Here is a 133,963-nt window from a genome sequence, read left to right as displayed (position 1 = left end):
CTGGAGGCCCCACGTGTGCTTCTTCTCTTCACCCTCTCCTCTTCCCTGTCAGCTGGAACTCGCCTACCACCCACCATTTGTGCTGGTGCCTGTTTTAGTTCTGTTAGGGAAGACGTTATGTTAAATATCCGTGTAACGTGATCAAACCAGCAGATCAAAAAGCCAAGGCTGTTTTATCTCAGTTTAAAAAACAACAACAAAATATCAACCAAACAAGACCAACCCCAAATAAGAATATGTAGCATAACCTGAGAGGGATCACAGAAAGCTCTTTAAAGAAAAAGATCAAATTAAAACTGAGCTGCAGGGTCATAGGACCCTCTCTGGTTGAAGATAATGTTGCTATGCATCAGAGATAGAGGCTATGGAAAATATCTCCGGGGCCTCCAACCTTCCTATACTATGTTTAAAGACATAATCCGCTTATTGCTTTGCTCTTTTTATTAGAAGAGATTTCAAACATGGAATTTGGACTTTCTTTAACCACAGGAAAATGCTTTTTCTCTTTCCAGTGTTGAGGAATTTATTGCAGAAAGAGCAATGAATAGACAGCATGGCATATTAGATCCATTTTCTATTTCTTAAATGATTATGATAATTTTAAATAAGTATTTTTGAATTTAGTGTTTATTAATATGACCAGAGGAGCATAAATTGGGAGAAAATGTTTGTGTTCCCCAAAGGATTTATGGAGGCTGGCGCAGGTATAACAATTACTTTCCTTAGCCAATGTGAAAATGGTGGAGGTGAATTATGAATATATTGCAATATTGCAATTAAATATTGAGAAAAAGGTGATGAATTAGATGAAGAATTAAAAACTTTCAAACTAATACTGCTTTGAGAAGTTTTTCTGTGTTGCATTTTTGATTTTATAAATGCTAAAAATAACAGGCAGTACTGGAAATACCAGGCCAAGGATCTCACTTTGCAGTGAGCTGATTGTTTTTGTCTTTCTATTATGCTCTAAATAGGAAAGGAAAGGAAAGGAAAGGAAAGGAAAGGAAAGGAAAGGAAAGGAAAGGAAAGGAAAGGAAAGGAAAGGAAAGGAAAGGAAAGGAAAGGAAAGGAAAGGAAAGGAAAGGAAAGGAAAGGAAAGGAAAGGAAAGGAAAGGAAAGGAAAGGAAAGGAAAGGAAAGGAAAGGAAAGGAAAGGAAACTCTAAAATAGAGTTAAAGTGCTGGAAAGTGACAGGGGAAGTCACTGTGTTGATCTGAGTGGGTTTTAGATACCCCTGCAACAGTAAGGACTGAGAAAGAAGACCAATAACAACAACAAAACAAACAAACAAAAAAGAGGTAAGTTTTAAAGCTAAGTAGCCACAAGCTAGTATCACTTCTTTAGTGTCACACATCATGTGAGCTGCAGTAAGTTTGAGTGTGAGAAGGAGAAAGGTACAAAGAGGTACAAAGCAGCTGATTGTGAGAGAAAGACTGTTTTTAAATACGACACATTTTTCCAAAGAGCTATAAGAAGATGCCTTCAGGCACAGGTAGGAGAGACTGGTAAATACAATTTACACAGTATTGGTATAACTACTTTGTAAGAGGTATTTGTTCAGAAGAAGGGAAGGAAGGGAAGGAAGGAAGGAAGGAAGGAAGGAAGGAAGGAAGGAAGGAAGGAAGGAAGGAAGGAAGGAAGGAAGGAAGGAAGGAAGGAAGGAAGGAAGGAAGGAAGGAAGGAAGGAAGGAAGGAAGGAAGGAAGGAAGGAAGGAAGGAAGGAAGGAAAGGAAGGGAAGGAAGGGAAGGAGGGAAGGAGGGAAGGAAGGAAGGAAGGAAGGAAGGAAGGAAGGAAGGAAGGAAGGAAGGAAGGAAGGAAGGAAGGAAGGAAGGAAGGAAGGAAGGAAGGAAGGAAGGAAGGAAGGGAGGGAGGGAGGGAGGGAGGGAGGGAGGGAGGGAGGAAGGAAGGAAGGAAGGAAGGAAGGAAGGAAGGAAGGAAGGGAGGGAGGGAGGGAGGGAAGGGAGGGAGGGAAGGGAGAGAGGGAAGGAAGGAAGGGAGGGAGGCAAGGGAAGGGAGGGAGGGAGGGAGGGAGGGAAGGGAGGGAAGCAAGGAAGGGAAGGAAGGATACGAATGGATGCAGAGAATGAGTATTATCAACAAGAGGAAAGGAGTTAATTTTGAAGTGCTGAGCAATACAGAAAAAAAAAATTAAGGTCAGCTCCTCTAGATCCATAAAGGTAAGAGGTGATGATTGTGTTTATTGGGAGTGTTTATTCCACACAAATTTTGCTTTAAATTGAAGGTTTTGAAAAGATTTCTCCTAAAAAATGTGTCTCCAAGGGCCACAGCTCTCCTTGTTTCCCCCAGCATGAGCTGTTATGTGCAGAATACACACTCAGATTAGGGTGGAATAAATTTGGATTCCCACGTGCCAGGAAATTATCCCTCTGTATTGATGGTATTTCAGGTGAAATGGAGACCCAGTGTCAATATGAGCAGCAGCAGGAAGCAGGAAATGCACTGTCTTCTTCTAAAGGAGGTGTCCTGATGCTGCAAGAATCCTTGCATCCTCACCAGGCCATGGTCCCGAGACATGTGCTCTGATCATCTTCAGCTTGTCTGAGCTAGCGTAGTCACAGAGTGTTGGTGACACCAAGATATCTAGTCACTTTAAAATGATCTCTTCATGGTCCTTCAGTCTTCCAGCAAATCCTTGTCTGGCACGGCAAACACTGGATGTACTTCAGTGGTCCACTGCTGCTGGATGAAACCAGTACACCAGAATGCAGTTACAAGCTCTGGGGTGGCTACCTTTGGATAGGAAGAAATAGGCCAACTCTATTTTGCTTTTTATCTGTAGACATGAGAATGTTTGTTGTGATGGATGACTACAAAGAGACATGTTCAAGATGAAGCCCAAGGTGTTCTCCTTCATTGCCCCTATCTTCTTAATCCTCTTCTTCTCCTTCTCATGGGTGTCACTGTTAAACACCTTATGGCAGTAGTGCCTAAACCTCCAGCTAGGAGTAGGGCTTTATAAAAGGAGGAGCCTCAATGGTTATTACTGCCCTTGGTTGCCCCACTCTCCCACCCAGCAGTGCCCAAAGCGTGTGTGAACCTGGGCAAGGGCAGGGGTCTCTTCTTCCCCCTGAAGGACTTGGTATTTCCTCCGCCTTCAGCTGCTCAGTGACCCCGAATGACAAGGGATTTAGGGAAGGCGGAGAGTTAAGCCACCAGATGGTGCCCTAGGTCCTCTCTGCTCCCTCTCCTGTCCCCTGCCTGCCCACAGCCCTTGGCAGCTCCCCTGGCAGCCCCCCAGCTACAGCCTTCCCATGTGTGGGTACATAGAGCCAAGCTGGGGTGTCCCCACCTGCAGTCTCGAGGCCAGTGGCACCCTGTACTGCTCTGCGCCATGGCCCAGGGGCCACGAGCGCACAGGCAGGGATGGAGGCAGGAGACGCAGTCATGAAACCTGGAGAAAACGCCTCACTAGATACCTGAGCCTTGGCACAGGGCTGATGACGAAAGGCGGCAGGGGGCACATTGTCATCTGAAACACAGCACTGGCTGGGAGCCTCTGCTGCCTTTCCTCACCAGCTGGGAAAGGGGCTTCTTGTCTTGGGTTTGGGAAAATAGTCAACAGCAAAATAAAGAACTTTGGTAGCTGCTCCTCTTGGCTTTGTTAGGAAGCTGATTCCTGCTGGTCCTTCTCCTTTTGTCTCCTGGACTGCTTTGCAGTGAAGACTCACATAGAGGTACCTGGTAGGGATAAACCTGCAGGGCTGCCTCCTTCTCGGACTTGAGACAAGCCAGTCTGCACTCCCTGTTAGGGACAAAATGGTTCTTTTAGTTAATGGTAAGGAGAGATGAAGGTAACTACTAGTAACTAGCACGTTACTAGACACTTCACTATTAGTAATGGGGATTTAAAGCTGCCAGCCTGCTCTGCCAGCTGCATCCCTGCAGGAGCACAGTGCTGGGGGATGCGGCGGGGGACAGGGTGCAAGGGCGCTTTGGCAACACCTGGCAGGTTCCAGAAAACATGACAAAGGACGGCAGGTTGTGAGCTCCTGGTGCGAGCGCTGTGGATGCAGGAGGTCAGCCTGGGTGGTTGCAAGGGGCATGGGAGCAGCAGGGAGGAGCTGCTGGGAGCCCCATTCCCAGCCTTGGCAGGACGGGAGCCACGGGGAGCTGCCACAGCCGTGTCACCCAGCTCAGGCAAGGAAAGCTTTCCCTCAGCTCGCCTGCTGCTGAACCTCTGCTGGAGCTCTTCTTTTCCTTCAGCTCTCCAAATCACATAAATTGTGCTTTACAGCTCTCGGACACATGCAGATGTGGCTGTACAGCTGGTGGGGCCAGGCAGGTCAGCTACCCGGCTTGACGGAGTCACAGTGTAACTACCCAAATTGGAACAGGGTGAGCATGCAAAAGCTAACATATGTGCTTGTGTAAAACACTCTGGCTTTTAATAACCAGCTAGGGCTTCTGTTTTCTATCTGAAAGATTTGTCTGCCTACAATTTTATGCAGTGATATCTGAGCACTTCCAGGGGTAATGATAGTTCCCAAAATACCTGTGCGACAGTTGTAGGGGAATTAGCCCTGTAATGCTGCTAATGGTGCTTTACGCTGACACACACCTTTAAAATCAAGGATTTCAAAGTCCCTTGCAAAGCTCAGTATGATGTTTCAGTTTCAGATATGAAGAAGTGGAACCTCAGGAAGTTACATGACTTTTCCAAAACTGCAGAGGGTCAGAGACAAAGTTGGGGACAAAATTCAAGTTCCTGAACTCTGCTAGGTTGTCCAGCAGCTGGGTAAGCAGGAGCTGTTGAGCCCCTCCCAGCTAAAAATAAATGATAAAATAAAATAAAATAAAATAAAACAAAATAAAATAAAATAAAATAAAATATTTCCCTGAGTCACTACCATCACTTTCCATTTTTGATTTCTCGCATAGGTATTGATCAGGCTTATATCTGCCTGTCTGAGATCTGTCTGCCAAGGTACAAGAGCTGCAGGAAAAGTTACTGCTGTCTTTTACGGAGGTAGCCACCATTTTGGCAATAAGGAAAGCTCGTTAGAGCCAAATTACCATGGAAAGACCAATTACATATGCTGTAATTCCCCAAATAAATGTTTATGGAGAGAACGTGATGAGTTACAGCCCACCCACTCCATAAAGACTTCTTGATTGCCGAAGAAGTCCCTGGACTTGTAGAGAGGGGTGAGACAAAGAAGAGCAAATGGCTGCAGTTAAGCCACAAATGCTCACCCTGCTCGTGTGAAAAGAGGGCACTGAAGTCCTAATAATCGCAACATTTAGCCTGGGGAGGAGCAGGAGGTGTGAGGAGAGCCGCTGCCCGTAGCGATGTGAATGGAAATGTTTGCCATTCCTGCGCGGGCGCGAAGGAAACCACAGCGGGGAGGTGATGCAATTCCTGCCTGGCGCGGTTGTTTATGCTCGCTCACGAGGAAGAGAAAGTAAAACTCCAGCTCTGCTCTTGCTCCCCGAGGATTCCTGCGCAGTTTCAGACTCGTTCGGGTCACGGCAGGGTGTGAATCTGAAGCACAGCGGCTGTTCTGGCGTGGCTCCCGGCACAGACCAGCCCTTTGCTGTGTAATGTGCAGAAAGAAGATACGGGTTTGGAGAGATCAGTTTTAAGCGAAGGAGCTCTAGCCCTTCTCCTTTGCTTCCCCAAAAGACTTAAAATAATCTTGCTGTCCATAAAAATTAGGTTAGCTATTTTGGGTTCTTGCAGAGCTCCAGTGAATGCTGCATCTCTCATTTCCAGTCATGATAAGTCACTAGATATCAATTCTTAATTGCTTGATTAATCCAGAATTTTCAGAGCTGGCACTGCCTGTCCTAGCTCAGTAGGCAGCTACGTTTCCAAGAAGGAAGAAAACATTTCCCTCTCTTGGTTTAAACCCTTCCATAACCCAAACAGTGGGAGCACGAGGTTACCAAGAGGTTTGTAACACATTTTGTCCTGAGAAAGATGGGTTATTAGGCAGAATGCAAGTGAGATAGTCAGGGGTTCGTGGCAGTCCGAGGGATGTGTGATGAATTAAATTCAGCACGTGCTGCAGCACTTCATTGCAAGCCTGCCTCAAATCCAAATATTAGTGCACTCGTATTTGCTGCATGCTTCTGTTTGTTAGACCATGCTATTCATTTCAGTAAATAAGCAGATAGGTTTCCTTCCAGAAGATTGTGGCCTTTCCTTGTAGAGAAAGGCTGTGTAAGGTCAATAGTTAGGAAGGCCTCTACCCTTCTGGGCTTTGGGTATGGTTTGGCTGATGATTACCAGTGCAAACACCTCTGTAAGTGGTGGTGGTATAAAAAAAACACAGTTCCAAAAAACAAAGACAATGAAATCCATGACAGAACATTTGTAATTTTTTTTTCTCTCTCTCTCCTTTATTTTTTTAAGCAATGCATGTGTGGCACATTCAGGGAGCTGCAATGTAATACAGCAGCCCTGGTTTGGGATGAACATATGACACAGACAGGCTTCCTTTTCTGTGTTGCAGAACATATGACGGCACTGTGTGATATAAAGGTGTTAGCAATACAAATTCAAGGTGACTATTATGCTGTTAAGAAAGGGACTTTCTGAAAGCATTCCTCTAACTAAGAATTAAGAAAGCATCTTTTTTTTTTTTTCCCCTTTTGCAATTAACAGCTGTCTCTCAATGTCACAGACTTCTTGGAAGAGGTAAGGAGGTAGGTGCTGTCCAGGACTTCTACTGGAAGGACTATGGTATCCGAGTGAATGTCGCAGTGACAAGGCTCAAAACCAGACGTGCCATCCCCGCTGTCCTCAGCAGCTGATGCGTCAGCAAGTTCTCAAGAAAATCACAGCAATAGAAGGGAAAAATCTACGAACACAACTTTCTACGCCCCAGCCCCTTCAGATGCGATTACCCGCTGACACTAAGCATCAGTACTTTGGTCTTCAGTATCTCCAGAAATGGTGAGGAGAAGGAACAGTTTCCAGCACCTACAGGGCTGTGACCTATCGCTCTGAAGCCGTCGCAGCCAGTGGGCAGTAAAACGTGCAGAGATGAGATATCCCAAAGGCATATTGCCCTTCTTTAATTCCTGGCTGCTGCCAGTGTTTAACTGTTTTCTTGTGTGCTTCGCTCAATCCAGTCTCAATGGAATCAGGTGATGGCAGTTCCTCTGGGATGTTATCTTGCACTCTTGTAGATTAATGTTTCCTTTGCTTAATTTCATTTACATTTATATCATTTATACGCCCTCAGACAGCCCTAAACACTCTCTCTCACTGGTGTTTGTGCACCCCTGAAATTCTCATACACAGTTCCCAGGAGGCTCTCTTCAGTTGTTATTTGACCAACCTACACACAGTGCAATCCCTTCCAGCCTTGTTATCATTTAATGTTCCTCCTTTTTTATTTCCCTCCAAGTTGCTGACATCTAGCTAGCACTGAGTTGTCCAGAACTGAACATGTCCTCAAAGTATGATCTCAGCACTATATTAAAAAATGGGACTACTGCCTATGTCTGTGAGAAGAGGTCTCTGCCTTTACAATCCCAAATTAAATTAACTGCATGATTTTTGCTGCCATATCACATTGCAAAAATGTATTAAATCTTCTATCTACAGTTTCCCTGAGGTCTTCTGGCATTTCTGCTTTCAGTACTTGAGCAGAGATGATTCCTCTGTACACATGAGCTTCCATCTTTCCGTAGCTCCTGTGTTGCACCCACCATCTTTCTAGACATGAGGGATCACTCAGCTTCCTCTTAGAGGCACACAAGTGTGACTCCTTTGCTTGCCCGCTTCAATGCACTTAAAAAATATGTTATTCTTTTTGGTCTCCAGATACTCCTATTTACAACTTTATGCCCTGCTGGCTTGTCTGCCAGCAATCTGCAATAGTCCGTTTGCACCTTACCTGCTGATGATGATGGGGGTAACTCTTTTTCTGGAGAAAGGGAAGTGTTTTTTGTTTGTTTGTTTGTTTTATTAGGCAGTTTCTGTCCCTAATTTCAAGAATGCAAATCAGCTTTTCCTTGGTTGGGAATGACATATTAAAATGTTCCTTTGTGCAGGAGACCAACCTTTCTGGGGATGGCTAGACACTCTCAAATTAACTTCCCCAGGAAATAAGGCTTATCATAAAAATTGCCATCATTCTTGTTTTCTCTGCTACAAACACAAAGCAACATAAATAGAGGAAAAAAAAACCCACCCACAAAAGCACTTTGCTGCATGCATCATTTTCTTCTTGGGGAGACAACAGGAACCAGAGAGAAAAAAAAAACACACGTGACAAATATTTTTTTGGTTTGCTTAATGTAGTCCTTGAAGATGCGTGGATATTATGGTTATGAAAATGGTATAAGAATAGATAAAGAACAGAATATATTTTATTGTGCCCTGTTCTATAGATAAAAGAAGCTGGACGAATCAGGAAAAGCAGCCAAGACATTAAAACTGAAAGTGTTTCTGTTGTAGCTATGATGGTCTAGAGATCTTTTGGAAGCAAGGTTTGTGGAGAAAGGTAATATCTTTTATTAGATCAAATGATATAGCTGGAAAAAAAGCAAACAAGCTTGTGGGCTCAGGGTCTCTTTATCAGGTTTGACAGAAAGCAGCCGAATTCAAGCTAACTACAGCTTAGATGCAATTGCTTTTAGTTTAATCTAATTATATTAATCAATTTGACCACTTGAGAAAAAAAGGAGCACCTATGGAGTGAAAAGGGGTGTGAGCAGAAGTGACTGACAGTTCTCTGCTGGACCACTAGCAAAAAAAGGCTCGTTTGCGCTGGTGACAAAGGGAGAAGTCAGCGGGGAGGCTGTAATGGGCTATGAAAGTAATATCTCTGTTAAATCCACAGCTTTTTAGTATCTAGCAGTCCCAGGTTTTAATTTCTGGATTTATCTTGTGGGGGTATTTTGTAGGTTTCTTTTCAGATAAGAACCGAGAGGTTAGAATAGTTGTTTTGCTACAGATGTCCTCTGAGGAACGAGTGTGTGTTTCTGCCCTTTCCTGGCTGTGGGTGCGCGTGTGTTCGGAGAGGGCAGTTAATTATGTTCGTGCCTATGGCTCGGGTGAGGGCGTCTCATGCGCTGGGTGAAGCAGCGAGCTGTAGCGTGGGGATCGGTGCAGGCAGGAACAAAGATTTTTGGTGGTTTTGCTGTGGGAAGAGGGGCATTGATTTTGTTGCCTGTGGAACTGTGTGGACGTATTTCATGTTCGAGGCCCCGGCAGTATCTGCGCCTAGCACATGTATTTTCATCTGCAGAAGATTTGCTTCCTGTAATGAAGGGGGCAGAAGCAGTTCTGGGAAATAACGCTTTCAAATATAGCAAGTCGTTTTAAAGACAGGTTTATGTGTGGATTGTAACATGCGATATTACAGCCATCCGAGGCATATGATCATGGGAAGGGGATTGCAGCAGCTGAGATGCTGCAGAAAAGAGCCTTCATTTGCAGAAAGTGAATGTGGCCAGAGACTTTGCCAGCCCTTTCTCATTTTGGTTGCGCTATGCAAACACCAAGTAAACCTGAGCGCTTGCAAAGTGATTTCCTAACATCACTGTTGTCTCTGTAGCACCTTCATTGCAGTATTTTTTTTTCTATTTCCCTGGATGAGTGACCTTGGTGGATGAAGCAGATGTGGCAGGTATTCCCCTCAGAGCAGGTGCCAACAGTGCCCGAGGCCTTGGCTGGATCTTGCTGCTTCTCCATGTGCTTTGCATGGCTGCTGGTCTTACTACACCAACTTTACGGGGTCAGTTTTATAGTCAGTAGCTTCCACTCTGTATGCTGGTTTCAGGGTGCCGTTTTTTAATGCCAGTTGTAGCATCTAGAAAGCTGGTAGTATGAGATGAATCTTGGGATTGACTAGTGCAGAGGGCAGAGCGCTCACTGAGATGTGGCAGCGCTTGATGAGGGAGTCCCAAGTTTTCTGAGCATTTGATAGAACCGTCATCTGCATGCCCTATACACACGACTGCTTTGGCAGGGTAATGTGGATTTTTTTTTTGGATTTGGCTTTTGAAGTTGGTATAGCAGAGCATTAAGGAGCTGTATGGAGGTGATTTCTCTCTCCCATTCACCGTTTGGAGGGAGGGCAGCATCAGTGCCTGCTTGTGGGAGGGGGGTTACTTTTACTCAGGCTTAGCAAGTTCAGTGCTTGGGCTCTGTCCCGCTGCCTCTCCGACTGCTCCTGGAGCGGGCAGGAGAGGAGCGCCCAGGCGCGACCCACATTTTCTTGGCTCCTCGGGGCGCCTCGGCCCCAGCGTGTGCAGCAGCTGCCCAGGCCCGTGTGTCCGGGCAGCGGCTCCCGCCAGCTCGGGGCACAGACCGGGGCACGGAGGGTGCTCCGTCCCTGCCCTCCCTCCTCCGGGCCTCTGTGCTACCTACCGCTCCTGCAGCGCGGCCGAAACGCAAAGATAAGGAGAAAAAAAAAGGAAAGGAAAAAAAAAAAAAAGGGGGGGAAAAAGGCGCCCCGGCCTTTGTCACCCTCGTGGGCAGAGAATCCCCCGGCCCCGGCCAGGGGCAGCGGTTGCTGCTGGAGGAACCCTGCGCGCAGTCCCGGCCCGCCCGGCGCGTCTCCGCACGGCAGCCCCTACAATCTCTGTCTCTTTTTGCTGCCGTTCAGGGCCGGAGAGGTCCCGCGGGCCGGGCCGGGGGCAGCGCGGGCGCCGCGGGGCGCGGGGGCCGGGCGGGAGGCCGGGCCCGGCGCCCTGCCCTGCTCCAGGCATCACTACGAGATGCCCGAGCCCTAATCGGCGCCTGCCGCGGCGCGCGGCCCTGCCCAGGGAGCCCGGCCCCGCCGGCAGCGGCAGCGGCGGCGGCGGCCCCGGCTCCTCCTCCTGCTGCTGCTGCCGCTCCGGCGCCGCCGCCGCCTCTCCGCCAGCAGCCAGTCGGGCCTGAGAGCCGGGCCCGGCCGCGCGGCGCTGTCGGGCGGGGGGCGCCGAGCGCGGCGGCGGCGGCGCGGGGCGGCGCGGGCGGGAACGGGACGGGACGAGCCGCCCGGCTCCGGCGCGTCACATGCCGTGACGGGATCTGTACCGCGGCCCCTGCGAGCGGCGACGAGGCGGGAGCCCCGCGCCCCGCCGCGGGACGGGACGGCCATGGCTCTGTGACGGGCGGCCCCGCAGGTAAGCGGCCGTTGCGGCCGTTACCGGGCGCCTCGGCTCGCGGCGGGGCGGGTGGGGCGGGTAACGGGGCGTCCGACCGTGCTGCGGCGCGGGGGGCTGCGCTCCTCGGGGCGCGGGGAGTGAACGGCTGGTGAACGGAACCGGCGGTTCCGGCTCGCTCTCCTCCCTGTCGAGGCGGCTTTTTTAAATTTATTTTTTAATACATATTCTATTTTATTCTGCCTTTTTTTTTTTTGGTGTTTGCGGTTATTTATTTTTATTTTTCCTTAAAACAGTTGTAACCTGAGCTCCTCCCTGCCTCTCCGCCCTGCCCCTTCCCCCTCAAGAAAGGTGTTTGAAGAATGACTGTTTGCAGAAACGCGCTATGGAAGGCGGCGGGAGGGAATCCGCCGCTCTCACATTTCACATTCTTTAGCAACCTTCCTGCAAGTGCGAAGGACACGCGTGCACCGTATCCGTGCCCAGAGGTTTCCAGCAGCTCCCGCGGGGATCCGCGTCGCCCCGCTGCTCCTCAGGCCTCGCTGCAGCTGAGCGGCCCGCGCCAGCCCGGCCGTGCTCTTGGCCTGGCCTCGAATAGGGAACAGGGAGGCTGGAACTGGGGCTGTTTCCGCGCAGGGAGGCGAGGAGAACCTTTGCTTGCCTCTCAGTGTTTTCCATGTGCCCCCACAGGGATTTGGTCAGCAGCAATTGGGTGTTTCAGTGTTTGGCCGCCTTTAACCTCCATTTGCCGCTTGGTGTTATTCGCGGTGTGCAAACAGTTAATGCTCTGTAGCTCCGTGCACCCCTTCCCTCCTCCTTTCCTTTCCTCCTTCCATTTTCTCCCCCCCGACACACACTTCCAGTGCTTATGAATCAAAACGTTGTGACCTGTGTGATTGCTTAGAAGAATCAAAAAAAGAAACCATCTTTCTGTGTTCTGATTTATGCTGTGAAAGCACCGCCAGGCTCTTTGCTGCTGCTCCCCAGCCCCGCAGCCCTGGCGGCAGGCGGCCCCCTGCCCCTTCCCCTGGGACTTGCCTGGCGGGACGTGAACTTGCAGTTGTTGATGGGGTCAGGAGCACACGCGCGTGCGACGCCTTCCCGGAGTGCGGCCGCAGAGGGCTACGAGTGGAAACTCCCGACAGGAGCGAGGACAGTGGCGAGGTGGGACCCGGCGTGGTGTAAAAATGCCCGGGCAGAGCTCGTTTTGGAAGCCTTTCCTTGGGGTTTTGCAGCATCTGCCCCGGTTCTCTTAGGCGGGAGTGCCTGGAGTGGCATTGGGAGCGCATGGCTGGGAGAGGTCAGGAGAAGTTTGTGGAGAGGAGGAAGAGGAGGGGAGCCTGGGGAGCTGGGCTGGCCGGCCAGGAGGGGTGTGTGAGCAGCTGGCCAAGAGCAGGGTGGAGGGGGATGAAGGTCAAGGAAGAGGCAGCAGAGGGAAAGCGCAAGCGATGGGGACAGAGCGGGGCTGTGAGCAGCCTGGGGAAGGGTCTGGGTGCAGCGGAAGCTTGCGGACATTCTCCCCTTTTCCTTTGTGCGTATGGCACAGGTACTGCTGCCAAAGGCAGCACCTATATATGGCTCCTTTTTTTTTCCTTTGAATTGTATTTTTGGCCCGTGACCCTTGCTGCTGGGATACAAAAATAATCTGCTCCGGGGCACAGCCAGTGTCTTCCTCGACATGCCAGGTGGCTGCCTGGCTTGAGTTTTAATGGAGGCGCCATTAACCACCGCCACGTCCCACTGGGAGTGTCGCTGGGGACAAGTCTTCCCTTGAACGGGTAGGTGAGCTTGTGGGAATGGAGAGCAGGCCACAGCTCCCTCTCAGGGGGAGATTCCAAACTGGCTTTGATGGGCTTAACTCTCTGCCTTTTAAATCAAAATTAGAAATAAATAATTAAGCTAAGGGATGGGAAGGAACAGCCCCCCTTCCCCCTCCCCCTCGCTTGTGTTCGGGGGCTGGGGCAGGAAGGCGGCTCAGGCAACAAGAAGCTGATTGCAGATCGGGGCAAGTGGGAGTGCGTGCCGCCTTCCATTGCAGCGAAGGCAGTCCTCGATGGCTGATAACCCCTCTCGCTGCAGGCTTTTCGGAGAGGTGGAACGTGTGAGCCAGGAGATTCACAAGTCTTTTACCGCGAGCCAGGAGATTCACAAGTCTTTTAACGCTTGAGGTTGGCATTAATGACTTAGCCCATCCTCGCCCACCCACCCAGCATTTTTGAAGTGCGGTGCAAGGGTCCACCATCCGGGATGATCCAGGACATCAGGATGGACCAGGTTTACAAGTTTATGCGTCATGTTGTGTGGGGTTGGACCTTGAGTTTATTTTTTAATGAAAGCTATGGATCTCATGTCATGGGGCCACAATGTAGCATATACTGCAAAACTTGGGGCAAAATGGAGAGAAGATGATACTGCTTTTAAGTGCTCGTGTTTCCCCCTTTCCTTCCTTTTTCTAAGGCTTCTCTTCTGACAGACCTCCTTAAAAGGAGGGTCTCCTTTGGGGTGGGGGGCAGCAGAAGAGAACATGTCAGCAGCCAGTGCAGGCTCTGCTCATTAGTGCTAAAGAATATGACTGGTTTTGATGTAACTGGTTGTGTCGTGAGGGTCTGGACTGAGATCCCGAGAGTTTCCTTCATGGGTTCCCAAGGAAGATTAACGACTGTGACTGGCGACTTGCCTTTGCACAAAATAGGAGAAACATTGTGCCTCCCTCTTTCCTCCCAATGGAAGAGAGGTTTGAAGTGAAAATTACTTTGTGTCTCTCCCTTCTCTTTCAAAAATGTACTGGACTTTTTTTTTTTTTTTTTTTTTTTTTCCACTGAGTCATCAGGTGCAATTTATTTCAAGTATTTTTGAGCTATTATGGTCTCGATGTGTCTTACTGGCCATGTGCTCACTGGAAGCTGTAAGACCATCTTGCTGAGATCTGCCCTGGCTGGGCTGGAAAAGGTTGTAGGGGAGTCTGCGGGCCGTGGCCCTTTAGATTAGAGCAGAGCAGAAGTGTCTGAAGAGGGTGGCGCAGCTGCCACAGAATATCCTCTCAGCACAGACTCCAAGCGCATCTCTTAAAGCCCTTGCTCAAAGGGGTGAGCTGGTGACACACGGTTGGGAGTGGGAAAAGCTGCAATATTGTCCTTGCCCTGCGCTTTGGACAAACTGGCAAAGGAGGATGCAAAGCCCTTGTTTGTCCCTTTAGCAGACTAGGGTTGTCTTTTGACTGTACTTGAGCCGTGCTTGCTGAAAAACGTACTCTAGGGGCTGACACGTGGTGTGTGGGGAGGCAAAACCTGCTTAAAAGTCCCTTTGTCATGGAAATCATGAGAGGGACACGCAGCTTCGGAAATGATTATTAGTGTCTGATGACCTGGCCAGAATTGTGTAATAACACGGAGCAAGAGATTTTATGTCCCATAAACTTGGTCCTTGCTTTGGGGTGAACTGCCAAGCTTTTGAAAACGTGAGGAGTTTTATGGCTCTCTACTAAGTACAAATAGGTGCAAATCACTTGAAACAAGTCCTTAAAATAAAAACAAATCCAAATGGAGACTCTATGCAGGTAAGTAAAAGAAAAGGATTTTTCTACATGTATATATATATACACATATGTCATTTAAACCTGCATATATGATTTTGTGAGTGACCCAGCTGCTTCAGCAGTTTATTCATTTATTTAAAACAGCTTTGTAGTTCACCTTGAAAACCACTTCCCGCCATATGGTAATATTATTTCTCTATGTCACATTTTTTTGCTAATTATCAAGACCATTTGCTTTAAGATAGGTGTTTTTAATTTCACAGCCTTGTCTGCCTCTCCTGCTTGATCCTGCCCTGGAGTCAGGAGGCTGTGTCTGCTCGTTCTCCATGGCAACAGGCTGTCATTTACTTATTTAAATTTAATTAAAAAGCAGCTATCAAATCCTACGCATCTTATATGTTCTTTATATTGAAAAAAAATATTAGCGGGTCAGTCTCCACAACAGATCTGCCAACCTCACAAATAAAATTCTCAGCATGAGCTCAGTTCACATGAGCATCTCATGTTCTGTCCATTCTCTCTGGAAGAGCTTAGGGGGGAGGGCTGAGCGCTGTGGCCCATCCTGAATTGCAGCAGGCCGGAGCTGGGAGGCCGGGGTAGGAGGCAGGAGCTCTGCTCTCCCAGAGCTTTGCCGACCACACCAGGCAACCTGGCCAGTCTGCACGACGGCCTCTTCCAGCCCCTCAGGCCACCCCTCTCCTTCTCTCCTTCTGTCGTTGTGCAGCTGCTGGGCGGGTTGTGAAGTGGCCGGTAGGATGCAGGAGTCTTGGGGCTGGGTGTCTTGACAAGGAAGTGCGGTTGCATGTTTTGTGCATGGAGCCCTGCTTGCTGGGACAGATGCTTTCTGCAGCAGATCCAACCTGTAGGCATTTTTCCGGGATAGCCTGAGGCTACCATGGGCCAGGTGACAAGGACACAAATGTATGCCCAGACATCTGTGGGCACAAATATCTGTAGCTGCAGCAGTGGAAATGCAGAAAATGGCAGCTCTGCTATAAATATGCTCGCCCTGTGTGAGAGGTTTTACAAATCCAAGTCCTTTCTGGTTTTTATTTTTATTTGTTGTTCTTTTTGAAGAATAGGTGTTCTTTGATGCATACATGATACAACCTTTGGCTTCAAACTAGTCATAGTGCAGAAGCCCAGAGCGCCCTGTTCCTTTGAGCATGCTTGGTATTTGTGTGCAGGCTAGAAATAAAGGCCTTAATCCCAAATTAGTTTTCCAAGGGCTAGCTGGACAAAGGCGACTTTGTGTTCTTTGGGGATAAGGAAATACGAGGGCAGTGACAGGTGGTTGCTGGCAGGAGTGGGAAGGTGTCAAGAAAGGACCTGTGAGGACCGGATCCAGGTAGGGTAGATATAGGAATGTGGAAGCACAGCGAGCATACTAACCTATGGGTGTTATATGTGGCAGTAAAAGGACAGATTAGAACCTGTCCAATTAATAAAGTGCCAAAATTGGCACTTCTTTTTGTCTTCAATACCAACATGCCAATTCTTGGTGGAATTATTTTTGCCTGGAAGAGACTATTCGGGTGGCTCAGTCTTTAGATTACCTGACTGTCTGTATTGTTTTTTTCCTAGTAGAAGCTGGGCCTCCTTGAGCCATGTAACTAGATTTAGGTACTGCTTTTGAGTGGTGCTAATGTGTGGAAGATGAAAAGCTGGTCTTGCATTTTTATTAAGCCTTAAGGAGCAGTTATCATCAGAGGAGTGCCTGTACAAAACTGCACCATATTTTTTTTTTCTTGGTGTTGCTACTCCCTGTGCTTTTTTCGAAGTCACAGGTGGTGATTTTTTAACAACAGACTTAGTTTTTAACTCCTCTTAGCCTTGCCAAAGCCTGTGTGGCTATGACAGGAAAAGTTGGATTCAGTTTTGGCTTGCTTATCTTCATTGATAAAATTATGCACCGAGTTCTAGCTGCTGATTCTCGGTGTGTGAGCTGGGAAGGCTGCCGTAGAGTCTGAGAGGTTAGCGGTTAAAACTAGTTTTAAAAAAAAAAAAGTGTATTTGGTCTGTTGGATATATTGAGAGGTAAATCTGAAATCTCTGGATATTCTTCCTAATAAAAACCAGAACAAAACCAAGCAAAACCCCAAAGCAAGCTTTTCTGTGTTACTGTATTTAAGTGGAAGCATTAAAGGAATTTATGTCTGGCTGGTAACATCCTTAATTCTTTATTACTAGTATTACTAGCATACAGTCATGATCTGTGTTCCTTAAGAGTTCATCTGTTCCTCTTACTTATCCAGCTTTGAAGTAGACCTCGTTGATATTAGTAGCATCAGACTTAATTTCTTCGAGGCTGTATCCTCATCTATAAAATAGAGGGAATACTTCATACAAGCAGCTGTGAAGTTACATTTATTGTCTGTAAATTGCTTTTAGTAATTGAGCAGAGGAGGTGCAGGGAATAAAGACAGTACAGTAATATGTTTTTTTTTTTATCGAAGAGAACTGCATTATTTTCTTCATCTGACGATGCAGAGGCAGATAGGGAAAAGAAAAATGCTTTACCACGAGCACCCTGAAACTAATTGTTGAATTTGTAATGAAAACGGGCATTTCTGAGCGTGGTGATGAAGGCAGCCATCTTGTCTGAGAAGTGCTGCTGATAGCAGCAAAGGCCAATTTAAAAACGGGTGCAACTGGCACTGGAGATCCCGCGGGGCGGCTGGCACCCTGCCTCGCCTGGGGCTGCTCCATCTTCGTGGTGCTCGTTACCAGCACGGCCGCCTTCATCACCCAGTTCAGAAGTGCTGTTAGTAGACAGAGCCTAAAAGCAGATAAGATGTCATGTTTTGAGCACTTTGACAAACTTGCCTATCGCAGGCTTTTCAGCCCCGCAAGCTTTTTCTTTTGTGCTGTCTGGTACATGTGCGTGATGAATCCACCAGCTTTGTGCAAACCAAGGTGGGTTTTTTGTGCCCTGCCTGGGCCACTCACACCATTTTCCCCCTTTCTGAGGGGAAAGAGGGTCAGGCCTCGCTCATGGCTTCGCAGCCACGTCCCTGCCTTGTGCCCACTCCGGCGCCGAGGGGGTTCCGTTTGCTCAGTCTTTAGGAATGTTCCCCTGCAAGTAAATAGCTGGGCTCCAAAAGCAAACCCAGCCTGTCGGTTAAGACGAGCCTGCAAGCAGCCATGTGGGAGGGCAGGATTGCATTGCTGGAAGTGAGGAGAAAGAAAGGAAGGTGAAAGTGGGGCCTCCGTTGTTTGGCAGGAGTGAACTGTTAGCTTGGTTCAGCTGTAATGTGAAGCCCAGCCCTCAATCTTCATTTTCAGTTCCCTCCCTTCCCTTGCTCCCCTTCTTTCCCCTGGTTATACTTGTGGGCTTCCAGATGCCGATTGCATTTCCAGGAAGTATTTTCAAAATGCAAAAGGGAAGGGCTTGAGGTTTGCTGCCTCCTCCGTAGAAGTTGTGCTATGGTTCTTGAGAGCCCTTTGCTAAAAAGCGTGTGTTTTAGGACATCTGCTAACGGGCAGAGTCTGAGGATGTTACCAGAGCTTAAAAAATAGTAGCCATAACCCTCTCCTCGTGAGGGCAGGAGGAGCCATGCCGGCCGAGCCATTGGTGTAGGCAGCCTTTGGAAGGGCTTCGCTGGCGAGGTGGTGGCAGCAGCTTGGACTAAGGTCCCAGGCTTGACGGGACTGGGCAGTCCGTGAGATCTGGGGCAAATGGCAGGATAAATTCAGGAGGATTTTCTGCAGCTGCACAGTGAGCTGGGTCTGGAGTGGGCACCGTGCTGTGCTGCCGGGAGGAATTCTCCCAGTTTGGAAATGGGAAGTGTGATTGCCTCGGACTCAGCTGCCTAAGTAACTTCCTGTCCACCGTGGCGATGGGGGAGGCCTTGTGGGGCGCTGCTGTGGCAGCATGTGGCTTTGGGAGGCACGTGTACATATGTAGGACAGCAGGCAAATTACCTGGGGAACCGGCAAAGGAGCACTTGGCTTCCACCAACCAACGTGAACGGTGTGTCCGTCTCAGGTTTGGTTTGGATAGGCCGCTGTACCTCCTCAGCCCTTGCAGGCTGTGCCAGCGGCAGGAAGAGGTGGATTTGCAGCCCGGCGAGACACATGACCGAATGTATCTGCAGCTGGGCTGGGACACGGGCCGGCATGTGCAGCCAGGAGCCTGCGCGGAGGAGCTGCCTGCTGACCCACAGTGGCTGTGCTGTGACTAGGGGAGCAGGCTCGTGGCGCAGCCACCCAGTGTCACATCTCGCAGTGGGGAGGACGGGGCCGCCAAGAGCTGCGTGCCCAGAGCGCGGCACGCGGGGACGCTGCGTGGCAGAGCCAAGGGGAGGGCACGTGGCCGATGGTGCCCTGCGCACATCGGGGAGGTTGGAGTAACCATCTCTCAGCGAGGAGAGGAGGGAGGGAAGAAACTTGTTAGTACCTAGAGATTTGTTCCATGCCGTACTGCGGCTGGCTTTTTTTAAGCATTTAAATCGAAATTCTCCTTGTTCATTTATGAAGATGTTTTGGTAAAAAATTGGATTATCATGTGGCTGTGCTGCTTTAGGTGTCGGAATTATACACTAGGTGGCTGTTACAGTGGATGTGTTTTCTAAAGACGCAGTGAATGAAGGAGAGGACCACTCTATTGATGCTAAATAATGGTGCCACTGGATGCGCCAAGCGAGAAGTGTCTTTATTTTAAAGGAGATATATACATATATAAAAAGAAATAATTTTAATCTCACATGCTCATAAGCCAAATGCAATATATATATATTTTATTTATTTGTATATAAAAGTCACATTTAGAAGAGAGAGAATGACATAGAAAATATTGTGTGTAACTTCATTAGGAAGTTTTTTTTTTCTTTTTCCGTCCCCTTGTCTATGAGTTGAGCCTCTGGGGAGGATGTTAGCGAAGGACTTGGAGAATTGGAGCCTTCTCAGGATCTGCCATTGCCCTGACGGATGCAGTGGGTATCAGGCAGGGGACACATACAGATGTGGGGGCTGGCTGCAGTTTTTTCTCTGCAGTCTCCCTTTCTTGCTTCTTCTGGAGAATGATATGTATCCTGGCACTCGTGTCCTCCACCTACATCTTCTCATCTCTTGTAGCTACTTGCTGAATTTTGTTGTTGTTCTGGCAGATCTTTCAGTTGTAATGGGTGACTCTCCTCCAGTACTGCTTAACCCTGCTCATGATCGTGGGTGTTTCTGTAAGCCAGTTTTAGCATGGGAATGCAGTGAAAAGATCCAGGAAATCTGCACGGTTTTGGGTTGTCTCCGCTGTGGCAGCAGTCGCCGACGAGGATGAAGCTGCCGCCGCTGCCGCCCGCAGTGCAGTCGTCGCCTTGTGGGGCACCGAGGAGAGAAGCAGCCGCGCCGGGGCCTGGTTAGAAGCCGCTTTGCGGTCGGCCTGGCCGTGCCAAGGACGCGCTGGGGTTTGCGTGGGGAGGACATGCTGGGGCTCGCGTGTGGGCTGTAGTCGTTGGCCGCTGCTGGAGGGAGTGAGGGGAGCGCCCGTGAGGGTCACCTCAGGTACCCTGGCTGGGCAGAGGTGCTGCCCGTCAGCAGATCGCTTCCTGCCTGCGCTCCTAGTCTAGCAAGGTTTAAAAACAGTGCCCTGGAGGGAGCAGAAAGCCTCACAGGTCCATACTTAATTGCTGAGTGGAGCAGCCTGGAGAAATCATTGGAGAGGTGGGTGTGGTGCGGAGAGGGAAATGGGAATTTCCTCTGAGTTTTGCTTGCCAAGCTTCACTGCAGAAGGAATTTTGGACATAATGGGTGGAAAGAAGGGCTAAGATGAACAGGTAGTTCCACTTTTGCGTGCTGCGTGCTGCTGGCAAGTGTTAGCTGAGCAGCAGTTGCAGCTCTACCAAACCTACTTGGGAACTGAAGACACTAAGCAGAAAAGTGAATCTGATTAGCTCTGCTTTGCCTGCATTAAGCCAAAAGACTGTCTGAAATGTGAGCTCGCAAAGGGCTAATAGCAGCGTGTTCTGCAGCACCCCCGAGACCCAGCGTGGCAGGTCTAGCCCTATCTGGTGGTGGAAGCCGCTTGATTCTGTGTTGTGGTTTCTGTTGCACTTTCTTATTACCCTGCTTAGGGCTGCCTGCCATTCTGAGTCTGGCCATGTGGGATAGCTCAGCCCCTGCGACCTGAGCGTTTCTGTCCCAAATAGTCACTGTAGCTCCAGGAGCCAAAGGCATGAGAGAAGAGGTGCCAAGGCTTGGGAGTCCTAGCAGTTCCCCTCGTTATTTCAAAGAATATTGGAAGGTGGGAGAGGAGGGTTTGCTGGAACAAGGTTCCTAGTGACCTGAAAAAACAGGAGCCTATCAGCACTACTTAAAACGAAAGCCCGCTTGGCCCCCCTGCAGGCCTCTGCATCCACCAAGGCCTCCTGTTCTGCCAGTTGCTCTCTCAGCGCAGTGCAGAGACCGCTCATGGATACCTGGCCACTTCACGTCATCTGCGCTCCCCTGATTTACCATTTTGCTTCTGTGCTGTGCAGGAACACCAGAGGCTACAGGAAGGGGTGTTCCCTTGCCCAGGAGGCAGATGCTTTGCTTTGACCTCACCTTTTCATAGGGTTAAAGGCTTTTCCCATTCCATCACATCATTTATTTTCTTGCTGAGCCTTTTTGGTGCTCTGTTCCTGGTCCCTGTGAGCAGGGCTGTTTTTGGAGCTGCCCGGTGCGTGCAGTGCTGTTTGTGCAGGTGAGCTGCTTCCAGGCGGTGGAGCAAAGAAGCCATTGGAGTCTTGGCTGGTGTCAGCTTGGGCTGGAGGGATCTGCTTGCACAAAGCAATGCTCGTTTGCCTTGGAGCTGGTAAAATCCAAACATCCCTGCGTGCCGTTGGGAAAGGCTTTCTGCATCTGCCCTCCCTTCTCTTTACCTCCCTCCCCAGTTCCATGTTTTCTTTTTTTGTAAATGGAAAGCTTAAATAGCCATTTCCAAAACTCTGATGTGGGTGGGGGAAATGCAAAGGACATGGGGACAGGGAAGAGTACAGCTCTGCTTAAAATGTTTGAACAAACGAGTAAATATGAGAAAGTTCTCATATATACGTAGGGTGTGTGTTTGTATTCTGTATGTGTGTATTTTAAGGGCAGAAGGGGCAGGTCAGACCAGTGTTTCCGTGACCTTTTCCTCAGCTGGGTCTTGCTTTTCCTGCTGCCGCCCCTCCTTGCCCAGGGGACCTGCGTTTCCTCCCTGCTGCCCTGCCGCGCGGTCAGGGTTGGCCACCTCCCCGGCGCTCTGGCAGCTCCCTGCTCTGGCATGGAGCCCAGCTCGTAATCCCAGCAGATTTTACGACCTCGCGCGCTGCTCCGTGCAGGGCTGTATGGGCTGCTGTGCTAGAAGGGGTCCCGTGGGGCTTTCAGTCCCGCGCCAGCCCTGGCATCCTACCTGGCTGCTTCTGTGCAAAGCCCAAACCTGGTGGCAAGCGCAGACCTGGCGCCTCGCTGCGGGGTCTCTTGCCCATCTGCAGGTGATCAGCCATGCGGCGCGTCCACACGCACCTGCCACTGACCCCCGGGCGCTCGCAGCGGCGTGGGCTTCGCGTGGCAGATGGAGGTGCTGGTAGTCAGCAGAGAAAACACTCCTCAGGCTCCAGAGAGGGTAATGCAGATCTCCTTTCGCCACTCTCCCCATGCATCAAAGCACGCTTAAAAAACAGAGCATTCATCTTTGACCCGCATTAATGGCTGGCTTGCGTCGTGTAAGGATTTTACGAGTCTGCTGCTGCTCCCACAGAGTTTAATTATTTAAGACTACGCGGCAGAGGTTTGCACTTTCGCTGCTGATGCTCCGGGGTTCAGGCCCTCCTGACAGGCCACGAGGGGAGGGCTACTGAGGCCGCCTGCCTGGCTACGAAACAGCCTGCTCCGAGGAGCCTAATGGAAGTCCTCCCTGGTCTTGCTCATCCATCCCCCCGCTGCTGTTAATCATCCTGACACCTGGGAGCACGGAGCAGCTCTCAGGTGCTACTGGGTGACTCTCACGTGCTCAGAGACCTTTGTGTAGTTTGTGTTTCCCAGCTAGACTAGAAGTACTTCCATGCCATCCCGCAGGCTGTTGAGCCTGTCTCCCGGTGGGAGCACGTGTGGCTCCAGGCCGTAGGCTGGATGGTGGGCTGGTCTGGCGGCTCATTCAGCTGCATGGAAGGGCCAAGCCGCTCGTGCTGCCCTCTGGCCATTGCTGGAACAGGTACGTTGCCCTTGGGGCTGTGCTGCCCCTGACACATAAGCTTGGGCACAGGACCCTAAGCAGGGGCTTCGGGACAGAGCGGTTGTTCCATGGATTGATCTGTGAGCGCTTGATAGAAAAATGAATTTATGGGCAGACCGGGAAGCCTTCGTTTGGCGTGGAAGGCTCGCGCGGTGTCTCCGTGGCCATGCCATCAATAACGAAACTGCCCGTCGCAGCGGCGACCGCGCCGCAGAGCCGCCAGGGTGGCTGTTGCTGCCCAAGGCCGAGCCCATGGTGGGTACTGGAGCTTCCCATTGCTGTGTCCTCACCCCCAGGCTCGGGAGCCACCTTGAACCTCCTCCCATCTGCTCCTCTGCGTGTCGGGTCTCCCATTCTGCGCCCTGGCAAAGGGCTGTGCAGGCTGCGTGTAATGGCCTCTCTGTGTTTTACCCTATTATAGTTTATGTTTTATCCCATTTTATCTCTTTCCATTCCTTTCCCTGTGCCTGTTTCATTTCCTTTGGTATGGAACTCTCATTTCAAGCTATATTGGGAGCCTGGGATGAGCTGAAATGGCAGCAAGGGGTGGGAGGGAGGAGGGGTTGTACAGTAGATATCAGTTTCTGCCATCATCCAATTCTTTAATCTGTTGATAATTATGGCCCCATCTAAATCAGCTGGATCAGCTAGACAAATGCCAGCTGCTCTGTGTCCTTCTGCCTTCATGTTCTACTTTTTTTTTTTTCTATTTTTTTCTCCCTGAAAAATAATAGGATTCTGCTCATTGATGATTAAAACATCGCCTGGAATTTTGGAATGGATCAGATGCGTCAGTCAAACGTTTCCACATTGCACCCAAAGAGAGGAATGCCGTCCAGTTGGGGGTAGGGCCTTTTTTGTTCTTCCCTTCCCCCCCATCAGTGTCTCGAGTTGGTGAAAACCCTTTTCCTATTATAAATGCAAGATTTTTTTAATAGAAAATACTTGCTTTCTTGTGTGAAAAATCGACTGCTTCCTTTCCTTTTGATATGGAGAAATGCTGTGCCTCCTTATGCAAAGTGTTATTAATAAACTCGAGTCTTTCCAGGGTTTTGATAAAGAAAACATTTCAGTAACTATTCCAGTTATTTGGGGAAGACAAAGTTTTGTCTCTAATGAAAAATAAATGCATATTAATTACTAAGAAAGATGAAAATAACTGATTTTAGCTTTCTTCAGAAATGTCAAAGCTGAGGTCATTAATCCCAGAATAAGCTAATAACCCTGAGTAATCTATGTCTCTTGCAACAGGGGAGAGGAAGAATAAAATTTGGTTGGAAGTCACATTTTCCCATGTACCGCTTACGCGTACTCCGTTTTGGTGGCAATAGGCTTAGCATGAGCACTGGCATGAAATATAAGATCTGCGAGAATGTGGATCTGGAGCCTCGCTCTCTATCTGGAGCACAGGTTGCAGCCTGAGCAAGGAGCTAAAGTGGCTTGTTGGCTTCCTGCCATTTCCCCGTGCACAGCCGCCCATTCTGCTCTCGCTGGGATGCGAGGGATTGCAGAGACAAAACACGTAGCTGGGCTCAGGAGTGGGATGGGCTTTGCAGGTCAAGAATGAGGAGGGCTTTAGGGTTTGTGTTTGCAAGAAACATTGCTCCAGCGTTGCTCGTTTGAAACCCAAAGTTCCTTACGTTTTGCCTTGATTTCCTGCTTTTTCCCTTTTCTTGTTAAAATTGCTTTTGCCTTGGAAATGAAGGGTCCTAAACCAGAGGAGTTTGATAGAGTTCACCATAGGATGGTTCTTTTCTCCTCCGCATGCAGGTTTCCTGAATGAGTGATTTTGAAGTAAAGTAATATCTCCCTGCAGAGCCGGGCTCCGTTACGTTTTTAGACTATCACAGCAACAGCGAGGCTGCCACTGCAATATTTTGCAGTAATTTATGCGTATCCCTCATTCTGCACCTTTGTCAGTCATTTCAGCCTCGGCAGGCTGGGAGAGATGAGAAAGGCAGGTTATGTGTTTGCTGCTATTCTCCCTGCATTTCTTCTCAGGGTAGGCAAAGGATTTCAGTCTCCAGAGACTGTCTATCTGGAACCTTTTAGCAGTGCTAAATTTACAGAAATAACACCAGAAAATAGCATAATGGTGTCTCATTTCAGTGATCTCTGCATGCAGTTGCTTATATTGGACACTGCCCCAAGTGTGGTTCAGATGTTCATGAGCCCCGTCTGGTCGCGGTGGGTGAGGAGAGGAGAGCCCTTTATGGGTCTCTGCTGTGCGATGAGCCCAGCCAGGGTTTGGCTCCATGTATTTAATGAGCCCCGAATGTTTCTGCGCTGCTGTCGTTGTGCAGAGCTCTCTTTGAAAACGGGCTCTGTGTCCTTGGTTGTCTCTCCCACCTCCTTTTCAGGAGGGGAGATAGTTGGATATTGTGCATGCTTCCTGAGCCGGTGCTGCTCGCAGGGAGGGAGGAACAGGAGGTCTGATCAAATGGAAGGCTGTCACCAGAGAATTTACCTGGTTTAAATGCAAACTGCTTCGTGTGTCTGCACTTGTGCAGGGTTCTGTGGTTAACGATTGCAGCACTGTGCTCTAGGTTAGCATTTGGACGCGTTTTAGCTGGACTGCCTTCTAGGTACCTCTCCTTCCAATGTGTGCTCCAGGTTGGGCAGTTTGGAAAGGCAGCCGGTGCGGCGCGGGGACGGGCTGATGTGTCACTGCTCTGTGTGCTGGTAGGCACTGAAGTGTTAGAGTCGCATCAGTCTGTTCCGCGAGGAGTATGTAGCAGGTAAGTAGTTTGCTAGAAATGTGAGTTAGCTCCAATGTTGCCGGTGATTCAGGATGGTCGGTTGACTGCAGGGAATGGGGACCTCTCCATGGGTTCTGCGCTGCTGAGCTGTAGGGAGGGATGGGAATTTCTAGCAGAGGAGAGAATGTTTTGCAAAAAAAATCAGCTGCATTTTAAGCTTGAAATAGCGTTACTGAGGAGACAGAGAGAGATTTCTAGAATAATTGTTGGCGGAAAACTATTGTTACTTTAAAATTGTTTTGTGCTGTTTTAAATTCTGTTTTTGAACATCTTGGCTTGGGAAAGTTTGGCTTGAAAATTGCTGTGTATTTGTGCAGAAGGATCTGCAGAAAGATCAACAGATAAGAAGAAACTTGGTGAATTGTTTTATGTTGTAGTCATTAAAAGATCTTTTCATTTGAGATTATTTTTTTTTTCTGTGTTTTATACCTTTGTAGATCAAACATACAGTCCTCCAAAATTCTTTGTGTTGCTAAGTCTTCTTGGGAACTTGCATGTACAATTTGAAGAAAGCAAGATTTCTTGAATCTGAATTATAATATGGATGTCCAAACAGCTTGCTCTCTGGTGAATGTTTATGGTTAAGAAAAAAGACCCCTCGCTGGAGTTTGGATTGCTCGGCTGCAGCCATGAGAATGGCCCCTATTTTTTTGCTGGTAAAGGACTAGAGCCTTGCTGGTGGCTCTGTGCTTCAGTAACTAGCTCTGTACCTTTGTGACGACTGGCTTACTGCAGAACGGCACTGACTTCTGCAAAACAGAATTGGTGAAGCTGATGCGGAAGATTTTGCTTTTTCCATCGTTATAAAAAGTGACTTTAGAAAGGAAGCTGTTCAGCAGGTTGCAACCAGGATTCTATAACAAGATCTCTGTTCACTCTCCCTACTTTTTCACATGCAAACGTGTGGCTGTAATTATATGACAGCTGCCCTCTTGGCTGACATGCAGCAGATTGAACTGGGGATCTCCAGAGCTAAAAGCGTGAGCTGCTACACCGCGAGCTAAAAGCTCCGGAGCTGGAGGCTGCAATAATCTATATCCTTCACAACTGTGTGTGGAGGGGAGCTGCAAAAAAATACCGAGTTGGGCCGAGTACATAGTACTCACTGCTGCGTGCCTAGTTACTTCCTGGGTGCAGCGAAACTTTTCTTTGAGTGGTTTGGGATAATTGAAAAAACTCTCTTCAACTTACAGGTTCTTTAAAATAACACTGCAGTTCTCGCGTCTACCATTTTGGAGTCTTTCTACCTTGACTAAAATAACCTTGCTTGCTTGTCAAATTCCTGCCAGACATGTTAGTTGGGAAAGACATTCGTTGCTGTGTGCTTACACACTGCTGAGTGCGAGGGGCTTGGATGTTACTGAAGCCTTTTGGCTGTAACGCAGTATAAGTAATTTTTAAGAATGCTAGCCACAATGCGAAAAATTTTAAGGCACTGGTGCTGGTCAAACAAACTGTTATGCTTTGCTATAACAATAGGTTTTCACAGATGGGAGCTTTATCAAAGCAAGGGAAGGAGAAGCTGGAATTGTTGGAATCTGCCCTGTCTTCTAAGGATCAGGAAATCCTGAGTGGAGCCAAAGTTTACCAGGCTGAACAAAAATCAAGGGGAGCAGAGCCATATGGAGGAGTTTCATGAGTAGTGTCAGCCGTGGGTAGCTTCTGCAACAGATATTGTGGGAGAGGGAGAACTGTGTTGCAAGTTGAGACATTGATTTTGAACTTTGTGATGTTCTTAACACCTCCTCCCCTCACCCCCCCTAAAAAGAGGAGAAAGGGAAAAGGGAGAAGAGTGTCTACTAGCTTTGAGTATGTTTTCTTGTGGAATTGCGCAATTCAAAACCAAACTGATCCTTCTCCCTTCTCATTTAAAAATATGAAAATGAAACATGAAGGGGAATCAATTAAATATTTAAAGGCAGAATTGAAAAAAAAGTCTCAAATCTAAAGCACAAAGTTAGTGCTGGCCCAGTGGATCTGAATTTTTTTGATATCTCATCTGTTACTAACAGGAACATTCTCTGCTGTAAATGAACATCGTTTCGATGTATGCTAGGTTTTGTCCAATCACACAAATCTGACTCTGCCAGATCATGGTTTAGGTAACCCCCCTCACCCTAGTCTTGTTCTCTACTGTCCTTCATAAATTCATGCACACAAGGTTAGTGTAAGGATACCTAAAGCAAGTCCTAAAAAGTTCTTAGCTTCTCACTTCCTACCCATGTTCCTGTCCTGTACCGCTGGTGTCATTCCATCAGTTGTGCTGATGCAATTATTAATAGGGCAATAGTGTAAAATGGATCAATAACCTGATATGGGTCAAAAATCCCATCTCTCCAAATGTGTGAAATGGCCGGGATCTGTTTCCCAGTGCATTTCTGCAAGTAGCTGTGCTGGCAGAGCTGCGGAACGGATGTTGCAGCTGCAGAGGAAGGAATTTCTGAAGTCAATGTTGACTCCTGAAGGAGGCACCTGGTGGGACTGCCCCCTTAGGCTATCTCACTAGTCTTAGGGCTCTTGCTCACTACAGACTGTCTTGTCACTCTTTACGGAGATAGCAGGATGAGGCTTCCCTTGGGAGCCTGTTCCTCAGTCTAATAGACTTCACTGTCAGGAAGCATTTCCTGATTATGCTTTAATCATGGGTGTCAAACTCCTGGTCCCTGGGATGACCTTAGCCTGCATCAATACGAGTGTCTTCTTGCATGCACTGCTTAGAGTCAGCCCTCCCTCTCCCCTTCTGCTTTGGCATTTATTGCAGGCAGCTGTTCCTTGACTTGAACTCTGCTATCCTTAGCACCATTCTTGGAGGCAGCTGCAGATGTAGAGAGCTGGGAGCCCACATCAAGGGCCCGAGCTGCGATCTGCGGCACGCTAGTAACTCGGAGTATGTTTTTAAGAATCTGACCTGCTGGCAAGTAAGCAAACACACGCGTATGCAGCGTTTGTGTGTATCTCCACCTTGGAGAAAGCCAAGTCAAAGGAATCTGTTACAACAGAGCTATCCCCTGACCTAATTACCTTGCTGTCAAACTCTGGAGCATGGATAAGACTCCCGTGTATCCCTGTGATCCGTATAAGCAGGGCTCTCAATTTCCTTAATGCCTCAGTGTTTATGCTAAAGGGGGAGGAAGAGCATCCCAGCAAAGCCCTTCATTGCTGAAGCTGTGGAAATGCCAATTGTGAGGCTCCACAGTGAAGCACCTATGTAGTGTATCCAGTTTGGCAGGAACAGAGGAAAAATATCTGCCTTGCTATCTGTTTAAGTGGTGGGTTTTTTTTTTTTTCCTCCTCTCTTTCCTTGAGCTGATGGTGATTACTGTCAGTTTGCAGCGCCTGGCAGTGAGAGGATGGATAGATTTCCTGGGAAGAGACACATGCCACCCACTATGTCACAGGGCTGGCATGTAGTAGCTTTCTGACTGCACTAGAAGATTTTTTTCCCCCCTAATAGCTGAATGTCAAGTGTGGACTTTAAAACTTCTGCTGCTGTTCACTGTCTTCCGAAATCTCTCCTCTTATTTGCTGCCTCTTGCTGAACCCCCTCAGTTCTTTGCATTTCCTTTCCAGGACAGGATGCGTTGAACAGTTTCAGTGCTGGTGAGCTGACTATATCTTTGATTTATGTCATATCATTTATAAAAACCGGTGTTATTCACCAGTCTGTTCCTAGTACGGTCAGACATTTTGCTTGCTCTCTCCACCGCTTCTGCAGTCTCTGGATAGACCTTGATATATGATATAGACCTTGATATGTATGTCTCTCTACAGAATGTATGTAAATAATTCCAAGGTAGGGGGTGTGTGAAGTGTTTAGGTACTGACCAGCTCAACTGTTGACAACTGCGGTGAGTGTGAACCCCTGACGTCTGAAGTAGCTTCCTTACTGCTTCCCGTGACCTCCCCCTGCAGGACCTCCCACGTCCTCATCCTGTCTCTCTGTCAGCCAGTTTGTGGCCTGGCTCCCCTTGGCTCCTCAGCGCTCTACCACAGTCTTACCTGTGTGTTGTGTCCCCTCCTTGCCTCCCTCAGCTTCCCGTCCTCCTCAGAGCGCCTTGCCCACCTGTCTGCAGCGCTCTGCCCCAGCCAGCGCTCCCACACGGCACTGCCTTTCGTGACTCTAGTCCCTGCATGAAGCGTCTCCCTTCCTTCCCTTTGTTTTCATGGCGTTTGGCTGCGGTGTCTTACTCACCTGGTGCTATCTAAGCGGTGCGGCTGTTGACTGTGAGAGCGTCATTTTTTACCAGCGATTCTCTGGGCAGCCCCTGCTTGTCGCTGTGGCTGCCCGTCCCAGCACATCTGTGCGGGCTGCTGCACGCTGGACTGGATCAGGGAACCAGCGTGGATTAAAGTACCCAGGGTGGACAGGAAAGCTGCTTAACTCAGTGATTTGCCCAAAGAAATACTCAAAAACTGCAGTTTAAGGTGAAGGGCACTTTGATAGACCTTTGACTAACAACCTCCAGGTTTAGGAGTCCCTTGTTTTAATGCAGACTTGCTGCCTCCCACCCTTCAAACCCTCCTGCTGGGCCAACAACAACAACAGGTCTCCTTAGGACCAGATACCAGCCTAAAATACTGAAAAATCTGGATGTTTCTCCCCCCATCCTGCCGTAAGCCGTGTTGAACCTGTCCCATGTCTCCCGAGTCACCCCATTTTGGTGAGGGGTTCCCTGTCCGGTCACATCTTTTCATGCTCTTCCATTCTGTTTTCTCGCACCCTTCCCTGCCCTTGCTCGTTTGTGTGCTTCCGACTCCATGCTATCCTGGGTTTAATTTTTGTTTAAGATCTCGGCTGCTTTAATGACAGCGGGAACTGAAGGCTGTTCGCTGTGGGGGCTGTGGTGCGCGGCTGTGCTCGAGGTAATGAGACTTGATGAAAACCTCTTGTTACTGTGGCAAGATTTCTCCTTCTCTATATTTAATGGGGGGGCAGGGGGAAAGAAAGGAAAAGTGACAGACCCTGCTGGGTATGTTAATATATTTTTAATGGCTTGCATGTGGCTAGCTGAAGACTTATTTGTCCGGCCTGAGAGAAGCGGAGCCGCGTGTTGTTCCTGGGCACCTTTGCCCAAGCTTAGCCAGGAGTTGCAGTGAGGGAGAGAGAGAGCGTTGCATGGAAATTTCATAGAAATCCCGATGATATAAATGAAATCTAAGAGAGAGAGAAAAAAAAATGAGAGAGATGGAGGGGGGTTGGCAGGAGAGGAAGAAGATTGGATCCCAGATACCTCTTCCCCTCCCCCTCCCCAAATCTTTCTCTTTTTCTGGAATATTCCACCGTCTGTGATCATCAAGAGAGCTACTGTCTCAGGCTGTGGTATTTCTACCAGTGCTGAGAGGAGAGATTTTTCTAAAATAATTGCTGTATTTCTGAGGAGAAACAAAGGGGTTTGCACTCCAGCTGAGAGCTGGGAGAGGGCAGGGGCTGGTAGGAGTTAATGGGGGCTGGACAGGGCAGGGAGCCGCTGTTTGGGCAGCAGGCTGGCCTGGGCATTTTTGTCTTCTCAGCTTAATATGCTATTTAGACTGCAAGCAGGATGAGTCTAGTGGTCTGAGCCTGTTCCCTGGGCTCCTTTTCAGAATTTATTTTATTTTTTGTTGCTGTTCTGCCTCAGGCCCGTGCAGGGCACCAAGCACGCTGGAGCAGCGGGGCCCGGGGTCGAGCAGCGAGGGGCCGGGGCAGAGCTGTGCGTGAGCGCCGGGAGCGTTAGTGCTGCGTAACCCAGGAGGGCGAGAGCGCCAGCAGCGGAGGGGGCTGCGTGTGCGGAGGGTTGAGATGGAGCATCCTGCCCCCCAGCCTAAGGCAGTCACGGGGGTCTTGGGGGAGCAATGGGGTTTCTCTGGTGCGCTTGCAAAATCCCATCTAGGGGCGATGCAGCCCTAGGGCAGAGAGTACAAAAATCAGGTGTGCTCTGAAAATAGCCCTTTCCCAGGTGCAAGCAACTTGTTCTTCCTTAGGAAAGGGCTAGTGTTGCAGCTCAGTATTTTCATTGTTCAGCGACACGCTGAGCTGTCTTGGTCACCTTAAAGGAAGCCTGTCTGCCTGATCCTGAGCCCCAGCAATTTGGGGTGCCCCTTCCTCCAAGGGAGGAAGTAAAGGCATGAGAGGCACTTGCCAGCAAAGGTCAGGAAAACCTGTCAGCAGCTGCAGGGACGAGGGCACCCTCGGATGAGAGGGGTTAAGGAGTTCCTTAGCCAAGTCTCCTGCCCAGCTTCGGGACTTGTATGTGCGAGTGTTTCCTCACTGCCCATATTGGTTTCTTGTTCCTTCAAGAAACTGTGGTGCCGTGAAATACCTTGCTCTTGATGAATGGCCCTTCCCGGTGGCAACATCTCTGGTTGCTCCAGAGGCACCCAGGGTCAAAGCTGTATTTTTGTCATCTTTGGAAAATTAAAGGTTTGACTATCTGTGTAATTTTGGTGCCAGGGAATAGTGCTAGACTGGCAACTCCAGGGACATCCTCTGTAGCCTGCCCCTGCCAACGTGCCAGGTTTTTGACTCCGAGCCAGACTGTCCCCTCTGATTTTAAGTAGCACAGAAACAGTTTGTGGGAGATTTCTCTGCGGATAGTGTAGATTTCTCTGCCTTGCAGAAGGCTGGGAGCACATATGGCGAGCTGCCGTAGCTGACTGAGGGGATGGCAACTTGTTAGCCCACAGTTGCTCCATTCCTCTGCTGATCTGACCATACCCTTATTTAGACTTAAATTAGCTTTCATCTGATTTAGTGAAAATCACTTTAGTAGTGAAGTAGGCAAATCCTTTATACATTCTGTATAAATCTGCCTGTGCAGGGCTTTAATCCATTTTACCCACCCACTTAGAGTATTTGTGCTTGACTTTTCAGTGTGTCCCCAAGCAGGCAAGCCCTAGTTCTCAGTGAACGTCCACTGCTTTCTTAACCCAGTTTTCCAGCTGGGCTGGAGTTGCTGACGGCATCATAACTTATCCAAGAGCATGAGTGAATGTGAATTGGCACAAAATCAAAACCAGAGACCCACCAGGCTCCCTGTCCTGGAAATTCTGGATTGTTGAAGCCCTGCATTTCTTGAGTGGCCAACAATAATAGTCAGCTAATATAGTCATAGCTCTTTTTCTTTTTTTGTAGTTAGGCAGCTTCTATTGATAGTATGGTTATAAAGCAATGTTTGTTTGTTTGTTTGTTTGAAGTTGCCTTGAGCACATGTTCTAACGTCCAGATTAGTTTTAAGGATGATCCATAAAGAACATTCGGTTTTCACTGACTTGTACCAGTTTCTCCCTTCCCTCCCGAATAGATTATGAAATGGTACTGTCATCAGGCCTGATATATCTAAGCCTAAAATAAACAGTAATGTGCGCGCACTCTCTCTCTCTTTTTCTATTTTTAATTATTTTTGGCTTTGTTAGAGAGCTGCTGGTGAGGTATAACGGATGGCTTCTATGAGCTCTAATACTTTAATTGTAGGTATGAGAGTGTTGAGTCTACTGGCTGTCTTCAGATTAAAACAATTGAATAAATAAAACTCTTTATATAGAAAGTGATAAAAGCAAGTAAAGACCAACCAGAATTTGACATAGGCTGAATAAAATACCACTCTCTCTTAACATCACAGCATTCGGTTTCTCAGTACATAAGAGGACATTGTTTTCTTGGTCCTCTGATTGTCATAGTCTTTCAGCCAGGACTTTCATCACCAGCCTTTTATTGCTAGTCAGGAAAGAGGGTTAGGGTAAAGGGAACGGACAAGACTTTTTTTCCCCCCAAGTTAGTCTGTAATTACTATTAAAAATAAATAAAGTTGTATGGACCCCTCTCCTATTTTTAAATTATATTCTTAGTTTAAGGTCACCTTTAGCAATCTTTGCAGCAAGCAATTCACCGTAGCAGCCCGTGTGCTATGATACACTGCTTGTTTGTAGGCTTAGCATCAACTTTACTGGCATAGAAACTGAGCAAATGTTTCTCCCTTTCTAGCTATTTGCTAGGGCAGAGCTGCAGACAGTGATTTGATTTCTGTAAGGGGAAATCATTGAGGCGGTTCTGAGAAGCCCGCAGAGCATCCTGCTGATGTTGCACGGAGGTTAAGGACGGCATGGCATTTTTGGGAAGGGTGTCTGTGGTGTCCACTTCTCCCTTGCAGAGAGAGGGAGCACAGCGGCCTGGAAGGAGGCAGCTGAGATGGGTGTCTGTTGCGGTCCAACAGCAGGGTCTCAGTGAAGTTCTCATGAGGATTTAATTATTAATTTAATAATCCTTCCTCCCTGGCTGCTCATGCACCAATTCTGGCGCTCCCGTTGGCCCTTCCCCCTTTGCGTGCCTCTGAAGTGCCATTGAGTGGCGCGAGGAATTGCAGCCCAGGAATTGCATCCAAGAGCTCGTGGTGGTGGTGGCTGCTGCTGCTAAATCAGCCAGCTGAGCACCTGCTGTCTCCCTGCTAACAGAACTGAGCAGCCAGCTATTTGTTGTTAAAGTGACATTGTCAAAATAAAAATCATATTTTAAGCCATCTCCTCCTTGCATTCCTGCATATTGCGCTGGGCTATGTTAAAACTAAATGAAATTTAAGAAACCACAATGGTATCTTGCTTGTAGCCGGAGGGGATGGCCTCAAGCATCAGGTATGAATTACCTATGTGCCCTGCAAACACAGCTTTGAATCCCAGCAGGCTGAGGCTGGGCTTAGCCCTGCGTGCCCAGGCCGATAAATTGCCTTCCATGCAGCTTATGCTGCGGGGCGCTCTCACATGTGACCTTATTAAAACTGGGAGCTCTCTATGGATCTTAGCGATCCCTCGGCTGTTTCCCCTAAGCAGAGGGGCGGGTGTTGCTGCAGTGTCCTTGGCAAAATCTCTTCCTGCCCCCACATCTCTGCCGAGAGGGGCACATGCTGGCCGTTTCGCTCTCCCCAGCCTTGGGCAGGGTTGCAGCACGTTGCAGGGTGACTAAATGTTGCTGCATGTGGGGGGCGTCAAAAGCACGGATCAGCCTCCTCCTGAGGCAAGGGCTAAGGCTCCTAGCAGGGAAGCTCTTCCCAGGAACAGGTCATCGTTGTGTACTCTACTTGATTATGCTGTTTTGCTGATCAGATTCCTTTTTTTAAAGACCCCCAAAATAAAATCACAGCCTTTTCTAGCCTGATGCTGCTAGACCATATCATAACCTCAGCCTGTTTCCTTCCCTCCTCCTGACTGATTTTTTTCCTGTCTGTATTGCCTTCAGAGCCTTTTCCTCTCTGCCTTCTCTTTAACTTCCTCTCCCTATCCTCTGTATGCTTGGCCACAAGTCAGCATCAAAATGTCTGTGTGCTCAGATGGGAGGTTTGGACTGCTATGAAATATTAAATACGTGGAGCACAAAACCGATTTGCCACGGGCATCAGGGAAGAGAAGGGAATGACCCAGCATCTGAGGACGAGGCTGAAGTTAGAGCTGCTCTTTTCTGCCCTGCCTCCCAGCCTGCTGGTGGAGTTGGAGAGTTTTGCCAGTGTCTGCTCCTGTTTGATGACCATTTCCCTCTTCTTTCTCCTGGCCTTTCTCTTTTCACCCCTTTTCAAGAGCATCCCAGGCTCCATGTAAGTGAATGGTAGATCTTTGTACCCAACCTCGGCTCTTCTTTTGTCACGAGGAAGTGCCCGACACTGTGGTCAGGGCACTGTGCCTGGGGTAGACGCTCAGTTCGGAGGCTCTGCTGTCTGTCAGAGGGTGCAGCCTCCACAGGGATGGAGGTGCTTGGACCTGCGGAGAGCAGGAGGGGCTGCCCCAGGGTAGGAAAGTGAAATTGGGTTTCCCTGGGGAACAGAGGGAAAGCGCTAGTAAAAGATCGATTTCCAATATTTTGGAATATTAGCTTTGGGGAACTCTACGGAGAAGCATTGGAGCCGCTGATCCACAGATTGCTGTAGCTTGGCATAGTCTTGTTTCACATTACAATGATTTTCAGCAAACTACCATGCGCGCGCGTGTGTTAATGAAGGCTTTGATTCAGTGCAAGCTGTTATTACTGGACCGTGCTTTCTGGGTCTCTTTCACAAGCAAATGAATTTTTCCTGTGTCCTGCCACTCCGAATGCGCATACATGCACATGTGTGTGCACTCTGGGATCTTTCAGGATGGAAGGTGCAGTGGGAATGTAAAAAACTGTAATTATGTGCAGTGTTCATTTCTATTTTTGCTCTGCAGTCAGTTTGGCAAGTGGAACTCTGTGTGTCTGGGCAGTTCCATATCTGAGCTGATATATTCGCCAGTGCTTTTTTGCATTGTGATTTACAGTACTGCAATTGAAACCTTCAGGATTACTTAAAGATGGAAGGAGAGCGTGCCTCCATCGAGCTCTGCAAAGGCCATTTCTTCTAGGGCAAAATAATGGGCCTAAATGACTCGACAGTGCCCCTTTTAAGTCCCCGGCTTGTTTCCCGAGGGGGCGGGGGCGAGGAGGTAATGTGCAGGTCTTACAGGAATAAAGGCAGTGTTTTGTGCTCCCCTGCGGCTCTGCAGCAGTAGCTCCCTGACTGACCCTGTTAGCGGAGGCGCTCTGTCATTGCTGGCGAGTCAGGTGTGCAGCCGGAGAAGGCAGCGCAACAAACACCGGGAAGTTAGGGGTGGCCGGGAGGATACGGCGGGGACTGCCAAGTGGGAAGGGATAAAAGGCTGGAGGGAGGAAAAGATCCTCCTGTACAGTAACAGGGGTAAAAATACCCAAGTCCTTTCTTCTCTTCAGCTTCCTTTGAAGCTGCAGCCTTGGGAATTACAGGTCCGGAGAATTCTAATGCAGGCAAGCTCGTGCACCGCCGTGGAAAGTGTGTGCGAGGTGGGTGCCTTTCCCTGCCAACTGCTCCTGAGCCAGGGCTCCAGCATGGTTCCTGTGGGAGATGCACTCAGAGATGAGATGTAAAGCCAAGGCCGTGATTGATTGTTGAAGATCCCAGTGCACTTTTCAGGAGATCAGGGGACAATAACCTCGGTGTCCTGGCCGGGTTCCAGTTCAGTACTTTCTGCCCCACTAAAATTTCCCCCTCCCGTCCCCCTGCAGTTGATGTTGGAGAAGTTACTGTTCACTTCCTCCCCTGGCAACCCACAGGTAATGTGCTGGCACACAAGCCCTGCTTTATTTCATCCTGGCCATGAGGGAGTGATCCCTGCGATTCGGGGTCTCTGGGCTCAAAGAAGTGCTATGGAAACAGAGAGATGCTTGGAATATACACACGTACACAAAAGCACAGTCGGTTACTGTTCCCTTCAGCTGCTGCTTCAGAGCAGGTAAACACTCCTTTTCAGCCGAATCTCCTGGCTAATTCCAAATCATAACTGTGTGTGTGTCTCTGCTGTGTGTGTGTGTGTGCACGTCTGTCTCCATTCCCCCCTCCTTTGCGTCTTGGAACAAGAAGAATGTGTCAAGCCCTCTGGCTGGAATCCAGGACTCTCCGTGGAACTATAAATCGACCCGTCAGGGAGGGGGAAAGAGATTAACGTTGGCCGTCTTCATTAGTGAGTCCCCAGAGGAACCTGGGTCTGCCATGAGCCGTGAATGAGACCAGCTGAGAGAGAGGGGGGAAGTTTGCGGTTTTTATCACCGCCTCCAGAGACCCCGACGAGTGGAGGAAGAGAGTGTGGTAGGGACGAGAGGATGTAAAATGAAGGAAGCTGGAGCTTTCCAGCACGTCGCTCGCTCCCTCATTGGCGGGTAGGGTGGCTGGATGCCGATCTGCCGCGCCAATCCCTGACCCGGGAGCCCATGTGTGTGGCTGGAGTACTTGGCATGCTAATTGGGAGCAGAGAGGAGCGAGCCCAGTGGCAGTGCAGTGCCCTGCCATGCTAAACAAGTGCTGGTAATTGCATTCAAGGTACTTTCATTATGTCAGATTTTTCACAGAACCAGAAAAGTGCATTTATCACAAGCAGCAGAATTCGTCCTGGGCATTGCTCGGGGGTATGTGTGCTTATTGCCCCCCTCCTCTACCTCCCTGAAAGAGGAAAGTAATTCTTTGCTGTGTTTTATTCTCATTTGCCCAGCGATTTTTACAGATCGTTTCTGTGGGCTTCAAATGTCACTTGCTTTCATCCTCCCTCTGTTTATTGTGCGTGTTTGCACTGCAGTCTTGCAAGCGCACGCATGCACTAGCACACACACACGTTAATTGCTGTTTTCCAAGGCAAACGGCGGCCTGGAGGTTGCAACTGTGGTGGATAACGTCTCAGGCTCCCTTGTGAAGTCCCTGGTAGGCTGGGTTGGGGTGCTGCTCCTACCAGTAAAATCTGGTTTAAGCTGGTCGTCGTCTCCCCCTCCCCGCGTCTTGCAGTGAGTGACGCAGGCTCGACAGCTCCTGACAGCAATGCTCTTTATTCACGGAGCAACCGTCGCGCGCATCGTGGCCATGCCCTCGTGGCAGTGCACGCGTCAGGCCTGGGAGAGGGAGGCTGCTCCTGCCGCGTTGTCCTTTCACCTCTGCGTTGCGACAAGAGAACCAGTTAGGGTCAGCCGGGGCAGTGGCTCCTACTGATGGGCACGCAGACCTGGCTGAGATGTGAACTGGGCCATCCTAGGTCCTCCTGCACTGCTGGGCAGAGCATTGCCCAGGAGAGCACAGGGAGCTCCTGGCAGTGCTTGCAGCGTGCGCGGTCGTGTCATGCGCTCGGCCGCTCCGGTTCCAGAGGTGCCGGAGGCCCTTGCAGGCAGTTGATGTTCCCCGTCGGCCTGACCCAGGGCTTTGCTAAAACTGCCCTTGTCCTCTCTTGCCACCTCACCATTGTGTTTTGTCCTGCTGTTTTCCCCTGCCCTCAATATGAGCACGGCTTCCATGCCCGCTCTACCCTGAGATCGCCGGTCCTCGTCCTTGAACCCTAGCGCAAGGGTTTTCCAACCCCACTGCCAAGTAGACACTTCTGCTGTGCAATCCTTCAGCGTCTTGAGATCACCTTCTACCAGCACTTGCAACACAATTGCGCCTTGTAGTCTTAGGCATTTACTAAATTAAATTATTAAATTATTTTTAAATTAATTACTAAATGAATTTACTAAATGTTGTTCCTTCCTTCTAACTAAAGGTAATAATCCCTGTTTTCTGGTATGATACATTTTTTATTGTTTTCTGTTGTAAAGAGAAATCCATAGTAGGCAGAATTGAACAAATCCAAGGGGTAATATTGGGAGCATGAAAGTGGGCAGAAAGCGAACAGAAACTGGAGGGAAAGAAGCGGCTGTTTAAAATCCTTACTTGAAACAGGAGCCTAACTGGTATAGGAAGTGCCACTGCCAGGTGAGTCAGCCGCACAGCTGGTGTAAAAACCGGGAATTCTGCCTCCTAGTTCACATTTACACCTGCTAACTGAGGAGCACTCAGTGATGTTTTGAAATACCATAGAAGGGAAGAAGTAAACAGCGAAGAGCAGAAGAGTAACTGCGCCGTGGTGCGGTGACACAGCCCCAGCTCTGGTGTCACTAATGAACAAGCTGATGGATGAGTTATTAACTCCACAGTCCGGAGGGAAGAGACCATTTTCACCCATACCGTCTTAATGGACAGCGCCGTCACCCGCAGAGGTGAAAGCAGCCTCTCGTCTAGCACCTGCCTGTGCTTTGGAGCCTCGGAGCCCTCTTTGCTCGCCCCGTGGCTGAGGCAGCTGCCCCGGGGTGTGAGGTGACCCGCTGGTGGCCAGGCTGGAGGTCTCTGTTCCCGGGGGCCGTTGGTCCCGTGGGAGGATGGAGGAGGGCTGCAGCCTGCTGTGGGGAGGAGGGCTGCGGAGGATTAGAGCAGCTGCCGAGGGACTCCTCCAGTGAAGCCTGAAATCAGATTGTTTGACAAACATCATGTTAGAAGCACCTGGCTGGTTCTGTTTGCCCCACAGCTCCCTACCTCAGAGAGAAAACGCGTCTTTCCAGTGCTCCAGAAGCTGCTCCTGCTTCCCCCTTACCCTGGCTCTGCCTGCGGGCAGGCTGCTCGCGCGCGGCCCTGCCCCTGCGCCAGCACGGGGGGCTGGGGGAGGCCGTGGGCGCCCCTCGTCCCGGCACCATCCCCCTGCTGCTGAGAGCGCGCGAGCAAGCGTGTGCAGAGGTGGGTTTGTTTGGTGTGATTTTTATTTTATTTTTTTCAGCTCTGATTTTTGTTCTGCCTCATTTGCATATCATTTTTCCCCCAAGCCTCTGCATCTCCTTTCTTCCTCCTTTTTTTTTCCTTTTTTTTTTCTAATTCTCTTCTATCTGCTGCAGATTGCTCCCTAACTCTCAAATATCCCTCCCCCGCCTCGCTCCCCCCCCCCCCACTGCATTTTTCTTTCATCCTTTGTTCCTGATTGCTTGTGCCCGGGAGTGAGGAAAGGGAAAGGGAAGGATACCATCTCTCTGTGAAATGCGGAGCGAGAGGAAGGCAGGCAGGCAAAGTTGCCAGCCTGGCAGAGCGGGATGGCATCCATCCCCGGCACGCGCGGGCTTCTCCCCTCCATCGTGCTCGCCAGGGGCCGCTGGCCCTGGCAGCCCTGCACGGGACTCGCTGCATGCTGTTGCTCTGGGTGTCTGCTGCCCGCCCTGGGGGAACGAACCAGGGCATCGGAGGCGAAGCAAAGCCGCTCGCTGCGCTGCACCGGCCTCGAGCACTGACTGCATCCGCGTGTGGTGCCCTGCCCGGCCTGGTCCCGCTGCAAGTCTGCTGGGTGTCTCGCGCTCAGGGCTGTAGGTCATCGTCTGAAATGTGAGCATCACGTCTTCACTTTCCTTGCATCTCCTCTCCCCCTGCATCAATGGTGCTGCCATAATCTCTCAAAATCAACAGGCCATTACAGCCTGATGTAACTCAATGACTACTTTGAGACTGAAATCCTGCAGGGTGCTTAAAATTTCTAATGTAGAGACATGGTGCTGGCCTGTCTTCCCCCTCCACCTTATTTCCTGGCTTCTAGTGAAGAGTCCATGTGTCTGTGTGTACTGTATTTTAGTGGAGTGGACTGCTCACCCTGAGCCACCTTTTTATTCTCTCTCAGTTTCTCTGTTTACGATTTTTATTCTGGGAGCTGATGCCTTTTCCCCCTGCCTCAACCTTCTCCCTTTTCTCCATTAGTACTCTGAGTGATGACTGTCAGCCCTCGCCTTGGGAGAGCGGAGGTCGCGGCGGAGGATAGCTCTGTCCTCCGTGTCTTTTTGCCCTCTGTTCCCTCAGCCTTGTGGCTCAGCGTGGCCCTTGCCTGTGGAACAGCAAGGGACAGCCTGTGCTGTTGCTGATCAGAGCCTGGGGGTGAGCAGTTCAGGTGAGCATGGGCCATGCTGGGCTTTTTGCGTACCAGAATCTCTGCTGTGCGCCTTATTTCCCTAGCAAAGCTTATCTTAGATATAGCTTTATACTTCGATCTTTCTTCTTGATCCCTTCCCCCAGGTTTTTGTTCTAAGCTATGTTTCTGCCCGAGAGGACTGCGATCTGAAAGTGTGATAGGGAAGGGGTATCAGCTCTTCTGATATTTGCAGATTAATCTTATTTCTCATAGGACCCTTCTGCTTCTCAGACTTAGGTTGCAGGTAGATGCAAGGGGGTGGCCCCAACTTTGATGTCAGATCCTACAGAAGGGGATTTCTTGTGCTTGTTTTGGGAGTGTAGGGTAAGTGTGGACGATGGACAAAACTGAACAAGATGCTTATGCAGTGCACGTGGTGTCTTGGGACACAGAGGCAACGGTTGGCTTTGCCATCTGTGGTTAGATATGTGGGATGTTGCTATCTTCGTTCCCTCCAGGTACAGCTTCTCCTTCCCTTCTGCGGTTCATGAGCACATCAGCAACATCTGCTTGTCAGTGACTGCAGGCAGTGACCAGTGCAGAAGAGCTGCTCTGGCTGCATGGATTTCATTAGCCTTCAAAAAGAGATTAGCAATTAGCAGAGTCTCTTTCTTGTTCTGCCTCCAGGCCTAACCTGGTGCTCTCCTTTATGGCTAGAATAAAAATAGCAGGTTAGCGATAATCTCTTGTTCAAAGGAACTATTTATGGTCCTTAACCAGTGACAAAATGTACGTTTTGAGCAGGTAGTTCGTTGTCCAAGACCTTTCCCGTGAAGGGCTCCTTGCCTGGCACAGCATCGCTGCAGGGCGCGCGCTTGGCTTCGTGTGCGCCGTAGCACAGGCTGCCGCTCGTCCCAGCCTGGCTCCTCTCCCCGCTCTGGCCCTGGAGCTGGGACCAAGGGTCCGTGGGAAAGCGAACAACAACAACTGCACTGTGGGGACTCTGGAGCAACGGGCCTGAGGGAGAAACCGCTTCTTTACTTCTTTGTCAGTTGGCTCCCTTATGCCTTGACACGTGCGGGTCTATACTAGTTTATAACCGATTTCCTTTCTGATGTCACCATGGATGTTTTCATTATCCTTAGGAAAGTCTAATTATATTAAGATATTGGCCAGTTTTTCTCCAGACTGTGTAATTTTATCCCTCTGTGCATTTATGTCATGCGGCTGCAGAGGCTGTGATTTTTGTACGGCAGCTCCTTGAGCAGTGTAGCCAGTGCCTGCATTTAATAAACTTCACTTGTTCTCAGTATCTTAAGCAGTCAGGGAACCTCCTGCTGGAACTGCAGATACTGGAGGTGAAAATGAGGGACCTCTCTGCTCATGCTAATCCTTCCACCAGCCAGCGTATTTTGTAGTTTGTTGTCCACTGGTTCCAGACAAAACATACAGCTGCTTGAGCTTCCCCTCTCCTTTCCTTTCTGTCCTCTTTATTCCCCTATGTTGCACTTGCGTAGAACAGGTCAGTTCTTCTCTGACTTGCTCTGAAATCCGTCTTCTGGTGCAAAGAGCTCCTGTTTAGCTGTGTGCCTCTGGAAAAGACTTCTTCACCAAATCTGTTTTGTTGATTTTTACATTTCTCATTCTATCTGAAAACTCTGTCTTCCCATTCTTGTCCCTCTCAGCTTTTCTCTTCTTCCATTGTAGATATGAGTGCTTGAGTTGGTTGTGAATTTTGATTAAGCATTTTCTTTCCTTGGAGAATGTTGGTTTAAAACAGTAATAAGTGTCTGTCTTAAACACAACATTTCAGGAAAGTATTTTGGAGAAAGGAATGTTTTGTTGTCCAGCTGCCCAGAATATCCCTTAGCCTGCTGATTTACAGACACTCCTAATTTAAAAGCAAGGGTTTGAACCCGAGGTTGCTGTCAGAGCATTTTTTTTCTTTCTTTCTTTTTTTTTTCCTGAGGTTATTCCAGCATGAAACAAATACTGCTTCCCAGCCACTGTTCACCTGGACTTAATGCAAAGGGAAGGAGTATCAGCGGCAGTGTAAGGTGGCTTTGTCCCTACAGCCCTTCTGCAAGGAGAGAGAGGCCAAATGACCCTGCTCATAGTTAGGGCAGCAAAGGGAGAAGGGGGAAAGGCTCTTGAGTTTGAAGGGGTTTTGATTTGTTTCTTTTCCTAAAGCTCTGAAGGGATGTGTGATCTACTGCATCATAATTAAGACAAATTCTTGCATGAGTTTAGCTGTGGAAGTCGGCGTGTGTGATACCCTTTTCCTGCGGAAAGCCTTCGAAAGGCACAGGGGGGTGCAAGGACGGGGCTGGATAACAAGTTATGATGCAAGCACTAGTGTTTAAAAAAAATCCTTGTAGATATGATACACCGGCCAATAATCCTTTATGAAGCAGCGGGTTAGTACTCAGTTGTACTTGTGGTGCCATAGGTGCAGTGTCATTTACAGCATGTGCAAGCTGAGGAAGGCAGGCAAAGCTCAGCAAACCGCCGAAGGGGACGCGCTGGACTAGGATTTGGTATGCCATGGTCCAGACCCTTTCCTGCCTCTGGTAAGTTATTCAGCTTTCGGCATCTCCAGAAGGATGTGCCAGAGGGCTTCCATTGGAAACCTTGGCCTCGAAAGCATGTCTAAGAGAATGCCAGGAGTCAGTCCTGATCCCCTTTGGAAGAGAGGGAGAAGATGTGGAAGCGCGTGGGCAGAGCACCCGTGGGGAGAGTTGCCAGCCAAGGCACCACAACTCTCTGAGGCAGAACCAGGAGGCATCCAGCAAAATGGTCAGAGAGCAGACTGGAAATGAAGATGTGCTCTTCCTGCTGGTGCATCTTCTGCCCCATGGATTGCGCTGCCGTGGGGATTTATCAGCCCAGGGTATAAATGTGTTCAGTTGGAATTAGGTGTGTGGAGAATAGATGCACTGATGCCTGTTGAATGCAATGGTCTGGATTTATATTTCCTCTGGCTGAGGAAATCCCTAAACTACTAAAAGCTGGGAGAGGATGTCAGGGGCATGTTTGCTTCTGGCAGCTGTCAGCAGTGGGATTTGGACTTCGGTGGACGTCTGGTCTGATCCGGGATGGTTGCCTCTAAGCTAGCTTGTGGAGACCAGTTGACTAACCTGGGGGAAGGGAAGCAGATGCAGAAATCGGAATGGTTTGCATTTAATCTGTGCTGCTCACGAGGCAGAGTTGAAATGTAGGAAATGTGTCAGGGTTTGAGTTGTGACTCAAGCCCCTATAACCCTTGTTGTGGGATAACACAACACCAAGCATTTCTCTGTGGTTGGTTGAAGGAGGTATAAATCATCACTGCTGCCAAATAGGATGGTCCCAATTGCCTCTCACATTGGCATCGTGAGGGCATTGCTGAAAACTTACCTAGCAAAAAGATAAATTTTCATCCAGATCTTGACAGGGAAATATGGGAGGGAGAGGACGAGGCTGGAGGGCTCGAGTTTCCCTTTCCGCAGCGGTAAGGGCTCGGACTGTCTCCATGTGTTACCAGACAGCTCCTTTTCCGTTTACCTAGGTAGCTCGTCTGCCTCTGCCCTCTGCCCTCCTCCGTTATTCCCATTTAACAGCATTTCCCAGCTTGGCGAGGGTGTGAGGAGGGTATCGCAGGCTGTGATGAGACACAGCGCCTGCGTGTGCAGCGCGTGCACGCCGTGTCTGCGAGAGCGACACCCGCGCCACCAGCTCCTCTGGGCGCTTACAGCTGCAGTAGCAACATTTTTTTTTGCACACATGGACAATCAGCATCATGGGCTGTAATATCAGTGTTAATTCTTTTCGCTTTTTGTGTGTATAAATGGTGGGATATCTGGCTGGACTGCCAGAAGGTTCAGCCTTGCTTGAGAAGTAACCCGCAAGTCACCAGAGTACAGTAGGCTTGGGAATGGGAAGGTGCAGACTTGCCTCTCATGGAAGTCTGAGAAAGGAAATGCAGAAGTGCAGAAGAGGAAAGATGCTCCTCTGGGGTGGGATATGAAAGGATTAATTTGGGGCAGAGACTGGAGCTGAGAAACTGGGAGTCGTAGAACAGAGTGGAGTTAGAGATTTGGGGGACAGAATGAATTGCTGAGCAGGGGAGGGACAGATGGAGAGAGATCTTGGAGAAGGGCCCAAAATTGCCCTATTCAGTACGTTTGGGAGAGTCATCGCGCCTCTCATTACACATATGTTTTGGGAATGATCCAGGGGAGGTTTCAACAGAATCATAATCTCAGTTTTTTTTAAAAAAGAAAAACCCCAAACAAAACCAGACTCATTATTTTGGGGTCATTTTTATCATCACTGATTAGTTTTTAAATGGAAAAATCTGTTGACTGTTAATACCTCTTAGTTTTCTTGCACTTCCATTTTAAGAGGGAATTGTTGCCAGGCTCTGGATCAAGCTTAAACAGGAGTTTCACATAGATTCAGGACAGATGTAGAGGTAACCTAGGAAAAGTGGAACGGCAGGAAATTATGTTGGTCAAAACTGATACGCTCAGCACAGCCAAGGCTCATGAGCTAGTGAACCTTTTTTAATAGCACATGTTGCCCCTGTGCCATAGACTGTTATTTTTTTTTCCAGGGAACAGATGGAAAAAAAAAATCTCTTGGGATGGGATATATCTCCTGTGCCTGGAGAGAAGCTTGTGTGTGCTCAGGAGAAAGGAGAGTAACACCTCTTGCTCTGCATATGTTTGGGTTAGCAGGAAAGCTCCTTGAGGATCCGGGCTATATTGGATCCTTGTTTGTCTAAGGTGCTTTGGGATGCTGAGGTCAGAAGAGCTTCCTCTGTTGCAGTGGGGATCTGTTATAATAACTGCTGTTTCTGCTGTTACAGGCCACACAACGATGAGATATTTATTAGGCTAATGAGCAAATTATAATTCAAAGCTGCAGGATGAGCAAAAAAAGAAATCTATGTTAGCTCCCAACTGGTAATGGTTATAGTATCAGAGTCACAGAATTCTTGAATTTTAAAGTTTTCCCCAGTGACCAGCCCTTGGATGAGATGCAGATATATATGAGTATGCTGTTATATTCTTACACTTATAAATGTACGTGTGCACTGTGGTCATGAGAAAGAGAATGAGGGAAAAAGCAACCATAGCTCATTTCCTGCCTTTTAGTATGTGAATTCTCATTCATAGAGCACACAGACGGGATATTTTTGTACAGCACTTACAAGTTTTTTTTTTTCTTTCTTTTCTTTTTTTTTCCACTCAAAGAAAATGCAGGAAACTTTTGCCATGCGTTGAAATACAGCTGTGTTTCGTTTGCACCGTGACGCTGAGTGGGTATTAGGACGTGACATGCCTAGTGTACCTGTTTTGCATCACCTCCATACACCGAGGGTTTTTGGTTTTTGTATAAACTCAATTGACCTGCTGTCCAAAGTTTTGGATTATGCCTTGTCTGGGCTACAGGCAGTTGGTGGCCTCAAGGTGAAACACTCTTTAATCATTTAGACTCGAAGGCCTGAGTTCTGGAATCTTGCAAATATATTAACATGCTTTTGATAAATAAAAACTTTGAGTGCTTTCTTTTGTTTGTTTGTTTGCTTTCCTTTTTTTTTCTCCCTTGGAGAACCCTTGACACACGATTTCATTGTAAGTTGGTTGTTAGGGCTGAGAATTTGCGACGGACTCCCTCTCCCTACCCCAAAACAAACAAATAAGTAGAACCATATGTAGTTGACTTCATGCTCCAAATAGCCTCTTAGGCTACTTCCTTACGAAATCAGCAGCTTTTTTTGTGTTGTTTTCTTGAGACAAGCCAGACCACTCTAGGCTGCATAGAGAAGGAAGATGTTTGCCCTGGTGATGACTCTGAAGTCAGCCATGGGCTCTATCCAAAATACCATTTTCCTACAGCTCAAGTCACCACAAAATACCCTTCTAGCCAAGCTCCTTGTCTGAAATAAGCTGCTATAGCAAAGATAGCAAAGAGGCTTTAAAGAGGTTCCTTGGGTTTTTTTGGTTTTTCTTTTGACAAGTTGAAACATTCAGTCATCTTTTAAAGCAATGCAAAGCCAACAGACATTCTTCTCTCAGTAGCTGTTTCTGGTTTAGACTCAGTATAAATCTTTTTTGATTGTGCAATCTGGTTCTAGACTCTGAAGCAGCCCAAATATGGTGCCAAGTGATTTTTAACTCGGTGTTTTAATCTGGGCGTCACTACCAACTTTCCACATCTTACCAAAATCACCTAAATTTATGCCTTACTTCTTTTTTCCCTGAAACCAGGGTAGTTCCTAGCAAACTTTCTAAAGAGGGTGCACCAGGTCCTAATGTTAGGGAAGTAGGGAATCACCTTGTGAGCCAGCATGAGGAGAAGATGAAGTGACAGTAAGGGACAAGTAACGGAGGAACGTCAGCTGGGGATGCTGTGGAGGGACCACGGTGGGAGCTGGAGGGGGTGTGCAAGGTTTTATGAAAAGGGGCAAGAGGGAAAGAGATGCTGCAGATCAAAGAGGAAGAGGGAACGTGTGCAAAAGAAAGCAGCAGTTGAGAGAAAAGTAGCATGAGTTGAGGAGCTGGAAGAAAGAAAAAGGAGAAAGTAAGGAAAAATGTAAGTTAAGGTCAATTAGCTTTGATCACATGAATTTTACTTTTGGGGCATTAGCCTACATCTCTAAACTTGGGGCAAAATGATTTATTTTTTAATGTCTGAATGTTACTACACTCTTTTTTTTTTTTTTTTTTTTTTTTTTTGAGTAAGAAGATGTCTAAAAATTGCTCCTAAGGTTATACTGCCCCAGCTTCCTGATAGCAATCTTCTTTCTCTAGGATGTAGCCACTTGAATTTTAGAAAGTGTTGATAACTGGACATGTCCCTTTGCCAGGATTTGCCATGGTGACTCTAACGTTATCGTCTCCTGTTCTCTCTGTATTTTTTAAGAATATAAGCAAAAATTGAATGTATTATGTGTTTTTGCTTTTAATCTTTAATAATAATAATGCCTGTAACTTGAAACCTAGCCTGATATATCTCTTGTTGTTGTTGTTTAAATCCCACTGGCAGAGGTTTTCCTTTCCCTGCTCTCAGCCGTGACCTGTGAGGAGTACGTGGCAGGGAGAAGGAATAACATTTGGGTGGTTTGTGAGGACACGCTTCATTTGTGGAAATAAGACAGGGATGGCCAGCTTGATTTGAAGCTGGGGGTTTCTTTTACTATTATTGTGCCAGACCACATGGTTGAGTCACAAAACAGTGATTTTTCAAAATGAATGTTTAAAACTTTCCATTTTGAAAGATACCCATTTTAAAAATAAATAAAAATAATAAATATTACAATCTGCACATAGGTGAATCCCTTGAAAATTTTAATGGTAGAAAATATTAGTACCTTTAAAAAAAAAAAAAAAGTACAAGTATTTTAAGGCACAACCTATTGGTCATGCACAAATTTCTGCAGCGACTAGCCAAGCAGTAAAAAAGCAGAGAAATCCCTTCACCTCCAACCACAGCATTAGTTAAAAAAAATACAGAAAATACAGGCAACTCATGGGATTCTGTGTTATAAAAAGCCTTGGAGTGGTTGACTTCCAAAGGAGTCTGCTTAGTGTTATGAAGACTAGCAACATTAATAACTCTTTCTTCTAAGATTATTAATGAAGAGAAAGCGGCCTTTTGCTTAATGTTTAGTGGTCATCTGTAGAAACAAACAAAAGAAAAGACTTTTTGGGATGAGGCCGCTGCCGCCGCGGGCTGCTTGCAGCAGGGCCCAGCGAGGCCGGTGTCCCCCGCTCTCAAAGGCAGCGGCGCGGCCGCGTGTGGGCCGCGCGCTCCCAGGTGAGACGGACCAAAGACCTGATCCGCTCTGACAGCTCCAATATTTTGCTTTTATCTCCTCCTCCGTTGTCTGCTCATTTCCTTCAAAGGGTGACAGCCCTGTGAAATCTCCCGGCAGCGGTGGCGTTTTCTCTCCCTTGAAAGTTGGAAGGGGCAGGGGACAGATAGGGGAGAGGATTGTGTTTTTCTTTTTGTCTCTTTTTTTCCTCCCCTCGTTTTAAAGCTTTTATTTGGCTTGTTTTTTTCCTGGAGAAAATGCAGCTTAGAATTTCAGTCTGTTTTTCTTTTTCTATTCTTTTTCCTCTTTTTTCTCTCCCCTTCAAGAAATTCCTGTGAAACGATCAGAAGGTGTTTTTTTTTTCTTCCGCATGTGAGATGCTTCTGTATTTTGAGTCCTAATCACTTAGGTGAAAAAGAATAAGTAAATTATATATTGAACTGCTAACTGGTGCTGAGGCCTTGCTGTTTCCATGGCAACTGGGCTGGAAATAGCTGCCGGTGACATCAGCACGGTGCAGGTAGAGCCGGATCCAGCCGTTTTCCCCTAAATAAGTGAACGTGGCGGGCACAAACATCTCTCCCGCAAGCAGCGTATGCAAAACACCTTGACATGGCAATTAACATATGCAAATAGGGCCGCTGGCCTGGCGGGGGGAGCGGGAACCGCGCGGTGCTGGAGCCCGCGGGGTCTGTCCCTGGGCTCCGGGGACACTGCCCGGGACAGCCCCTGTCCTACTCCTCCACCTGCATTTTGGGTGCGAGGCCTTTCGGCCCGGCCCGGCGGGAGCGAAGGCCCTTTTGGGAAGTTCGTCCTCGGCCTTTTTTTCTCCTTTGGTGCCTGGCGGTGCCCCCGTTGCATCAGTTGTGCCTTAATTCAAATCGCTGGCTACGATATTGCAAAGAGCGGGGAAGGAGTTCTACAGAGCTCTGCTTGGACACCATTTCTTTCAGATGATGGATAAAAGACCTGGTAGGCTGTTCCTTTATTTTTTATTTTTTTCCCTTTGGTGTTTCTTTAGGCTTTGTTCTGTGGAGGATTTGGTTACATTTCTCTTTTATCTTTGAGGTGCCAGGAATGTAAACTCTGGTCTCTTCTAACACTGCTGAAGGACAAGTGGGAGGTGTAAATGAATCCGTGCATATGCACAGTTACAACCTTAACTGAAAGGGTGAATGTGGTGAGCCTTTAACAGAGGCCCTCTCCACGCAAAATATTAATTACTTGTTGAAGTAAGTACATGTTAAGCAAAACAAACTAACCAGTCTGATTCAACGTGATTATTTGTTTTTCCTCACAGAGCAGGGAGTGGAGGTCCCACCTGAAGCTCTTTCTGTCCTGCATATAGACATTTACCCCATTCATTTGTGACAGGGACTGTCCAGCACCAAAACCTGAATAGACAAAGGCAAGGTGAAAGCGAGGAAGAATAAATCTCCTTTCAGCTGTGGAAGTGAATATCCCTTTGCCAGCAACAAAAACCACAGATCAGATCATGCAGTTCTACACACAGTGATAACACAGTCGATGTGATACTTCCGCGTGTGTTTGAGTGTCTGTGTCCAATTTAGTTTTAACTGTCCCAAATGATTGCATTTCCATCATTTTCCTGAAAAGGCAGGCCATATGTCTCCTTGTTGAGATGATTTCTCTCTTTCCCATATTGTACATCTCAATAACATGCCTGTGTCTTTTCTTTCTTGGTTCTACTAAGCCTGAGCATAGTCCAGGTAGCATTAAACAGTTCCTCGTTTCGTTTGTGCTTGTCAGAAGTTTGTAGCAGTTGAATTCCCATCTCATTTGTTTGTGCGAGTTGAGCAAGCTCTCATGTTTGAGTCTTTTTGTTTGCAAATTGATTTCTGGTTCTGGTAATATACCTGTTACTCTTCTGCAACCATCTATATTTTCCCATGCATTTTTGGGGCAGGTTTTCCCAGAATTAAATACCAGTTTTCTGGCACGCTCACAACCAAAACGTTTTGGGGCTCGTCTGCTCTAAAGACCCCCGAGTGCCAGCAACAAGTGCAGCTGTTTGCTTGCAGCCATGCCCGCCTTTATGAGGAAGCCGCTCTCATTCCAACTGCCCTCTCCAAGAGCTTGTCCTTCCGTGCATCCCGTGCCTGCTCTGGCTGCAGCATTGCGATGGCTTTGAGCAGGAAGCGCTGATGTTTCAGTTGCTCTCACGGAGCTGGCGCTCTCAGGAAGGGGCTCGTGCTGCCTCTTCCCTTTCGTCAAAGCAGATGAGCTCAGAGTGATATTTTGCATTCAGATGTAAATGCTTATCTTTCCTACAGGCATAAAGACTTTCAGTGTTTACAATGAGAAACCTGACACAGGGCAATGGATGGGGAGTTCTGTGAGGTGCTGTGGCTCTCTGAGTGTTGTTTGCAGATAGCTGTACTGCATGGACCTCCTATCATCCTTCACAGAGCAGCAGTGACCTGCAGACCACAGTTCAGGTACTGCTGTTCCCAGGCCTTATCTATACTAGAAAAAGGAAGACAAATGATGCAGAGTTTATCGTCTTATTGTAAGGCTAAATGACACTGTGTATGTGCCTGTGCTTAAGAGTTTGTTCTGACTGTATTGCACTGGCATTGCTTCTGCCAGCAGTGAATTAACTGTCCTGATTTTGTTAGTGTAGATGAAGATAAATATATATGGAACTACAGAATATGAATCCTACCTTTATTAAATCCTCTTTTTGGAAGCAGCTGCAAACATTAGCAGCTCTTTCTCCATCTTTTGATGGGCTGTTCTAAATCATTTATATGGTGGCTTCCAAGGAGCTTTTCTTCCCTAACACTTGGGTGTAGGCAATGCACCTAAGATGAACACAGTAGATGAAGGTAGGAAGATCTCTGAAGCCTTGCTGACAGAAAGGAAACCTTGCAATGTGTTTCTCATGAGTGCCAAGCCCAGCTAGCTCTCCTACCAGTAGCAATACTGGGAGAGTAGTCTGGGATAATCTGTGGACGATGAAGTACTATGGTCAGAAGTTTCAAGAGCAGAAGCCCCTACCATCTTGATGATCGAGCAGTCCTAAAAGCCTGGTCTTCAGATACTTTTGTGTGTTAACTGAGCTCTTGGAAGATGTTTCCCCTACTTAGACATACTGTGCTTGGATATGGTACAGTGCGTGAAGTATTAAAATTAACTGCTCCATCTTCAGATGCCTACTGCTATTAACACCTGTAGAGTTCCTCAGGATTTTCTTATGCCTCCTGGCTTTTTTACATCTGTCTTCTAGAACATGGAATCTCTGAGCCAAAAGTGGACATTGTTTTGTCATATAAACGTGTTGCTAGTGGGAGCGAGAGTAGCCCAGGTGAAGGTTCACATTTGAATCTGTCACAGGTATTCAGGTAATGAGCCACAGGAGACCAAGCATGACAGAAGGTAAGCCCAGATGGCTTTTCACTCCCTGCTTCCTCTATTTTTCACCCAATTCACTTGGCCTTTGCAAAAAGGAGACACTATTCTCAGCTGTCCAGTGTGTTGTTCTTGGTCTCTGTAAACATAATAGTACTCGTAGGAGGCATTACGTAGCGTTTGGGAAAGCGGAAGACTTGAGAGGGCAGGGTTTTATTGCTCAGGCTCTGAGAGCTCAGTGGCTGCCATTTCTGGGTTATGGTGCCTTAGTTCTGGAGCTGTGGTATCATAGACAGGCACAGACTGGCTCCCTGTGCACCCAAAAAATATCAGTTTGTGTCTCCTTTGCCGCAAGGAGGACGTGGAAGTAAGAGGACTGGCTGCAGGACCTGAGGAGTGAGAGGGACGGATGGTCTCTGGGGGGCAAACTTCAGGGAAGGAGGTAGAGGCTGGAAGGAGTTAGGCCCTGTTTAAAATGGCTGCTGCCGCATTGAAGGGGCCATTTTAAGTGTCTGTTATCCTACTGTCTCTTAAGGATGTAATTTGAATGAATGTGAAGCCAACAAAAATGTTAGATTTGAGTACAAATCTGTTCTGATTTGGGGATTCGTCTGAGTCCTAACAATGCATAAAGTGCTGTGGAATGAGGGGTGATATATTGTGGAAATGTAAGATATGAATTTTATATTTATTACTGACTTGGCAGGGTGCTTTTCACATCGCCATTCTGGTACAATTTTGATTAGATTTTTATGTTGAGCATCACAGAAACACTGCTTGTGTGTATGTATTTCTCACTCTTTTGCGCTTCTCGTTGCTGATAAAGAGTAGTCTGTGTTGATGAAAGATACAAGGTTGACAGTCCTTGGGCTATAATGCTACAGTTGAGGCAATGCCAGTGAAAACTTCCTCTGCCAGGGAGGAAGGCCTGCATGGACATGGAGCAGAGCGCTGCTGGCATGAGGAAGACAGATCTGTTCCTGTGTCTTTCCTGCTTCCTGGCCTCTGGAAGAGTTCAAAGGGCAGCAGTAGGTTCTGTGGTGGTGACTTGTGTGGGGACTTGGTTCAGTGCTCTTATGTGGGGTCTTGAGTCCATGTGTTGCTCCCGTTTTCACAAGTTGTCGACTCAGAGCCAATTTTGCTTACTCCCAGTCTGTGCCAGCTCTGAACTAGCACTTAAGAAGATAAAATTAATCTGTAGTCAGTGCTGTCTGTTTTCTCACAGATGCTTGTTTTTGCTAAATCGGTAAGCATCAGGAAAACATCCTACTCCACAGACTACTTTACAAAGTTAGGGTTCAGGGACAGTGGACAATGTGTTATGTATATTTATATGTAGTTGTTTATACAACCCCTGTCTTTTCTGTAAGGTCCTTTACAAGAATTAATGCATGTATTCTTCCCAGCTCTCTGTCAAAAGTAGTAGTGTCCTCATCTTATAGCTGCATGAAGAACTGTATTGTGTAGTGCAGGGTGGAGCAGAAAGCCTGCATCATACCTGGGAGCGGAACCCAGACCTCTGAGTGCTCAGTTCAGCAGCCAGCACCCAAGGATGATGAGAGAAAAGGAGGAATGATTTTCATGCTTATTTAAAGATTTATGTGCTTGTGCTGCATCTGTTTCCAGAGATGAACCTCTTCAGTGTGGCACTTTTCATTAGAATAAGTGTCTTCAGAAGGGGTTTAAAAGGATAAAAATGGGGTAGTAGCTCTCTGCATCTTCACCACAAACAACATTACAGTTTTACTGCAGAAATGCATTTAGCTTATGGCATTTGGTGGAACCAAAAGGTTTGACTAAATCTGATATTGGCATAGCAAAATGTATGAACAGATGATTGCCAGCAAGTTGATTTACCATGATCAGATTGTAACTTGTCATCTGGGCTGTAGTAAATGACTCTATGCTCCTTCTTCATCGCAATAAGAAGTAAAATGTTTGCTTAAACCGTCAGGAGGTTGGTTGGTTCAGTGTCACTGTGACTCAGCTGACAAATGGTAACTTGTTAGTCATGGTAGTTCAATTGCTTACTTCTGTGTTTGCATATCTTGGACTGGTTTCGATGGGTAACTATTGCACATGGAAGGATAAGCCACTGAAAGAGAAAGCCTCCGAGCTATAATCGCCTTCCTCCTTGCTAGCACAGGTAGAAGCAAATCTGTGTGCAGAGCTACTGGCTGTTGAAGAAAATAGAAAAAGGATTTATCTCTATCTTAAAAGTTCCTGGCCTTCCAAGGTAAATCCATCACCCTTACCAAAGCTGTAAGTTCTTCTTGTATTTAAAGTTTTAGCAGGAAGTGGACAGGGCTTAAGGTAGCGTTATATGGGTTAGTAGTTCAGTCTGTGACCTCTGGCGGCTGCAAGATTGACTCTTAGAAGAAAAGGTGGAGAACTTTCTCCTTGTCGGGAGCCAAGCCGGCCTGCCAGACACCTGTGTTGAGACGCTCCTTACCACAGACCTTCACATTATCCAGTAATAATGTGTGAAATTGTGTGGGTCTGGATTGCACAATGCCTCTAGCCTTGGGTTACAGGTATTCAACCCACCTCTTAAAATCTGAAATAATCTGAGTTCAGGACTTGCCGCCTCAGGAGGAAACACTGCTCACCGTGTAAAACCACTACGCACTTAAGCTTGTTTATGCAGCAGAGGTAGCGCGCAGTAAGCTGGGGTGTGAGTTTATGGCTCCCTAACTGTTCTGAATGCTTTGTGTGGGCATTTTTCACATGCAATTAAGAGCTAAGCCACTCACTCCAGCGAAGGGGAGGAAGAGCGGCTGCGGCATGAACTGGAGCCCAATGGGCTCAATGCCGGCACCCGGGTTGAGTGCCTCCTCCCCAGGGTAAACAAGCCCTTAGGTGATTCCTGGTTTTCCGAGGAGAGCAGCTGGGACGGGAGCCGCGGTTGAGGGCTGAGGAGCAGCGTTATTAGCAGAGCTGCGTGTGCTGCCCCAGGCACAGCCAGGAAGCCGTTGGCCAGGCCCACTGCGTGCCCCGCAGGAGCAATGGTAGGAAATGGGGAAGAGCCTATGGGAAGGGGGTTAGTCACGGGCAGCAGGGGCAAGTTGACCTGATCCCCAAGGTGCTGTCGGGCTCCCAGGACCTCCTCCACTTCTTGGACAGCCGTGAGGCCTTTGCAGAGCCCACCTGCAGGTTGTGAATGCCGGGAGGAGGCAGGGGAGAGTAAGTGCTTCCCGCTGCTGAGCAGGGAGCTGGCATCGGAGCAGTCTCACCTCTGCCCCTGGCAGCCTGGCTCCGCATCTCTTGCTCACCCTTCTTGGCCGCTTTCCACATCTCTTTGCTCTCATTTCTGGTGGTCAGCAGCCTCGGCCAGGCAGGCGCCCCTTTCTCATGCCTGGGGAGGGCCAAGGGGAGAGCCGGGAGTTGGGGTCCCGGGGCCTGCGAGCCCTCCCGCGCAGGGAGAGCGGCCTCCCCCCTGAGCTCCCTGTGTCAAGCGCGTGTTTAAGCTTGCACTAGTCTCCTGGACACCTTCCCGGTGAGTTTTCCAGAGAATGACTACAGATGAAATGCAATTAGACACAGATGGACGGGGGCTGGGGGAGGGGCGGGAGACGGGGGGAAGGGTAGGGATTAATGGAAAGGCCGCGAGGCAGGGGCTGGTGCGCGCCCGCGCGCGGGGCAGAGATGCATTCGAGGATCAGAAGCCTCCGCTGGGAGACGCTCGCCAGGGCTGGGGCCAGGAACCCTAGGAGGTTTCTGTGCTCTCAACTGCTGCCGCCGCCGCTGTTGTGATTGTGTGAGAGCCAGAGGGAAGCAGCAGGCGTGTCTCAGGGATGATTAATCATGTATGGCAGCGCCGAGGAAGATGAGCGCGGTGCGCGCGCTGAGAGCAGCGCCTCCCCGGCCCTCTGGCACGCTGACAGGAGCCTCTCCTGCTCCCAGAGCCAGCCCTGCGGGAGGGCGGGCTGAGGGGGACCGCACGCTCGGCCCGAGCCAACGGGGCTCCTCATCCATCCTGCTGCCCAGAAGCTCAGGGCTTTGGAGCCTCTGGAAACGTAAATCTCTTAGGTCTGGGGAAGAATGAGAAAAATGTGAGAGCGGGGAGCTGAGCTAGTCCAGGTGGGAGGAGAGGCAGACCTGACTGAAGGTTTAATTAGCGAGGAGCGCGGAAGGAATAAAAGTGGGTTTGGCAACAGCAGGCTCCCAGCGCTTCCCAGTTGGAGAGGTGGGGACAGGGCACAGAGCAGCCCAGACTGCTGCAGATGTCCCTTCGCTTCAGGACTTGTCAGCCTCCTCTCCCCCCAGTGCCTGGCGCTCGCTCAGAAACCTGAGATTGAAATGTGAATTGGTGTAGGTTGGGGGGAGGGATTTTGTCTGTTTTCAGTCTTGGAGTCTCTGGGCTTTGACTTCTTAAGCTTTTCTTCAAGGCAATAGGGACTAGAAACCTGCTTTTCCCACACCATTTTTGAGAGGTCAGACCTCTGCACAAAAAGGAAAAACAGAAGATGAGAGTATCAAAAACCTGCCAAATATCCTGAGACACATGATTAAAGCAGAAGTGCTGGCAGGCCTGCAACTTTTAACCAAGTTTCTCAGTTTAATGGCCATTACCTGCAATGCTCTGCGCACACATGTCCCGCTCTCGATTTCTCCTGCAAGCATCTGAAAAGCTCCCCTTTCCTCTGCATCCCGCCTCCAAGGGTAAGGCAACATTTTTCTTACCATCACTATTAAATACAGTGGTCATCATTTTTGTTCCTCCCTTAATCTTGAAAACATCCCTTTTGTGGTTTGTAACAGTTCTTTTGGGGAGCTTTCTGCTGCAAGAGAAGTGTTTGATTATTATTTTCCTGCCTCTCATTTACATCTGCTTGGCTCTAGATTTGTTCAGAAGGCCTTAAGTGTATTGCTGTCTCCTGTTTGTTGAGGTGGGATCTCTGAGCTTATTTTTGGAGGGTTGCTTGGGCGTGCTGTGCTGTGTTTGTTCCTGGAAGATTGTGAGCGAGTGCTGTTTATAACCGTTAATTTTCCATGTGCTGCTTCCTCACACAGTTCAGTGGTGGCCAGAATCTGGAATGTATTTTTTTTTTCCTTGATATTAAACATGCAGCTAAGTATTTCTATCACAAAGAGTATAGGAGCAGGGCATACGAATGGGTCAGAAGCAGCGCAGAGCTAGACGAGATTTCTCAGGATAGAGCTGGACTCTGTTGGGAAAACCGATGTGCTGCAGGGAGAGGGTAAAGCAAGAGGCCTACAGATGAAGTTGGGGGTATGTTTGCAGTAGTGTTTTGGGCTCCCTGGATTAAGAAAGCAATGTAGTTTTCCAACCAGAACTGAAACATTTCAGTGGCATTAAGATCTGAGGGAGCCAAGAGCTGGAATAAATACTTAATGCTCCTCCCTGTGAGACCTCTACTCACAGGCAGTAGTCATGGAAAACGGGACAAAATAGACTTGGATTGCTGAGTTAGTGAATAGTGCGTCTTTATTCTTTGCTGTTTTCAAGCGAGGCGTTTTCCTCGCCCCATGAGTTCAGCAAACTTCCTCTGTGGTGCTTGTAGCCCAGGGAGGTGACGCGGAGAAGGTGCGGGAAGCTGCTGGCACGTTACATTAGCTGTGCCGTGGGGTACGCGCTGAAGGTACCACACGGTCCTAGAAGCTTTGCCCTCTGTTGCTGGTAATGTGTCCTGGAGCGTGGGCTGTCGGAGGAAGGGCGGCCAGGGCTTGTCCTCTTGCCTCCTTCAGCTGCAGCCCAGCTGAGTACTCAGGAAAAGTAACGGGCTCCTCCGCCAAGGCTGCATTGAGGTACTCTTCTTCCCTTCCCAAAGGGAGCATCTGCCCATGTGGTCCGGGAGGATGGAGAGCGAGTGGAGGGTGGATGCCTGTGTACCTGAGACCTGTGGAGAGTTGCTGCTTTCTTTTGAAGCTCTTTGTGAAAGCATTTGTTATGGTGAAGAAGAGCGAAGGGACAGCTCGTCCTCCATCTCCCCTCTTCCCATTCATCAGGGCGGCAAAGGAAGCAGGGAGCTCCTGCTGAGGCTTCTCTCACGGATATGATTTAAGGGAAGGGAAAAAAATGGGGCCAAGAAGGCATGATTTGCTACCTCGCTCACCTACCTGACTGATGGGCAGCAAGAGGAGTGTGTTGCCAACTAGCGGGAGCTGCAGCCATGCCTTGACAGAGATATTGATGTGATGGGGAATAATGTTCCCCCTCTGGGCTGTTCGGGATTAACAAAGGCCCTTTCCAATCTTGGGGATCCCACTTGGGGGATTACAAAGGTTCCTTCCAGTCTTGGAGATCCCAAGTGGAGTGTGGCAAAGAGCAGAGGTGAAAACCAGCCTGGACACCGGCTCCGAGGGGGGCATTTCCGTGTCCCAGCGGTCTGGATGCTGCAAGAGGCAAAACACAGGGGCCGCTTCCTCCTCAGCCCTTGGCATTGGGGTTGTTTTGCTGGGAAACGAGGGGCCCGACTGAGAGGCTTTATGCTCTCCCGGAGCAGACGGAGAGGTGGCAGCAGGGTCTCCTGGCCAGCGGGGCACCAGTGCGATGCCCCCTCCCCCTGCCGGGGATGCTCTCCGACGCTGTAACGGGAGCCTTTGGAGATGGCAGAGCTGGGGGCTGGCTGCCAGGCTCCCTTTAATTCCCCCAGCTGGCAAACAGGAGGTCTGTGTCGGTTGCCGGGGCGATGGCGGGAAGCTGTGTTAGTTTAATGAAGCATTGGGAAGGCTGCTGTGTATCTGCAGGCAGCGGGGGCTCTCCCGGCTGCCAGCTCGGTCCCCTGGGGCGGAGGGGTGGCTGCCGGCGGGTTCGCAGGCCGCGGAGCCGCCCCTGCCCCGGGATGCGGAGGCCGGTGCGCACGAGCGCGCGCCCGCCGCCTCAGAACATGTCCGCCCGCGCCCGGCGCCGCTCCCGGCACGAGACGCAGGTGCGTCTGGGCCCTCGCCTCCTCGCCGCCTCCCCGCGCTTTATTTTTGGTATCCCTTCTCTCAAACTTGCCCTCGTCCTAGAGGACCTCCCCTTTCCTCGCAGAGAGCGTTGCCTCTGTCCCCACGTCGCGATGGTTTCCACCCAGAAGGTCGGACTTGGTCCTCGCCACACATCGAGCGCCTCCTTCCCTGGCGCTCGGATGCCCCTTTCCTTCCACAGCCCGCATGGGGGGCATCAGTTACCCCTCGGAGGGGTTGAGCTCACTCTCTGATTTAGCAAATGAAGACTCCAAGCGTTAATGTCTTCATATTAAAGGTGACCTACAAAGGAGAGAGAGGAGGAAGAGCGGGGGGGGAGAGAAAGGAGGAAAAGAGGAAAAAAAGCCTTGTGTTTATGCCCCTTTTCTAGTGTCTCTTTATGATTTAAAAAGCACTGAATGTGGGGCTTGGGCTTTTTTTATCCCTCTTTGCTTTTCTTCTTCCCAGCATGTTATTTAGAATAAAAAAGGAATTCTAGACTTGTTTAATCTTTTTTTCTTTTTCCTTTTTTTTTTTTTTTTTGGAAGGGGGTGGGGAGAGGGGATTCGATGACAACTTGAGCACTAATAGGCTTATGGCATCAGAGGAGCTATTCAAATAAAACTTAATTAACTGATTATTTTTAAAATAACCCTTATTCAGACTTGTTAGGATTTGAGGGGGAGGGAAGGGTTAATAGGTGCGAATAAACAAATATTAGCCAGAGAGCTTGTCTGGAAGTTCAGTAAACCCTGTCTGCTTAAGCACAGGCTAAAAAGTCCTCCCAGGCCATAACCCCATGAATTTTAAGCCAAAAAGAAAAGATTAAATAAGAATATTCTCCTGAAAGCAGGCAAAAAAAGGCTTTTTGTATGTTAAAAATATATTTTGTAAAGATGAAAGAAGGGCACATAGGTGATTTTTCTCCCCTTCCTCCCACCTCCCCCCCATTTTTTTTCTGCTGTCCATTTGAAGCTCTGCGTAAATAAAGGCTACCCTGGATGGTGTCGTGTGAGCTGGCGGGCGCGAGCATCCCCGCGTCCTGCGGGAGCCGTGCTCGGCGGCACCTCTGAGGACCCTGTCCTGCCCGTGGGCAGCAGCGCGGCAGCCTCCCGGGCCAAGGCAGCAGCCTCCCCCGGGGCTCTGCGGGTGCCAGGGCTGCGCGGCGGCGGGAAGCGAGCCCTGCCCTCGGCAGGAAAGCTGCCTCCGTGCCAGCTCTCCTACTCCCTGTTGCTGGCCTCCCTCCCCGTCCCACGTTTCTCACCACCCGTGTGAGTGCCACGCGCCCTGCGCGCTCGGTGATTAAAACCCTTCGAGGGGGATATTATGGAGTTAACTGTAGTTATTTGTCAGGCTGCTGGGGAGGGGGCAGAGTGATCCATCCCCAGGGAGAGCGGCACTGACGAGGAGTGGGGGGGAGCGGGAGGGAGGAGGAAGTGGGGGCGAGATTGGCAGGTGACTGCCAGCTCCGCCGAGATGACAGCGGCAGCAGCTCCGCCAGTCCCACTTGAGCACTGCACTGCAGGTACTGGGTTAATGGGTGGGAAGTGGCGAGCAGCAGTATCGGGCTGGGTGGCTGCAGGGGAGGGTGCTGGCGTGGGGGAGTCGATTTCTGCTAAACGCCAGGATAGAGGTGACACTCTCTGTATACATGTAATCATTAGGCTTCATTCCCAATACTATTTGCCTTCATATAAATCTAAAAAACGTCGAGAAAGCTTTCCCCAAACCTGACAGTATTCTACCTACAGTCACTTCCCCCTTGCCAATATTACCATGTTCTGCAAAAACGGTCTGAAATGCTGTACTATTTTTGACCATTTCTTAAGGATATTTGCAGCGAAATTTTAATTTTTAAGGTGCTAGGAATAGGATTCTCTGTCCCACATCTTCATCATGTAATGAATGAGGCCTTTTTGCTAAACGTGAGACTGCAATATAATCTAAACCTCACGATTTTGTTGTTTGATGATACTGACTATCCAACTAGAAAATTCATGTATCCTCCTTTTGCAGGACTGGCAGGTAAGACCTAGACTGGAGTCCTGATTGACATCTGCAGACAGCATTTTTGCTCATGTTTTTTTTTTCTCTTTCTCATCTCGTGCTCACGCACTCCCCCCCTCTCTCTCTCGCTCGCTCTTTTTTTTCTTCCCCCTTCCAGAGGGCACAACATCTGTTGGCAAAGGGCTGAGGACATGAGCTGCACAGAGAGATAAAAGCAAAGAGCCCTCATCCCAACTGAGAGTTCACAGATCTGTAACCCAGGGGACTGGGACAGGGTTTGGCAAGGATTGAAATCCTTCTTCTGTCTTTCTCTTTTCTCATATGTTTGAGTTTAAAAAAACAAAAACAAAAACACTGGAGTTATCTTAAATGTCCAGTAGTGTGGATTTAGACGTCAGCTTCGCTATCAGCTTTTATTCTTAGTGTAAAGAGAGAGAAAGAGGATCAACCTAAGCTACGTGGAGCGATGCCTCAGTTTATGAACGTGAAGGAAACCAGCGCCTCTCCCAGAGCAGCAGGTTAGGCCGAGGGCCCTTTCAGAGCTTTCAGAGGCAGTGCCTCTGCCCTATCCTCCCCCTTCCTGCAGTAGGGACCAAATTTAAGGAATCATTTGGCAGTTAAAGGCACATGTGTGACTGTACACCTGCATGATCTGTAGGAAAGAGAGGAAGCTTATAAAAATGTCTCGCTGCTCATGTCTCCCTCCCACTACCAGCAGGCCTCTGTAAAGTATTCAGCCATAAAAATGTTGCTTTTTCTCTTTGATCTGTGGTAGTTATGGAGCAGGCCCCTACCTACACCCGTGTATCGGGGCAAGATGTTTTGTACTGTGGAAGCAACAGGCTGGTGCTACACAGCAGAATTCAGCTCCTGCACAGACACCTTGCTGGGGACCTTATCAGAAATACCTACAAGTCTGTGGGAACTGGGGCAAACTCCCATTTTATTTTCCACGGCTAACACAGGCTTGGTGATTTATATTACAGGGTGACACGTTTCGACTACTTGATAAAGAAAAGCATATTCACAACAGCTTCTTGTTATGCAAGTAATCCTGCTAAACGGAAGCATGGCCAGAGCCATCAGTTTTGACATGTCCCCTGTGTTGTGTTTTCCAGAGTTCAGGTGTAGCCACAGTTTCAGGCAGCTAAGACCTGTGTTTTAGACAGGCACCCGCTCGCAGTGTTTGCTGAACAGCCCAGGAGCTGTGGGCATTCATCAGCTTTGAAAATTACATCATAGGCATCTTAAGTGGTACTTTCAAGTGTGCATTCATTTTATAGCTTAGCAGACGGCCTTTTGGCCATATATATAGATCTCACACACACACTAAACTGTTTACTAGGAACAGCAGTTACTTGAACTCTGAGAAGAATTGCATGCTTCCCTTCTGCCTTCTTCCTCCCCGTTTCTGTTTCCTGTGGGGCACTGGAGACCTAGGGATAGACTTTCTGTTCCCCAGTGTGCAGAGACCTTTGGCTGGACTGCGGACTGATTTATGTGTTAGTTTTGCTGGAGGAAGAATGGGCACACCGTGAAGAGCTACCAGTTCTCTGAGTGACTGCATCACAACCTTCCCCGTTTTCCGTGTTACTAGCGTGTGGCAGCAGATTTTTGTTGCGTATAGCCTTGCCTGGGGGCAAAAGGGGCTGGGGGCAGATAGCAGCGGAAGATCCAAATGAACCCCCTGATTTAGAGCTTAAAATTAATAGGATTGAAATTTTGGGCAAGTCTCAGAGTAGCAGAGGAGGGTAACACAAAGCCAGTGCTGGGAACTCATTTTAATTTCAACCATCTTGTGCCTGTGTAGTTGGCTGTCTTTGTTTAAAGAATTTGGCCTTCAGGTAGCTTTTATTTGGACTGTTTGCTTTTACAAAGAGCATTAAATGACTTTCCTTGATGAGTTGCAGCCACTGCCTTTGCACCCCAGTTCTCTGCTAGCCCTATTTTCTCTTTTCCATAATCTCCTGGTGCCCAGCAGCAAGCCTTTAGGGTACATGCGCGAGTGAAAGAAGCCTGAGTTGGGGAATTAATATTCCTGGAACATAACACCAGCAGCATGCACACGCTGAGGAGAATATTAGAGCTATTAGCGGTGGGAGTTTGGAGTGCATGCAATATCTAGATGGAGAATTCAGTGTGATTAATCTGCCTCTAAGCAGCAGCCTCCGGGCTCTGGGAATTCTGTGGCACGTTTGAAATCAGAACTTTTTTTAATTACCTTTCCGCATCAACAAAACAATCGCGGGTGTGTGAAAATAAGCCCGCTCAGTCCTTGCCCTTTCCCTGTTTTTTTGGTGTGAGGCACGCTGCCTGAACCCTGGCTGCTTGCGGTCCCCCAGCCGCAAGCAGCCCTTTGCACGAGCACCGAGGGACGCGGCCTTGTCGTCCTGGCCCCTTTCCAAGTCAGGTAATTGCGTCCTGGGCCAAGTTAAAGCAAGCCTGTTCAGGTTTGCCTGCGTGTGTTAGATTCCTGCCTTTGCTGCGCTTCCTTCCTTCTGCTTCCCAGCAAAGCTGCTTGCCCCTCTCCCCGCTTTCCCGCTCCGTGTGGGGCTGGTGCATCCCCGGTGCAGGATGGCGGCCATGTTGTCTCCTCGGCAGCCAGACGGGTTGGGAGGGATTCCCCAGGAGAAAACGCAGTGGGGTAAACACATAGGTTCCTCTCTTGCACAAGGAAGGGGGAAAATTCAAGGGAGATTTGGTCAGTATAAAAACAGTCACAAGGTTATGGACAAACAAGGTTGAGCAGGACTTTCTGAAGAGCGCCGTGCCTGCAAGATCAGACACAGACCTTTATGCCTCTAAGTCCCTCATGCCCCCCTCTCACAAGCAGGGGTAGGAGAGGAGCTTACTCGTTCCATTGCTGCTTGTGTTTTCTGGTTTTGGGGTGGCTTTTTTTTTAACCTTCCTTTTCTTTTTTGACTACACTGGTGTAGAAGAACTGTAAAATGACGTGGGCAGCCAGGGAAGATCTTCCCTGGTGCCTACGCCAGGGCTGGGAGGAAAATCCTTGCAATGCCTTGAGGGGCTGGGACTCAGAGCCCTTCCAGGAATTGAGGATGGTCTGTAGGCAGCAAATGAGAAGCTCCCTGCCCGCTGGAGACACTCTGCCCAGCATTCCCGGGGTGCAAAGGTTTTTGGCAGACGCCTTTCATCGCCGCTGCGCTCCTGGACTGTGTCCTTCCAGGAAATCCCCACTCGCTGCTAGCCCTCCCAGTCCTCTCACGCACTCGTGGGGCTCCCATTCCTTTCGGTAGCAGTGAACGTACCTGCCAGCCAGCTCGTTGTAGGGATCTGGACTGTTTCCTCCTCACTTTGCGCTCGCGCCATGTGCATATTTCCCTCCTGCTGCACTGGCAGGCTGCAGGAAAGGCAGGCAGCTACTGCCGTCCTGGTTTTGCTTCCCTTCCAGGTCGGAGGGGTGGTGGGGATGGCCCTGCAGGTCTCGGTAAGGGCAGAGACGGGGAGGAATGGACACGCTGTGAGGAGCACAAGCTGTCTCCCCCTTGGCTCTGTAGTTCAAATAACCTTATAAATATAACATTGTCTGCAATTAGCACTGTTTAATTTTTTTTTCTTTCCACTTGGCTGTAGCCATGCCCTTGGCTTATCCCTCCAAATTCCTGGCTCTCAGGCGTTATTAGGTCAATGCAAGTGTTTGAATTGCCTTGCTTCAAAAGAAGGAAGAAATCTATTTTAAACACAAATAGCAGATTATTTTTTGTTTGGTCTATTTACCAGCTTGTTTGAAGTTAGGTTAAATTTTGAGAAATCCCGATCAAAAAGCCCCAAGCAAATAAACAAAGAAAAAAAAAACGCAAGTCCTGCAACAGTCCAGGCCACACAAAGCCACTGCTGACCTGCTGTTCTCTTCTTAGGGTGCATTTTGGAGGTAACCATAGATGCTGTCAGCACCAGCTTCTGCTCCCTGGGCAGTGCGCAAGCCTTGCCTCGTATCAGGAGACCATCGAAGCCTTCTGGCCTTTCCTTTGCCTGCCCCAGCCCGCTTGCCCTCCACAGAGTATGAAGTAACTAAAAATACAACAGGGAACAGAAAACCTCGCTGTTTAACCTCACTAGGAGCAGAAAACCGCGCTAGGCCTTGCCTAGGCCCCGTATGCAGCTCTGTTCCCTTAAGCCTAACCTTTAGCACCTCCTTTATTCTAATTATAGTTTAAAAGTGGTTTCAGATCCACAGGTGATGGAAAAAATAAAAAGGGAGCATATGTTAATTACCATTGCCTCAGCTCAGCCCACGGCCACCAGGCCTCGGCCGCTGAACTTCCCCGCTGCCCTTCGGCTTTCCTTCCTGAGCACTTTTCAGGACCCGTGTGTTCAGTGCGACTCCAGAGTGAGCCGAGACACAGGCGGTCGCTTCGGGCCCTTCCCCAGGATCCCTCCCCGTTGCCTCAGGGAAGCTGCTCTCTCCGCTTGGAGCCTGCCCCGATGGCGAGCGCGGCCCGCGGCACCCCCGCTGCAGCCGAGCCGGAGCGGGGCTGTCCCTGAGGGACCGCACGCGCGTGCCCTGGCTCTCCTGCTCCCTCCGCTTTTGAAAGAGATTCCCCGTGTGATTGCAAACTTTATTTGAGAGATGGGAAAGAATCAAAAAAAAGAAGAGAAAAAAGACAAGAGAGCGCTTTTTACGCACAAAAAAAAGCCATTTTCGTGGCCAGCCATTTCCCCGAGTTCCCTTTGTTACTACTGCAGATATGTGTTTGAATAAAAGCCTTTTCCCCTCCCCTTGCCGATTCCTCCCCGCTTCATCCTGCAGTGAAGTCACAACCCAGTGTTTGTGGGCTCCGCGTGATGTCAGAGGCTCCGCCGTGTGACTTCATTCCAGGGCTCAGGCAGAAGGTGCCGACGGGGCTGAGGCGAGAAAAAAAAAAAGCCCCCTCCTCTTCCCTTCTTTTCCCTTCCCTTTCCTTCCCTTCCTTTCCCTTCCTTTCCCTTCCCTTCCCCCCAGCCCCCCCTCCACCCTTTGGTTTATAAAACCAGTAGCTGAGATAAATCGGAAGGGGGTGGGGAGAAGCAGCAGGGAAAGCTGAGAAAGATGCCAGAAAGGTACAGTAGATTGGCTTTCTGTCTCCCTCCTTCTCGAAAGTTTCCAGGGTGAAAACGGCCCTGCCGCGGCCAGCGCACCAGGCCGCGCGCGGCGGCGCGTGTCACCCGGTTGACGCTGCGTGCGCGCGCGCCCGCCCGTGTGCGGGGCGGCCGGCGGCGGCGCGGGGCGCGGGGCAGCGACGCGGCGTCGCGGGGACGCAGCTGGCGCCCGCGCCGGCGGGGCGCAGCGAGCCGCTTTTCTTGTCCTTTCAAAGGCCCCAGCTGTTGGCTGCTCTCTGCAGTCTGGCTCCAGCTTTGAGACCGACATAAATGGGTTATTGGGTTTATGTGCGCGCGTGTGTTTTCTTTCCCTGTCTTCCCCCCGTACTGCTGCTGTGGGTGATGGTGGTTTTCTGTTGTTGTTGTTGTTGTTTTGGCCGCGCAGGTTTGGAGGAGTGGCGGGGCGCTGGGGTGGGCGCCTGCCGCTTGACGGCGATGGGTGTCTCCATGAGGAGGGAGAAGGGCAGGGCCTCAGGGTCACATTCTCAAGGGCTCTGAGATACGATTTCTGTTTTATAATATCCCTCTTTTTTTTTTTTCATTTAACTGATGGCAGTACAATAGCAATGGGGGGCACCAGCAGAAAGCAATCTCAAAAAAAAAAGCGGGAGGGGGAAAGAAAAAAGGAGGTGGAGGGAAAGAGGGGGGGTTAGCTTGCCCCTCCCTTCTTCTTCGGCATTTTTTGTGCCTGTGTCCAATTTGCCATTCATTTGAGATTTTGGACAAAGGCGGGGGCAGTGGGTGGGCTGCTTTGAGTTTTGCGATATAATATGACGGGAGCGGGAGAGCAAAGCGCAGACAATTAGAGATCGGCGCGAGGGCTTTGCTCATTCAGGCTGTGAAGGAAGCCGTCATTTTGTGTTAGCGTGCGTGTCTCCGGGAGGACGGGTAGCGCATGGTGACAGGGGAAGGATGCTGAGCACGCCACGGTATTTACACTTGCTAAGTGCCTGCACCAGGAAACGGGAGCTTCCAACGCAGGCAGGCGGGAGACGGGGTCCTCCCCAGAGCGCCGTTGTGGGGTGGCCGCCCCACAGTGGCCTCTTGCCGCCCAGCGCAGTGTTTTGTTGGCCCTCGAGATGGGAGGGCTGAGGCGAGGCGTGCGCAGGTGTCAGGCGGGCTCCCGGCCGCCACGGCTCCGCTCGCACGCTTGGCCCCGCTGACCGGCGGCTTCTCGGCCACTCTGCGTGCCGGAGCCCTGGGCAGAGCGGGGCCCGGCCTGGCCCGGCCGCGGCGCCGCGCTGGTGCTGGGTGCCGCTGCTCCCACCGCCGTGCGTTGGCGCCGATGACCCTGCGCCCAGCTGGCTTTTGTGTTTATTTATTTCTTTATTTCAACTGCTGGACCCGGGCTGTCCCCTGCCTGCGCGTCTCAAGGCTGATGAATAGCACCCCCTGCAGTTACAGAGCTGATCTTTTGTAGCGCAGATCTATAATTAATTGTGCGGCGCCTTGGCAGCCCGCGCGACGAGCAGGCTCTCCCAGACACCCGTGTGCTGCCCGCTCCGCAGCCACCCGCTGCCCCTGCGGAGGGACCTCAACAGCGTCCAGCCTGCTGGCGCTTCAGCAGCTACCTGAAAGAGGATTGCAATAAATAATCAAAAAACAAATAAATTACCACACTACAGAATTTCCTCTCCTCTGCCCTGGCTCTTGACACGAAAAGACTTACAGGGTTATTTGCCTCTCTGCTCCATCAGGCACAAGTCTGATGTTTAGGGATTTTTTCCCCTTTCTTGTCTCGAAGGGGAAATAAGGATTTGATAGTTTGTAAAGTGCATTGAAGATGAGTATCTTTGCCCATGTTCAGTGCTGGCGGCTGGTTCATCGGAGTCACGACCAGGCTTAGCCGGGAATCTCCCCTCAGCGCCCTGGATGGAGGATGGAGGCAGAGGCTGAGCGGCCTCGTTGCCGCCGGGCCCCGTGCTGTTTGCCGGGGCTGTCTAGGGGCGGACGTGGCATGGCCAGGGCCGAGGCGCCGCACATCGCGGCTTGGGAGTTGGGCACGGATGAGGGGAGCGCGCGACGTGAAACTGAGGACAGAGGACATCAGGGATGTGATTCGGCTAAGATTAGATAGAGAAGAGGTTTTAAGCCTCATCAGCTTGTCTGGGTACGGCAGGATTGTCCCCTACAGGGTTTTCCTCAATTCTTTATCTACACCTGCTTTTAAACGACTCCTGAAAGAAAAGAAAACTGTGGAGAAAACCCTTTCCTTTGATTTCTCTTTAGCTGGTGACAACCATTGCCCGGGACTGTAACCAGAGGTGTTCAGGGAAGGGGGGAGGACTGCATCACTTCAACCCCATGCTAGGATATGAGAGGATTAAATCTCTTTCCTAAGCAAAGTGAAAGGTCCCCAGGTGCCTTCTCTCAGGCTCAGAGATTGCAGTGGGAGAAGGAGGCAGGATCCAGCTGGGTAAGAGACCTCATCAAGAGGATAAAAGCATGTAGGGTAAAGGACAGTCTGTCTCCCTGAGTAGGGGAAGTAATCAGTGAGGATGTGCAAGGGTCTCTCAAAAAGCCCTAGGCAGGAGATGCTTGTATCAGAGCAGAATTTCCAGGCAGTGATAAAGGGGAACAAGCTGAAAGCATTAATTGGTTCTTCCCCTTTTCTGTTAAGATATTCCATTTCTTGCAACCACTGCTGCCTTTTTTTTCTTTCCTCTTTTTTTTCAAAACTTCTTTTCAATCTCAATGAAAAGTACTGTTAAGGAAACCCCCTACTTATCACCTAGAGGCTAGTTGCTGACTTATTGTTTCTAGAGATGAGATAATGCAAGGCGAGTATAAGTAGGGTGACTACCCTTTCCCATCAATATTAGGAATCAGCGGCGCCTTGATCTTCAGCCTTGTGGAATGAATCACGTGGTAGGAGTGTGAAGCTTTGCTGGTTTCAGAGAAGAGCAGTCATCCCCCCCTTCACAGCCACCTTTCCCTGCCGTGACCTGGGAGGGAGGATTCTTGAACCGCATATAACTGCCCCAGAGAGCGTGTCTCCTGGGGACATGCTTTCTCCACCAGTGGGGACAGTGTCTTTTCATTGCCTCTGGTTTCGGCCAGGGTATTTGGGGACCACCCTGAGGAATGCAGATCCCCCAAGTACTTCTACCTCTGTTGGGTAGGGATTGGGAAGGAGTTGGTGCTGAGGTGTCTTTCCTGGGGGCTCAGGCTATTTCTAAAACCAGCAGAGACTCTCCAAGTTGATTGGTTGCCACAGACGATGCCTGCTTGGGTTCTGTGCTAGTGGGTGATGCCTTAAGAAGTGCCTGGCTCATTTTCAGAGCCTTGAAGGAACTGGCAGCATTTTTTTTTAGGTCTAATTGCTCTGAGCGCTTTTACAGAGAAGTTAAATGGTTGGCCTTCATTTCTAGTGACCTCTGTAGGGTAAGTGTGAGCCCCGCTGGGATTCAGTGCTGCAGAGCGTAATCTCTTCAAGCGGGGTGACAACAGCCCCAACATAAGCAGAGGTTTTGCCTGTTGAAACGTGAAGCCACTGAACCTCAGTGGGCAACTGGAAGATACCCTTGAAGCGAGAGACAGAAACTACTTAGGATTTTACTGTGGTCTTGAACAGTCTAAAGATAGGTCTGTACAGACTTTATGAAACCAAATGCTAATTTCTTGACCCAGGTTGGTTACCTCCATTATCTGATGGCTTTTAAAGCATTGCTATCCCTTGAGTTAGGTGATTTGAATGAATGTATGCATCCTTCCCCTACCCCCAAATGCATACATAGGTCATGCTCCTAAATGGCTGAATATGCTGTGTTTTAAAGTCATGAGTTCTGTATGCTCTTGTATGCCTGCCTTTGAGTGTGAGCAAGACTTTAGGATAATACAGGACACTAAAATAAGAAACTAAAGCTTTTTTCAATTTTAGAATTCGGGATTCTGAGCATTGCGTGTACTCTTAGATTCTCAAAATACAATGTAACGGGTTGTGTTTGAAGTAGGATTTTTTTTCCTCATGTTTTGACAGCAATTAAAGGTATATAAGTAAACAGTAGTGATACTTTAAAATTATTTTTGTAATAGTCCAGTATTTTTGATGCATCGGGACCAGAAAACATCACTATGTGAAACAGAAAAAAACAAAAACGCAAACAAAACAGTGGAATTCAGTTTGTGTGGGAGGAAGATAATGAGATTTAATGTAACATATATCTATGTGGTCCTTTAGACTACTGCATACATACAATATAAATACAGGCTTCTTATCAGAAGAGCGTAGAAGACCTCTTGGTTTTGGTCGGGTTTGATGCACTCCGCTTTTGCCTCTTCCTGCTTCAAGCCCCTCTGATTTGCGGTTCCATGTGCTTGAGTTCTCTAGCAGCGAGGTGACTGGAAGAACTAACACGACTCCTTCAGGGACTTTTTTTTTCTCCTCCTGTTGGAGCGGCTGAGATTCAAAACAAGTATTGCGTGCATGAGGGAGAAGGCCAACAGGGAGTGAAGTAAGAATCAAAATGCTAGTTGCCTCTAAAATTTGGAACTATATGTCATGGGGATTTAAGCTTGTCAGGTCTGGAAATTCCCACTTCCCTGTAGGCAGAAAAAAACAGCAAGTGAAAGCCCTGTAAAAGGCCAGCAGAATTAAATAAAAATTCCCTGTCTGTAAAACATGTTCTGGCACGACCATTTTAAAAGATGAGCTGTTCTCCTAATATTTGAATTTCTTCTTTTGTTTAGATATGTTTAGCCATTCATATAATGAAGATTTATTGATGGCCTTTTTTGCCTTGTTGGAGACAGTCTTGCTAGAGAATCATATTTGTGTGGCTCTCTGTTTTAATTTCTACCTTTATTACTTGGGACATCTGCATGGAAATGCAATCCATTTCTCCTCAAAAGTTCAGCTTTTATGTTGCCTTTTTTTTTTACTGGACTTAGATTCTTCTCTCTGCAATATCAGAATCACTTCCACAGCAACTAATTCTGATTCTGCAAGAAGCAGGCTTTTGACAGGAGGTAAAAGGAATAAGCAGAAGAAGCTCAGTGGGTCTTAAGGTGCAAAGACCTTATTTTCATGAGTCAGCTCCTTGTAACAGGAAGATGGAAGTACAGAACTGTTGTGGTATTAAAAGATAGAGCAGAATTGTCTCCTGTATAGGTGATTTAATTTCTTTTTTTTTCCCTATGGTTCATGCTAACCACATTCACCTGCTTTATCTTTTTCTTCCTTTGACATGCTCCAAAGTCCTTCAATCCAGTTGTTGCTCTGTTGCAGGACTTGGGCTCTAGGACTTAACACTATGGCTTTTGGAGATGCTTCTTGTGTCTGGAGGAGAGCCACTTCCAAGCGATGCACCCAAGACATGACAATCAGTAGGTTGAGAATCCATGCTCTTCCTAAAATACTGTCCATCAAGTACACACATCCTTTGAATGGCTTAAGGGGAAGGTTCAATGGCAGAGAATTAATAAGAGGAGAGCCCTCCCTGTCTTTGCTGCAGTACCTTGTGAGGTGTGTGATACCACGTCTCCTTCCCATAGGGTCAGATGTAAAATGTTTTATCTGAAGTAACTCGAGAAGAAATAGGAGGAAGGAAGGGGAGATCCTGGGGCTGGATGGGAAAAGAAGTAGGAAATGTTAATGAATGCAGCCATGCTGGTGTCTTTCTTGGAGAAAGAGAAACAGGATAGCTGCCCTTGCTTTACGCTTGCTTAAAGATGTAGCTGTCCCACCGAGAGTATAAGTTTCAGACCCTAGTTGCGTGACCTGTAGGTGCCTGATCCCACTGTCATCTTTTGTATTCTCTGTCTTCAAGCTAGTCTGTATGCTCATTCCCATAGCAGCCTCTGGATAAAAGCTGTAGAAGTGCAGTGGAGAGCCTGTGCACGACATGAAATAGCGGGATGGGGGAAAGGATTAGGACAAGGATACTACCTTGAGGAGCCAGGTACAGTTTCTGTGCCTCCTTCCATGGAGACTTTGGCCTCCTGGTGCTCCTAGTTCAACAGTTTCTGTCAGCAGTGAAACCTTAAAATATAAAACCCCCTCAGAGGACCCCATTAGTCGCATTCTGAAATCGTCTTCCAGCTAACAAATCCTGGGGTACAGTGAGTCCTTCCAGCATGTTAGGATACCCACAGATCTGTTCCCAAGCCCACAAAAGTGCATCTCGGCACAGCCCTTTCGCAGTAGTCCGTTCTTTCCTGAGCAGGGGGTGGAGAGGGTGTGCAGGGACGAGGCGGCTGCGGTCGGGAGCGGCGCAATCCTTGCTCTCGTCCCGGCTGCTGATAAATGCTCCTGCAGAGACACAGTAACTGAGTAATTGCTGAATTATCGCTAGAGCAGAAGCGGTGACCTCAGAGACAGAGGGTGACTCTCCATCTCCATTTGTCAGTCCGCTCAGGGTCAGGAGAAGGGTTTTTTTCCTGGGGATCTGTGGGTGAGGGGAAAGGGATGCGTGCGGTAAGCCTTACGTTACAGCCTGACAGGAAAACCTGTTTGCTTTTGCATTGGCAGGACTCGTGTATGTTAAGCGAGTCACTGCTGCTTGCACATGTGCTGTGACAGCAGTGCAGGTAGGAGCAGGGTGGTGATTCTGGGGGCTCTTGAAAGGGTTTTATTTTGCCCATGCAGAAGTTTTCCAAGTCTTGAGGCCATTTTCCTTCTTGTATCTGTCTTGTTTGTGTAGCTGTACCTCTGGCCTCTGAAGCAATTTGATTAGAAGGTGGGGGGGAAGGATGTCTAAGGCAAAATAAGCAGGGTGGGAGATTTGTACTGTGCTAATACCGTAGAGGCTCCATACAATTAAGGCTGAGTTGATTTTCTTGCACTAAAAGCAGAGACTTAAATCTTTATTATGACAGTAGTACAAGGCATGTGCTCAATTTACAGAACTTGCTCTCATCTCACAGAAGGTATTTGCTGGAAATTTGCATGTAAACCTGTTAAGTTTGTTGCATTGATTTTAAAATGGATGCTTTAAGGGTTTATTTTAGCAAGTAACCATTTTGGGCCTTAGACAATTTCTTGTTTTATTTTTTTTTCTTTTATGAATTGAGGGGTGATTTGCTCATAAATTGCTTTAAAAAAAATGTGCAGATACTGCTGATGACTTTACCCTGAATTAGTACCACTTGCCTGCATGTTAGCCTACAGCCCTGATGATCCATTTGCAGGAGTAGAACCCATGTGGAATTAATTTTTCCATTAGTCCTAACAATTAGTCTTTTAGTCATAATTTTTATGTAACTGATCTTGATCAAGTGGTTGTCACTGAATGGACACAGTCAGAAGGTTGATTTTCTTTCTTTCTTACTTTCTTTGGGGAAGGAAAAATGTGAATCATTCAGAGGCAAAGAGAAACTCGGGAATGTGAACAAAGTATAATAATGACAGAGGTTTTTCTTCCAGAGTCTGCAGGCAGCCAAAAATAAGATTCTGAAAGACTGAACTTCTCCATTAAGCTCAGCGGGGCAATGCCTTAAGGCCTGATACGTCACCGTGTTTTCACACTGCACTTTAAGTGGTTCTGTATATGATCAGTGATGCCTACAGCAGTGTAGCCACTGATGAGTAGTGTGGATTTCTAGCATGTTCTTACAAACTTCACTTCATCTTTTAAAATCAGCCATGCAGTTTAGAGTTCTAAAATGTTTTAGAAAGAGACATCTCTTCCACTTCCCTTGTTACTTCTGTAGGTAGTCATTAGTGGGGATGGGAAATGCTGCTGTGGCCTGGAGATCCAGGCACTTCAGTATGCAAAATCACTTTTTTGTTGTTGTTTCTTGGATAAATTCATATGTGCATGTTGTCTTATAGTTCTTACTTTTGCCATTTATGCTGTGACTTTATTTTGTGCATTAAATTAAAAATAACTTGATATACTGAGTTTTTTTTTTATATATATAAGCTATGCTGTCACATATTTTTATATACAAAAGGGTTTTACCTTAAGCTCTAAGCACACCTACCTTATAAACCTACATAAAGGATTGACCTCAATTGACATTTTACTTCCGAATCAGAGAAGAGATAATGAAAAATCAAATTATAAAAACCTTATCGGTTCCCCCACCCCATTAGAGCTTTATCACAGCCTTCCATCCCCAGAGGGAATGTTGCTCTAACCGAGCTCTTAGCATGCCTTGGCAGTCAACAAGATTAAGGCTGTTTGTGACTCGAGTAAAGCACCGGTTTGTCACAGTGGATGCGCTGTCAGAGCTTCTTTTTCGGCCTAAGGAAGCAATGACTTCCACCCTGCCTTAAACTTTGCTTGCAAATGGGCAACAAGTGCGGATGAGAGCGGCGTGTTGCATGGTGAGTGGGAGAGCGTCACGGCGACCCGGCCGTGATTCCCGTGGCAGCAATCGAACGCGCAGAGACAAGGCCCAGCTCCGAGCAGGAGGCTGGCCGGGAGGGCAGCCGCCGCCGCCGCCGCGCGCTGGAGGCTCCTGCTGCCCGTGTGAGCGCCCGCCAGCGCCGCGGGATCCTGCTGCCCCCGCAGAGCCTCCACGTGGGAAAGGCGCGGCGGGCGCGAGCGTGCGGCCTTGGCGTCGCTTCCTCCCGACTGCTGCCTCTACTGCGCTCCTACCCAGGCGCTACGTCAGCCAGCCCCAGAATTACCTTTGACAGGGGACGCGTATTGCAGCGTGTTGTGTTTGACTTCTGTTTTTCATAAAAAGCCACCTGTAGGGGAGCCACCAGGGAAGTTGTGGTTGGAAGGAGAGTCCTGTGAGCCAGTTAGGCAGCACTGCTTTGGGCAGCGAGCAGGGGCCCTGTCAGCGCAAGGCTTGCGCTAGGAGGCAGACAGCGTTTGCAGAGGATCTGGGGAACAGCGCGGTTTGCGAAACTGTCGCATCTACTCAGTGCTGCGTTCCTGGCAACGCGAGCTTTGAATGATACTCGATCTTTCTCCACCCGCACTTGGCGCTTCCCAGGCTGCCAGCCTCCCGTGTTTTCACGTGAGCCGCTCCGAGCGGCAGATGGAGGAAGCTGTAGTGTCACACAGAGCTTCCTTTGCTGGTGCAGTCTTCAATGAAGGGGATGATGATCTGACAAGAGCTGCATCCTTGCTCCCCAACTGCCCCCTCTGCCAGGCTCCTTGTTTCAGGCTACAGCGCCCACCCTCCCTTGCTCATTAAAATAGATAAACTAATATTCCCTAAAAAGCTTCAGAGTTTACTAGATGCAAAAAGCGCAGCTAGGCACCCTTAGCTCCACAAATCCACCCTTTACGTATGACTCACCGGGGACCAGAGTATTTTTTTAATTGTTGGAGCGGTTTCGGGTGAGAGGAGCACTCGGGACAAGGATGCTGTTGGGTGGAAGGCAGCGTAGTGCAGCCGGGAGCGCACGGCCGCCGCGCGGAGCCGTGCGCGCCGCCTCCATGTTGGCGGCCCAGCTCCCCGCGGGCCATCCGCCCTCAGGACCGCGCTCCCCCGCGGCGGGGTGCGAAAAGCTCACTGAAAATATTCCGAGATGGTGAAAGGGCTTTGATTATTATTGTTTTTTTTTCCTTCAGAAGGAGGATTAAATGCCCCAAAAGCCAAACACAGGCACTGGGCTAATGCAGGAAAATTGCCTGCCTAGCTCTGGTGTGAAAGTGGGAGAAGTGGCCAAACAGAATAAATTAGCTTCTTAAAATAACTTGAGAAAAAAAGAATTAAAAAAAATGTATTGCAAGTATCGACTTTTTTATAAGATTAAAAGGGAAACGTTCACCCTCACCGTGCCTCCCCCTCCCACCCTCGGAAAAAAAAAGGAGGGGGGGGGAAGGGGGATGGGGGCAGCCCCTCGCCGGGGCCTGAAGCCCCTCCCGGCGGGGCCGCCCCTCCCCTGCGGGAGGCGGCTCCAGCAGCCGCCGCGGCCCCTTTAAGCGGCGCGTGGCGGCGGGGGGGCGGGTCCCCGCGTGCGCGCGCGCGCAGCCCGCCCCGTGCGCTCACAGACACGCGCGCGCGCACGCGCCGCCCCCCCGGCCGGGACCTGCCGCCTCGCGCCGTTGCCGCTGGCGCGCGCCGTTGCGAGCACCCGCCGCCATTGGCTGGCGGGGGTCAGCTGACCCCGTGTTATTTCCTGTGTGTGTGTGTGTGTGGGTGCGGGTGCGCGCGCGGGGGGGCCATGGCGCGAGCCCGCCCCGCGCCGCCGCGCGCGCCCCGCGCTGGAGCCGCGCCCCGCCGCTGAGGCGCCCCCGCCCCCCCCGCCCGCCGCGGGGACGGCGGGGCGGGCAGGGGCGCAGGTAACGGGCGGGACGGGACGGGACGGGACGGGACGGCGCGCGGGGGAGGGCGGCGGCCCCGCGGGGGCGCGGGGCGCGCGGGAAGTTGTCTCCGAGCGCCTCCTCAAACTCCTCTTTTGTTGCCGTTTGTGCGTCCCGCCGCCGTTTCCCCGCGGAGAAGCAGTCGCTCCGCGCAGGGAGGCCGCGTGCGCCGCGGCGAGGTGCCCGCCTGCGCCCCGGCCCCCGGCCTGTCCCGTCCCGGGGCGGCGCGCGCCGCGGGGCTGCACGTGGAGCCCGGAGCGCTGGGATGGGGGCTCCCGAGCGCGGCGGAGCTCTTCCCTTCCCTTCCCCTCCCCTCCCCTCCCCGGAGGGTTGGCCGCGCGCCGCTCACCCGCGGGGCCGGGAGCGGCTGTCACGAGGAGCGGGTCCCCTTCCGTGGGCGCTTTGCTGCGGCTGACGGCTTGTGCCCCTGTTGGCGGCTTCCTCCTTGCCTCGAGGAGGGAGCGAGAGTTACGTAAGGAGCGCTCTAACCTGCGTACCGGAGTTGTATAACGATGCTGGGGCTCCGGTGGTGAAAGGAGGAGCACCTCTGTAGGTGCATCACCAAATGGATCCTGCATGTATACGGCCTTATCCATAACCTTCCCTTCATTGAAAGGATCGGTAGCCTGATTGAGCTGTAGCTCTTTCCTGTACCATTTGTTCTTTATTCTCTTTTTAACAGAACTGAGAAGATTGAGGATCACTTTCAGAGCTTTCTAGTGTTTGCATGAATATTTTGAAAGCTATTTGTGTCCATAATAGTTGTTGCCATCTGTTGATACATCCCTGAATGTTTTTCATGAGTTAAATTCCTGATCAGTCGGCATACATGTAGCAGTTGTCTCACCTTCATCCAGCCTTGTGGGTGGGCGCAGTGAATGCATGATGGAGATGTGGCAACTCTCTGGGTTACAGTTATAGCATAGTAATTGAATTAGTTCGGAAAAGCTGGTCATTTTTTGACCTTATTTCTTAGGCTGCATCTTCTTTAGATGCGTGTACCTGTTGTAAACCACAGAGATCAAAACTTAGTGTAGCTGAGTAAATTTGGCTGAGTATGTGTGGAGCTCTTCTTTTTAATGTTACAGAGTATGAGTCTTCTTTTGGTTGAGATATTTTTTCTTAAGTCACCTTTAAATAGGATTGTGTATTAATTTACTATTGCTTGAGTTTTATGAAGCTGAATTTTTGTCTGTTGCCTCCTCTTCAGGCTGACCTGGCATGTGTAAAAGGTAGTGGCAGTAATGGGCTGCAGAGAGAATTAATATGGAAAATGGGAAGATATGTTTGTCAGCCATCTAGTCATCTGTCTCTAAGAAACATTAATGTGTCAAAGAAAGGAAAATAATACTTGCTCATATCTGTAAACTCTTGGCATGTGAAATCTACATTTAGTTTTTCTGGTTAAAGTAGCAAATACACTGCTGTGTTTTCTAAGTGGAAGAATGACAGCATCTTTTACTTCAAAGGAATAGGATTTACTCCTGTATGATTTTGTTGCTTATAATTTTGGAAATGACCTCAGACAAGCGGATTCCTTTTGGTCTTTCTATTAGTAGTCTTAAATGTCTAAGGGGAGCGTTTGGACCTTCTTGCAAGTTTGGTGTTCTGCAGACTGCTTAGCTTAAATCAAATAGTGTCCTTCTGTAACTACCTTTCTAGTAGCAAGTTATGTCTTTTGACACTATTTGTGCTTTGATCTCTTAAGTCAAATTTCAGAGGCTTCAGGAATGATGAAGGCTTTATTATTATTTTTTTTTTCCTCAGAAATCTTGCTTTGATATACGCCTTTGCAGCCTTGGGCAGATCAAGGATGGCTCCCAGTACAGCAGCACTAGGAGCAACTTGGTTGTGCCTTTAATATGAGTTTGAAAAAATTTTTTTTTTCTCATTTTCTTAGTTATGCTTTATAGAGAAAGACTGAGGTGAATGTTTGTTAAAGGAGTACATCTATTTCTGTAAGGCATAAATAAGATCTGAAGGTTATTCAAATGAAACAGAAACCTTGTTTGTGTACTGTTAGTAAAAGAGAGATCTTCATTGGCAGAAGAAGTTTCCTTAATCTTCAGCTGAATAACTAGAGAGATTCTAATGTTTGCCTTCCTAGTCTTTTAAAGGATGTTCAGACCTTAAATGTAAAGGTTTAGAACGGTGTCAGTAAAATTGTCTTAATACAGTTCTATCTATGACCGCTTTTGGTTCTCTGTGGAGAAAAAGAGTGAAATCTGTTGTGTGTGTTTGTTTGTTTTTGAGTTCTCCCTCTTACTGTAGAAATGTGTGTGAAGAAATCTTTGGGGGCTTTTCATACAACATTAAGAAGAAAATTGTTGCCTACCCTTTTCTGTCTTCCTTTTTAGGTCATGTTTGACTAACCCAGCTATGAGACAGCTGAATGACAATAATACCCTTCTTAGAGAGGTCCCTTCATAGGAGTTTTAATGCACAGCTCCTGTGGCTGCTCTACCAGCTTGTCGGATTGCTATTTGGAGTGAAGGCGTAATATGTAATAAACTTGAATAATTTTGATCCTGCTTGTTTGACTCCTCTTTAATTTGAGATAAGGATGTATTTAGGAGTTTGTAGCTGGCTTGTGCATATCTTGATTTCTGACACCAGGGGTATGCCAGATCCCCGTGGGGAGTAGCGTTTTAATTAAAATAGATATTTAATTTTTTTCCTGAACTTGTTCAATTACGTTTTATACTTATGAAGGATATTAGACCAGTGTTTTTGGAACCTGAGTTCTTATGACTTCCAAAGATGCAGAAACATTTTTTGGCATCAGTGTGAACCTTAACTGACTTTGCGTTAGGAGGAAGAAAAGAAAGAAAATGTTGTTACTTAATTCCATTCTTGGCCTCTGAGCCAGGAATGCTTATACGTTAGCATACGTTCCTGAAGAACCACCAAACTGGAGGTTGATGGAGTGTTCTGTGACTTCTCTGCTGACTTGGTCGTAGAGACTGGGTTGAGACCAACCAACTCTTATCATTCCAGCCACTAAAATGACTGCTTGTCGGGTTTTTTGTTTGCTTTGTTATTTGTATATAAAACTTTGGGTTTTTTTTGTGGCTGTACCCAATGAGCTCTCTTTCAAAAAAAAAAAAAAGGTTTTGACTTCTAAAATTAAAAACGATTGTCAGAATATTTTGGCCGCTTCTACTAGTTTTCATGTACTGTTTAACTTATTATTTAGCACTGGTAGAGGACAGAAGCACAACGTAAGTGGCAGTGTGTGTTTGTGTTCCCTTAAGACTTTGCAGGAGAGACTGCTGTATTTCCTCCTGGTAATGGGAGCTTAAATCTTAGTGTATGATTCCACTTGTATTAGACTGAAAAAAGCGTGTACTGTTATTCCTCTGTGATGGGTCCCCTCCTTTGCCGCTCTCGTCCAGAGCTCAGTCTCGAGCGCCTGGAGGAAGGGAAGGTTCTGTGTTAGTGACCTGTGCAGCTCTGCGCGGAGCTGGACTGCAGTGCCTGCCTTCTTGCGTAGTTTAGTCAGGCCTTTCCTCTCCTGCTTATCACCGAGCTGTGTATTCGTTTGTTTTGGGACGCTTGGGAGCCTGTATAGTGTTCTCCTCTCCTTCTTGTGGGCCCCTGCTCGTTTAAAAAGCAAACTCAAAGTTGAGGCCGACCTGTAATTGTGAGTTGATCCTGTTTTGCCCCTTCGAAGAGTATGATTGGTTCAGGATGTTCTGGAGGCTGTGGTGTGCCCTCTCTTTGCCTTTGAAGGTAAAAGAATGTGGAATTTTAATTATACCAACTCCTGAACTTGTTTCTGCATTTCTGAGCAGCACAAGCAGTTAAACTAACGAGCATATGGGAAGACTGAGAAGTGTTTCAAGGTTCCCTCTTCTCTGGAAGGCCTACTTTGAATTCCCTTTGAGATATGCCCTGTTCTCCAATAGAAAAGCCCAGTGTTTCTTGCCTATATTGTAATACAGCAAGGGCAAAGAAATTTTGAAAAAAAATAAAAAGGAAAAAAGTCATCATCTTAAGTGCACACCTTGGTGGAATTTGTACACATAATTGTGTTTGGAATCACTATTCTGTGATAGAATATAAAAAATAATTTTGGAGGATTTCACTGCTACAATTTGGAGCCGTCTAATTGCTAGTAAATTCAAAGGTGTAAACAGAACCCCCCAAGTGAGTTCTGATAAAAGCTTGATGTTCCGCTAGAAATTTTTCAGGAAATGACTTAGCTGGAAGCTTAAATACACTTTATTGGGAGTATTGTCCATCTCACTTTTCTTATAAAACTGTATACTGTTAACTCTGTCTTGGTTTTGGCATTTAACTGAACTTGAGACAGCTGAATCCAGAGGTGGCTTGTGGCCATGTACAGTATCGCCAATCAGAGTATGAAAAAAGGTAATGCAGACTGCGTTATCAGTCGATACCCAAGATCTGTCTGATAAACGTAGAGAATGCTGCTTGATCAGTGTTGTCCCATTGCGTATTTTGGGTTTATTTCTCATCTTGACTTTTTTTTTTTTTTCCTTTGACTGCAAGTGTTTTGTCCTTTGTGTATTTTTTCTTATTTCCCTGTGACTTTTCCTTATCTCTCTTCTGGTGTGTAGGGAGGTTTCTCGAGTAACCATTCTGCAACCTTTTTGCATGCAACATCTTGTAGAAATAGTCCTTTCAATAGGTCTTGAAAAGCTTGATTGGCACCTAATAGGTGATGGAATAAGTGGGACAAAGTTGCTGCAGAAGGTGGGAGCAGATTTTCCTTGTGTCACTTGGCATCCTGAGAGAGTGGCAGATTCTCTTCTGTGCTTCTGGAAAGAAGCAGTACTGGGAGAAGGGTTAAGAACCGCTCGGAAGTGGTGCTATTTGGTACTTTGTTGGGGGGAGAAAGAAGAGAGAAGCTTCTTTCTTGAGAACTGCTCAGCTGCGCACAGGTTTCTGGACAATGGTGGTATCGCACAACTGGGGTACAGGAATTTTGCTTGTCTTTGGTTTGCTCTCTTGTTTTCATGTTGCAGAAATAAAACTTGCTGTGTATTTGAGAGGTGAGTTTGATGGAAAAAAAAAAAAAAGATGTGCATATGTAATAGAGTTTGCAAAGGGTTGTTCATACGCGCTACTGAAAGAGGCAAGGGGAAAGGAAGAGGTTGACTACATACCTGCTCTACAGGTTGATCAAAAGCCCATTGAAGTTGGTGGGAAAAGATGTGCAGACTTGAGTGAATCTGGATCAGGCTTACGGAGCAAGGGCATCCCTTGGCTCCATGAGAAACAGGGTCAGGCAGCTCCTAAATGTAGACAGGAGGGAGAAACAGAAAACAAACGTCCTTGCTTGCTCACAGAGCTGCAGTGTTTATAAAGACTTCGTTAGACTCTGTTTACTCATGAAATTATTCCTGATTAGCTCCATGTGTACGCTTCCATTCAGAAATAGACCAAGGAGGATCAAGAAACTCTTACCCAGTTGGTTAACAACCCATAAATGTCCTTTGCATCAAATTAAATCAGGAGCAACTCTCAAGCTAAAAGCCAATTGCTTGTTTTTGTTGTCATCTGCCCAGCTTAAACAAGATAGGAGACTTTTCTGCTTTCCATTGAATGTTCGGGTGTTTTGGAGCAAGGGAGGAAGCAGTTTCATCTATATGCCCTGGTAACCAACCTTTAGGAATGTTAGCATTGTGAAATGATTATATATAGGTTATCACATGTATTTTCCCTTGGTGCTTAGAATCCTCTAGAGGGGAGGATGGATGGAGAAAGAAACGGTAATTTTCTGGTTTTGTTTTTGTTTTTTTCCATTTTCCACGGTGTATGGAAGGCAAAACTGCAGGAACTCAAGTTTAAAAGACTGATGGAGCTGATTTTCAGAGTAGTGAACCAGCTGAAACTCATTCTGTCTTAATTTGAAATCTTCACTCTAGCATTTCCAAAAATGATGCTCGGAGTACAGCTCCTTTCCCTCCCCTCCCCTAATTTGGATCCATAGAAGTGCTCTGTCTTTTCTAGTGCTGAATTCATCTTGCCTCTCTGCTTTGGACTCTTAGGTTCCCCACCATTTGTTCACTTTATTTCGGATATGTACCATGTGGTGAGATGAAACGGGCAGAAACCTAGGCCATCGTCTTTACAAGATTTTGTCCATCAGCAAGTTCCCATGCTGGTTGACACTCAGTGGGGTGATACCGAAGTCCCTTGGAGGAGGAGAAGCCTTTAGAGTCTAGTGGAGGGAAGACCCGTACTGTAGCTCATGGCTTTTGTGAACTGCCGGTGTCTGTTAGAGTCCAATTTAGGTATGGTGTGATCCGAGCCCTGTTGCCATCCACTTGGCCTTGGCTCGGTTGCTAGAGCTGGCAAACAAGGAGCTGAGTGTCTACAGCTGGAAGCAGCAAGATGCAGGATCTGGCTCCTCGGTTGCTCTGGGCTGAATTTATACCATATACCATGTAACTTCAGGCCCTTAACTGAAGCATAGAAATTTAAGGTGGTTGGATTCTTAAAGTAGCTGTGGAAAAGGACATTTACTGTCATTAGCTTCATGAGAAAACTGGTGAGACTGTGTCAGTTCAAGTGCTTTAGGCGAAGGATTAGTGGTACAGGATTCCCAACGAAGGGAATTTAGGATCCGTGCTCCGGCATGCGCCTTCCTTGCTCTCATCTGTCCATATCACTGGTTATGTCATTGTACCTGCTGGAGGGATGCACAGGGAGATGGTGCAAGAGGCTGATCCCTTTGAGAGAACCTAGAGAAAAGCTGCAGTGCTGGGGTGGGAGTGAGTGTCTGGGGGGTGGGAGAAAGGGAGGGCCGAAGGGAACTATTTAAAATAGCGCTGCCACGGAAATTAAATGGCCTTTTTTGTTGTTGTTGAATTGCTTAACTGAAGTTATTTTATCTGCGCTTTCTTCTGTCTTCCTGTTAACAGTGGCTGTAGCCTTGGTAATCATGTTATTTACTCCTAGATTAGCATAATGCAACTCTTAAAAATGTGTGAATGGACCTGCTTCCACATGAGGCAGATACTGTGGAATAAGAGGTTGGAGAAATGAGTAAAGGGATGTTTAGGAGTAGGCAGAAGCAAGATAGAGGGAGATAGGTTATCGGGTTGGGGAGACATAGGAGAAGAAATTGCTTGCCCCCCCTTTTTTATAATGCTAATTCTCAAAGTGCTTTATCTTTTTGAGGAAACTTCACTTTTTTTTCCATACTAGTTAAAATCTTCATTTTTTCCACAAATGTTCTGTCAGTAAGCATCACATGGGCTTGACTGTGTTTTTTTGCCTCAAGTCTTTCATAGCAGGAGGACTTCCCCACCCAAACTATTTTAAAAATGTTGTCACTTTTGGGTGGAGATAGTGCTTGACTGGGATGAAGGAAGATCATTTTGGCTCATGAAACTTAGAAGTGGTTCAGGGCATAGCTAGTTTTCTTGTGATATCCTAAAAGAATAAAATTTAAGAAGTTTAGAGTGCAGCATTTCTGTAGCTGGGGGTAATTCTTTGTTAGTTTAAATAAATCAGGTAGCAATATAACTCCAATCTTTGATGATTTTTGCATATTAGCTGTAACCAAGAGAGCTATTTTTGTTTTGGTTTATTTCATTTGTCTTGAGTTTGCAGGAGTTTTTCTTTAAGCACTCACTGCACTGGGCGTTGTAAAACAGAATATAAAGACTTGATTCTACTGACTACTTTAAATGGAAAAGAAAGATGTGTGTTATTGATAGCATTTTATGTATGACCTTAGTATTCTTAAGAACTTGTCATAATTTGAAGAGATAATGCATTTAAGGTTTTAAAGGCAGTTGCTACTGCTTAGTAAGAACAATTTGTGAAAGTTAATGAGAAAATTTATATATATATATTTAATATTATATAATCTTTGAGGTACTGGATTCATTTCTGCAATGAAAGTGGGAGTTGGGAACAGACAGACCTGACAGCCCTGCTCGCTGCTTTCTGCTTGCAGTGGATGATTGACTTTTCTCTTTCTCCGCCCTTGTAACAGAAGGGTGAGCATGGAGGTGAGTTGACAGACTTACTGCTGAACCTCCTGTCTCAGCTCTGGGGAGGTGGAGAGCAGATCCAGAGCTGTCCTTTGAAATGGTTGCCCAGTGTATTTTGTTTTCTTGCAGGAGCAAGGGTGATGTTTGGCTGTATGGAGATGCACATGGGGCAACATTTGCAATGAGAAGCATAAAATGAGTTGCCAAAACTTTGGAGAGTGAATGGTTTGGGGAGAGTGTGCAGATAGCTGATGTGAAGCTTGGAGAAAAAGAAATGAGCTGAGTAATCAGTATTATTTTTATTTTGGTGATGGGAAGGGTTGTTATGTTGTGTGAAGATGAAGAGCCTTTTAAACATGAACTTCTGATTTCAAGTGCACTTTAGTAGCCATGCCACTTGAGCAGCTCCTGCTGTGTCCGTTTTGCTGGTGCAGCTGTTTGTGTGATGATACAGTGAATAAATCTGTCAAACAGCTCGAAAATGGCTTTTTTCCTCTCGTGGGCTTGGGGGTAGAGGGCAGGCGCATCGGTTTCCTGCTCCTTGTGCAGCAAGCTGGAGGCTGGACCTCTTAAGCTGGTGTACAAGGGACTGTCTCTGTATGTGAGACCACCACCATGTGCTGTTTTTGCCTTTACTACAAAATGAAATCTAGCTGGTTTGCGTAGGGTCTCCTCTTAAGAGTTGTAGCTGTTCACCTTAACTTGGTAGGAAGCTTTCACCAACAGGTTGCTGAATCCCCAGGCAAGCACTTTCTTAAGCATACCTGTGCCACTGGTTGAGCTTGAGAACAAATGATGTAGTAATGAACTTATATTTATGAAATGATACAAAATATGACAAAGTTTGAGCAGAATTTTATCATTAGCTATGATCCTAGAAATACAGTTTTCCTAGCCCCAACAGTCCAAGTATCAGCTTACAACATTTACCCATGTCAAGCTGCTGCTTTTGTCACGTTTCAGAATATAAATTTGACACAACACTTGCAAAGAGCAGAGCTAAACTGGATGTGGCAGTTTAGTTCTGGTGACATGGTGAGTGAGGTTTGAAGACTTGCAGACACGCACGCACAAAAATGGTTTAAAAATTGTTAGACAATTTGGGGTTATGCAAAAGAATAATATGTCAAATCATAGCAACATACAAAAGTTTTGGTTTGTTTGTATAATATTCCTTGTTGTAGTCGAATACTTCATTTTTGATGTGTGTGTGCGTGCGCTCACGTGGCTCCCCTGTAGCATAGGAAGAGGCAACAACTGAAGCTCAGAAGAACTCTCTGTGGCCATGTGGGGAAATGCATGAAATGGGAAGAGAACCTGGATCTCATCTCGTGCGATAATCCCCCAAGCCTTCCCTGCTCAGGGCTGACAGGCCTCGCCGGGCTCCTTCTGCCTCGCTCAGCTGTTCCTCACCCTTCTGTGAGAAAGGCTTCCTTAATTGTTCGGATTTGAACTTCTACGTGCTAACTTTCTAGAAAGATGCTCAGGCAGTTTTGTAAAGAAGATATGGCATCTGTGTGAGATGATGGAAACTAGCTAAAGCCACTTGCTCAAACCCTAACTCATCTAAGGAATCATTTGACAGAATTTTCTTTGGCCAGGACAAAACTCAGGTTTTGTTCCAGTGCCAGTATTACCCTTCATTTCCACGACACACGCTGCTAAAAATTGCTAAAAGTACTTGCACAAAGTATCGTGCCTTGATGAGAGCCAGATCTGAGTAGAATTTTCTCTATTTCTCTAGAAGTGCAATGGTGGATGAGCCTGCATCTGAGTTTCCTGTGTTTATTTTTAGTATGCAGAATTTTTCTTTTAATGGGGCAGGTTCGAAACAGCTTTATAGAAAAGTATGAAAAAAATCTTTCCTTTAGTCCAGGCTGCCCACAATTTTTGAAAGAGGTGAGCTGTGAATATTATTGCTTGGACAAGCTGGTAACCTTTTAAGTTAGTGCTGGCTATCTCGGTTGACTTGCATATCATATCTAAGACAGAAAACTAAAACTGATTTTACTTCTCTAAAAAGGCATAAAATGAAGCAGTGTTACTTCAGTTAATTTGCTAAATGTAGCTTTCTGTTTGACTGTACAGCTTGTCTACCTGCAAAGCAGCAAACGGATACACACACACACAAAAACTAAAAAAGGTGAAGCAAGTCAGTCTATTTGTAGCCATTGCCCAGGTGTGCAAGTAATAGCTGTACCTGCTGAAGTGAGGGTTAGTAGCTTGGCTTTGACAATGGAAATGATACTCACTCCGTACATGGAAATTTTCTTGCCTTGATATCAGGCTTTATTCAGACTCTGAGGATTATTTACTGACAAATTATGCCAATGAGTTGCTTGTGCCCTAGTTCTGACTTGGATTTTTATTGCTTTTTGCTTAGCATTTGAGTACAGCAACTGTTGCTCAGGGCAGTCTGTTTTTAAGATGATCCAGGGAGCAAGAGTGAAAATGCTAATGCTTGTAGTTTGTACAGGCTGTGACCAGAAATGGCCGCAGATACATGTATATCTCTGTTATTTGCACAGCATTTAGTAAATAGGTCTATTTTAATTCAAAGGCTGGACACTGCATAAAAAAAAAGTTATTCATGTACATTTTGGGCGTATGCAAAGTGCTGTCTTAATGTTTGTCACCTGTCTAACTACATTTTCTTTTCTGATAAGCATGCTAGGAAGTGAGAAGTCTTTGACAGATCAACGAAAATGTGCTGCATTTGATTGCTGCCTGAGCCTTCTATGCACAGATGGGTCACAGTAGTCAGCCCAAATCTAAAGAAAATTTTAACGAAGCAAAAAGACCTCGCTTGCCTCCTACAGAATTAAGTGATGCTGGTTTGGTTTGCTCTTTCATGGGCTCATCATTAAGAATTAAGCCTATCCCCACAGTGTTTTGCTGTTCAGCTGCCTTTCCCTGCGCTGCCCATCTATAAAGCTGCACGGCTACGTTAGCATCCGTGTCACCTGGGGAAATCTGGGCAGCTGTCCTGCATTTATCCCGTCTTTGATAATTAGGACAAAAAGGTTTAAGGATATATGTAGAATTGAAAAACTCAGCACGGTGCGTGGCAGAAAATCATTTCACACAGTAATGTTGGTGTGGGAGGGCTGGTGAACCCTGTTAATCAGTAGTGGTTGGGCAATCTCATATACATGCAGGGTTCGTTGGAAGATGCTCGCATGCTCTTGACTGCCGTTTGATAATCTTGCTTGCAGTGGGATCAGGATGCGATTGCTCCGTGTTTTGAGGAACTCCCATGTTAACAAAGTTATTCTGTAAGGGTGTTTCAGATGATTAAACAAGAAACAAAATCTGCATTGTAGATGTGCTTAAAAATAAGCTCACATGGAGCATGTGGGTTGAAAGACTCTGAAACGACTTCAGATGTTGCTCGAATAATTCTGAGATATGGATAAGAGGACCCACTGTGTCTCTGTATTCATGAATCGTGCTTTAGTGATTTAATAAATGAGGCTATTTCTTTATCACTCACGAGAGCTTGCAATGTGCTTGCTTTGCTCCTGCCAGGTTGAAGATGAACTTTGATTGCTAGGATATTGGGGAAGAAACAGAAACGTTAGAGCAGAAGGGAACAGCTTAGCAACTGTATTTTGCAATCTAGGTGGATATGTGGATGTGTTTAGATGGCTGTAAAGCTACAGGCTATAAATACTCAAGAGAGTCATGAAGCTTTATTGGTGGAGCTGGATGTACCTGTAGTGAGAGCGTAGGTGTGCTTGGCTTCTGCCAGAGTCTGGTCTTTCCTCTTCTGAAGCTCTGAATAAATGAAGACAGCTCTGCTGCTTTTCTATATATATATATATATGTGTGTGTGTGTGTGTGTGTGTGTGTAATATAAATGTTAAATTGTTAGTGGAGTACTTCTGGGGGGACTCTGCCCTCCTCTAATGGGCATGAGACTCAGTAGGTCATAGGCTGTTCTTCTGTGTCCATGCATATGGAGGAGTATGTGAACGTGTATTTTTAAATCCTTGCAGTAAGATTTTAACCAAATGTGATTTTTTTTTTCTGTGAATCCAGAATAGACTTTGAAGGCTTTGTCATCTGTCTGCATGTATTTTATTAATAAGACTTGCCTATGGAACTATTCTTGGTGGGTTAGCTGAGAGTCTAGGTGTTCTACAGTGCCATTATTATAAGGAAAAATGATTATTATAGAAATAGCAATAGTCTTGTGTTTATAGTGTACTGATGACAGGAAGTATCTTGTAAGTCTTTGGATATCAATGCTGTAATGGAGTAAAGCCCCTCCTTTTGTTTTTCTTTTCTTACTCCCATTACTAATGAAATGCCACATATTTTTTCACTGTTACGCTGCTGATCTTGTTACTCAAGTCAATCCCTTTAAGAGATATTCTGAAGAGATATGCTGAGGGAAAGCTAAAAACAGAGGATTTGCTTAAGGCAGCAGCAATTTAAGTTGTCCTCACTGAAAACTCTTATTTACTTTTCCGATCCAAGATAAAAATTGAAGGAGAAATGCATTTCTCTCCAGTGTTTAATGGGCTTCTGTTCTTAGAGGTATTTCACAGCACCTTGTCCTGCTCCTGTTCCAAAATATAATTAAATTATACTTTTTTGAATAGAAGAATAAACATAATTGGTGATCAGAAAGTTTATAGTGTAACACAAAACAGGCTTCCTGGAGCCTTGCTTGGACTATGCCAAGTAAGTTTTGTTACAACTGTATTTAAAAAATGAGCCTGAGGTTCTCTGAGGGACCGAGCCTGTAATGAGGATGAAAATGATGCTTTAATGAGAAGATGGTGCAAAGCACATTACTGCTGGGTAGTGAATTCGGCCTCCATAGCACATGGATGTTGCTGATTGTGAAGCCTAAAGCTGCTTTCTAACACCTAATGGTTGCAGTAGGTGTTTCTCTACTTTGATTTGGATGCTTAATTCCATTTGTGTGTCCTTTTTTTTTCCCCTTGCTTTTATTTTTTTCCCTCTATTTTATACCTTGGTCTGAGACTGAAAATGGGGCAAAACAAAGTTTGTTAGCTTATGAAAATTTGAGAACAGGAGCTTCTAACTGACAAAAGATGGAAGGAAACAATTCAGAAAAGTGTGGTTTTTTTTCTGTAAGAAACTCAAATTGGACTGATCAGCACAGTTTGGTTTTCACGGGTATAATTCATCTATATGTGTGGTCTTTAAAATGTTAGAAAAAGAAAGTAAGTTTTAGTGTCGTGCTGAAATTACATGCTAATATTCTTTTAAGAGCCATATTGTAAGATTAAAACTACAGTAGAATTGATTTCCAGGAAGGAGACAGTCAGAAGCAGAAGAATCATCAATTCAAGGTTGTCTTCAGTAACGTTCTCTTGGATGTCAAGCTGCACGAACTGAAGCCATAACGCAAATTTTATTTTTTTCTGCATCAGTAAGGAGTTATGAAGATGGGCACTGCAGTGTCTTTTGTGCGCACGTTCACAAAGTAGCAGAAACTCAAACGTAGATAGTATCCTGTTCTGAAAAAGACCCCAGTGATGAAGCTCTGTTGAGCAAGAGCCTTCTGTAGATAAGATGCTCCTTAATAAAATCCTGAGAGGCAGTCTGAAAGAGAATATAATGCCACGTGTAGTCTGCATCTTATTATCCATGTGTCTGTTTCCTTGGTGCTCTTTGGTGATCTTCTACTTGAATAAAAATTCCAGTGCAAAAACAGACTGGAATTCTAAGTGAATTCAGTTGAATGTGGCAAGCACAAAGGATCACTAAATGAGAAAACATAGTGCAGACAAGTCTTCTAGGAAGCCTCTAGTCTGAGGAGCCAGGATTTTGTTTCTCAGAAAAGTGCAAGTGTTGTATTAACACTTAGCTAAAGAAAGAGAAGGCTTTCTCTAGAAAGTCTGGGCTAGAAAGCCATAGAAGTCTGGGCTCTATCCAGTCTTTTTCCAGGAAGGGATAGCTGCAAGGCAGCATTTCATTTAAAGGCATACTGTGAAGTTGCAGCACTGGAGAACAGTAACAGAGCTTTCAAAGCCAGTAAGTTTTTGTCATCTATTTATTGGTTTGAGTTTTTTTATATATTTTCTGGTTTTGGAAATACCAAAAAAAGATTATATACATACACATGTTCATTGCCTTTTCTCAATGTCTCTAGTGATGTATTAGGCTCTTAGTGAAGGACTAACCAGGGTCCACAAACAGTCCTTCAGCTTGGTCCAGTCCTTGAGGATGACTGACAAGTTCCTCATCCTAAATAGAATACTGAGGTATATAGGAGGACCCTCCTGAAGTGCACTTGCTTAGGAGTTCTCTATGTAAATACAAATAGTCATACATGGTTTTCCAAAAAGTGTGGTCTGGCTTCTTTGATAGATGTTTTCAGTTAAGTATTATTGAAGGTAATATGAAGTCCTAAGGGAGTAAAGTTGTAGATCCCTTTGCACAGCTAGAGAGGACTCATCTGGAGTTTTCCATCTTCTGGAATGAAGCAGATTTGGGGAAAAGTATCACTTGTCCTGGTGTGTTGGTTTTCACTTAAGTGTCACTGGGATAGTTGGAACCGAGCATGGAACGGTTGTATTTGAGCGTGTAGGTGTCTGTGCTTTCAGTTTCCCATAAAGCCTTTTGTTGGGGTATCTGTGTGGACATCGGCCAACTGCATCTAAAGTGTTCTCCGAGCGAAATATGGGCCGACGGATGTTGTTCCTACTGTAGATCTCAGGATGCTTTGAGGATGATTACCTCGTTTAACCTTGTAGCAAATTATTTCCAGTATTACTACAGAGAATAGTTCAAGGATGATGGTGGTTCCCCTTCTTTGCCCAGCAAAATACTGCTGAAAGTTTGTTTCCTCTGAGGCACGAAAACTGACCCAGTTAGTGGCTGTAGAGAAATATTAATACTGAAAAAGTGCTCCAACTGGTGGTAGGTTATGAGCTTAGTTGTTCTTGGCAATGATTCCTCCTATTTGCACAGCTTAGAAGGTCCAAACAAGCACAAGCCAAGGGCCCAGGCCTTGATACTGTACCAGAAGTTAGGGGGCAAGTACTAAATGTTAATTGCTGCTGTTAAAACTGTAGAACAGTGCTATTCGTGTGCCTGGGAGATGTGGATGCTATAGTTTCTCTTTTCTTTCTCTTCCACCCCTCTAGGAGGGCTTTCAAGCTGTCGCTCTGCTGCTGAACAGCATGCAGTCCTTTCGGGAGCAAAGTAGTTACCACGGAAACCAGCAGAGCTACCCGCAGGAAGTGCACGGTTCATCCCGCCTGGAAGAATTCAGCGCCCGCCAGCAGGCCCAGATGTTCCAGAGCTTTGGAGGAAGTGCCGGCAGTGGACGTCGTGGAGCAACAGGAGCCTCTACAGCAATGCCTGGTGAGAGCTCTGGCCATCAGAGCTACCAAGGTTTCAGAAAAGAAGCAGGAGAGTTTTACTATATGGCTGCCAACAAAGATCCAGTGGCGTCAGGAGGGCAGCAGCCGCCTCAGCGCAGGCCTTCCGGACCAGTACAGAGCTATGGGCCCCCTCAAGGGAGTAGCTTTGGGAGTCAGTATGGGAATGAGGGACACGTGGGCCAGTTTCAAACACAGCACTCGAGCCTTGGGGGTGTATCCCACTACCAACAGGATTATACTGGCCCTTTCTCTCCAGGGAGTGCCCAGTACCAGCAGCAGGCTTCTAGCCAGCAGCAGCAGGTGCAGCAGCTGAGGCAGCAGATCTATCAGTCGCATCAGCCCTTGCCCCAGGCCTCCAGCCAGTCTGCTTCCAGCACCTCGCACTTGCAGCCGATGCAGCGTCCATCCACCCTGCCTTCCTCTGCTTCTGGGTACCAATTACGAGTGGGGCAGTTCAGCCAACACTATCAGCCACCTTCGTCCTCCTCCTCCTCTTCTTTCCCTTCCCCGCAGCGTTTTGGCCAGTCGGGACAGAGCTATGACGGCAGTTACAGTGTGAACTCTGGATCACAGTATGAAGGCCATGCGGTGGGTTCCAACGCGCAGGCGTACGGGACCCAGTCCAACTACAGCTTTCAGGTCCAGCCAATGAAAAGCTTTGAGCAGTCTAAGCTGCCCCAGGGTGGGCAGCTGGGGCAGCAGCAGCAACAGCAGCAGCATCCACCTCAGCAGGTAATGCAGTACTCGAATGCTGCCACCAAACTCTCTCTTCAAAGTCAAGTGGGACAATACAGCCAAGCTGAAGTTCCTGTAAGATCACCAATGCAGTTCCACCAGAACTTCAGTCCAATTTCTAACCCATCTCCTGCTGCATCTGTAGTTCAGTCTCCAAGTTGCAGCTCTACCCCTTCTCCTCTCATGCCTGGTGGAGAAAACCTCCAGTGTGGGCAAGGCAACATGTCTATGGGTTCCCGAAACCGAATCCTGCAGATGATGCCCCAGCTTAGCCCCACCCCATCTATGATGCCAAGCCCCAATGCTCATGCAGGGGGATTCAAGGGCTTTGGGCTGGAAGGACTGCAGGAGAAAAGGCTCACAGATCCGGGGCTGAGCAGCTTAAGTGCTCTAAGCTCTCAAGTGGCCAATCTGCCTAACACTGTCCAGCACATGTTGCTCTCGGATGCCTTGGCTCCTCAGAAAAAAAGTTCCAAAAGGTCGTCCTCTTCAAAGAAGGCCGACAGCTGCACAAACTCAGAAGGCTCCTCCCAGGCAGAGGAGCAACTAAAGTCTCCCTTGGCAGAGTCCCTTGATGGTGGCTGTTCCAGCAGTTCAGAGGATCACGGGGAGAGGGTGAGGCAGCTGAGTGGCCAGAGCACCAGCTCAGACACCACCTACAAAGGGGGTAACTTAGAGAAACCCAACTCCTCACCAGCAGCACAAGGCTCTCAGAATGAGCCATCAAAACTCAGCACCAGCCCTGCAGCTAGGGAAGATGCCGCCTCCCCTGATGGGAAGGAAGCTGTGGTAGCAGTGGAAGCCACTCCAAAAGTGAACGAAAAGGCAGTTGGGGTGATTGTTTCTCGGGAAGCCATGGCAGGAAGAGTAGAAAAGTCAGGTGGGCAAGATAAACCTGCACAAGATGATGTTTCCACAGCCACCCAGGCACCAGCTAGTGCTAGTGCAGCGAAAGAAGCTGGGCATACAGGACCTCAGACAGAAACTCAAGGAGGGAGTAAAGGGAGCAAAGGTGGAGATAACACTAACCATAACGGAGAGGGGAACAGCCAACCTGGCCATGCAGCTGTTGGGTCAAATTTTCCTGTGAGAACGGAACCTTCCAAGTCTCCTGGTAGTTTAAGATACAGTTACAAGGATAATATAGCAGCTGGTTTGCAGAGAAACATTGGTGGCTTTCCACAGTATCCTTCTGGTCAAGAAAAGGGGGATTTTCCAGGGCACAGTGAGCGCAAAGGCCGGAATGAGAAGTTTCCCAGCCTCCTGCAGGAGGTTTTACAGGGTTATCACCATCATCCAGACCGACGTTATTCTAGGAATGCACAGGAACATGCTGGGATGGCTGGGAGTTTGGAGGGAGCAATGAGGCCCAACATCTTAATTAGTCAGAGCAATGAGTTGGCCAATAGAAGCCTCCTAAACAAAAGCATGGGGTCTCTCCTCGAAGGCCCTCACTGGGGTCCCTGGGATAGGAAATCGAGCAGTGCAGCTCCTGACATGAAGCAGATCAATCTAGCTGATTACCCTCTTGCTAGAAAGTTTGAGGTAGAGTCTCAATCTTCTGCCCATGAAGGGGGAGCACTTTCAGAGAGGAGATCAGTGATCTGTGACATATCTCCATTAAGGCAACTTGTCAGAGATGCTGGTCCTCACCCAATGGGCCACTTAGGTTCTGATGCCAGAAGCGGACGGAGTGAACGTCTTGCTCCGGGTTTAAGCCAGTCGGTAATACTCCCTGGTGGCTTAATGTCCATGGAAGCAAAGATGAAGGCTCACAGTGGGCAGATCAAAGAAGAAGATTTTGAACAGTCAAAGTCCTCAGCTAGTCTCAATAATAAAAAAACAGGAGACCATTGTCATCCTCCGAGCATGAAGCACGAGTCTTTCCGAGGCAATGCTAGCTCTGGGGTGGCAGTCTCTGATTCTGCTCCAGACTACATTCCCCAGCAGGACAGCCGAGCACCACAGATGAGACGAGCACCCGGCAGAGCTGGAAGCAGCAGGGGTAAATCGCCTTCTCAATTTCACGATCTTGCAGATAAGCTGAAAATGTCTCCAGGCAGAAGCAGAGGCCCAGGAGCAGATCTACACCACATGAACCCCCACATGACGCTAGCAGAAAGAGTTAACAGGGGTTCCTTGCATTCTGCGTACTCCCAGAATTCAGAAGGCGCGTCTTTGGCTTCAGCATATCACGCAAATGCCAGGCCTCATGCTTTTGGTGACCCTAACCAGGGTTTAAATTCCCAGTATCATTACAAGAGGCAGATATACCAGCAACAGCAAGAAGAATACAAAGATTGGGCAAGCAGCACTGCTCAGGGTGTGATTGCTGCAGCTCAGCACAGACAGGAAGGGGCAAGGAAGAGCCCGAGACAGCAGCAGTTTCTAGAAAGAGTAAGGAGCCCCTTGAAAAATGACAAGGATGGGATGATGTACATTCAAGGTAGCTCCTACCATGATACTGGAAGTCAGGAAGGTGGGCGCTGCATTATGGGGAGTGATGGTACTCAGAGCAAATGTGCTGAACTGAAACATGGCAACCAGAAGATGCAGCATGAGTCTGGTTGGGACCTCTCCCGGCAAACCTCTCCTGCCAAAAGCAGCGGCCCCCTTGGAGTAGGCAACCAGAAAAGGTTTTGCCCTCCAGACAGCGATGGACATAGACGAGAGGAATCTACAGATTTGCCCAAGCCTGGTAATGCCATGCTCAGGCTCCCTGGCCAGGAAGACCAGTCTCCTCAGAATCCATTAATTATGAGGAGGAGAGTCCGCTCTTTCATCTCACCTATCCCTACCAAAAGACAACCGCAAGACATGAGAAATAGTGGCACTGAAGATAGAGGGCGACTGGTGGCTTCGGCAAAAGAAGCAACTGATAAAACATACAACTCCTATGCCCATTCATCTCAAAGCCAAAATGTTGGCAAGCCAGTTGCAAAGGGAGATTCCTTCAAGGACCTGCCAAGTCCTGATGGTAGGAATTGCCCTGCTGTTTCCCTTACAAGCCCGGCCAAGACCAAAATACTGCCCCCAAGAAAGGGGCGAGGATTAAAACTGGAAGCTATTGTTCAAAAAATTACGTCTCCCAATATTAGGAGAAGTGTTTCCACCAACAGTGCTGAAACCGGTGCAGATACTGTCACTCTTGATGACATTCTGTCCCTTAAGAGCGGACCTGAAGGAGGAAGTGGGGCTGGGCACGGACCAGAGGCTGAGAAAAGAAAAGGAGAAATGCTCTCAGATCAAGTAGGGCCAGCAAGCCAGGGTGTGAGCAGTGAAATAACTCTCGCAAGATCTTCAGAAGAGTGGCCAAGCAATGAGGATGATAAAACCAAGAAAGAAAGCCCTGAAACTGCCACTATTAGTAAAGAAGGAACAGGGTCTGGTGGAGCGCTACCACCTCCTCAGAAGCCAGGTGGTCAGGGAAGGTCTGATGGATCTGTAAGCGGAGCTGGAATCGTAACCTTTCCCGACTCAAAAACAGTCTCCCCTTCTGGTGCATTTACTTCTGAACCAAACCCAAAGCCCGAGGAAAAAGATGGAGATGTGACAAACATTTCACCCAAGCCAGACGGTTTCCCTCCAAAGGGATATTTTCCCTCTGGAAAGAAAAAGGGGAGGCCAATTGGGAGCGTTAACAAGCAGAAGAAGCAGCAGCAGCAACAGCAGCAGCAGCCGCAGCTGCCGCCCCCACCGCCGCCACCCCCGGCACCCGCGCAGCCTTCGGAGGGGGTCGTTGGGGGGGAGCCCAAACCCAAGCGGCAGAGGAGGGAGAGGCGAAAACCTGCAGCGCAGCCGCGGAAGCGGAAGCCTCGACGGGCTGCTCCCATCGTGGAGCCTCAAGAACCAGAGATTAAGCTGAAATATGCCACGCAGGCTGTCGATAAAACTGACACCAAGAATAAGTCCTTTTTCCCTTACATTCACGTGGTGAACAAGTGTGAATTAGGCGCTGTGTGCACAATCATTAACGCGGAGGAAGAGGAGCAGAACAAACTGGCGAGGGGGCGGAAGGGACAGAGATCTTCAACGCCCCCTCCTAGCAATGTGGAGAGCAAAGTGCTGCCCACCTCAACTTTCATGCTGCAGGGCCCTGTAGTAACAGAGTCTTCTGTCTTGGGGCATCTGGTGTGCTGCCTGTGTGGCAAGTGGGCCAGCTACCGTAATATGGGTGACCTCTTTGGTCCTTTCTACCCCCAGGATTACGCAGCCACCTTGCCCAAGAACCCGCCTCCAAAGAGGGCCACAGAAATGCAGAGCAAGGTCAAGGTACGGCACAAAAGTGCTTCTAATGGTTCCAAGACAGATACGGAAGAGGAGGAGGAACAGCAACAACAGAAGGAACAAAGAAGCCTCGCTGCTCATCCCCGCTTTAAGAGGCGGCACCGCTCTGAGGACTGTAGCGGAGCTTCTCGGTCACTTTCAAGGGGAGCTTCTTGTAAAAAAGCAACCACTGAGGGTGGCAGTGGTGGTGAAAAGACTCCTTTGGACTCAAAACCCTCTATGCCCACTTCAGAAGGTGGCGCTGAGCTGGAGTTACAAATTCCTGAACTACCTCTTGACAGCAATGAATTTTGGGTCCATGAGGGTTGTATTCTCTGGGCCAATGGGATCTACCTGGTCTGTGGCAGGCTCTATGGGCTGCAGGAAGCTGTGGAAATCGCAAGAGAAATGGTGAGTACCTAAACTTCTATGAAATGATGAGATGATTTGCAATGAGTATAACATTCTGAATATTTTTTTTCCTTGTCCTCTTGCAAGTCTGAATCAAACATCTTTCATCTGTAAATACATCTCTAGTGTTGCCCTTTTGATGGCCCAGTTTAGATCTCTGCTACACCTGGATGAGATAGATTTTTCAGGCATCAAAGAGCTGAATTCTTATTACCTATTAAAATTAAGTTTTGTATGTCCAATCCTTTCCCATGACTAGATGATTTTTTTATCTTCTTTATTCTGTCCTAATAGATAATAATGCTCTTCAGATCTTTTCTTGGAAGTATATAGGGAAAGGACAAGTGGCAGCAGGTGCAAATTCCAACAAAAGGAATTCCAATGCAGTATTAGCACCCACTCCCCACCAAAAAAAAAAAAAATTAGGAGGGAGGGATGTCAAACATTAGATGCTCAAAACGTGACTGTGCAAGGCCTTGAGCAATCCATTTTAACTCTGAACTTGGATCTAACGTCACTGTTGGCCCTACTTTGAGCAGGGACTTAAGCCAGAGATCTCCAGAGGCCCCTTTCAACGTTGGTTGTTACTCTGTTCGCTAGTATGTATTACACAACTTTTTGGAAAATTGGCCGTTCTACAGAACAGAGATTGAGTAGAAGGGCACAGAGGTCTTAAGCCGTGAGTGAAACACAGGTGGCTTGAGCTGCATGGAAATTATCCTACAATTCATTACTTATAACTGCTTTTTTCCAAAGCGTGAGGCTCTGGCCATAGATTAGTGAGGAAAAGTATGTAAAATCAAAGTGTGTGTGTGTGCAGGGGAGAACAGAAGATTATTTGCAACCCCTGGGTTATGGATGGAGGCACTAATGATAATCAGAGATGAAAGTGACTATCTCAAAACCACAGCTTTGTGGCTTTATCTAACCCACCAACAGTACACAACACTCCTTTATTTGCCTTTCACGTTTTGCTTTCTGTCCTGGGCCAGACCATGGAAGAAGGACTAGACTTTTTTTTTCTTCTCCTGTTGCTTTCAGATTCTTCTCTTTCTAAGCAGTCCTAGGATTCAGTTTTTCTCTTCTCTTCCCCCAGCACTGTCACATACTCTACACTGGCTTCCTCCCTGGAGCTTTCCTCTTCGAGTTTGATTCCTGGCTTCTTGTTCAGTGTTCTTTGACAGTAATTACATGCTTCTTTGCCCTAACTTCATTTGGCCTGCATTCTCGTTTCTAGTTTCCCATTAAGCAAAGACAGTTGATCTCCTTGACTTTTGTTGAGCAGTGCTTGTGAGCTTGTTCTGATCTGGCTGCTGAATTTCCTCTCTGATAATACCAAGGTCTTTTTGAGGATCAACACCATCATTTGGATCCCTTTTGCAAGGTCATCGTGCTTCCACGATGCTTCCACGGTGCTTCCAAGACCATCAGGTCTTTCCATCCTGTTTTTTTTTTTTTGGTGTTGTTTGTTTGTTTGTTTTTTTCAATTATTATTGTTATTTCTAAGGATATGTCACACTTTTCACTTGTGATTTTTGTTTCTCCTGAAGCAGACGCCTTCTCTGGCAATTCTTGAGCCACTTGACCTACCCTCAGTGATAGAATCATAGAATCATAGAATGCTTAGGGTTGGAAGGGACCTCTAGAGATCATCTAGTCCAACCCCCCTGCATACACAGGGACACCTAGAGCACGTGGAATAGGACTGCATCCAAGCGGGTTTTGAAGATCTCCAGAGAAGGAGACTCCACAACCTCTCTGGGCAGCCTGTTCCAGTGCTCTGTCACCCTCACTGTTAAGAAATTTTTCCTTAAGTTCTTATGGAATTTTTGGTGTTTCAGTTTCCGGCCATTTCCTCTAGTCCTATCAGTGACCACCACTGAAAAGAGACCATGACCGTCCTCTGCACTCCCTCCCTTGAGGTATTTATATACACTGATTAGATCCCCTCTCAGCCTTCTCTTCTCCAGGCTGAACAGGCCCAGCTCCCTCAGCCTCTCCTCATAGGGCAGATGTTCCAGGCCCCTGATCATCCTTGTAGCCCTGCGCTGGACTCTCTCCAGCAGCTCCACATCCCTCTTGTACTGTGGAGCCCAGAACTGGACACAATACTCCAGATGTGACCTCACCAGGGCTGAGTAGAGGGGCAGGATCACCTCCCTCGACCTGCTGGAGACGCTCTTCTTAATGCAGCCCAGGATCCCATTGGCCTTCTTGGCCACGAGGGCACACTGCTGCCTCATGGTCAACTTGTCACCCACCATGACACCCAGGTCTTTCTCCGCAGAGCTGCTCTCCAGAAGGTCGGTCCCCAGCCTGTACTGGTGTCTGGGGTTATTCCTCCCCAGGTGCAGGACCTGGTTATGTGCTAGGTTATGTGCTTTTGTTCCTGCAAAGGAAGCCTGCCTTGCAGAAGTACCATGACCGTGCTGACTGGCCCTCATCACACTTCTTAAGTTGGCCCATTATCCACAACACTTTTTTTTTTTTTTTTTTTTTTAGTATGATACTAGCGCTTTTTTTTTCTGATTGGCATCTATTTCTTTCTCTGAATGAGATCTTCATGACTTTCTATTTTTTTTTTTCTGACAGAATACACTTTAGCCTGCCCTTTCTCATTTTCTTCCAGCAATTCTGATCATCTCTGTGTCCTAAACAGATTTTTTTTCCTCCTCTTAATCCTTTCATCTGCCCTTTTGACACCACGCAATAATGTTCCCTTGTCTCCCTTGAACCCCTGTTCTTTCTCTCTTTCTCTTTCCTTTAATCACTTGTTTAACTTTTTTTTTTTTTTTTCCTTTTTTTCTCCTCATAGTACATGTCAACATGAGTATTTCTCATCTTTAAAGTGTACAAAAAGCCTGTGGCCTCTTCCCTTTGCAACTACCTCCTCATTTCCTTTCCATTTTTCTCATCTGAAAATACTTCGAGTGCGTTGTCTGGGGCTCTTGTCCTCCCCTCTGTCTTTGCTTGGGCCCTCGTGCTATTGTCATCTCTGTTTACTATGATCTCTTCCTAGCTAAAGTTCAGAGCTAGTACTTCATTTTCCTTTCCCTGTCAGCTAAATTTGTCACCATCAGCTGTGCTCTTCTAAAAGTGTTGTTCCACCTGCTTCCCGTCTGTGTTCTCTTTTGATTACCTCTTTTCTTTCTAATGATTTTTTTTCTGCCTTTCCTCAGAGGCTGTTTATCAATTGCAACTTTTTGTGGGGCTTCTCTGAAGTTCTGCCCCTGCCTTCCTCCCTGTGATCCACATGCCCTGTCTTTGGGTAACTTTTGGTAACTCAGTCGCTTTGCTCCAGAGACTCGCAGAGCTTCTTTTTTGCTCCAGTTTCATGTTCACCTGTCACAAACTTTAAAAATATTCTTGAATCCATGAGTTTCCAGGCTCTCATTTCAAACTTGGCTTTTAATCTGCATCCTCCACAACCATTCTCTGCTATTCTGGTTTTCTTGTCAGTCAGATTCATAATCTTGTCATTTAACTTGAAAAAGATTTCTAAGTCTTCTGAACCAAGACTATGAGAAAACCTGTGGTAGTCTTTGTGAGCACTGAAAGGCCATATATTATATCTCATAACTGTTCTGTCTGGATTCATTTTTTTTTAAACAAGTTTTAGGATGTTTTAAACTAGTTTTAAGCAAACCATTTTTGTTAGTTTTGTTACTGTGTTCGTACAAGACACAGCCTAACAGATGTCCTAATTGAATGTCACAAACAACAGAATGGCTTCTTTTCCCTGGCAGTATTTGGATTTTAACCTTCTGTCCTGTTGCAGAAGAACCCAGCACCGTTTTGCTGTGGAAACCGCGGACCCTCCCTGCCACAACCGGGCAAGGGTGGCCTGCAGGACATGCCGAGAGGGGTCTGCCTGCCCCGAGTCGTCCCCAGGCCCTTGAATTAGCCCCCCGTCTGCCCTGCCACCTGAGGACAGCCTCCTGCCTCACGCAGCTCGTCTCCTGCACTTGCTGCAGATGCTCTTTCTTTTCGTCTTCCTTGCTTTGCACGTGCATCCTCTCTCTCTTCCCTCTGACACGCCGTTCAGCACCGCAGACGTTGGCAAACCACGTAGCTGCTGGCCAGCAGGAGAGAGGTGTCTGCGCAAGCATGGGAGAACAGGTCTTACCTTTGGTCTAGGAAAAGGGAAGACATTAGGTTGTGGCAAACTAAGTGGTGCGAGCCTGGTAGCGAATAATCTAGATGTGTAACACATTCTGTGTAAATGAAATATTACCTTACTTCAGCATCCACATAAATCGGTTAAAATTTTTGGCTCTTACGCCATGACTGTTAACTGACCTACCTTCAAGCTTGGCATTTTGGAGTCAAAGTCTTGAAGTAAAAAAATGTCTCTGCTGCCCTGGGTGACCCTGTTGCCCATAGAAAGCTTTTTTTTTTCTTTTCTTTTTTTTCCTTCTCTATTTTGGTAAGTTGCCAGGTGCCATAGTTTGGCTAAGTAAAACAGGTCATAAATGTTTTGAAGATATTTACCTTATTGTACCTGGGACCTTAAGGCTGGAACTCTTGCAGTAGGTTTGAGTACATGTGGAGACCTCGCCCTCCATGGAGAAAACCTAATTCATTCATGTCCTTCGTATGGGGGATTTTTCATCTCTGTTTCACCTCCATTAGTCACGTTAGGCCATTTCTATATATTTATTACTTTGAAAACTAATAGTTGCACACACTTCACTGTAAAGACCTTTAAGAAAACAATTTCCTGCCCTGATCATTTTCTTTTTCATTTTCCTACTCAAAAGAAACTGTTCCAAGATAAAGTCTTCATTACTTTTGAAAATGGCAAAATTTTCAAGCCCCTTTAGCAGCTCTCATCGGAATACATTTAATTTTCAAGAGATCTGATTGTGTTTCAGCATGCAGTTAAAAACCTGTAAGTAAATCCAATTGTACTATTGGTTTCTAAAGCCACTCACTAGAAAGTGGTGTGCTGTTGCTTGGAGCTCTTAAACACATTTTTTTTTCCCAGGGCAGAAGCTCTGGTCCAGCACAGGTATTATTTCTGATTATTTCTGGTTTTGTTCCCATCATTATCAGAATTGACCTTGGTGAAGTTGCATCTAGCTCCTTTTTCTGCTGACAGTTCACTGTGGAAAGAAAACTTATTTATCCCCCAATAAAGATCCCTTTTAAAAGGTCTCAAGAATTTAATGCTTCAGGCCTCCCTGCTTCATTCCCAGCCTGAGAAATCTTTTAATCCTTAGGAAGTCCTTGGAACCTGTTTCCTGTCCTGCTTTTTAGTGAAAGGGCTCATCTGTTGTTTCAGTCAGGAGAACTTCAAGCAGTAAAAGATAAAATCTGTCTGTGATCTGCCATGTAGTGGCAGGTGATTCTGGGCCTTCTCTCACCAGTTTGGAGTTTTGCTATCTGTGCCGCTCTTCATGGATTATCTTTGCAAGCCTGTTGCTTCCTTGAAGAGAAGAAATCTGTGTGCTTTTGAACAGCTGACGTATTTAGCAAGGCGGTTAGAATGGACTACGGTTTTTAAGAGCTTTCTCCAAAGCCATATAGGCTCAGAGAAGTTCAGAACCTAAATGCGTGTCTTTCTCTTTGCAAATTGATGCTTGGATCTTTGAATGTTTCATTACTCTTGGCAGGGGCAGGCTTCTGGCTCATTTCCAGCATGCCTTTTTAGATGCTCGCAGGGCTGTTCTGTGGAGGCAGGCTTTATATACACTACCAGACTTCATGGAGAGCAACTAGTTTCACAGGAAAGCTGTCCTTGACCACTTAAGATTTCTGCTAGCTGATCTCTTGACTATTTATCCATGGAAATCCGTGCCATGGAAGAGATACAGATTGCCTGTCTGTAGTAATTTTTGTTTGCTTCTGTTGCTTTCACAGAACTCCTTTTGTTCATTTACCTGTCCTCTTCTGGATGCTTGCTATAAATTGGGCAACAGAAGTCCCTAGAGGGACCACTACGCATAAAGCTGTTATTTATATTCTCAGATTTGGGGAACTCAGTGCCTGACAAAAGCTTTCTTATGCACTGTAAGTAAATGCTCCTAAAAGGTTCCTAACTGTATGGCTAATCAGATGTCAAAGTTAGGGAATTGGTGTGCCCTGAGAAAACAGTGGGAGGTTCTGGCCGCAGGAAGCTGAATAGTGGATCAGTGAGTTGGGAATGCCCGCACGGGTTTCGGGTGTCTCGTTCTGCCCAGACGCGCTCCGTTGTCCCTCCGGCAGGCCGGGAGCAAGCTGCTGCCCGGGGGCTGACCCTGCTCGTGCCCTTGGCGCCGCGGGCGGCTGCCTCGGCTCATAATGTGCTGGGCGACCGGCCTGGGACAGGGGGTACCCTGCCAGGTAGCCGGCAGAGGCAGCAGCCTCGGGGAGCGTTTGCTGCCTCCCCCTACTAGGGAGGACCCTCTTCAGGGGTGCTGTAATGGGGTGCTATAACCGTGAGAGCGACGCAGCCCTAACACGCGGCTGTGCCCGGGGCACCATCACTTGGGAGTGCAGTAGTCCAGGAATGCTACCGGTTTTAATTGTGAAGAGACAAATGTTGACCTCTTATTCATTATCCTTCTTTTTAGAGAAGAAAAATGTGTGGAACCTGGCATGGTTTTTCCCTTAGTTTTCCTTTGCCAAGAGTCTGTCAAGTGAAGTTCTGCATTGGGTCAGGGTTCAGCTGAAATAATAATTTGCTGCTTCAAAGCCTCACATGCCTGACAAATACAGGAAGGAAAAACTGTTTCCTACACCCGGACCAGTAATAGCGAGGAGGAATTTCTAGAGTAGGAAGAAGTGACACTGGAACTTGTTAATTTTCCACCCTGGTGAAAGGGAAATGAGTAATGATTAAAACCTGCACGTTATCTGTGTTTTTAAAAGGCACTGGCGGGGGGGAGCGAGAACACTGTCTGCTATCTTTATCTCTGTCAACAGCTTTTAATGTGCATTAACCCCAAAAGAGGAATGGCACAGAGTCTCAAGGCACCTTCTACAATTACCCTTCAAGTGACTGACTTCTTAGTTTGCACAGGCTGTCTAAATCCTCAGTTGTCTAAGCTGAAAAGATATTCTTCCTTCTTGAGGATGGTCCTCAGTAAAATTAACCTAACGTTCATTCTTCAAGAAATGGCAGCATCTTCAATATTCATCAGAAGTGTTAAGAAAATAAGAAGGCTTGATGTTTCTGGTAGAGAGAAAATTCTGAAAGACAGGTTGAGTAATGAACTTCTGATTCGGCTCTCCCAGAAAGGTGCCACCATCTGCCACACTGCTGACTTCTCTCGTGCTGCCATGACTCCTGGTTCCTCACCGCAGAGAGGAGAACCTAGTAGATGCCCCTGATGTGTCATAGTCCATCGCCTGCCCCTTGTAGGGACCTGGCTGTGCAAATGACTAGTACTAGAGCTCCCTGTGGTGCCCAGAGCTGCTGGAGCTGGTATCAGCATCCTCAGCTGCAGGCAGGGGAGCAGACAGCCCACATCTGCACCTCTGTTGCGTGTATTCCTGTATCTTCCGAGACTGAACGCTGTTGATTGCGTTTGGGGCGTGAAACCTGCTTTGCTTACCCTTCTTGTGAGTAAAGGCAGCTGAACCTGGTGCAGACTATTGACAGTCATGGATTACAAACGGCAGGAAGGACACCATATTTGAGGTCTCAGATGTAAAGATGGTATTGGGAAGGGAGGAAAGATTTCCCCATACCAACATTTTGAATAATGGCAGAGCAAAGAAGAAAGGCAGCAGGGAAGTAATTTTTGTACATCACTTGTAGCTGACTTCATTGCCAATAATCTATCCCACAGCATGGGCATCGTGTCTGCTTTTACATGTGGTTTTATATTTTACTGTTTGTCTAGCATGTGGAGTGAGGAAAGTGGAAAATAGATTTACTGACAATAGAGCACTGGGAAAGAATAGACTGTTTAACTGCTTATGTTGGTTGTAGCCAGGGGCACTGGAAAGTTTTGTATGTAAAATGCAGGGCATTCATTCCACAGTTGTGGTCTTTCTGTAAAGCATTGGGGATCCTCAAAAATCTGTGTATAATTTTAATTTTAAAATGTATTTAAATAATTTTAATGTCAAAGAAACTCTTCCAGATGAGAATGAAGACTTCTCCATGCAGGGGATTTCTAAACAAAGCTTTGCAGCTTTTTGTCTGGCTATCCACAAACTCGCACAATCTTTTTTTCATGGGTTTTTAAGCTGCTCTGTTACTGCTGAGATGCCAAACTGTTGCTAAATTATCAATAATGAGCGAATACCATCCATTTAAGTGTATTTTTAGGCTGATTATTTTTAAGCTGTACTGACAAAAGAAAGTTGTAAGATTCCCAGCAGAGTCAGGGAGGAGGAGGATGGTGGATGTCCTTTTTGTTTGTTTGTTTTACATTTGGGCTGAAGTGGTGGCCTCTTCCTGCTCAGGTTACAGATGACAGTCACTGCAGCTGTATAGGAGAGTGCTGCTAACAAATAGGTATTGAAGGACCTTCAAAAATTTGGAAAGCGTCTTCTGCTGTGCACTGTCATATTTAAAGTAACTTTTATTTAACTATAGCTGGGGCTAATGTGTAAAGTTTACTTTTAAAGATGCTTTTCCCCAAAATGGGAAAAGTAATTGTTTTTAATCTTTTTTTGCTTTGTCCATTAAAAGGTTAATTTCTGGAGCTCAGAATTCATGGCTTTCCCTCTTAAAAGATTGCATGGATTGTTCGAACAATGCTCCATCTTTTCTAAGACTTTTTAAATAAAATATTCTATGCTTTCTCCATTTTATTTTTAAATTAAAGGTTATCCCAAAGCCTTTGTTCACTGAGTAAGCAAAAATAATACTTGAGCTATATCGATGTTCTCCCCTGCATAATAAAGGAAAGCTCTTCAAACACTGCAAAGAAAACCAGGTTCCTGAAAAGCTGTAGGAGCCTAAGACTCCGTGCAGGCGCCAGGCTCGGATAGGAGTGCTGCAGATCACAGCTGAGCAACCCTGACTGTGGTTGGGGGAGTTTTTAACTGAAATATAGACAATTATTGGATTTTGGTCATTTTGAGGGTAAATTTTCCTTCTAGCTGTCCCTTCTAAACCTAGTTGTATAACCCCTCTACCTGTTTTTAGTGGGAGGGAAATTGTCAAATGCGTCCTGAAGTAGGTCAGAATAATTTCTCTGGCTTTAGAAGGATGAGTAAAAATAAAACTGAAGGAGGATTAGTATTCATGTAGTAATTTTTAGAAGCTGTAGCAAAATTAAAACTTGGCAGACGATGTTACTCTGCGCAGACAAGAGGCAAGAGAAGAGCAATTCTCTTGGTGCTGCAGAAAATCTTGCTTGGGGTCATGGAGGAAGCCAGGGTTCTGAATCTTAAAGCACCTGCTTTTTTGCCCTTTTTTGCCTTTTTTTTTAAAAAAAAAAAAAAACTTCTCCATAGCATAGAAAATATTTTCTGACTGAATTTCATACGTGCCCATGGTGCCCATGTGAAGCATAGGACAGTTTTTATGGTAATGGGACTTGGGGGGGGGAAGAAAGTTATTAATGAACCTTCATTGTTATGGATTGGATCCCAGCCAGCTGCTTAGTGATTAAAATTTAATTGCATCATGATTAGTTTTCATTAGTAAGCAATTAGCACCTTGCAGCAGCCTTGTCTTGCTGGAGCTGGGGATGGCCCAAGGGCTCTGAGCCCCAGCACGGAGGTGCAGAGCTGGAGGGGGCCCCACGAAGCCGCTTGGGGCAGACAGAGGTTTGCAGCCTTTGCCCCTACCCGAGTTCCTCTCCAGCTCCTGTGCTCAGCCGGCCAAAATCCCCCGTGCAACAGGCACAGCCCAGGGGCAGGAGGAGACGCAGTCGAAAAATACGAGCTGCAAGTTAGCAGAGGGGCCAGGACTGTGAACTGGGAAAGAAAGCCAGTTTTTCTAGCATGGTGTTAACAGTTACACAAACCACTAAATGCAATAAAAGGTACACTTTAAAATGTATCTAAGGTGGTTCTTAAATGTACGTGGCTCTGCAGTATCTATTACTGAAATGAAGTACAGCCCTCTGGTTGTCTAACTATGAAAAGGCAGATTTATTTTTTTGCTCCTTTCCCTGCTCTAGAAGGCCTGGGGACCAGATGCTCCCTCCCTTTCTCTGGCAGGATTTGCCCATCAGACTAACCCAAAGCAGGCATTTCTCACCAGTGAGAAGGAACAAAAAGCTGCTTTTTTTTTTGGGGGGGGGGGGGGGGGGTAATTCTCCTGGCAGTGTTCAGCATGACTCTGATCATACAGATCAACTCATTTTCACATTGGTGGAATTTTTGGTGAGAGCAAACATAGCAACATGGAAGTCAGCATGAGCTACTCAACCTACCCAAGACAGAATCAAGGAATGGAGCGGCCAAATCCCCTGAGAGGTCTGTGTGCCAGAATTGTGCTGGCTCTCGGTACCTGGGCTCCTTGTATGAAAAATAGATTGCATCTCTTCCTGAGCTCTGCTTGTACACCTGGTTGTAGCATAAAAGCGCTTCAGTCTTATCCCAGCCAGCTTGTCTGCATCCAAAGCTTTCTTCACGTGTAAGAAAATATTAAAGGTTGGTCTCAAAAAGCTTTTGTATTATCTTTCCTTATTAGAGAATATTTCATTCTGGTTTTCATGCCTTAGGTGTTTTATTTGGCTTTGCAGGGAGGTGGCTCAGTTCTGACCAGGCCCTGCGTTTGACTTGTTCTCGTGGCTTGTCGCTCGACGAGATGCGGCGCTGTTGCTGCTTCGCGCCGCGCTGCCCTCAGCTCCGTTTCCTTGCTTTGCTCCTTTGGCCACGAAGAAGATTAGCTCAGCAAGCTTAAGAAAGCTGCTGATTATTAGAGAAGAATTGGTAGTTTCAATAAAATACTTAAGAGTAGAGAAGAGAAAAAGGAGTGTCCTTACATGAGTCGCTGAAAGAGAAACTTCTCTTTAAAGGGACTAGTTCTTTAATATTAAAAAAGCGGCTTTAGACTGGAGTTCAATTCCGAGAGAATCATGAACTTTTAAAATCCCATCCCTACACTGTTAAAAACTCCTTATGTTGTCTTTTGCAGGTCTGTCAAGGCAAGAAATAATTCCATAAATTTGAAAAAAAAAAACCACTTGATTTTTGTGACCATTGAGACAAATTTGGAAGGCACTTTGAAAATTCAAAGCATGATGTGTTTTTAAATTGTCAGATGTTGTTAATTAAATTGTAAAATCAGGAAGGTGATGCAAAGCTGCATGTTTTAGTTGTGCAGAAGCTTTAAGTTAAATCACTTGAGGGTTTTTTTCCCTATATCATTTGGGGATAGGTTCCCCAGAAGACGGTAGTGTTCTGCTATGTATTCGCCTGATGTTAGCTTTCACATTTCTTAAAATTAAAATGCTGAAGAACTTAACTTCAATGTCCTGGTGCCGTGCATAAAATCACTACTAAATTTGTCAGCTGTCTTCCGGGCAAAGGACACTTCAAGTTATATTTGTGACGAAAATTCCAGTGTATAACCAACATCTTCCAAAAAACTAAGAATTTATCTAGATATTAATTTTAGGAAATTGTTTATGTTGGATTAGAAAAAATACCAATATTCATGTTATAGGGACATAAAAGTGTTATATGAGTTTTTTATGCAGTCTTTATTCCTAAGCTTAAATTTAATTATTCCTCCTCCTTTGAGGTGTCATACATTATTACTGGGAAGGGAAGGCACGCTTCAGTGTTGCCACATGGTACTATTTCTTCAAGCGGGAATGTGCAGAAGACAATTCATGAGGAACAACAGTTTCAAGTAATTTACCAGTAAATTCAGTTTTCTGGACACATGGCTTCGGCTGTTGCCAGAAGAAGAAATTTCCTTTGCGATTCCCTGAAGCTGTCCGACCAGGAGGACTGTCAGCCCTACAGCCCTCAGAAGAGGGAAGGAGAAGAGGTGGGAAGAGAATGTGCTTGCATATGACAAAACAAAAAAGACTCTAATCCTACTATTTCTTATTCAGCTGGGGAAAAAAAAATAAAACAGATTTCCTTTTGATCTCACACACTGGCTTATTTCTAGTATTCCAGGGCTAGTACCAGTCCTTTTTATCCTGGTGTAGTTTATCCTCTAGGGAGGCTACTGGCAGCGCCTCAGCTGTTTTGTCGTGTTCAGCTGGAATGCGGGCTGGCCTTGGGCTTTTGCTGCTATATATATTTGCTGCCACTTCTCCAACTGCTGCCAGTTCATCTGAAGTTTCTCTTCAGTGTTGTGTGTCTTTGGCAAGCCTGCTGCTCCTGGGTATTTTGAATAGCTGCAGTTTCGGATTCATGAAAAGTAGTTGCTGTTGTGAGAGGTGGTGCAAGTCATGGTTTGTAGGGTTTTTTCTGATTATTGCTGGATGGTGAAACAGCATATTTCTTTTGAAACTCATTCAGATATTTGGTCAGTGGACGTTATTTTGCATAAAACATTTCTCTATCTGAGGCTTTTTCCTCACTCTGCTTTGCTAATTTCGTTAGTTTTGCTCAACTTGATTATTTTTGCAAGGCTCATGAGCTTGTATTTTCATTTTTCTTCACTTTTTTTTAAGAGACTGGTGTGTTACTTGACAACTCAGCCTTAAGAAGGGATGTATTGACTCCTAGGCATTTCTCCTTCTCCAAGTACTGCACCTTTCCTTTTTCTCCTGGATTAATTCCACTTGCTGCTGATCTGCACCTGTTTTTCCCAAGTAGCAGCAGCAGCCACCAGTGGACGTCAGAAATAGTTGTCTGCACTTTGGAACCTGCTCACCTCCTCTGTAAAGCTCTGCCCTGGCCTCAGCAGCCTTCCGAGGAGCTCTTTTCTGCTCAGCATCTCATCTTCAAAAGCATCGAGCAGGGCCATTTTTATTTGGTGCAGACTTGCCCATCCTCCAGAGTGGCAAATTGTTAATTTGACAGTAAGATGATCTTTGGGACCTTTCTGACCTGTCTTTACTTACAACTGAATATGTTTTGATCAAGCAGTAGGATCAGATATTTAGATCCTAATTTAAGAATTGGCACTTTTATTAATGAGGAAACATCCATTTGGTACAGTATTTTTTTTCCCTAAAACATTTTCATATATGTCTTCCCTTAACATTCCTCTGCAGACTTCCTCTTATGCCCAAAACATAATTAACTTGTCATACTTTATCCTACACCATTGTGCTCTGCCCTCTGCTTACTTCTTTCAATTTCAAGGATTTATGGTCTACTTCGAATCAGCCCATTCTGGCTAATTTTATAACTTCCCTAAGCCAGGCACTTTATATTTAAAGACCCGCACATTTATCTTTGATTTCCATCACTCACTTCATGGAACCACAGAACAGTTGAGGTTGGAAGAGACCTCTGGAGATCATCTAGTCCAACCCCGGATTGAGCAGGGTCATGTAGAGCACATTGCCATGTTCCTGTCCAGATGGTTTTTGAAGATCTCCAGAAAAGGAGACTCTACCACCCTGTGCCCAGTGTTCAAGCACACAGGAAAGGAATTTTTCCTTAGATTCACCCAGAACTTCTCATGTTTCAGTCTGAGCCTGTTGCCTCTTGTCCTATCGCTAGGCCCCACTGAAAAGAGAAAACTTAATTTTCATTACTCTGAATAATAATTTTGAATGTTCACTCTACATTTTGGACATTTCCTGTAATCAGTGCCCAAGATGGTCAGGAAAGGAAACAAGTACTGGCAGAAAATCCAAATGCAGCAAATGCTCCCACATTGCTGAGTATGCTCTTCCCATAATTGTGTATCTCCTTATCACATAATCAGTGCTTCGGAAACTTCTTTTTCCTCTTTTAAGTCAGTTCTTCTATTTTTCAGGCTTTTAAAAATGTGTATATATATACTTACTGTTACACATTTATGTCCTCACATGAGTAGCCAAGATAGCATAAGCTGGGTGAGTTTTTCAGCCAACCTCACGTACTTGAGCAGATTCTAGGCCCCTGTACTTGCACATGCCTGTCTGAAATGCTCTTGTTGCAGGTGGCTCATTGTCGTCAAAGGAGGCAAGATTTATGCGTGTTTTGTCTTCTTGTACCTGCTAGTCTATTTATTCTTTTAATTTGAAATTACGTATTTGTATGATATATATTGGCTACCAAGAATGTGCCTTGCCTATTTAATTTTAAATTAAAGATGCTTTCTCATTATCATTTCAAGTTATTGGTAATTTTTTGTTACTTTTGCTAATTCCATTTAGTTAACCTTCAATTTACACTTGAAGCATCTGGACTGTGTTCTAGTTCAGTTTTCTAGCTCCATCCTTTCTCTTTTTTTTTTCCCTCCTAGTTTTTGAGGAACAGGGAGGGAGTGTTCTGTCTTCTCCATGGCTTTTTCAGCTTTTCACCAACATCATCTTGTAGAGCATGTTCACATACATTTAAGCTTTTGATCCCTGCAAGTGAATTTATCTCTTAGATCAAATTTCAACCCTTCTATATAGTGCTGTAGTTTTGTTCAGCCTTCCTATTCTGGGGGCAAACACTGAAAAGTCTTTAAAAAGGCGTTGTGCACCCTTGCAGTGTAGTTTCTGGGTGCGCGCGTTCTTTGTAATCACCAAGGGTGGTTTTTGTTGTTGTTCATGGTGGGCTTTCCCAGTGGAATCTCCAGGCCTGCGGAAGAGCTGCTGTGCTGGGCAGCAACGGGACGTTGTGCTGGGCCATCCGGTCTCCAGCAGTGGCCAGGAGCAGCTCCTTGCGGAGCTGTGTCACGGAGCAGGCGCGTACGGAGCGCTGCTTCTCCCAGGCGTTTTCTGCCGGCCGACACAGCTGTCTCCTTCAAGTCATGGTGTTGAGCAGACACTGACAGACCTGCGCTTGATGCATCCGTCTAATCTGTTCTTGATGAATCTGTCTGATCTCTTTGGCCAGCACGGCATTCTTTGGCAGTGAGTTTTACGGTTTAATTATTTGCTGTATGAAGAATCAGGTTTGTTTTACGTTCTGCACCAGCTGCCCTATCACCACATGATCAGGTCCTACTTGTAGGCTTGATTTTACAGATCTCAGCTGGGTCCTCTTCTACTTCTTTTTCATTTCACCTGTTCTCCTGTGGAAGTTCTTGGTGTCCTCGATATCTCTGTGGTCTTCTTCTGTATCTTTCTCTCATCTGCCATATTCTTGTAGTGATAGGGCAATGAGGAGCACATACAGTATTCAAGATGTTAGGATGCTACAGTGATACAAAGATAGAATGATGGTTTTGATTTCATTATCAATTTATTTTCCTTTTTTCCTGACTGTCTTTTTTACAGTTGCAGGGACTGAAACAGTGTTTTCAGAACTCGTTCTAGCATGACTCCCTTTTCTTTCATGATTAGCAGTAGCTAATTTAGAACCTATTGTCTTATATATGTATAGATGAAATTATTTTTACCCTTGTGAGTCACTTTTGACTTACCAACATTAGGTTTCATTTCCTTTTTATCATCTTGTCATCCAGCATGGTGAGATCTTTTTGCAGCTTTTGGCCATCAGTTTAAGACTTAACTACCTAGAATAATTTTGCCAGGTTTGCAGATTTTGTCATGTTATTGTTCACGCCATTTTTGAGAGTCTTTCTAAGTAAAAAGCAAAAGCTTAAGTGTCAGCATCAGACCGTAGAAAGCTGTGCTGGAAAACCTGTGCTTGTCAAAGCTACCAGTTTCTTTCTTTTCTTGTTACTTCCTTTTTTCCTACCACGCTGAGGAAACCAGAAAGTTCTGTTCTTCATTGACAGTGCATCTGTTATATTGTAATCAATTTTGGTGCATTTTGAATAGGATTTCATTTTAAAAAAATATTTTAAAATTTCTAGTATTCTGTTTTTTCCACACCATCCATTTTGAGCTGCAGCTTCTTTGTGCCTCAGCAGCCGGTGCAGCGCTGCAGTTCTGATTTTTCACTCTTAATCCAGCTTTATAGTACAGTGATGGCATCTTCCAGATCAGGAATGTGTCTCTTGGCTGAAATCTTCTAAGTCGCTTGAATTCAGGATAGCTGCCCAACTCAAAAGTGATTATTTTTCTTCCATATTTTGCTTGCTACAGAAGATGGGTCGTCATTGGCAAGAGTTAGATTTAATAATGCAAGTTTGAAGCACTTCTTATTATAAGGACATTTATTTGTAATTGAAGGATTCAGATTCTTTTTTAATGATATTCTGTGTCTGTTTTTGGAGCACTTGGGTTTGTTATGAAGAGAAATAGAAAGTGCTCATTCTGCATCCCTCAGTACTGCATTGGTATCTGTAGCTCCTGTCACACAGGCAACTTGGTTCATTAAACTTCTTCAGTGTCTTCCATCAGTCTGAAAATGCTGTTTCCTGCTTCCTAAAAATGCCACCCGTCCACCCTCCACTCCATTTTTTCTATCTCTGTTTCTGTCCCTTTCACCAGCTGCTTTCCAAGATCACTTCTTCCTGTCTCCTGTAATGTGTCTTTTGGGGTAGCAAATGTTTTCCGTGGATCTGGCTGGAGCGCGGTGTCTCTGGGTAGCCGGCTTTCCAGGAAAGAGGAGGCTCCTGCCTGCTGACTTTATTGCTTGGATATTAAAGCTGAGTGCTGTGCCTCTCCTGCCAAGGGTTTAATCAGGAATAGTCAGACGAAAGACCATACTTTGTAATATTGTAGCTGGCCTCTGAAATGCTACGGAAGCCTAAAAGTACAGAATTTGAATAGATGAAGAATAAGGTGTAAAAAAATGCATCTTACGTATAAATTCAAGTCTTGTACCTGCATAATTGATAGCACATATTTCTTTTTTTTTTCATTACTTTTGTTTTTTAGGGAACTTTTAGTTGTCATTTGCCATTTCATTCCATTTATATATTCCCTGATGGTGGGAAGAAGAAGGGAAGGAAGGGGAAAGACAGGAAGATACCTAGAAAGCAGAGCAAATAAAAAGGGAAGGAGAAAAGGAAAAAAAAATGGTGCCGAGAGGAAGGGATTTTGGATTAAGGTTAAGTGTGGAACACTGGTGAACAAAATGAAAGAAGCAACTGGTCAGCAAGAAGAAAAACTTTCTGGCTTATAGACAGTAGAAAATGTAATCCAGTGGTATCTGTCATGAATGTCCTTGCTGAGACAGCTTTGGTATTTGCTCCACAAGGATAATAGTGGGAAAATGGTCTGAAAATGCCTTATGTTGCAGTGTTGGGCAGAAAGAGTTCATTTCTGCTCGCAAGCAGCTGCTGCTGTGTGTCAGAAAGGTGTGTAAAGAGGCTCCCGATGTCTATGTTGGTGACTCCCAGCTTCCCATCAGTCAGGCACTTTCCTCTGGCAGCTGCTGGGATTTCGGCGAGCTCTTGTAGTAACAAAGAATCAAATATTGCAGGGGGAAAAAAAAAAAAAAAAAACTTAAATGCAATTACAGTTCATTTAAATATTTGGAGTGAATCAGCGCAGCTCTGCTAGTGCCGTGGCAGCCGTCCCCAGCTCTCCAGACTGCCAGGCTGGGCATTACTTCATTTTGGTAGACACAGAATGATGAGCCATGGCGAGGAAGAGATGGGCTGCTGATAGCATGAAGAGGCAGAGGCCGGTAACGGGCTTTAATACTATTGATAATTTAGTTGAGGGGATGGAGTGTCTCTTCCAAATGACACTTTTCAGTCTCCTCAGCCTGTTGTAAGTGAGATATATGTGCTGTGTGGCTAGAAATGAATTGCAGGGATAGGACCTTTGAATCAATCTTTTCTTCTTTTCCTTTTTCTCCCTTTTTTCTTTTTTAATTTGAGCCAGGAGATGATTAGATGCCTGGCAGTGATTACTCTCTGCTGGCGCTTCCCGTTGGGAGCATCCTCCAAGCACCAGCCCTGCGCTCTTGCAAGCAGGGGAGGTTAAGCAGGCTGCTCCTGAGCAAAAGGAATCCCACTTCCCATGGGAGCCCAGTGCCGTTTCCCTGGCTGGGAAGGCCGTGCTGTGTCACCAGTGACAAGGGGGCTGCTACCATCTGCTGGCCAGGGCTGCAGGATGGAGTTGTGAGGACAAGAGGGAGATTTGCAGAAGTAAAGCACGATTCACTTATTTCCTGTATTTTGCTTCGGGTTTGATTTTTTTTTCTAGTCGTGTATTGCCATAATTTTTGTTGTTGTTCTGAAACAACAACAACAAAAAAATATATATATATAAAAAATATATATAATGATAAGATTTCCGGCCTAAGCCACAGAGTACTCAAGCAGGAACTGTGTTGTTTTATGTCTTCCAAGGCATATCAGTGCTGTCTTGCAGAGGATTGAGACCACCTAGGAATATTTTATTCAGTGTGTATTTCTAGAATCACCTGGAGATTTTGAGAATCCCTAGGGCATTAGTCTTTCTTAAAGATCAAGTGGTAGATAAGTCAGATGCGGGTACCTTTGTGGGGTATCTGCTCCATTTAGTCACTGCGGTGCGCGAGGAAGGCAAAACATGAAAGAAGTGGGTAGTTACTGCGTACGTGGCTCCCCCCGCTTCCCTCGAAAGAGGCAGATGGTTGGGGGTCCCCGGAGGTGGCAGGAACGGGGCCATTAGCCTGTCAGTGGCTTGTGAAAGGCGGGAGCATCTGCCAGGCCGGCGCCGGGGGGCAGCCCGGCAGCAACGCGCTGGGGCAGGCAGCCCCCCGGGGAACGGAGGCTTGGTGCTCCTGCCCTGGCATCTCACCTGCCCCCTTTTGCTCATTCATCAGTCCTAGCTACAGCTAGGAGGAGAATACTCTGCACTGTTCCCAGCTGCAGAGGCACCTACAGCTCCTCAAAGTGTCCGTTGTGTTTTTACTGCAACGATTTCAGAGTAGCGAGATGAACCACACTGGATGCACTGAGGAGCTAGTTCAAAGGCTAAATTAGCATTTGGAAAAGCATCAAAAAATTCCCTTTGAGTCTGCTAGGGGGCTTTTTGTTTGCAGTTTTGTTACACCACGCGCTCTTTAAGACATTCCTTTTTAGCATGAAGAATTCTTCTGCAAATCTCTTGCACAGCTGCAGTTTAATCTCCGCTGCCGTAGCTCTCGCACTGCTGCTGACTACCCTGTGCGGGACAGCGTGTTCCAGGGAAGGGTGACCTGTGGTGCTGTGACAGTGTGATGGCACTTCAAAGAGCAGATAAAACACGGAGCACAGAATGCCTCCGAGGAACAAAACTGGAAATTCATATCTGTGTTCAAAAAGAATAGGCAATTTGGGCTCTGTCCTGTTGGAATAATTAATCTCAGTCAGCCGTCTAGAAGAGAGAATAAAGCATGCGGGTAAAAGAGCTCTGATTCCGAGCTCCTCAAGCTGCACTTTGTGAATACTTGGCATAGGTGAATCTGGGACTGTTGCCAGTACATAATATTCTTCTGGGGTTGGTTTCATAGCCAGGAAAAGACATTTTCTATACCTGAAACTTGCGTTTGCTCCCATGAGAGAGATAATTGCATTACAGTTTGGCTGGAGGTCTATGCATCTTGGTGTGCTTTTAAATATCGTTGTAGATTTTTTACCTTTGGAAGCAGCATTCCTGTTCTGACAGGCAAAAATAAACTGCTGGGGTGTCTCTTTTTAGGCCTCAGGGACACTTTCCTTACATCATCAATATTGCAGGAGTTTGTCATGATACACATTTGCTGCTTAAAAGACGTATGTGACTTGATTTAGTAGGGAATGCTAAAGATCAGGCTCAAGATGCTTTGGCATGACTGAAAAGAGAAGGCAGTGTTCAAGATTGGAGTTGTGTTTGTCAAGAGAAGTGACATCTCATAAGCCTTGCTGTTAATTGCACCTGCTTTGATTTGAAGAGGGGGCCACCTGCTTTATGGCTGGAGCCAATTTTGCCTTCATTCTCTCAGTCATTTAAGTACAAACTCTGGCCATCACAGCCTGCATAGCATAGGGGAGGAGGAGGAGCAGTCAGTAACCTTCCTTGAGTCCGATATTAATGGCATTTTTTATTTTTGACATATTGTAATCAAAGCCCTGTTTATTTTGCAAAATGAGGAATTTCCGTGACTCTTGCCTCGGGCCACATATTCTGCAGACCCCTAGTCCACACAGGTTTTAATTAGGAATATGAAGAAGCGTCATCTGGCTGATGTGGCCATCTCGGCACATGAACCTGAACTAGGCCTTGTCCAGTGTCATGGGTGCTGCTGGTCCAAGCCCATTGGTCCAGTGTGCTTGCTGTGTTTTTGGAGCACATATAGTTTGATGCTAGCTTTTCCAATAGCAAAGAAAAAACAGTTTATGGATCATATCATCATCTGTCTGTGTGCAGTCAGTGACCCAAAGGCAGCTGCTACATAGGCTGAATTCAGGGTGGTTTGTGGTGGTTGTTCTGGAGTCACAGAGTGGCTGAGGTTGGAAAGTGATGTGGAGATCGCCTAGTTCAACCTTCCTGCTCAAACAGGGTCACCTAAAGCACATTGCACAGGTCTGTGTCCAGAGGGCTGCCATCATGCAGGCTTGAAATTCCTGGTGTTTCTTAGACACAGGTCATCTATTCTTTCCCCATCGGTAGTCTTATTGCACTTCATTTTTTAAGTAATAGTAGGCTCAGCCTTCAGTGGATTCTGCCAGTCAATGGAGCTTGTTTTCTCTTTAGAGCAGAAAAAAAACCATCAACAAATGAGAAATCAACTTTCTTTGAAATCTTAGATTAGTTAATGGAAAACTCTTATCTTTTACATTCAAGAACTAAAGTTCCTGTTTGAGATGTGCTATAGCCCCACTTCCTGAAAGTCATTCCGGATGAAGGAAGTGGCTGAGTGGCTTTCACACTGCTGCATTCACATCTGTCTGGTAATGTGATTAAATATCTCTTCAACCAGTTGAAATAATAGGAATAATGTGATGGAAATCGAACATGCTCGTCAGATAAGCCCTACTACTTTGAAAAGAAATGTAGGAGCATCTTTTTAGCACTGCAGGCATTTCTTTTGGAGAGGAGCCATTTTTTTGACAGTGAGGTATTTTCCCCTGATCTTTCCTTGCTCCAGGTAAACCATTTTTGATCTCATGTGGAAAAAAAAAATGTTCAGCTTAGCCTTGATCTTCCTAGAGTACTAGTGATAATGAAAATGATGCGACCAAATTAGTCTTATACTAATGGTGTCTTCTAATTATTCCCTGTCATGCTCATTCTCATTTTAAAGCTGTTGTAGATTCATAAAAGTTCTTTTCCTCCAATTTTAACACTGGTGTTATCATCAGGTATTGAAGCATGGGCCAATGGGATGAATTTGGGGTATGCTTAAAGTTCTGTTTTATGGCTGATCTTTACCAGTCAATGCAGCTGAAAAGCTTGTTGTTTGAAAGAGCTTGCGTTGTCTTTATTCAAAAAGCCCCTCTCTATGGTGCATAGAGATTTTAGCCTACTGTTTTGAAACTCAATAAATTTGTTCTGAAACCTGGATGATAAGTTTCCCAGGGTGATAAATTTTCCAGGAAAATGCAGATGTTTGGAAGGATCATTACAGTATTCATGGTCATTTCTCGGGTTTCCCTTTCAGAAATGTTCCCATTGCCAGGAACCGGGAGCCACCTTAGGCTGCTACAACAAAGGCTGCTCCTTCCGATACCATTACCCATGTGCCATCGATGCAGGTAAGAACAAATGCAATTGCAACTGTATTTTGTGTTTATTCCAAGCATATGACACCAAATATTTCCAAGGTACTTCGTTTGTTGTGTAGTAATATAAAGGGTGAAAAATGGCAGCAGATAAAACGTGTACAGTAGTGCTTTGGGGCAAGATGAAGCCTGTGATGAAAAGAATCTACTTGAAGTACAGAAGAAAGTTTTGTGGAATGCAACTACAGCAACTGAAATTTGGCTACAATGTGAAAAATGACCATCTGCTTCTTATGAATAATAGACACCTGGTTAAAAGGTTGAAAGTAACCTAAAAGATGTTTCATCTTTCAGGAATGCACTCCTATGGATAGGCCAAGTAATGAATTCAAGGCAAAGTACTTGTAGAATCATCTGCTGATAATTCTCACTCACAGCACAACCTTCCTTTTCACTCTGCAGTGTCATTTCAAACAGTCTTTGAGTAGCTCCTTTATTTTTTTTTAATCCATAGGTAAACTAATGGTTGGATGGTGTGCCCTTGTGGGAGTTGCTCCTTTTATTCAGTGATCAGAGAAAGGGATTAGAGTCCTGTGAGTGCATTTACTTGTAAGACTGTATTGCCCACCTCATGTGAACACAGGTTGTAGAGACAGGATGGCTAGTTGCAAGCGAAACCTTCCTCATAACGTTGTTGCTGTTAAAAGTCTAGGAGTTAAAATAGAGGGAACAGTTTGGATCATCCAGTTTTCTACAAGTGCTTGCCTTTGAGACACAAGGGGAAGGTAGAGAGCAGTGCTATTTGAGCTGTATCATCTCAACCGATAAAAATACTGTGTGTTTGAAATTATTTCCAGCCATGAGCCTGAGGCTGGTGAGTTGGCATTTTTTAAGAGTGAAAGTTTCTCATGGAGGCAAATGCCAGGTCAGAATGAATAATGGCCCACGATTCCAGTCCGCTGTAATGCACTTCTCCTGTCATGTTTCATACAAAAAATAGTCTGATAGCAAATAGGATTCAGGGTTGTACCTCTTGACTGGCATACGATTGAAATTTCCTGTTTGTTATCCTGGTCCTTCTACAGCAGCCTGCTTGTTTTTCCTGCTATTTCAGACTGTCTTTCAAATTTTACGATATTTGGAAAGAGTCATTTCTGAATGACTGAAGTGCACCTCATAGTGTGAAATTCCCCCCTGTTGGAACACCACATTCTGCTCCAATACAAATGCTCTTTAATGAAATTAATGCTGTGGTGCAATAGTGCTAATACTACGGTATACATGGCAGGTCCTTAGTTATACAATGTACATAACGTACTGCATATTACTCCCTCTTGGTTCTGAAGATAGAACTGTTAAATTTTGTGTGATGTTCATCGCTGCGATGCCTAATTGTTTTGCGAGCAATAACAATCTTATTTTTCCAGGACATCTGAGAAACAGGATCATCAATTTTGCTTTCATATTGTGTTGAGTAATGTGTTTCTGGTTCCCAAGCTGGCCTTCTAAACATTGCATTAATAGAAAATAAATTATAGTGCATGTGCCCAATAGGTTGAGGTGCTTCATTTGAATTAGTTCAGTAGGGAGCATTTTCCCTGTTCTAAATACAGGTATCAGCATTAAGATAATGTTTTTTTCTTCAGAAATTACCTTCTTTATTAACTCCACATCCTTCTGCCTTCCTCAACAAATGGGATAGGATCCTCAAGAGGACAGGTTTACTGAACCAATCCGGCTGATTCCCAAGAGCAGTTCCATGTCATGCAGTGAAGAGGCAGTCCCATGGAAAAAAAAAAAAGTAAACCTGAGTATGATCATATTATTAAAGGCCTGTTAAAAAAATATGCAAGAAGGCTAAATTAAGCTGGCATTTCCTAACATCTGATGTGACATTGCAACCTTTGGGATTTTTCTTTCCTAGCATAGCTGTTTGTGTGCAGGTTCCAAGGCTGCACTTACTGCATTTTGTTTTATTTCAAATTCCATCACAAAGCCTGTGTCATGTGGCCATGTGTCAGACTGCATCATTGCAAGCCAGAGCCTCCCCTTGAGGTAACAGGGGGCAATAATAAATTGCAGGCCAGAGTGTGGGCTGGAGCTGCCGGGAGATGGGATGCTTCGCTTGTGAGTTTCCCAAGCAGATTTAATTAATAGCAGAGGAATGGTAAAACTCGTGAATCTTTCATTTCACTCCAGGCAGAGTATGATCTAGTGAGTGCAAAGACTTCTCTCTGTTTTGTTATACTTTCCCCTTCTCTTTCTTCTTCTTCAGGCTGCTCCTGTCCTATATCTTCTCCATTCTGACCGTTCATCCAGCTGGTTTTAGGTTCCTTTTCTCAGGTTTCTTACTCTAGTCTCAGTGTAAGAGCCAGTTCTCCCTACTCCTTTCTAATCTTTTCTTTGTTCTGTTTTCTAGCTGCCAGTCTCACTTCCTTCTCTCTGCTCATACATCACTCTCTCTTTCTTTATTGCTCTTAATTCCAGTTTTCCTCTCCGAGCTTCTTAATCCAGTTCAGTTCTCCTAACCCAAATCCTTGTCCACTTAGCCCTGCACGCTTAGCTGAGGGCTAATAGGTCACACTCTCCTGTGCCTGATCCCACTAGTTCTTAGTCTCCAGTCTTCTGGCAGAGTCAGCTCTGATTCAGTCTTGGCCTCCTTCTACTGGCTCTCTCCCAGCACAGCTGCTCCCGTTTACTTTCCTCGGGCTTGGCATCAGTCTCCCATCTTACTCCGCAGCACTGTGTGCATCTGATCCTATTCATCCTTGTTCTCCTGCTCCTAACTTCCACTAGCTGTAGCTTCCTCATCCTTCTGCCCTTAGCTCTTTTTCCAGTCCCAGATTGGCTTTCTCAGTGACCTTCTGGGCTGCTTTCTGGACCAAAACTTTTTGCCGTTTTCAGATGGTCACCTCCTTTATTCAGGCTGCCTAAGCTTTAAAAGTGTCCTCTTACAACCTCCCTACATTGGGTGCCTGATTCTGAGACCAGAGGTTCATTTACAGGAAAGACCTGCTCATCCCCAAGCAAATCCATACTTGGTGGAATCTTCACAGCATCTAGGTAATAAAATATATGAAACCTCTCCTAGGACATGCAAATTCAGACGCTCTTGTCTCCTGACAAAGGGCTACTTTGCTTTGGCGTTCAGCTGGCAAGGATATGCATCAGCTACAGTTCAGATTCCTGCCACAGATCAAAGAATGGTGCAGTTATTTTTTTCCGAAAAAAAAAAAAAAATGCTAGGATGTGTAACGCAGACAAAATAACTTTTCCAAGAAAGAGTCCTAAGGAAATGATTAGGCTGCTTTAGCTGAGGTCTTCAACCAAAACAAATAAAAAACCTCAGCTTGAAATAGATTCTCAGCATTTAAAATTTCTGCCTGGTATCCTGACAGAGAAAGACATTGTTTGCAATTTTTTGTTATCGGTGGGAATAATCAAGCTATAACCCCTCTTATAATAAATCTATATAAAAGAAATACGCTATATGCAATAGCATTTCATTTTCAATTTATGGCTGAGTAGAAAACCTAAGCTTCCTTGAGAAGCAGATCAGCATTCTCTCTTCTTTCTTCTGCCTGCTACCTGCCTATAAACCCAGTAATACTGTCGTATTTCTCAACTTCCTCGAGCTCTCTAAGACTGTGATTTGAAGCTAGCTGCCCTGTGATGAAGGATGGTACTACCTTGCTTTGCTGAGGAATCTGGGATTCCTCCCAATTCCTCCTGGGTCTCAAGAAGCTGGTGCTGACATTTACAAGAGCGCTCAGGCTTGTGGACGATGGATCACTCTGCATCTGCAAAACAAGAAAACTCTTCTCAGAGTGGTCGATGAGGAGCACTTAGCATTTAACAGAGTTGCTGTCATGTCCCTGGAAGTGGCCGTGCCCTAGCTGAGATCCGTGTCCGTGTCTCGCTGTGTTCCTGGGCAGTTGCGCTGGGAACTGAAGTGCCTTGTTCCTGCAGCATTGCTGTGGGTTACGAGCTAGTCCCCTTTTCGTTACTGTGCCCCGTCTGAGAGGCTTTAAATCCTGGGTGAAGGACTGGAGAGTGCAGTGTCTCAAAATTCCTTCAGTTACTTGCAGTTATGTCTTCATATTGTTTCTTAGGGACAGATTTGGCTTATATCCAACAGAAAAAGATTTAGAACTAGTTTTGTGGTAACTCTTTTCTTTTTTTTTAAATATAGAAGTCCTGAGTGGTTTAGCTCCATACATAATAAAACTAGGAAACAAGAACAGGGCGGGGGAAAAATGTTGCTTTTCCTCAGGATTTTGGAAGGCTGCAGGGCTTGCGCAGCCACCCGGCCAACCCTGCCTGACTGCCCGCAGTGGCGGCTGAGGGCCGGCCGCCTAAGCCTGCTCTGCGCTGCGGCCTGCTCTGCGCTGCGGCCTGCTCCCTGCTCCAACACCGCAGCTTGCTTTGCACTGCGGCCTGCTCTGCGCTGCGGCCTGCTCCCTGCTCCGACACCGCAGCCTGCTCTGCGCTGCAGCCTGCTCTGCGCTGCGGCCTGCTCCCTGCTCCGACACCGCAGCCTGCTCTGCGCTGCGGCCTGCTCTGCGCTGCGGCCTGCTCCCTGCTCCGACACTGCGGCCTGCTCTGCGCTGCGGCCTGCTCCCTGCTCCAACACCGCAGCCTGCTCTGCGCTGCAGCCTGCTCCCTGCTCCAACACCGCGGCCTGCTCTGCACTGCGGCCTGCTCCCTGCTCCGACACCACGGCCTGCTCTGCGCTGCGGCCTGCTCTGCGCTGCGGCCTGCTCCCTGCTCCGACACTGCGGCCTGCTCTGCGCTGCAGTCTGCTCCCTGCTTCGACACCGCGGCCTGCTCTGCGGCCTGCTCTGCGCTCCCACACTATGGTCTGCTCCGCGCTCTGGCGTCTCAGCCTGCTCCGCACTGCGGCCTGCTCCACGCTCCGGCGCCATGGCCCACTCCGCACTCCGGCACTGGGCACCGGCATGGCCGGGTGGCTGCTGTGTGAGGCATGTGCCTTCCTAAGCTGCTCGATTGTGCCTAGCGCCACTTCCATACATCCTAACGCAATCGGCCTTTTAATCTCCGTTCGCCAAAGGAAGCTCTGTCAGTTTCGGGTCTGCTTCTGCGCAAGAGAGCTGAACTCCTCGTAGCCATTTGCATAAAAATCAAAACTACTATTGCCACCTAAATCATCTTTATATGGAAATGACTACGGTTAACATTGTGTGTGTATGGCTTTCATCTGCCCAAGTTTATGAAGAGACTCTGATGTCTCAAGATAACTAGTCGTAGGGACATCTCCATGGAAACAAGATCTTTGTTTTCTGAGATTTTTGTATCTGCTCCTGCTGCCTGTTCCTCCCCACCTGGAGTCAGATCCTGATTGTCAAAGCACAGTCCTCCCCACAGCATCCCTTGTAGGAAGTATCACAAACAAAAGATTTCTGACTGCGAATTAGGAAAAAAATATGAGCAAAACACAATGAATTTTAGAGAACAGAAGTCTGTGTCTCCATGAGTGTTGCTGAAGACAAGAAGAACACAGAGGGCGAGACAAAGTGTGAAGCTTATAGAAGAGTAACTGCTTCTGTTAAAAATGTTTTCTCCGACTGCTTTATGCAGAAAATCTGTACAAACAAGGATGAGTCTCCGTTCTTTTTCCCCTTTTGCCATGCTGAGCTGATTGTAGCTGTGTGTCTGATGACTTTGGGGTGAATTTTCATCTGTGATATAAAATGTTTGGAATTGCCAACTGAAATCCAATGCAACTTGGTAATGATGAACAACTTGTGCCTTCTTATTGGTATTTAGTCAGTTCTGTACAGTGAGCTGGTGTTTTCTTATCTCAGTCACATAGTAGTCTCTTAAATCCTAATAGAAACAAAAAGAAATTAGCATTAGTTGGATCTGTTATTGGTGTTTGCAGCAAAAATCCCAAACTTAGTAAGAAATTGAGCTCCATGCCCAGATGAATCATGAGGCACAAATTGAGCTCCATACCCAGATAAATCATGAGGCACAAAGTGCCTGAGAGCTTTTCCTGGTGTTTGTGTCATCTCCCTTTTTGATGGACTAGATGGAGAATTCATTGACCACCACTGTGTTATTTCCAAGGAAGAAAGGAAGAAAAAAATCATCCTGTTCTACTCCGCTGTGTATATTTTTGACCATTGCTGTATTGCACAGTGATAATTCATGGCATGGTCTAAAAGTAGAGTTCCTGCCTTTGTAATGAGACAATATTTTATTTATTTTACGTCTTGTGCTAGTGCTGCATTTGAAATCGTTATCCATGGCAGGATTAAGGGTTTTTCTCCTCTTTGCTAAAACCTCTCAAGTTTCTTAGCCTATTGCATGCTGCTTGCCTTTGATTGGGGGCAGAGGCATTGATGTTGAAGCATAAGCATTTCATAGCGGAGGGATGCGCTGCCAAAGCTTGGGTGTCTAGAAAGCTTTTCCCTCAAGCTTTAGTTGCAGCCTCCTGCTGTCTGCTAAACTCTTCCAGCAGATTGAAACAGCAGGTAGCGCTGGTTATGCTACATACTTAAGAGTGTTTTAAATTAGCACATTTTATTTACCATTGTGCTGCTTTACTTGCCAGCTCTCTGGTAGGTTGAAGAGGAGAGGGGGTCATAAACACCTTGTTGAGCTCTCCCCGTGCTGGCAGCGCTGCAGGCGTGTGGCTGGGTCGCTCCGCCGGTTTTACGTGGCCGTCTCAGAAGTTGGGGCGAGCGCGGCCGAGGGTGCCCGGCCATGGCAGCTGGATTCTCCGGGGAGAGCCGTGCTCTCTGTGACTTGCCCATGAAGGGGAAATGCGGGGTGCGTGGAAGCCCCGCGGGCAGGCGGGGAGCTGGCGGTGTTGCTGCTGTGGACACAGCTCTGAAGGGTGGGAGCTGCTGCCTCCTTCAAGAAGGAGCCTGAGGGGGAGGGCAGCAGGGCAGAAACATTCACACCGTCGCTTAAGAAACGCCCTTCAAGCTGCAGCTTGAAATTCATTCCCAACGCTTCTGTGCAGGTGCCCCAGCTTCCACAGTAGGTTCAAGTCACTAGTTAAACTATTTCTGAGATCACAGAAGCTCCACAACATACAAATCATGGAAGCAGATCCAAGAGCAGGCGCAAGCGACCTGACTACCAGGCACAGTGTCAAAGTGTAAACTAATCACCAGGATTTGGGGTCGCAGATAACCTGCCATAGACACCCATGCCCACAGCCCTTCTGCCCCGATGTTGGCTGGCCCTGGGGTAAGGCTGGAAGGCAACGGTTTTCGCATGAAGTAGGGATCATCCGTTGAGAGCGAATGGATGTGTCTGGCCTTCCTTGTGCTGCAGCAGCAAAGGCTGGAATTGCTGAAGGGGGCTGGGCTGCAGGATTTGGAGGCTTGTGATTCCTGCTCTGCACAGAGGATGGGGGAGACCAGGGAATGTTTGGACTCATCTTGGTAATCCAGGCAACATTGTCACCAGGGCTGTGTGCTGATTTTATTTGCTAAGCTTTGGGAGTGGGAGGGGTGAATTTGCTAATAATTCCTGTAAGAGATCTTTGAAAAATACATGCCTGAGAGGCAAGATTAACACATGTGATGTATTATTCAGAGTCTTCGTTTTATTAAAAAAGTAATAAATTGCTGTCTTCTCTTCCTCTAGATTGTTTACTAAATGAAGAGAATTTCTCAGTGAGGTGCCCCAAGCACAAGGTAAGAACTCTGCTCTGCATTAGGCCTGTTCATTGCTGCCCTCTTCTGAGGTCTCAATTTGTTCTAATAATTTTACACGTGGATAACATCTGTAGTCAGAGATGCTTTTAGATGCATTCTTCTGTGATGTATTCTTGTGGTGCATTCTGGGGGCAGACATCTACTTCAGAAGAGTATAGAGAACTTAAGAAGATAGATGAAGCTTTTGCTATATCTGTTTAGTTGTTCTTCAGATCCTTGATGACTCTCACAAAACCCAAGTTTCATTTCCTGTCTTTTGTGATAGAATCAGTACCCTGCTCCCTGCTTCTGTTCAAGTGTTACATTGAAGCTCTCGTGGTTTTTCTTTTTCCTTGGGATTACTGAGGATGCAAGAAGGAAAGAAAATGTCTCGTGGAAATGTTTCAGCTGGTTTCAGAAAGAAGAACCTATCAAAAACGGGAGCCCTTGTCCTAGTTTAGTGGTAGTAAGTAGACTGAGCCCCACTGCTCAGCCTGTGCTTCGCCTGTTTAGTTGTTCTGTAGAACTTTGCCTGTTCTTCGGAAAGAGGAGAGTCATTTCCTGCCGTGGGTGACAGGCTTGGCGCGCTGCTGCTGCCGGGGCGCTCGCTGCTCCCGAACAGCCGAGCGGCTCCGGAGGTCGCGCTGCCGCGGTGCGTGGAGCTGGACCGCTGCACCCCTACGGAAGGAGGAGATGGGCAGGCAGTGCCTGCGGTCCTGTGCCGCATCCGTGTCGTACTGAGCTCGGAGCGTCTCCCCCAGCACATAAAGGAGGATGCAGCTCCGCGGAGGCTGTGGAGACCAGTCCAGCCTGGGGCTTTGAATACTCAGAAGTATCCAGAAAAAATGGCAGTTCTTGCGGCTGGTCGGATACACCATGAATTGTGTGAGAGCGCGGATGGCGCCTGTTAGGAAGATGGTAACGGGGAGGAATCCTGTTGCTCGCACGGATTAGTCTGCGGTTAGCCCTTGTCTGCAGATCTCGTTCGTCCCTGCCTTGGGATGCGAGTGACATCTGGTGGCCTGCTCCCTTCACAGGCCCTGCTCCATGTGTCCTTCGGAAACACGCGGGTCGCCTCTCACATTGCTTTCTGGATGGTCTGCCACAGTTTGGTGTATTCATACACACACGGTAAAGTAGAGGGGTGGTATTTTTTTCGTGTTGGATATGTTCATTCTAGTCATACTGGAAAACTATGGGAACATTCAGTCTACAATTCAGACCTGGCCTACTTTTTCATCATATAAAAGACAGTAACCTGTTCTGTACAGCTGTGGAAATGATGCTGGGGATGCACAGCAAGCTTAAATTGCTGCATTAATGCTCTGTGAAGATCTCACCACATACTGGAAGGAACGAGCTCTCCTTGCAGAGGGATGCAACTACAGAAGTGCCATCCTCTACCCAGCTCTGGTTACTTGCCTAAAGAGGAAGACTATATCTATGAGGGCTGATTTATTTATCTTGTCCACTGCCAAGAAGTGCCAAAGAGAAACAGTTTAAAAGCTTTTCAGAGCTGGCTTGGGTCACCGCTGCTGTGTGTTTCTACCTGCTGTGATCAGGCCCAAATGGCAAAAGGAAACACAACTGTTTTATGGCAAGAATTCACACTACTGTCGAAGATACTTAAAGGGATGCACTGATGTCTGAAGTAATCCTGGGGGGAGTGAGGGAAAGAGTGATTTGATAAAAGTACATTGTGAGGCAATAGGAGCTGTGAATTTTATTCAAAACTAAGCACAGCGTTGCAGGAAAAAGTGGAAATTCGACATTAACAGCTTCTTTTTGATACTGAAGTTTGTTGCTTTTCACCTAGTAAAGACATGAATCATTTGTTTGAAGTCATGCAGGGCTTTCTTGACTTGTTCGTGACTCTGCCCTTGCTCCACAGCTCACTGATCATTACTGGTTTTCCCCAGATTCTTCAGCAGGGCAAAAAGTGCCTTCCCCTTGCTCTTTCCCTTGTAGTATCTGGAAAGGGGAGTTCCAGCTAGTTGCTAGGCTGGAGTAGAAGGGGTGAAAACCGCCACTTTAGAAACTTTCTGAATGGAAAACAAATGACAGGAAGATTTTTGCAAGAGATGAATGCGAGTGATTGAGAGGGAAGGAGACTTTCGATCAGACTGTTTAAAGCTCTCCTTGCAGGTAGCATCAGTTCGGCATTAGTAGCTAATTAGTAGCTGTCTGATATTTGGCTCCTCAGTTCTTCATTAATGGGTGGAAGAGCTGACTTTTTGTAAATCCACTGACACTTAGGAAGTCCCCCAATACAGTTCCCTCTTACCTTTTTTAGCTTGTGCCTCGTATCAGTAAATATCATCATAATAAGTGGCTCCTGGAGAGCAAAGGGGCTCCTTGCCTCATTAACTCTGCTTAACTCTTCAGGCATAAGCAAACCAAGTCCAGAGGGACCAGTCCTGCCTTTCACTCCTCTCCCAGTGGGCTTTCCCTTTTCCGTCTGTCGGCACTGATGCTCCAACCATCCATGTCCTGAATGTGCTACTTTTGCAGAAAAGCAGCTCATATCATTGGAAAACGCTGTCAGAAAACTCACAGCCTTTGGAGACGGGTAGCTCTGCTCCCTGCTGCAGCCCGGGCTGCGTGTGGGTGCCCCCTGCCCGGGCTGCGGCTGAGAGGGAGAGGCAGAGGCGCGCAAAGGAGTGGGGTATGCGTACATAATATATATATACACACACATATATAGAGAGAGGGAGCACATATATAGGGGGTGGGAAACACCACCTAGGGCCTAGGTTGTCTTAAGCCAAGTATAGGTCAGCTAGGGGATGTTTCTAAGAGTTTGTGCTGGAGCTCTGTAATAAATTCTGTCTTCCTCGTATTTCCATATCCCAAACTCTTTACTTTTGCAAAATGACCTGCTTTTGTCACAGGGAAAGCTCTGTCTGAAAACGTGCGTCTGGTTCTAATACTGACTTTTCTTTCTCTCTCTCGCTGTGTGTGTGCTTCTCTTTCCCTCCCCCTGTCTTCCTATTCTCCCTCATTTCTTTTCCCTCTTCCTTTGGCTTGCCGGTTCGTCAGCCCCTCCTTCCCTGCTCTCTTCCCTCCTTGCAGAACAAGATGGTGAAAGGCAGCCTCAGCACAGAGCAGTCGGAGCGGGGGTGAGGGGGGCAGTGTGCTCCTGGGAATGGAAATATAAGCAAGCACAGGTGAGTTGGGGAGAGTCTCCAGTTTCCACCTGCCTTCTCCTGTGGCTTCTTACCTCCAATGCCCTTCGCTTCTCTGAGAGAACAAGGTGCTTTTGTGTACATGTAGAAAAGCTGTAATTACCTAGATCTCTTTTTTATTTTTTCCTGCTGCCAATCTGTTCAGGCTGGTGATTTCAGTTTCGCCTTTCCGCAGCGGTGCCGTCTGCTTAGTGGTAAGGGGCAGAGCTCGTTAGCTGCTCCAGCTGCCTGGTAACTCATTATACCAGTGCCAAGAGCCTCCCGAGGCCGCCGCCGTGCAGGCAGGGGGAAATAAATTAACCTTATGGGGAGCCCATGACGTTGCTTTCAGAGCAGCGCGTTGCTGTTTCGCACACAGACGGGGCTGAGAGGAGATGGGAGGTGAGAGCAGTGGCCACAAACTCCCGGATCCTGGTGCTGGCTTTAGTCTCTGCCTCCCCATCCCTGGCCGGCCGGCGGCAGCGGAGCGAGCAGGGCTGCCCAGAGCGGGCGAGCTGCTCTCGGGCCCCTGCGCCCCTTCCTGAGCACACAGGCCACCACGTGCTCTGGAATTGCACTGATCTGAAATTTTTTTTTTTTGGCCGCATTGGCCTATTATGTCATTTTCCTAAATCCGACTCGCTGCGTGGCAGGGTGAAAGCCTGGGCACAAGCAGGGAGCCGCACAGAGGAGAGAGCTAGTGCCCAGGAGCGGGAGGAGGGTGGGATTTCGTGGTGCTTAATTTCCCCCAAGTGCATTGCTGTTGGATGGCAACAGCGAGGTCTAAATGAAGCAAATATTTGGTTTCAGATCTGTTCCTATCAGCATCTTTTCCCATAAACTGCTGCCCACGTAAAATCTTTACTTATTTCACTGCTCAGCTGCATTTCTTATCCAATGTAGGTGCCTTTCTGTCTTTTTCTTGTGATTATGTAAGTTACCATGTGCTATGTAAGCTAAGTATAACAGCTTTCTTTCCTCTCCGCATTTCCTGTCTTCCTTTACCTTAAAATCTTTCTTACTTCTCCAGCTGAGTAACTATGAAGTGGTTCAGTGGTATTTTCTAAGGCAGGTGAGGGGTTTGCCAAAGAATCCTTTTTTTTTTTTTTGAGTTCTCTGGTTTTCAGTGTCTTCGCAGAAGACGGTCTCTGTGTTTGGTATAGATGCTTCATAGAGACGCTGCTGACTTGGCTAAGCTCTGCTGTGTCTGGGTTTTTTTTTTTCATTTTAACAACATTCTTTTTTATTTTAGAGGGTTATTTAAAAAGTTGGCATGCAAATAATATTAAACTTTAAAGTTCATTATTTGAGCAATTTTTTGCTTCCTTGGTAAAGGTCACTTGGATTCTTTCATTTAAGCTTTCCTCTTTTCCTTAAAGTGTAAATGGTCACATAATTCATGTTAAAATAGTCTCACAGATAGTGAGTCCATGAGATAATGTATCTTATAAATATGCTATACTAAAGAATATGAGTAATTTTTTGTCAGTGATGATTTTGGGGCGCATTTCTTTAGGGAGCTTTTAAACAGCAGGATGGCCCAGAGACTTTTTTGCAACTTTCCTTTCCGTGATATTTTCCAGCACTGGCTTCTTTTTTAAGCGTGTAGGGCATCAAAAGAATGTGTTGGCTTAAGGCCCTGCAAGCTCTGGGATCTCAGCACCATGTTTGTAGTGTGGCTGCTCTAGGCATCTCTTTGAGGCATCATCTCTTTCCAATTCCACTTTTACCTAAAGTTATTCTTACAAGGTCCTATTTAACCAAGCCCTTTTGAGGCTGACGCTTCCTAAAAGGTCAAGGTCTTCAACCTGACCTTGCATCCCAAAATAAAACTGTGGAAATCCAAAAGATGCAGCTCTTAAAAGGCAGCTTGCTGCAGTGCTGTGGTGAGGGGAGAGGGTCAGAGGAATTCTGTGGCCGTGCGGGTGCTCAGCAGCTCTCCTGCGCCCAGCTTGGTGTGGAGATGGAGGTGCAGGTGGCTGTTAGGTTGGGGGGCAGCGTTAGCCTTGGGTCGCTCCGAGGCCCCATAGGTTCAGCACAACCCTGCGCACTGGATCGTAGCCAAGCCAGTCCGTGTGTTGTGTCTCTGTTTGTTGCTTCTCTCTCCCCGAGCCAGCTGCCTCCAGAACTTTTGGATCCAACCCAGATCTGGAGGGCGACTGTGAGAGCGAGCCTGGTGCCCTGGCCGCCGTCCAGCAGCGGGAAGGCTCTGTGAGGAGCTGCTCTCCCCGCGGAGCCGCTGCCCGGTGCCTGGCCGCGCTCCAGGCTGCAGCCGCAGCGCCAGGGAGCCTCCCTGCCTCCCTCCCTCCCCAGCTGTAACCCCACGGCCCACCGTTTTCATACGTATTTAAGTACATGTATACACAAACTCGCCTCGTTCTTTCCTGTTAGGCAGGGTGTCCCCGCATGGGGACAGTCTTTGCAGCCAGAGATGCTGGGACGTTACCTGTTGCTGAGCTGCTGGTGAGCAGTGCGCTGGCTCCCGGGTCCTGCTTTGGGATCCTGGAGCTGTGAGCAGGGTGGTGTGCGCGTGGAGCGCGCGCCTCGTGTTCCCGACGGCTTCCCATGCGTGACGCTGGTGCTGGGCTCTCCCCTGCGCACAGGGGAGCTCATAGCACAGCACTGACCCAAGTTACGCTGAAGGGGTGATCGTACTGAAGAAGAAAATCAGTTCTGGGCCTCGCTTAGGTTATGGGATAAGGGAAGAAAGGAACGTATTAGTTCAGGCTTTGCTGTCGTGGCTGTACAGTTTAAGGATGAGTGTGGTGGCTTTAGGAAAACGAGGTTTTAACTCTGTCTGCAGGTTCTCTTTTGAGTTAGGTCCCCATGAACTTAGATGAACTCCCGGAATTATGTTTTTTTCTCCTTGGAGAATTTCTGGACATGGAGAAAGAGAATGCCAAGTAGTAGGACTTTCCAAGATTTGTCTTGAAAAACACAAATTTAGCCCCTCCGTGAACTGTTGCTATCACAAGGTGGCAATTGGAACAAAAAAGCAACAAAAATGCCTATTAATTGAACTGTAATTATTTTAACTATAGCTTTAGCTCTGTGAAATCCGGTCATTTCAGGAGTTTGGTTCCTGCTGTTGGAGTCTGATCATTTTGATACCAGTTGCGTTACCTGCTGCACGTTCACTGCAATCCCTGTCACTGGCTGCCTGGGGGCCTGTACGATGTTACCTGGCTCCAGCCTCCCCGGAGCGCAGGTCGTCCCCGCGGTGGAGCTCGCGGGCCCTGGCTCCTCACTGTGACGTGGTGACCGGGGAGCTCCCTTCCCGCTGCCGGCGCCGGCTCTCCGGGCGAGCGTCTCGCCCTCGTGCCGGGGCTCTGTCCCTCTGGCCTCGTCCTTGGCGGTTATGGGTCCTTTTCGCCCCATGGATCCGCTCTTGGGAGCTGCCCCCCGTTCCAAGCCCGCAGCAGCGGGCGGCGGAGCAGCCTTGGGCAGCGCGCGGAGGCGCCGCGTGACCGTTGCCGCTTTGTGTTGCAGGTGAGGCTGTTGAGATAGAGCGCGGAGGCCATTCCTGCCGAGCGGAGCCTCCGGCGCCCTCCGTGCAGCCCTGCCCCCCTCGACGTGCCTGCCGACGCCAGCACTTCCTTCATCACCCCGTACATCACACCCAGGACTGATGACATCGCCGGATCTGACCAAGGAGTCCGAACCAGCTGTTTCCATGGACACAATCTCCATAGTGACCGTGGGGAGGGGAGGGGGAAAAAAGAGGAAACAGGTGGGGGGAATTAAAGAGGGAGGGATAAATATATATATATATAAAGATCTATTTTTTAGTCTTGAAAGACTTTGTTTTAAATGAAAGGTGCGCTATCCCTTTTGATGCTTTTGATTAAAGATGACAAAACCCAGTTAATTTGAGAAATCTGTAGTTAAAGTAAATATAGAATCCAAAAGCAAAACAGGGCCCTTGGAGCCTCACATTTCGTTGGAAAGAGCAGTGTAGGAGTATTCCATGCTGGACTTGCCCCCCTTCCTCTTGCTTGCTTTCTGGCCACACTGAAGGAAGTTCGGGCACAAAAGGAAAACAGAATCATGCAAGTTGTGTGTCAAGTGGGAGGAAGGCAGGGACAGCTACAGGCGACGGGCTGCTTGTACCTAGCGTTATTGAGAGATGCTGTTTCCTAATAGCAGAAGCTTGAAAACCACCTAAATGCTCCTAGATCAGTCGCTCCCGAGAGGAGAGGTCCCGCTGCCTGCGCAGTCGCACGCCCAAACGCCGACCTTCCTCCCGCGCCGGGAGAGGAGCTCCTGCCCTCGGCGCAACCACGCGCGGCCCCAGAGCGCTCCCGAAGCTCCTTCGGTGTCGAAGGTGGCGGGAGGAGGGCACCGGGGCTCTCACCTGCCAGACCGGGGCTGGAAGAGGAGGTCTGAGTGCTGGTAGAATCAGTGTGTTTAAACTGTCCGGGAAAATACACTTACCCCGGCTTTGTTTTCTGTTTTACTTCTCCAAAGGAAGGAAGAGGGAATGTCACCTTAACCGGCTATTGTCTTTTTTTTTTTTTTTTTTTTTTTTTTGTAAATTGTGTAATTTTTAAACATTCGGGTTTAAGGAAAAACAAAAAAAATTGATTTTTTTTTCTTGTTAAGGCCTTAAGAAAGGGGTTAGTGCATCTTTCAGGGGTCACTCTGCCATGGGAATAAAATAGCTGTTTCACAAACAGTTTTATATAAAAAAGCTTAAAAAAACCAAAAAAACTAATAAACTTCATTTTAACCTTGTCTCCTTTTGTTTTGTGCGAACTCGATTTGTTT

General features: G+C 47.2%; 1 protein-coding gene across 3 annotated transcripts; it reads left to right on the top strand.

The window, feature by feature from the left end:
• Positions 1-71,044: 71,044 nt before the first annotated feature.
• On the top strand, positions 71,045-133,093 carry TCF20 (transcription factor 20). 3 transcript variants are annotated; one of them, XM_010213443.2, is made up of 6 exons: positions 71,045-71,249; positions 91,233-96,884; positions 118,299-118,392; positions 125,983-126,032; positions 129,105-129,199; positions 132,686-133,093. In XM_010213443.2, the coding sequence occupies exons 2-5, from the start codon at positions 91,269-91,271 to the stop codon at positions 129,153-129,155; spliced, it is 5,811 nt and encodes a 1,936-aa protein (XP_010211745.2). In that variant the 5' UTR covers positions 71,045-71,249; positions 91,233-91,268; the 3' UTR covers positions 129,156-129,199; positions 132,686-133,093. The 3 variants fall into 3 exon arrangements, with proteins under 3 accessions (XP_010211745.2, XP_010211742.2, XP_010211746.2); XM_010213440.2 differs by having other exon boundaries at positions 129,072-129,199; XM_010213444.2 differs by lacking the exon at positions 129,105-129,199.
• Positions 133,094-133,963: the final 870 nt, after the last annotated feature.

Source organism: Tinamus guttatus, unplaced genomic scaffold (assembly GCF_059628265.1).
Source record: "Tinamus guttatus ecotype Peru unplaced genomic scaffold, ASM5962826v1 Tinamus_guttatus_pri_ptg000472l, whole genome shotgun sequence".
NCBI lineage: Eukaryota > Metazoa > Chordata > Aves > Tinamiformes > Tinamidae > Tinamus > Tinamus guttatus.
This window is presented reverse-complemented; position numbering and strand designations above follow the sequence as displayed.

Bases quoted from the DNA above. Each gene is read 5' to 3' on its own strand.
- TCF20 (XM_010213440.2), top strand. From the start codon at position 91,269: ATGCAGTCCTTTCGGGAGCAAAGTAGTTACCACGGAAACCAGCAGAGC. The intron at 96,885-118,298 runs GTGAGTACCTAA...TTTCCCTTTCAG, and splicing joins TGGAAATCGCAAGAGAAATG to AAATGTTCCCATTGCCAGGA. The intron at 118,393-125,982 runs GTAAGAACAAAT...CTCTTCCTCTAG, and splicing joins CCCATGTGCCATCGATGCAG to ATTGTTTACTAAATGAAGAG.